We start from the raw sequence: 136938 nt of genomic DNA, 5'->3' as shown, positions 1-136938 counted from the left end.
ATACTAAAGGTGGTGGCTTTAGCCATTTTGGAGATCTACTCAGTTTTCCTGAGTCTACAGGTTATTAAACTTTTTAAAAATCCTCACCCAAGGATATGTTTTTATTGATTTTTAGAGAGAGAGGGAGGGAAAGAGAGAAACTTCAGTGTGAGAAAGAAACATTGATTGGTTGTCTCCCATACGTGCCCTGACTGGGGATCCAACCCAAAACGTGGGTATGTGCCTTGCCAGGAAATGGAACCCAACACCTTTGGGTGCATGAGATGATGCTCCAACCAGGGCCGTTTTTGTTGTTGTTGTTGTTGCTGTTGTTTTAAATCCCACAGGAACTGTTGTTAAGCCCTGTCACTATAGGTCCTAAATTTGGCATTAGAAAAAAGAAATCTCATCCCAGTATTTCATATTTATTCCTATTAATGTCCAATTAAAATTCCTTTTTAAAGTTATGTAGCTTAGCCGAAACCGGTTTGGCTCGGTGGATAGAGCGTCAGCCTGCGGACTGAAAGGTCCCAGGTTCGATTCCGGTCAAGGGCACGTACCTTGGTTGCGGGCACATCCCCAGTGGGAGGTGTGCAGGAGGCAGCTGATCGATGTTTCTCTCTCATCGATGTTTCTAACTCTCTATCCCTCTCCCTTCCTCTCTGTAAAAAATCAATAAAATATATTAAAAAAAATAAAGTTATGTAGCTTAGAGCAATTGAATCAGAATCTCAGCATGGGACCCAAGCATTAGTATTTTTTAAGCTCCTTAGGTCATTCCACTGTGCAGCCAAGACAGAACCACTGAACTAGATGGTCTCTAATGGGAAGGAAAATGAATATTTATGGAGTGTTTTCCTGCATTCTCTTAATGTTCAAGCCTTTAAAAGTTATTTGTTCTACCTTTTCTGGAAAAGCATCATCAATAAAAATACTAATACTGGTCCTGGCCGGGTTGCTCAGTTGATTGGAGCATTACCTCTCTCTCTCTCTCTCTCTCTCTCTCTCTCTCTCTCTCTCTCTCTCTCTCTAAAAAAAAAAAATACTAATACCCAAATATCAAGGACATAATACTATCTTAAGAACAAGTATCCCAAATAGAAACGCACCTCCGAAGCATCCTCTACAGTAAAAGTAAAGTGTAATACTACACCTATATTACAGATATTGCTATTAGTTTGCCTCACTGTCCATACTTTTCCTAAAGTTTTCATATTTTAGCACCATAACTCTCTTATCTTGAGAAACCTTATGAATCAGCTCCTTGTATACAACACGTGTTACTATAAAATGTTTTAAATTATTTTAGACATAGCTGGGTGTCAATTATAAGAGTTTATATTTGAGCATCCTATGGCTTCACAGTTTTCCAGATACAGGTGCAATTTTAGGTTTTAATCATCTCAGAAGTATAAATGAAACATACTTACAAAAAAGTATCACCTGAATGTTTACTTCAATTGCTTCTACACTTACTCATTTTGTGAAGTTTGAATAATTTTAAATTTCAAAAGTTTTAGTTCACCTAATAGAGGATGGCAGACATTAACTGAAAAAAGGAAATTGAAATACGTTTACTGTTCAAAAAATTTTAAGATCAAATAAGCATGAAGGAAATTGAAATAATTTTACTTTCAAATGATGTTTTGTGTACGTTTGCAGAATTTGTACTTCTGAAGTTATTAAAACCTAAAACTGCATTAACACTACTGGTGCACAATGGTATTTGAGCTGACCTTTGCTTGTATACACTGAGTGGCCAGAGTATTATGATCTCTGAACACATAATAATCTGGCCAATCAGTGTGTGTGTGTGTGTGTGTGTGTGTGTGTGTGTGTGTATGTGTGTGTGTGTGTATGTGTGTGTGTGTGTGTGTGTGTGTGTGTGTGTGTATATATATATATATATATATATATATATATATATATATATATATATATATATTAGAGGCCCGGTGCACAAAATTCGTGCACGGGGGGGGGGGGTGTCCCTCAGCCCAGCCTGCACCCTCTCCAATCTGGGAACCCTCGAGGGATGTCGCCCCATCCTAATCCAGGACTGCTGGCTCCCGCCGCCTTCCTGATTGCCCCTAACCGCTTCTGCCTGCCAGCCTGATCACCCCCTAACCACTCCCCTGCCAGCCTGATTGATGCCTAACTGCTCCCCTGCCAGCCTGTTTGCCCCTAACTGCCCTCCCCTGCAGGCCTGGTTACCCCTAACTGCCCTCCCCTGCAGGCTTGATCACCCCCAACTGCCCTCCCTTGCAGGCCTAGTCCCTCCCAACTGCCCTCCCCTGCTGGCCATCTTGTGTTTGCCCCTAACTGCCCTCCCCTGCAGGCCTGGTCTCCCCTAACTGCCCTCCCCTGCAGGCCTGGTCACCCCTAACTGCTCTCCCCTGCAGGCCTAGGTCCCCCCCAACTGCCCTTCCCTGCAGGCCCGGTCACCCCTAACTTCCCTCCTCTGCCGGCCTGGTCACCCCTAACTGCCCTCCCCTGCAGGCTTGATCACCCCCAACTGCCCTCCCTTGCAGGCCTGTTCCCTCCCAACTGCCCTCCCCTGCTGGCCATCTTGTGGTGGCCATCTTGTGTCCACATGGGGGCAGCCATCTTTGACCACATGGGGGCAGCAATCGTGTGTGTTGGAGTGATGGTCAATTTGCATATTACTCTTTTATTAGATAGGATAGAGGCCTGGTGCATGGGTGGGGGCCAGCTGGTTTGCCCTGAAGGGTGTCCCAGATCAGGGTGGGGGTTCCCTTGGGGCATGGGGCGGCCTGGGCGAGGGGCCTGTGGTGGTTTGCAGGCTGGCCACGCCCCCCAGCGACCCCAGCGGAGGCCCTGGGATCTGGGATTTATTTATCTTCTATAATTGAAACTTTGTAGCCTTTGGTGGAGGCCTAGGCTGGCCAGGGTGTTCAGAAAGCTTGGCTTCCTCCATTACCAGGGAAACCCAAGCCTCCTGCTCGCTCCATGGCTGCAGCCATCTTGGTTGGGTTAATTTGCATACTCGCTCCTGATTGGCTGGTGGGCATGGTTTGTGGGTATAGCAGAGGTATGGTCAATTTGCATATTACTCTTTTATTAGATTATATATATATATATATATATATATATATATATATATATATTATATATACATATATTATATATACATATACATATATATATATTAGAGGGCCGGTGCATCAATGCATGAATTCGTGCATGGGTGAGGTCCGCCAGCCTGGCCAGGGGGAGGGGACATGGACGGTTGGCCGGCCTGCCTGCTGGTCGAACTCCTGGTCAAGGGGACAATTTGCATATTAGCCTTTTATTATATAGGATATACACTGAGTGGCCAGATTATTATGTGTTCAGAGATCATAATAATCTGGCCACTCAGTGTATAACTCCCTGGGAGAAGAATATTAACTTAAGAATGGAAATGTCTTCTCTTTTGTTAGCCTGAAGCCTTGTCTGGACCACTTGCTGGGACAAGTACCAGCTGCTGTGTAGCTATCTGATTACCCAAAATATGAAGTAAATAAGTTGATTGTGTTTTTCTGTTCCAAACCTAAAAATTTGCTTATTCAACTGACTTGGTGTTCTCATCAGGGACCCAGCAGTCAAAACAAAACATTGAACTGAATCCTGCTGGTTTTTGGAATTTATCAGTAGTGGAAGCCAGCTGGTGGCAGCAGAAGAGACAAGATAGAGGATGCAAGATGGCAGTAAAAAAAATGCCTAAATTCCAGAAGATAAAGGTATTCTTCCTTAGAATAAATTTGTGACCTAATTACAAATCATTTCAGGTTTCTGTCAAGTAACTTTTAAGAAAAGGGCACATAACCAAGCTTTTATTCATATTATTTTGTTTAATATTTTTTAGAGAGGCACCAAATATACATTTTGGCTGAATACAAAATAGTTGCATGTTAAAATCAATATTTGCATGAAGCAGACTATCACCATCTATATATAGAAAACCCTAATATGTAAATAGACCAAATGGTAGAACAACTAAACAACTGGGCACTATGACGTGAGCTGACCACCAGGGGCATGTGTGGAACATGGCAGGCGTCGGCAGCAGGCGGCAGAGCGCAGAACATGGTGGGCGTCGGCTGCGACTGGATGGTGGAGCAGGTAAGGGGGGCGCCAGACCAAGGTGGGGCGCTGGGCACTGTCATTGGGGCTAGCCTCTGGTGGTTATTGAAATTCTTTGCTCCTGGCACCGGTCCCGATCGCTCAGCACTGTCAGTGGGTGCAAGTGGCAGCTGCTGGCCCCAATCACCCCAGTGGAATTCTCCACCTCCCCCTGTTCCTAAAGGGTGATCAGGGCAACAGCCACTGCTCACACCTGCTGACGGCACTGGCCCCACTCGCATCTGCTGATGGCGCCAGCCCAAATCGCTCTGTGCCATCAGCAGGTGTGAGCGGGGCCGGCACTGTCAGCACGTGGGAGCAGCGGCAGTGGGAGCGGGGTTGCTGGCAGACAGGGGACTAGAGGCCATGGTGCGAGGGGCTGGGCAGGGGCATGGAGGATGGGCCAAGACCTGCCCCTGTGCTCATGGCAGCCTCGCAGCCCACAGTTCCTTTCAAGGTGCACGAATTCATGCACTGGGCCCCTCATCTTAATAATAAAAGCCCAGGATTGTAACAACCGCTCACGACCAAACATCAACCATCCAGAAGTCAGCGCTGGGTTGCCCAGCTGCAGCCTGATGCCCCAGCACTGACTGCCCAGGTGGCTGAGACCCAGAAAGTGAGTCAAGGTCTGATCTGCAGCCTCAGTGGAAGCTGTTGATCAGTGTACTTACCTCTCTCTTTCTCTCCCTCTTTCTTTCTGATCTTCACAAGCAGCCAGGCTTTTCTTTCTCTCCTGGCCTCCTGGGTGGGGGGGGGCTGCTGTTAAGCCCTACCTCTTTGATCAGGCCCAGAGATAGGCCTGGAGACGCTGATTGGCATAGGAACCAACCAATCAGAACCAAAGGTGGGTGCTGTGGGGCTGGCCTTCGCTCAGCGGTTCCTTCTTAGCTCAGCGGTTCCTTTGACTACAAAGGTGGGTGCTGTGGGGAACCAATGACTGCCTAGGAGGCGGAGATTTTGACACTGACTGACATAGGAACCGACCAATCAGAACCAAAGGTGGTGCTGTGGGGAGCTAATGGCTATCTAGGAGGCAGAGTTTTTGATGCTGACTGGCATAGGAACTGACCAATCAGAACCAAAGGTAGGTGCTGTGGGGAGCCAATGGCTGTCTAGGAGGCGGAGCTTTTGATGCTGACTGGCATAGGAACCGACCAATCAGAACCAATTAAGGGTTCTGTGAAGAACCAATAGCTGTCTAGGAGGCGGAGGTTCTGGCGCTGACTGGCATAGACACTGACCAATCAGAACCAAATGTGGGTGCTATGGGGAGCCAATGGCTGCCTAGGAGGTGGAGCTTTTGACGCTGGCATAGGAACTGACCAATCAGAACCAAATTGGCCAGCAGCCGAGGGCAGTTGGGGTGATATCAGTCCTGCAGGGAGGGCCATTGGGGGCGAGATCATGCCAGCAAGGGAGGGCAGTTGGGGGCAACCAGGCCAGCAGGGGAGGGCAGTTAGGGGTGATCAGGCTGGCAGGCAGAGGTAGTTAGGGGAAATCAGGCAGGCAGGCAGGTGAGCAGTTAGGAGCCAGTGGTCCCATATTGTGAGAGGGATGTCTGACTGCCAGTTTGGCAGTCGGACATCCCACAAGGGGTCCCCAATTGGAGAGGGTGCAGGCTGAGTTGAGGAAACCCCCCTCCATGCACAAATTTCGTGCACCGGGCCTCTAGTATATATATAAAAGACTAATATGCAATGTATCCCCTCAGGAGTTTGACCGGGAGTTTGATCACTTGCTGACATGTGCTGACCACGAGGGGGCTGTGCAGAATGAAGGAAGGCCCCAGCCAGCAGCTGGCAGCTGGGAAGGAAGGCCCTGGCTGGAGCCAGAAGGCCCCAATAGGCCCTGATCACTGGCCAGGCCTAGGGACGCCACCCATGCACGAATTTTGTGAACTGGGACTTTAGTGGAACTATAAGGAATTCTCTTGTTAAAGCCTCCTCATAAAGTCTAGTATTTTAAAGGTTGATAAGTGGGAATAAAATTTTGATACCTTGTTTTGCTCTGACACTTTAATTTTAATCTTTGCATTCTTTAATATATCTAAATTGAAGATGAGTTATCAAGGATGCTGTTGGACAGGATTTTGGAATTTTTCCTGCTTATGATTTTTTTTGGTGACGACCTGACTTTCTGCCATTAATTAACCCTTGCAAGATGTGGAGAATTCCTCAGTGAGACTTTTTCTTATAAAGCTTATGGCTTAAGTGGAAGTAAATAATAAAAAATTAAATATAGTTCTTTATTTTAGAGTTTGTTGCAGCAGCATAACCTAAGAAAAGGCAAGCAGTGCAGATTCTTAATAATTGGCTTTTTACATAAACTTACTAGTTTTAAAAATCATAATTATTGCACCATTTTACTCTTCAGTACGGGGCACACATTTGCTATTCAAGTGATGTATTTATACTTAGAAACCAAGCAAAAAAATTCAGCCTAAGTTACTTGAGTATATGAAAATATTTTCAATACATTAAAATGACATACTTTATTCATATTATTGACATTGTTTCATTAATGATATATCTTAATACCTACTGCATCATATGTTCACTAGTTGTGCAAATTTTCAGGGACTTCAGAAATGATGTTGAAGTAGGCATTTGGCAGTGTGAAGGAGAAAACATAATTTCCCCTCTATCTTTTTAGGTTCTTGGCTGAGACGTCATTGTGATAAAAAGACAGATTATTAGGAGGAAAAGAAACAAAAAATTAATAAAATTTATACTTCCTGTGTACCTGGGAGACACTCAGGAAGACCGAGTAATTCTCCTGATGGCCCAAGCCACTACCTTAAATACCATCTCCAGCTAAAGACAAAAGATGCTGGGATTGGGGAGCAGTGAGGGAAGCCAGTTATTGAGGTTACTAGGAAAAGCACAGTAAACAACAGTAAGGCTGTTATGCAGACTTAAGTCATTGCCTTGTGCATTGTTGAGTTTCTAGAGATTTATAGTCATCCTCCTCTTCCTAGTACAGAGAGGAAAACACCCTTACAGAATGGAGGTTTCCTTTATAAATATAAATGTTTCTTACAAACGGGTAACTTTCACTCAGTTTTCAGAGCTTCGCCTGTGTCTGCTGTTTCTTAAAAACGACCAACTTAAAATAATCCTTATGCCAAAGAGGCATATTTTGGGTTGGCATATTTTGCTCCCCTTTGGCCACTTTGACTCCAAAGGCAAGGCTCAGGGATAAACTGAAATCCAAAATTCCAAATCCAAATCCCAAATTCCAAGGTCTAAACTAAACTTCAGTGCATCTCTGTTATTTAACTCAGTAGGCTCTAAAATTAATCTCTTAACACTTGTCTGAAAATATCTTGATTTGCTTCTTATTTGTAGATGATAGTTTCATAGGGTGTATAATTCTGGGGCAAAAGTTGTTTAATCTCAGCATTTTGAGAATGTTACCATACTTATTTTCCGGCTTCCATTGTTGCTGTTGAGAAAGCTGTTGTCGATCTTGTCTTCTTCCTAGCTTCTTTCTAGTATTCTGCGTTTGACTTTGGTGTGTCTAGATGTGGATTTGTTTTTTTAACTTACTTGAAATTTGATATATGAGTCAGGATCCAGGCAGGAAAACAGAAACCATGGTAGGAACTTCAAAACAAAGAGGATTTCACAAGGGAATTGGCTGCACATATATTAGGAGATTGAAAGAGGAACAAAGGTGAGGAAGCCAGGAGGTTAGAAAGCAGAAAGTAGCTAGCATATCCCTAGGGCTGAAGGCACCAAATAGAGGAGGTTATGCTACAAGAATCTGGGAGGGTAGGGGCGGGAGGTGTCACCATCTCAGGAATGCTTAGGCTCTTGGGGCTGCATGGTTGGAGGAAGTGGTGTTGGTAAGGGTTTGGAGCCAGAGGAGAAAAAAGGTGAGAGCAAAAAATGAGAAAAGAACTGTTGCTATTAACCTCCTCTTACCTTATGATTACATACCAGTGCCTCTTATTGGTGGAATTCAGGGGGGAGCCAGCTGCTAAAGGGGGCTGGGAAAGCAGTGCAGATATTCAACCTCATGTTGCCTTGCAGGGAATAGAAATGGGGGGTGGGGGCTGAAAGCTAGGTAAATAAACAGCACAGTTTAGGTTCTTGAATTTTAGAATTTGTTATCGTTATCAAATGTGGCAAGTTCTCAGCCATTCTCTCTTTGAATGCTCTCTCTCCCTGTTCTTTAATCTCATTTTGTAAGTTCAATTAGCTGTCACAGCTTCTCTATCCTGTGTGTTTATTTTCCTCCCTTTTAATATTTTCCATGTCTTTACTTTGCTGCACTCTGTATTTTTTTGAAATCTTTTAGTTTATTATTTCTTACTTTAGCTGTGTCCAGTCTACTGTTTTGAACAATGGATTGATTTTTCTAATTTCAATTATTTCATTTTCCATTTCTAGAAATTATATTTGTACTTGTTTCAAATCTGATTTACTATTTTTTAACTCTGTTGTTTCTTAGTCATATTGTAATTGTACAGATTAAACATGCTTATTATATAAATACTAGAGGCCCAGTGCACAGATTCATGCACCAATGGGATCCCTTGGCCTGGCCTGCGCCCTCTCGCAATCTGGGACCCCGTGGGGGATGTCAGAGAGCTGGTTTCAGTCCGATCCCCGAAGGCCAGGATGAGGGACCCCACCGGTGCACAAATCCGTGCACCGGGCCTCTAGTATGCATATAAGATCTTTGGTTAATCTCTTCCAACACTCCCTTCTCCCCCCTTTCTTCTGAGATTCATCAGTCTGTTCCATGTTTCTATGCCTGTGTGGTGACCGTCTGCCCCTGGGTGGTCAATGTGTGTCATAGCTACTGGTCGAACAGTGGAATGGTCGAACGGTTGCTTAGGCATTTATATATATAGATTATGTATCTGAAAATTCCAGCATCTGTAGTATCAGCAAGTCTGATCCTTTGTTTCTGCTAATTGTCTCTCAGGGTGATGTGCATTTTTTTCTTTTTTATTACACATTCATGTTTGTTGGAACTCTATCTGATAGTACTTAATGCCTGATCTTAAGGTGAGTTTCTCCAGAGAGGATTGGCATTTACTTTTTCCAAGTACCTAAGGGCCTCACTGACCTGGGATAGCTTAAATCAGAATCATTAATGTTGTGTATTTTAGGTCACAATTTTAGGTTCTGGATTAAAAGTGTGGTGCCCAGTTGTGGTAGACTGCTTTCTGAAATGGCTCCCAGTGATCCCTGCCTCTTGGTAATCATACCTTGTTTAATCCCCTCCCTTTGTGTGGGGACTGGATCTAGTGACATGCTTTTAACAAATTGAATATAGCAAAAAAGATGGGATGCCTCTTCCATGATTAGATTATAAAAGTCTCTCTCTCTCTCTCTCTCTCTCTCTCTCTCTCTCTCTCTCTCTCTCTGGCTCTCCTCACTTGCTTGCTCTGATGAAGCAAGCTATTATGTTGTGAGCTGCCCTGTCTAGAGGCCCATGTGGCAAGGAACCAACAGTAGCCTTTGGCCAAGAGCCAATGAGGAACTGAGGCCCTTAGACCAATAGCATGAAGAAACTGAATCCTACCCACAACCACATGAGTGAGCTTGGAAGCAGATCCTTTTCCAACTTGAGCCTTGAGATGAGTACTGCCCTAGAGGACAACTTGACCACTACCTTGTGAGAGACCCTGAACCAGAGGACCCAGTTAGCTGGCTAAGCTATCTGTGCCAAGGTTCCTGACCCACAGAAACAGTGAGATCATAAATGTTGGGGTAATTTGTTATTCAGTAGTAGATAACTAATATACCAACCATGAGTGGTAACAGTCCCATTCTATTCTGTACAGGTTGAGTCAAATTTGTGTTATTATTTCCCATTATGGTTGTCACTCTTTAAGAGGATATTGGGACAAGCCAGAAAATACCCAAAGGAAGATTATTGGGAATGGGGTAAGAGGTAAAAAATATGTACTATGAGGAACAGGTAAATGAATTATGTGTGTTCTACTTGAAAAATTGATCTATGGCGATTTTTCAAATTTTAAAAAAAGATGATGGAAAAGAAATCTGATCTAATAGCAATAGAAATTACCAAGACTTACAGGCTTTAAACCAACTAGAGGCAAATTCATAATCAGAACATTTCATGGAAGACATTTTTTTTCCTCCTTCATCTACTAGTATAGCCAAAGCCAAGAGAGGCAGGTTTTGTGAAGGTCACACTCTGGGGGTGTTTGGTCTGTTTTAGTTCACTCATTGAAGGTTTAGTTTCCAAGTCTCTGGGCTTTGTCTTCTGTTCCTACTGAGGCCCATTAAAATAGGTAAGGCCAGCAGATGACATCAGGGCAGTACCAGCTTGAGAGCTCACTCACCTCTCTGGCCCCATCCTGCATTTTTATTTTATTTTTAAAATATTTTTTATTGATTTCACAGGGGAAGGGAGAGGGAGAGAGAGATAGAAACATCAATGATGAGAGAGAATCATTGATCGGCTGCCTCCTGCATGCCCCACACTGGGGATGGAGCCCGAAACCCAGGCATGTGCCCTGACCGGGAATTGAACTGTAACCTCCTGGTTCATAGGTCGAAGCTCAACCACTGAGCCATGCTTGCCGGGCTCATCCTGCATTTTTAAAAAATATATATTTTATTGATTTTTTACAGAGAGGAAGGGAGAGGGATAGAGAGTTAGAAACATCGATGGGAGAGAAACATCAATCAGCTGCCTCTTGCACACCCCCCACTGGGGATGTGCCCGCAACCAAGGTACATGCCCTTGACTGGAATCGAACCTGGGACCCTTGAGTCCGCAGGCCGATGCTCTATCCACTGAGCCAAACCTGTTAGGGCTCATCCTGCATTTTAAAAAACCCCTGATATTCCCCTTACTCTATACTGCCTCAAATATGTATTTATAAATTTTTAAAAATACTTTATCCATTATTTTATGTATTTTTGTCTAGAAATCCATCCCCCCAGGATGTGTAATATGCCATATTGGAAATGGAAGTCTCTATGGACCTATTTTTTTAAACTGTGGAAATTATAGATAACATAAAAATTACCATTTTAAAGTATACAACTCAGTGGTATTAAGTACATTCCCAGTGGTATGTAACCATCACCACTATTTCCAGAACCTTTTCATCATCCCAAACAGAAACTCTGAATCTATTAAATAATAACTTCCTATTCTCCCCTGCTCCCAGACTCTGGTAACCTCCATGGGCCTCTTCTAAAAGGATGTTACTGTAGATCTTTGAGAGTATATCTGCTGAACGCCAAATATTTTCAGACCCCAGGTTGAGAAAAATGGTCAAAGACTATACATTTAACACTGGGGACTTACTTCAGGGAAGTGCTATTGATTACCTCTGTGCTCTGGGCCCATGACCAGTTCCTTTTAAAGTTGACATGAGATGCCAATATTCATATTTTAGAAAACTGCAATTTGGCTCTTCTGCCATTCTCTAGAAGCTATGCTGCTTCTCAATTTTATTTTTACCATCTTCAGCAAAAAAACACGCTGCATGGAATTCCTGTTATAGGCTAGTAGATATTGCTAAGAAGAGAAAGACAAAAGTTTATTGCATTCTAGGTGAGGAGTCAGTTCTTTGTGCTGGTACTCACTGTCATTAAAAAGAAGTAAATACTCAGTGGCATCTTTTCCCTAGGAAAGTTCAATTAACTTCATAACTGAAGGTAAGTGAGAGGACTAGATACATTACTGTCTGACCATTCTATGCGTCTCTCCCTGCAACTCTAATAACGTGAATTTTGTCTTTGCTATCCTATTAAGATCTTTTAGGATGCAGATTTGGGAGAATGAGATAGACTTAGAAAGAGGTGGACCTGAGAGGTGGTGGGCAAGAAGAAAGAATTTAGTAAAAAGCCAAGTCAAACGTGGGGTTACGGTTGAAATAAATGAGAGATAAAGGATAAACTACCTGCTGGATGTCAGAGAGAGTTTGGGGATTTGGTCAGTGAGAGATACTGTAGCAGGTATGTGTGGGAGGGAATTGGGGAGGAGAGGAAAGCTGACTTCAAGGCTATTGCTGTCAGTTATGACCTGGATCCCCTTTAATATTCTTTGTTGATTCCACTTTTTAAAAATTTTGAGAAGTTACTCATGTACAATGAAGTGCACAAATCTTAAGGATGGGGCTTGATGAATGTTTTATATATGTCTACACCTATGTAACCACCACCCAGATCAAGATACAGAACATAGTATCACCCCATCACCCCACATGTCTTCTTCATCCCCTTCCTCATCCAACCCTCCAGAAGTAATTATTCTTCTGGTTTCTGTCACCATAGATTTGTTTTCATTTGTTTACTTAACTTCATAAAAATAGAATCATGATATGTACTCTTTTTTTTAATTTAATAAATCTTTATTGTTCAGATTATTACAATTGTTCCTCTTTTTCCCCCCATAGCTCCCCTCCACCCTGTTCCCATCCCACCCTGTGCCCTCACCTCCCCACCACTGTCCTCATCCATAGGTGTACGGTTTTTGTCTAGTCTCTTCCCGCACCCCACACCCCTTTCCCTCCAAGAATTGTCAGTCCACTCCCTTTCTATGCCCCTGATTCTATTATATTCACCAGTTTATTCTGTTCATCAGATTTTTTATTCACTTGATGTTTAGATTCACTTGTTGATAGACATGTATTTGTTGTTCATAATTTTTATCTTTACCTTTTTCTTCTTCTTCCTCTTCTTAAAGAACACCTTTCAGCATTTCATATAATACTGGTTTGGTGGTGATGAACTCCTTTAGCTTTTTCTTATCTGTGAAGCTCTTTATCTGACCTTCAATTCTGAATGATAGCTTTGTTGGGTAGAGTAATCTTGGTTGTAGGTTCTTGCTATTCATCACTTGGAATATTTCTTGCCACTCCCATCTGGCCTGCATAGTTTCTGTTGAGAAATCAGCTGACAATCATATGGGTGCTCCCTTGTAGGTAATTAACTGTTTTTCTCTTGCTGCTTTTAATATTCTCTCTTTGTCTTTTGCTCTTGGCATTTTAATTATGATGTGTCTTGGTGTGGTCCTCTTTGGATTCCTTTTGTTTGGGGTTCTGTGCGCTTCTTGGACTTGTAAGTCTATTTCTTTCACCAGGTAGGGGAAGTTTTCAGTCATTATTTCTTCAAATAGGTTTTCAGAATCTTGCTCTCTCTCTTCTTCTGGCACCCCCATAATTTGGATGTTGGTAAGCTTGAGGTTGTCCCAGAGGCTCCTTACACTGTCTTCAAATTTTTGGATTATTTTTTCTTTTTGCTTTTCTGGCTGAGGGTTTTTGCTTCTTTGTATTTCAACTCCTTGACTTGATTCTTGCGTTCCTCTAGTCTGCTGTTAGGTCTCTGTATAATATTTTTATTTCAGTCAGTGTATGTTTAATTTCTAGTTGGTCCTTTTTCATATCCTCAAGGGTCTCGCTAAATTTATCGGCCTTTTCTAGGAAATTCTTGAAAAACCTTATAACCCTCCACATGGTTTTGAACTCTATATCCAGTCGTTTGTTTTCCTCCATTTCTTTCATTTGTGATCTGTTTCTTTGTCTCCGCATTTTAGTTGCTTCCCTGAGTTGGTAGAGTAGCTTTGTGTGGTAGGTGTCCTATAGGGCACAGTGGCTCAGCCTCCCCATTTACCTGAGGTGGACACTCTTGGTGCACCCCTTTGTGGACTGTGTGCTCAGCCTTGTTGTAGTTAAGTCTCGATTGTTGTTGGTATCACTGGGAGGAATTGACCTCCAGGCCAATTGGCTGGGAGGATCAGCTGTGTCTACGCTGGGAGAACTTCTGTGCTGGAGACACTCTTATGAGATAAGACTTGCAAAATTTCAAAAGCCTCTGTGCTCAGTTTGGATGGGGTGGAGTTTCAGGGTGGAGTAGACAGCCTTGGTTTCCCATCAGCCCTGTGCTAATAGGCCCCTGGGTCTCAGTGTCCCTCGGTAATTGCTACAAGCACCTGAGAGAAAGCCGCCCTTGAGTTCCGCCCGCTGCCAGACAGTCCAGTTCCTCCCCGAATGAGTCGGGGTTCCCAGAAACTTGCCCGGAACTGGAGTTCAGTGCAGTTGGGAGCTTCCGTCTCCCTCCCGCTTTAGAAAGCCAGCCGTGTACTCAGCCGCCTGTGCACACAGCTGCCCGTCCTCTCTGTGTGCGAGTCTCCGTACCTCAGCCTTTTGCAGCTCCTCTGAGTCTCAATGTGCTTTCCTCTTTTCTTCTAGTTGTATAATTTCCACTCATCCAGCTTTCCTGTGGTTCTGGATGGTGTCTGTTTTGTCTTTTAGTTGTAGTTTAGATATTGTTGTGTGAGGCAGCAGTTTAGGTGTTTACCTATGTCGCCATCTTGGTTTCCCGGCCATCCATGATATGTACTCTTGTGTCTGCCTTCTTTCACTCAAGATTACATCTGTAAGATTGATCAATATTGTTGTAGCGTAGCAAAAGCAGATTTTTTTTTTTACCACTGTATAGTATTTCACAAATTATTTATCTGTTCTATACTTGACATTCAGGTGTTTCCAGTGTTTGGCTTTTATGAATAATAATGCTATGTACATTCTTGTATATATACCCTGGTGTACATAATCATTCATTTATGTCGAGTATATGTCCAGGTGTGGAATTACTGGGACATAAATATGTCTACCTCTAACTTCAATGATTGCTGCCAAGTAGTTATCCAAAGGGGCTGTACCAATGCATATTCCCACCAGCAATGCAAGAGAGTTTGTGTTGCGCTACATCCTTGCCTGGACTTGATATTTTAAAAAAGTTTTCTAGCTTTATTGAGATACTACTAGCCCCGCGCATGAATCCGTGCACCAGTAGCTCTCTGTGGGGCCTGGCTGCTCTGTACCTGCTGCCCAGAGGCCCATCCACGGCTGGGTGCGGAACACTTACCTCATTGCCGCAGTGACAAAGCAAGCATTCCGCCATGCTGCTCACACTGCCTGCTCTCAGCGGCCACCCCCACAGGACTGGAGAGCTCCGGCGGGGCTGAGAGGACTGGGCACTGCCATCTTGTGGCTATGGGCGCCGCCATCTTTGTGACAGAGTGACAGTTAATTTGCATATTACCCTTTTATTAGATAGGATTATTGACATACAAGGATTTTTATCCCTTTAATTTTAGTCACCTTTAATCCTCTTTGAGGTGCATAAGCAGAGATTAGGACTTCTTTTAAATTGTTTTTGTTGTTAAACTCTGCTTTAGTATAAGGGATTCTGTGCATAGACTGAGTACATGAAACCTTGGAAATTATCAGGGTCACAGGAGATCTGAGGTTTTGGATTTATGCAGATCCAGTTTAGCTGTTGAAGGAAGCACATATTTGAGAAGCATTGAAGATCACTGTGCTTTTCAAGGTAAAACTTGATTTTGCAAAGCAAGTGGCTCTTAAAAGATGGATGGTTCAATAGCGACTGTATAAAGTTGGCAAAACTTTCAGAAGCCTGGGCGAATGCATCTTCTGTTAGACTCAAGAGTGTATATTTAGGCATTAAACTGGTATTAGGATCCCTCAGAGGCCTTGTTAAAACATAGCTCGCTAGTCCCAACCCAAGCCTTTCTGAGTCAGCAGGTCTGGGACTTGGGGGACAGAGAATCTGCATTTCTTTTTTAAAAAAATATATTTTATTGATTTTTTATAGAGAGGAAGGGAGAAGGAGAGGGATAGTTAGAAACATCGATGAGAGAGAAACATCGATCAGCTGCCTCCTGCACACCCCCTACTGGGGATGTGCCCACAACCAAGGTACATGCCCTTGACCGGAATTGAGCCTGGGACCCTTCAGTCCGCAGGCCGACGCTCTATCCACTGAGCCAAAACTGGTCAGGGCGAGAATCTGCATTTCTAACCAGTTTCCAGGTGATGCCCATACTGTTCATCCTGAGACTACCCTGTGCCGTGAGAGCCACGGAGGTCCCTTACTGCAATGTCCCAGGGAGAGGCAGCGGTGAATGAGGGAAAGGTATTTGGATTTGGAATGTATTTGGAGGGGTTCTAGCCAATAAAATTTGATATTAATCATTATAATTCTAGAATGTTCCTTAAGTAAGGTTCTTGCTTGTGTGCTTTTGCTTTTTGGTTTTTTAAATGTGTCATGCAGTTTTGTGGTTAAAAATAGACTCTAGAGTTAGATGGCCTGGGTTCAAATTGCAACTCTACCACCTATTTTTCAAATTCATTTCTCATTTGTAAAATGTGGGATCAGGGGCTTCTTGAAAGGAATAAATGAGTTACCTCATATAAAACACTATGCTCTAGCCGGTTTGGCTCAGTGGATAGAACGTCAGCCTGCGGACCGAAGAGTCCTGGGTTCGATTCCAGTCAAGGACACATACCTTGGTTGCAGGCTCCTCTCTGGCCTGGGCCCTGGTGAGGGGTGTGCAGGAGGCAACCAATCGATGTGTCTCTCTCACATCAATATTTCTCTCTGTCTTTCCCTCACTCTTCCACTCTCTGAAAATCAATGGAAAAATATCCTTGGGTGAGGAATAAAATAAATAAATAAAACACTTATAATGGTTCATGAAATATGGATTTCTGATTGGTTCAATTTGTGACAAGTGCACACTGTTTAAATATGACAATGAGGATTGTCAAAATAAAATAACTAAGAAGAAAATTCTGCATTTATTTTCTAATATTTTGATAACCCTCAATTTTAATTTTTAAATTTCAATTTTTATTACTTTTACACAAAACATAAATTGTGTCAACAATAATTCTGACTGTGACTTGAAAAATATAGTTTTTACCCTCTATACAAATTCTGTACAATAGGCAGTATAATATTCACACTGAACATTTTATCCATTTGGATTTCATGGGTTTTGGAGAGAATTGCAAACTAGATAGCAGCTGTACTTGGTACTTGAAAGTTTTCACCCACTTATTTTAGTTATCTTATCAGTGACATAATTATAAATTGCTGAATTATTATCCAGTCAGCTAAAAAACTGCCAAAGGTCAAAATCTCTGATACTGGTTTTCAGCATATTGCCAGGCCAAAGCAAATGATGCAAAAGTTTTAAAACGTTTTCAGAGCCCAGCAAAATTGTGGCCAAGGAAAGTTTTCATGCAGGAAACATGACGCAAACATAGATTTTCTTCTTACACTTTCAGAAAATGGAATTGTCCACTATATAATAACACACAATTCCAACAAACTTTTCTGCATTCAATTAGCTATAAAAAGAACTAACCATCAAAATGCAATCATCTGTAGCAAAGGCATTTTATCTTTATAGAATGCCAATAAAGATTTCGCTTCTTTTTAAAAATAGGCAAAGCTTAATTTCCTGCAAAATATAAAGTCTCCTTGCATGATATAATGATCCAGGCTTTTTTATTTTCTGTTCCAGTAGGTAAGTGGATACATACATCAGCATCACTTGTGGCGGGGGAAGAGGTGAGGGGCATCTTCAAAATAACCATGGTCCCTGCCTTCGGCTGCATGCAAGGCTGAGATGATCTGAGGCTGGAATGTAGACATGCCCATGTTTATATGCTCCCTAGGTTTTGCTAGGACTTCTGTTCAGGCCATATAGCAGCGTGGATAACCTGAACGCCCTTCCGCTATAGAACACCTAAAAGTGCTGGATAAAATAAGGTGAGCATTGTTTAAACCCCATAATTAGGATAGAAAGGGAAATACATCAGGCCCAACATCAGAGCAGCACCTACTGTTCCACATGGTAAGCAGTTGATAAAACGTTGTTTCTCCTGGAGGAGGAAGAGAGTACTCCAATCTTTGTAACCAAGTACTCCTATCTCTGGGCTTGGGTTTTAACTGCTTTGGGGGGGGGGGGGTTCCGGAGAAAAGGCTCTGGGTACAGCGAAGATGGGGAATTGGAACTAAGAATCTTGTATAAACTTGGGACCCTGATTGGGCTACAGTGGAGTAGAAAGCAAAGCCATCCAACCAGCTGAGGTAAAACAAAACAAAAGAAAACAATATATATCTATATATCCATTGGAATGAATAACCACCACCTTTCCTCAGGTGGTTTTCAGTCTGAATTTACATTACCTACGTAGTCTGGCAGTCCTGAGCTGATAAATTAGTGTAAGAAATGGTCCCAGGCTGGGACACTTGCCAGGCTCCTGGCAACAGGAACTGCAGGATTCTCTTGAGGAACACACTCTCAAACCAGACCAAACTGTGGTTGCAGCGGGCAGTGGGGATAACTTAAATAGAACCCAGGTGCTCCTGAAGGGCAGAGTGGCTGAAGACAGGGGGGAATGCCAGACTGCGAGCAATCACCCTGCTCCCTGCAGACCCTCATAGCGGATGGAGATTGCCTTCTCCAAGTGCTGCTTCTCTCTGTGGTTCAAAGTACCCGACCCAAGAATTTGCTCAGTGGGATGTAGTCAACAGGTGACTCTTTCACCATCCTGTCCTTAGCACATGATACAGTTGGTGCCTTGCATGAGGACTTGCATATTGGGAGTACTTTTCACTGCTTCCCTTGAACTTTGGAATTGACCTAGATTATGGGCTGGCCTTTAGCCATTACCTATAGATATCATGAGGCCCCGTAGTCTGTACCTCCATGGGAATATGAGTTCACAGACCAAAAGAACGAGACAGTTGAGAAGACAGATACCTCAAAAGAAAAATGGAAACCATGTACCAATTGCAGTAAAAATACTAACAAACCATTCAACCAAGTATCCTATATAATAAAAGCCTAATATGCAAATAGACTGAAAGGCAGAACAACTGGGGCCAGACGCTCAACACAGGAGCTGCTCCCAGCCCACAGGCCCAAGACCAGCCAAGGCGGTTGCCAGCTGGGGGCCCCCCAATCGCCCTGCCGGTCACTCCACAGATCAGCCCTGATCCCTGGCCAGGCCTATGGACCCTACCCGTGCACGGATTTTGTGCACCGGGCCTCTAATTTTAAATAAATAGGGAAGGACTTCCCCTTTTAGTTAGGAAATAGAAAGTTGGAAGACTGTCCTCCGCACCCTCCCAGTTGATTCTGAAGTAACTGCCCATTGAAAACTGTTTCAATAACTGGGATACCAGTAAATGTGTGGGTAAATGTCCACAGGCTAAGTGTGACAAGAATGGTGATTTATGGTGATATTTTTTACATGCTTGTGCTTACATTTTATTCAGTGCTGTGTAATATTTTGAAAAGCTGCTTAGCTGATTCGGGGTTAGATGGAGGAGTTGTAAAGGTGAATACACCACTGGCAAAATGATTTATTACTTTGTAGTTCATTGGAAGACCAAAGATTGTTCAAACAGACAGTTGTGAAATTTTCCCCAATTAGAATCAGTGTGCCAGCATTGTAGTACTACAACCAATTTTATGAGAAGAGCCGACCAAATTTTAATTTCTTTAGCACTACTTCACTTGTTGATTTTTTTTTTTTTTTTTTTTTTTTTTTTTTTACAAATTGCATGTCTATTCAACCTTTTGCATTGAAACATTCCACATGGGACAGCCTCATGACGCTGATGCAGGGAATCGCCTTCAGAGGCTTTGTGGAGACCCAAGTGTCAATCAGAAACAAGGATTGGCCAGCATTGGAGCCCTGGATAAAAGCAAGGAGAGCTAGGTAAACATGGACAGTGCCTATCTAGTCACTGTCCTAGAGAAAGGGTCCCTCATTTGTCTCAAGGGTCTAATACTCAAAATGCCTGACACTTCAAACCCTGATATTATGTCAGGCTAAGAAAACTTGATTCCCTTTCAACATCTACACTCTCTTTGCTCTAATTCAATATACTCAAGCCACTATCAAGTCACTCTCTGATAACTAGACATTCCATATAGCTTGTTTAAAGTGAAACATGTATTGGTTAGGCAGATAAGATATAATAGTTCTATTTCTCAATTAAAATCAATCATGAAGCATATTGGTGTTTAATATTTACTCTTTTGTGGGTTAGTGGGAATCAGGATTTCTGAGATAAAACTCACTGATGGTAAAAACTGAGGGGCAGACTTAGACCAGGACAAATCTATTAAGGTAAAGGCCATTAAGGTAGTGGCCATCCCGCTGGCCTTTCTTAGCTGTGTACCTTCTTTCCCATATCTCCAGTGGTGAATATTCTAATCCCCATTGATGGAACACATAAAACCAAAAGAAGAAGGATGAGGAAGCTTGTGTTGGCAGTGTGATTTGTTACCCCAGTACTCTATTTAATATCTGTTCTCATAAGTTAACAGCAACCTGCTGGTTGCCCAATGTAATAGCTTCCCCGTCTTTATCCTATGCTCTCTTTGTGACTTGAAACTACTGGCCATCATCTCAGTTCATGGGAATTTGAGGCAGTCCAAACTAGAAAGAGATAGAAGTGTGAATCTGAGCCAAAGTTAAAAAAAAAATTCAGCACAAAAACCAAATGTTTATTAGGCATCTACTAATTAGGGGTGCTAGGCATTTTCTTTTAGGTACCTGAGATATGTCAGTGAATAACACAGAAACGCCTGTCCACAGGAGTGAACATACATGTCTCCAGGGATCCTAGAACCCTATTCTCCTTTATGTTCCTGTAGGTTTTACTTTCACTTTTATTACAGTACTTCTAATGAAGCATCCATCTTATATAAATACTGCTGTTTGAAATTTTAGCCCTGCTATTTGGCTTCTGTAAACTCTTGCTTGCTAAGACTACTCCCACTTCAGAGAGGCCATTAAACCTTCCCCAGACAAAGTTATCAGTGCTGGCGCCAGGCCAGGCCTCTGGTTGAGGTCTCAAGGCCCCAGCACATACGGGCTCTTTAAGAACTTGCAAAAGGGGCTGGAAACACTCCATATTTGGGAGACAAAGAAGGTCAAAACATATAAATAGGGAAAATTCCTGCATGTTGGGGCCCAGAATTTGAGAGACATTTTCTTCTGGACCCACGCGTAATAAATGTAACTCCATCTCTCTAAGTATTGCTTTGTTCTTCTTCGGTTTTCTGTAACACTAACATATTATTGCAATTATTTGTTTACATGTCTGTCTTTCCTTCCTGGACTGTGGGCTTTGGGATGGCAGGGATGTCCTATCTTATTATTCTGACACATGGCAAGCATTCAATAAAAGGCAATAGAATGAACAAATGAAGCTGGACTGCTAAACAGGCCACTGAGTTCTATGTCTTAGAGACATTGTGTTATCTTGGTCTTAGAGAAAAATAGGTTTTATATTAAAACAAAAACTCTACAAAATAAGAACACTGTACTAAAGAACTAAACAGGAATCAGTGCTTCTTTCTGTCCTCTATCACTGACATCCTAGACAAGGCCACCATTATTTCTCTCTGGATTAACAAACTATTTCTCAATTGTTCTCTGCATCATCTCCAACTGGTCTTCTTTTCCTCAATCTGTTTTCCATAATGGAGCCAGGGAGCATTCTAACCTACAACTATGACCATGTCACTTCTGTGGAAGAAAAGGGGCCACATGCTAACCCAACCAGCTCAGAGGGGGCCTGTGTGGTGGCTTTGCAAACTCAGAAACCTAAAGTAACCACAAAGGATGGTCTAAACTTTAGACTCTGAAGGTAAAACTTTTTAACTAAAAGCAGTTTATGGCAGGAAGTCATGTCCTAGGCTAGAATCTTAACAGGTAAAGTTCTATCTTTACCTTAACTGAGCCTGTCTATGGTCTTTTGCATCTAAGATAACATACCTTTGGAATGTCAGGGTTACTTCCCTTTTTCCAGACTCCTTAGGGCACAACTATTGCAATAGAGCAGAGACTATAAATCCCCTCATTGTTATTTTTATGATGTTAATTGTTGACTATAACTAACCTGTACCCACCTTTGTAAAAGAAGTATATACCTATCATTTTACTTGTTATCCAATCCCAGAGGTCCCCCTCCTTTTTGCTTTCTCCTGCCGCCCTAATTCATCACCAATGAATTTCATGTAACCCACTTATGTCTTCTAATTGTAATGTCTAAAATAAGGTGCAGCCCTAACCGGTTTGGCTCGGTGGATAGAGCGTTGGCCTGCGGACTGAAAGGTCCCAGGTTTGATTCCGGTCAAGGGCATGTACCTCGGTTGCGGGCACATCCCCAGTGGGGACTGTGCAGGAGGCAGCTGATTGATGTTTCTCTCTCATCAATGTTTCTAACTCTCTATCCCTCTCCCTTCCTCTCTGTAAAAAACCAATAAAATATATTTAAAAAATAAAATAACATAAGGTGCAAAACTGCCATTCTCTGGAGCATTATCTCAATCCATTGAGATTTTGCTTCTGAGCAATTGTTGACAGTTTGGCTCAAATAAACTCACAAAAATTCTTCACAGGTTTGAATGTTTCTTATGTTGACACTCCCCTGTGGAAAATTTTGCCATCAGTTTGTGTTTTAGGCTGTTGTTGCTGTAAAGCAGCCCCCAAATCTCAGTAGTTTACCAAAATAAATATTTATTTTCATCCTCTTAGGTCTGTGGGTTGGTTGCAGCTTGGCTCACTGAGCCTGGTGTAGGTCCCCAGGCTTCTGGTTGGGTTTAGATGTAGTTCATGGACTAGACCTAGGGCCTAGACTGAAGGAGCAACTGCTACCTGAAGCATATCCTTTTCATAGATGATTCCTGGGGTACAGGAGGACAAGGCATAGTGTCTGCTGGCCTTTTCTGCTAACACTAGAGCCCCAGTGCACACATTTGTGCACTGGTGGGGTCCCTCAGCCTGGCCTGTGCCCTCTTGCAATCTAGGACCCCTCGAGGGATGTTGGAGAGCCGGTTTCAGCCCGATCCCCATAGGCCAGGCCGAGGGACCCCACCGGTGCATGAATCTGTGCACCAGGCCTCTAGTATGCATACAAGATCTTTGGTTAATCTCTGCCCGCTCTCCCCTCTCCCCCCTTCCCTCTGAGATTCATCAGTCTGTTCCATGTTTCCATGCCTGTGGTTTCTGCTCCTGCAATGAGCATCTGACCCCTGGTGGTCAGTACATGTCATAGCTACCAGTCGGATGGTTGCTTAGGCTTTTATATATATAGATTCCATTGGCCAAAGCAAGTCACATTGCTAAACCCAGGGTCAAGGAATAGGGATGTACACTCTGCACACCATGAAGACAGGATCAGTTCTATAACATGAGGGGAGTGAAGAATTGGGAACAATTCAGTCAACCTCACTTTTCCTAGACCCTAGGGTCAAGTCCAAACTCTTCACAATATGTTTTTTTTTCTTACTTTCCTCATCTTCTTGCAATTTCTTTGCCTCACTCACCGCATTCTCCTTACTCTATTCTACTGCTCACTTTTCAGGTCCAATGATAGGGCATGCCATCTCTTATGTTTAAGTCTTCATCCATGCTGTTGTCTTCTGACAGTCTCCCCTCTCCCTTCTCCACCTTTACTTCCTACTTCAACTCTCTGCAGGGTATTTACTTCTCCCAGCCATTAGTGTAAATGTCACCCTCTGTACAACTGAATTAGTTGCTCCTTCTCTGCATTACCAAAGCTTCAGTACCTGATTTTATCAGAGCCTTTAGCACAAGGTGTTTTTTTTCTTATTTAATTGACTGTCTCCCTTCCTGAGGTTGGAAACTGTGACTCTATTTTGCCATCCTGTCCCTAGCATCTAATATAGTTAGTGCCTTGCCTATAGGAACTACTGATTTTGTTTTTATTTAGTATATATGAGCGAGAACAAACAAGTAAGAATACAATTTGATTTGAGGGTCTACTCAAAGTATTTTATTTTGAAATTCTTAGTATATAGACATATCTAAAAGACACATGGCAATGAAATACATATGTGTGTAGCCTTTGCATTTCTTAAACTCCTCTCTGCTGTTGATTATACAAATCTCCCTTTGTTAGACTTTTGTCATGCACATACAACGTTACATGACAGCTTACAGGTGATCCTAGTAGTTTGCAGAGAAGAAATTACCCTGTGTCTACAATAAAAAGACAGAACTGGGATGATAATGTTTGCAGCAATCCAAAGGATGCAGCCAGAATAATGATCAGCTCTTGGGGCTGATTGGATGCCAAAGGACAAAGGCATGCCCCTCCTTCCCCCAGGAGTCTTAGGATCTGCCTTTGTAAGATACACTGCTCCAAGTTATTTCTTTATAGCTAGAAGACTAATTCTTAATGGATGCATTTCTGAGTGAAGAGACCCAGATGTTGCATGCTAATTTTCTTTTTTAGAGTATGTCAATTTATGCAATTCTGTCTTGAGGCCTAGGAGAGTCAATCAGTGGCACCTGACTATCAGTTCTGCATGCAAACAAGAACAATAATGTTTTGTCTCTGGAATTTGAGGAAGAAAATGTCATTCCAGACAGGAACCATTCCTGGTCTCCAGTAAAGGGCAGACAAGAAGGCTGATTAAGGATTTGAAAGTGATAGGCTAGTGGGTGGTGTGGGGCAGGAGGGTGGCAGGTGTGCATAGGTGGGATGGGAAAAGTCATGGAAGAGACCCAAATCTTTCAGGGTCCCAGCATATGGATTTGTTGACTTTGAGAGATAATTGCCAGCCGAGGCCTATGTTCTTGTAACTCATTACGATTTTTGGTGATAGAGAAATTATTTCTTTTTCTGATGATGAGAAATGTGATCCAAGTTGCATAGGCTTAGAAATGTCTATGCTCATAATCTGCTAGGTTTAAGCGTATAGGATTTCAAAATTAGATTCTCATTAAAGAAAAGCCATCTTGCTTATTTAGATAATTAGTCTTTTATTAGTTAAAATGGATTTGCTTCTGAGGCCTAAACTACTTGGACTCATTTCAGGCAATGTTTTCCAAGAGCTGAGTTCTTAAATTGAAAGAGAAACATAAGCCAACATAATAACATATTTAATGAACTGCACGAATGCCTTGGAGAATCCCATCCTGGCCAAAAAGGATAACAGAAATCACTACCAAAGGTGCCAAATAGCTTCCATTTCCCCCAAAGGCCCAAATCATCCTGGTCACAGTACAGACTCATGCATTTATTGATTTTTTATTTCCTGAATTTCTTACATAAAGCCTAATTCTTTTAAAATGTGGCTTGATTTTTTCTAGCTAACTTAAGGTCATGCTTGGCAACATCAAATGGATTATTTCTCTGATGAGATCCTGATCCTTTGGGAAGAGTATGTGTGTGTTGGGGAGAAGTGGGAGACAATTAGGAAGAGACTTGGGAAACAACAATTTACATGTCCAATAGGGGATGTGGAGAATTGGAGATTGTATGATTAGCCTCTTCCTAAATGTGTAATAGCACCCATCCTCTGTCTTACGACCCTTTTCTCCCAATTATTTCAAAAGGTGCCATGAAATTCTCAGCATAGCTGCTTGAACTTAACGATGGCCTTGAGGACTTCCCTTCTGCTCAGTGCGTCACCCACAGGACAGTGAATCTCTCAAAGTGCATGTGGGAATTGTTCCATTGGCCACAGGGAGGAGCCCCGCAGGCAGGGCCTAGGTGAGGGTGGTGATGAGGAAGACAGCTAAGGGCTGGAGGGAGGTGCTGTTCTGGGAGCTGGGCTATTGGAGAATCATGAACTGTAAGGTGAGGACATAACTTCTCAACACGTTTCCAAAGTTCCAGAAGGAGAATTTTCATGGATGGATGATCTGACTATGCTCTTCTAACTAAATATGACTTTTGGCCTTGGGATTCTCTCATGGATACTGCTGCCACCACCAGCACCACTCTTAGAACTCTTGTAGATGAATCTAGGTCAGTGTGGCTGGCTGCTTGGTCACCACCAGATCCTTTGGTTAATATAGGGAAACACTTAACGATTGGTGACAGATGAGAGTTATGGACTCCCTTATCATAACCAGGTGGGATAGCACTGTAAAAGCAGTTGCAGACCAAATTCTGCCAAAGGCACAAATACTTAGAGTGAACAGTCACCACATGGGCAATCTGTTCCTGTAAGTTCAGTGACCTTACTGTCAGTTTCTTAAGCATTAGGACAAGCACCTGGCCCTAAAGGTTTAATCCAGGCGTCCTCAAACTACGGCCCGCGGGCCACATGCGGCCCGCTGAGGACATTTATCCAGCCTGCCGGGTGCCGCTGCCTGTCCTGCTTAGCAGCCGACTCGTCCCCGGCCCGCAGTGCGCATAGGAATTTGTTCATAGTTTTTTTTTTAAACTATAGTCCGGCCCTCCAACGGTCTGAGGGACAGTGAACTGGCCCCCTGTTTAAAAAGTTTGAGGACCCCTGGTAATCTAAGGTGGAACCTGCACTATTCTGAAGACAGGTGAGCAGGCCTTCAGTCAGATTAGGCTTCATTGTCCCTTGTGAAGGGAGCAGAACACTGGATCAAATGGAGTGCTGTGCCTACATGTTAGGCTGCTGGCTGTGCTGGATTCTTATTTTCTCACTAGAGGCCCTATGCACGAAGATTCGTGCAAGAATAGGCCTTCCTTCCCCTGGCTGCTGGCACCGGCTTCCCTCCAGCACCCAGGACCCGGGCCTTTGCTCTGGCCGCCGCCTTCTGCCTTCACTCTGGCCCTGCTGCCCTCCTGTAGCTCCCTCCACACCCTGCCCCCCCATAGCAGGTGTCCCACCCCACCCCAGCCGCTCCTTGCGCTGCCCAGAGGCCTGGAGCAGCTGCGGTGGGCCAGAACGCCTGCATCCTGGCCCGGCCGCCTCCATCTTTGTCGTGTCAATTTGCATATTCCCTCCTTATTGGCTGTGGGTGCCTCCATCTTTGTTGTGGAGTGATGGTCAATTTGCATATTACATCTTTATTAGATAGGATTTATTTAAGAGCTGTGAGGCTTGTGCAGTCTTTCTGGTACATCACATATCTCAAACACCATTTTACCAATGAGAACTTATGTCTAATACCTCTTAAGTTAATATAAAAGTCCCAGGGCAGGAGAACCAAGATGGTGGCATAGGTACTAGGTAAACACCTGTACTAGCAGCCTCCCATGACCACATCAAAATGACAACTAAAATACAGGACAACCATCATTCAGAACTGCCTGAAAGCTGGCTGAATGGAAGTCCTACAATGAGAGAAGTAAAGAAGAAAGAACATTAAGACTGGTAGGAGGGGCGGAGGCATGGAACAGGCTGGTCTGACACCCACGGGTGGCATGTGGTGTGTGGCATGTTTTTAATTGGGAGGGAGATCATCCCTGTGGAGGCTGCCCGGGAGGAGCACCAGACCCCTAGCTCATGGTTCCAGAGCTGGGAAGAGAAGTCCCCATAACTTCAGGCTGCAAAAAACCACAGACTCAAAGTTTTTTGAAACAGAAGCATTTGACATTTACTAAAAAATATTCATGTGAGAAGAAAGGAGTAGAGCAGTACAAGACCAATCCAAATGTCAATTCGTTTCAGTTCTTAACTCATCAGTTTTATCATTTTTCTTATGCATGAGTGCAATCCAAGATGCCCCACCCTGCTCCTCCTATCCCTTTCCAGAAACTGTGTTGGGTTCCACTGGGAATGGAAACGCTTGTATTCATAAACAAATTTATAAAACTTTGAAAAACAATTCAAGTATAAATTTTGAAAACAAAGGGAGTCAAATAAATAGAATGAGTATCCACCTGGAAAAAGATTCAGGAGACTATTTTTTTTATTTTTATTTTTTAAATAAATCTTTATTCAGATTATTACAATTGTTTCTCCTTTTTCCCCCCATAGCTCCCCTCCACCCGGTTCCCACCCCACCTACTGCCCTTACCTCCCCCCCACTGTCCTCATCCATAGGTGTATGATTTTTGTCCAGTCTCTTCATGAACCCCCCATACCCCTTTCCCCCTGAGAATTATCAGTCCACTCCCTTTCTATGCCCCTGATTCTATTATATTCACCAGATTATTCTGTTCCTCAGGTTTTTAATTCACTTGATTTTTAGGTTCACTTGTTGATAGATATGTATTTGTTGTTCATAATTTTTCTCTTTACTTTTTTCTTCTTCCTCTTCTTTAAGAATACCTTTCAGCATTTCATATAATACTGGTTTGGTGGTGATGAACTCCTTTAGCTTTTTCTTATCTGTGAAGCTCTTTATCTGCCCTTCAATTCTGAATGATAGCTTTGCTGGGTAGAGTAATCTTGGTTGTAGGTTCTTGCTTTTCATCACTTTGAAAATTTCTTGCCACTCCCGTCTGGCCTGCATAGTTTCTGTTGAGAAATCAGCTGACAGTCGTATGGGTGCTCCCTTGTAGGTAACTAACTGTTTTTCTCTTGCTGCTTTTAATATTCTCTCTTTGTCTTTTGCTCTTGGCATTTTAATTATGATGTGTCTTGGTGTGGTCCTCTTTGGATTCCTTTTGTTTGGGGTTCTATGCGCTTCCTGGACTTGTAAGTCTATTTCTTTCACCAGGTAGGGGAAGTTTTCAGTCATTATTTCTTCAAATAGGTTTTCAGTATCTTGCTCTCTGTCTTCTTCTGGCACCCCATAATTCTGATGTTGGTACGCTTGAAGTTGTCCCAGAGTCTTCTTACACTATCTTCAACTTTTTGGAATTTTTTTTTTCTTTTTGCTTTTTCGGTTGAGTGTTTTTTGCTTCTTTGTATTTCAATTTTTTGACTTGATTCTTGTGTTCCTCTACTCTGTTTTTGGGTCTCTGTATAATATTTTTTATTTCAGTCAGTGTATGTTTAATTTCTAGTTGGTCCTTTTTCATATCTTCGAAGGTCTGGTTATATTTATCGGCCTTTTCTAGGATATTCTTGAAAAGCCTTTTAACTGTGGTTTTGAATTCTATATCCAGTCGTTTGTTTTCCTCCATTTCTTTCGTTTGTGGTCTGTTTCTTTGATGCCGCATTTTCACTGCTTCCCTGAGTTGGTAGGGTAGATTTGTGCGCTAGGTTTATAATATGGCCCAGTGGGTCGGCCTCCCCAGTTAACCTGAGGTGGACACTCTTGGTGCACCCCTTTGTGGACTGTGTGTACAGCCTTGTTGTAATTAAGTCTTGATTGTTGTTGGTATCACTGGGAGGAATTGACCTCCAGGCCAGTTGGCTGTAAGGATCAGCTGTGTCTATGCTGGGAGAAGTTCGGTGCTGGAGACAGCCTTATAGGATTAGACTTGCCAAATTGCAATAGCCTCTGTGCTCGGCTTGGATGGGGTGGAGTCTCAGGGCGGAGCAGACAGTCTTGGCTTCCCGTCAGCCTTGCCCTTGCGCGCACGTGCGCGCCTTCAGACCTCTGCCTTCCCGGCTCCCGAGTCTCCGCCCGAGAGTCCAGACTCCCCCCACAAGAGCGTGGGTCCCAGGGGCTCGCCCGGAACTGGGGTTCAGTGCAGTCAGAACTGGGGTTCAGTGCGGTCGGGGGCTTCCTTCCCCCTTCCGCCAGAGAAAGTCAGCCGGCTCTTAGCCACCCTTCCTCTCTGCGCGCATAAAGACCCTTTGCCGTACCTCCAATTCTCTGTGAGCTTTTCTCTTTCCTTCTAGTTGTAGAATTTTCACTCAGCCAGCTTTCCTGTGGTTCTAGATGGTGTCCATTCTGTCTTTTAGTTGTAGTTTTGAAATTGTTGTGCGAGGCAGCAGTTTAGGTGCTTACCTATGCCGCCATCTTTGTTTCTCAGGAGACTATTTAAAGGGTATCTGTAATACTATCAACAGAAAAAATAAATTTATAAAAAATAAAGAGAATTACAGTGCTCACTCAGAAGAACAGAGGGATTAAACTAGGGAATAAAGCACTCAACAGCTACTTTGTTTTTTGGATTTTTAACTTTTGGGAAACATAACATAGAGGTCTTTTGCTTTGGGGACAGCTAATCTCCCTCAACTAGATGGAGGATGAGGGGCTGCATTTCCTACCTGGACCGAGACAAGATAACAGAATAGGAAGAAATATGTGAGTGAGATTCAGCAAGAGCTGAAAATTTTCTCAAGAAGTGGTCAGGAAATGATGAGCTGCTAGGAATTTGAAGACATTTGGGGACAGCATTGAATTTCTCACAAGGTTTGAGGCTTGACTTGAACTCCTCCAAATCCAAGAACAGACAGACACAGGTGATAATTATAAGAGAGTTCCAAGAGAGAATTAGATCCCCATGTGCTATGGACATCCACTGTATGTAGTGAATTACCTTCTTTCCCATGCATCTAGAATGGTACTTGTTATCAACTCTCCTTTGGAGAATTGAGAACAGTGTCACTCAAATCACCTCTGTGTTCTGGGGTTTAGACCTAGAAATCCAGTTGAGATAACAGACTTTTTATAGCCTAAATAAGGTTCTTTCTGATAAAGTTAGAAGAGTTTTATAGTTTTTTAGAGAAAAACTTTGGTGGTGTACTCCAGACCCTGGCTTGTAAGAGGGTCCCTATTCTAGTCATCAGGAACCTCTTCTAGTCTCTGAGGTGGAAGGCACCTTGAGAGTCATGGAATTCAGTCTCTTTATTTTCCTGATTGTGAAAGTGAAGCTCAGGGAGGTCAAGTGACTTGTTCAAGGTCAAGAGTTGGTTAGGCAACATAATGGGAAGGGGGACCCTGTTATTTGACTCTAGAGCTCTTCTTTCTGAGAAATAATTCTATCAGTGAATATGACATGGAGCAGAGCTGTGCTAGACATGTTGTGAGTGAGGAGTACCCTTTGCTAGTTGTAAACCACTGAAGTTTTGGAGTTGTTTTGTTACCACAGGCTAACTTAGCCTATCCTGACAATCACAGTTTTCTTCTACCTGGTAAGCAGGCCATCTTATTATCCATTGGTCTACCTGGAAACTACATTTCTATTGTAAGCTATTAATTTGGAATGCTGCTACACAATTCATATCCTATGAGTCTGGGTTGCTGAGCAGTGTCTGAACGGATGTAATCGACCCAGATAAGTGGAACATCAGAGCCAGGAGTTTAGAAAAGAGACAGGTCTTCCCTGACCACCCCTTCCTCCACTAGAGAGTAACTAAGGGAAAGAGGTGCGAGAGTGAGGGGAAGAAGGCCAGGCCAAGAAAGGGACATGGGGTTTGCAGGTAGGCAAAATTTCCTGACTGTGTATTTTTGTTTAGGCCCAATCTTGAGAATTAGCTCTGTTCCTGAGCCTTAGAAGGTTCTTCCTTACATGGTACCATTCTACACTGAGTGGCCAGATTATTATGATCTCTGAACACATAATAATCTGGCCACTCAGTGTGTGTGTGTGTGTGTGTGTGTGTGTGTGTATGAGGTAACTCAGCCTCTATCAATTGGAATGCCTAAAAGCTCAGAAATAATATTTCACCTATGTTGGGTACCTGGGATTTGCTTCTAGATGACATGTGAAGCACAGGGCAGGTATAGAATAGTTTCATCTGTGACTCTTTAATGACATAATCCAATTATGGGTTGCTATTACCTCACTTGAAGAATACTCAGTCAGGAAATATATATATATATATAAATATATATATATATATATATATATATATATATATATATATATATGAGGCCCGGTGCATGAATTCATGCATGGGTGGGGTCCGACCAGCCTGGCCAGGGGGAGGGGACATGGGCAGTTGGCCGGCCTGCCTGCTGGTTGAACTCTTGGTCGAGGGGACAATTTGCATATTAGCCTTTTATTATATAGGATATACACTGAGTGACCAGATTATTATGCGTTCAGAGATCATAATAATCTGGCCACTCTGTATGTGGCCCCCTTTCTCACAGGAAGCCATTCCATATCCTTAATCAAGAGCAGAAGCAACTTCAAAGATGGTGGCTTTTGGACTGTATCTTAAATATGAAATTTCAGCTTCCATTGCAGCGATACAAAACAAAGTCTTCATTCTATATTGCTCATTTTTATTTCATAATCAAGTTTTCAATGCTCAAAGAGGCTGCATTAGGGTAATCACTGTTGATTATCACATTTTGTGTTATTGTGTGTCCTTGAAGTGAATCACCTTCAAGTGAGGTAATAGCAGCCCATAATTGGATTATGTCATCAGAGAGTCACGGATGAAACTATTCTATACCTGCCCTGTGCTTCACATGTCATCTAGAAGCAAATCCCAGGTACCCAACATAGGTGAAATATTATTTCTGAGCTTTTAGACTTTTGGCATCCCAATTGACAGAGGCTGAGTTACCTCAAGGTGCTGCCAAAGTCAGAGGGTAATTCATTACAACTTCAAAATACCAGGTCATGAAACATTCCTTATATTTTAACCCCGATTTTCACACATTTTATAAAGTCATGAATAACCTTTCAAAGGAGCCCTGAAGGAAATCTATGTGCATAAAAGTCTTCTGGAAATGCATTTGATATTTATTACTTCACAGACAAAAAAGGCACAAAGCAATTAAAACAGATAGGAGCAAGCTTTGTGTTTCAAATATTGGTACTTCATGACTCCCCCAACAGTTAAGACAAAAGCTATTTTCTGTCAGCATTAGGCAGGCAGCCATAAAATCTCTCAGAAGTAACTGCATGAGAAACAAGATGTTTTGTTTATGTATTGTAAAAAGTCCACAAAGGCTCCATTATGTAGGAATGTTAAGTATAACCCCAGTGACAACTCTATCCTAACATAAGTCTGTCTGATATTGCCTGGCCTAGAGCAGTCTAGCTATAGGGACTGCTCTTTGTACAAATGTTTGGATTACACCCTCTTCGTTTAGGCTTATATTAACACAGCATACCACTGTTCAGTTGGAGTGGTCCTCACTGCCTGATGGGTACCATCACAACCTACCACCACAGCACTGGCTGAAGGCACGTGACCCTATGGGCGCATGACTATGAATGACAGTGCCAGCATTCTTTTTTCATCCGGTGCGCTTCCTACTGCCTCTATGAGCTGCATTTTTGCGATGTTTGGTTCAAAGCACTGCAAAGTTTACTTGGATAAGAGGCAGTATAGTGGTTAAGAGCATGGATTCTGTGGCAGGTTGCCCACCTTCAAATCCTGGCTCTGCCATTTACTATTTGGGTGACCTTGAGCAAGTTCCTTAACCTCTCCGTGCCTCAGTTTCTTCATCTATAAAATGGGTGTGATAATAGTACATAGTCACAGGGTTGTTGTGAGGGTTAAATGAGTTTGGACATATAAAGGGCGTAGAACGTGTTCCTGGTGCATAGTAAATGCTACATAAATGTTAGCTGTCACTACTGCCTCTGGTTATAGTTGCTGTGATTTGGAATTGCATCTGTCAGAAGAGGGTCCATCTCCTGACACTCAGTTTATTGGAACACTCAGTTGCTAAGACACCTAGAAAGCCGATCACGGGAACTAATTTGAGGCCATGAACTCCCAAGGGGCACTGGAGGAGGCCAGAACCTTAGGGGCAGTTTCACTAAATTTTGTCGCTGGGTGGGGCTTGGGCAGCCCCAGCATGATAATGCCTCCACTCACCTAAGTGAAAGTGAGTGGCAGGCCTGGCAGTTCCTTTTTTTTTTTTTTTTTTTACATCTCTACATGTTCTGTTTTTTTTTTAATGCTCACCCGAGGACATTTTTTCCATTGGTTTTTAGAGCTAGTGGAAGAGAGGGAGAGAAGGAAAGAGCGAAACATTGATGTATTGATGTGAGAAAGACACATCAATTGGTTGCCTCCCACACGCATCCCAACCAGAGGCCTGAGAGTTCTGGACATCCATGCAAGATAGACAGTGAACTGGTGGCTGCAGCCAAGCTCCTGGAAGGACATAATGATGGACTTCACCATTATTGCTCAGGTGAAGAAAGATTTCATGCATGCAGGTTTAGGTTAAGAAGATTGTTTCAAAGACATGTCCGTGCTAAAGACCTTCACTGGAAGGTTTAGTCTCATATAGGTCCAGAGCCATCTGTATAAGACTATTAGAAGCCCATCCTCACTAGGAAATGAGGGTCTGGAATTGGTCTGGGTGCCCAAGCCTGGTGTCTGGGATGCTTGGTTGGCGGACCCTTTGCCCCAGAATATTCCATCAAGCTGCTGTGCCAGATGCTATTGGCTGGTTATCCTATAATCACTCCTCTTTTTTCCTTTGTCCACTTCTACCCGTAGAAGTGCTAAGCCAAATACTACATGTTTTTGTGGGTAGTCATGTGACAGAGCTCTGTCCAATGAGACATAAGCAGAATTTATATGAGAAATATTTTCCCCTCCTTTCTGCCTTCAGGGGCAGTTATCTGAGGAAATGATGCATGTAGCTGTAGCAGTCATTTTGTCACCATTATATAGCAAGTCCAAGGGCAAAGAAGCCAGTATGCTGAGGAATGGTAGAAGGAAAGGATGGCAACAACCTTCAATCTCAATGTCCTTATTGAGCTGCTGAACAAACCCTGGGACTGCTTATCTCTGGTCTGTTTATTAAGTAAACAACAAATGCTCAGAAAGTTTAAGCCACTCTTAGCTCTTTTTCTGTTACTTGGAGCCAGAAGTATCCCCAAATGATACCTTAACTCTCACCAGTGTGTCTAGTTTGTGTGCCTGAACTGCTGTTTTTTCTCCCCATTTGCATACCCTTTGACCAGGAATCAAGCTTTTGTTTGATCAGGCTTCCAGAGCCTTCCCAGCTCTTATATTTCTCTCTCTCCAAGGTGCTGGAGTTGACTATGTTCAGCCACTGGCTGAGACCCAAGGATACCCCACCCACTTGCACCCAGATGCAAAATCTGGCCCACGATTCTTGCTCTGGTGTCCCATTCACTGAATGGCACCCCTTCTGTGTTAAAAGTCTTTTCAGACCCAAGGCTTCCCTATTATTTGGAATACTGTGATTTGAACTATAGGCTACAGTTCTGCCTTAACTCCTGCCTCCATGATAGATCTTCTGCTGAGGCACTGTCCCAGCATGGCTGCCAGCTGGGCCCAGTGCTGGCTGGGACCCACACAGTCCAGAGGGTTAAGGCCCAGAAACAGCTCCTGTCAGTCCTAGAGTTTGAGTTCTAGGTGCTTTATCCCCGACTCCTTGGATGTTCTCGTGCTGCTGACTTGTCGGTTTTGACCTTGGCCATGAAACCTGATCTTAGTTCCTGCATTGCATCTGTTCAGAATGGTATTTCGGAAAAGAGGCCTGGAGTTTAAGAGTTGGGAGATTTTGGCTCCAGTCCCGTGTCTCCCACAAACAAACCAAAGTGGGCTGTTACTGTTCCTTCCTGGGCTTCTATTTTCCATGTACAAAATGGAGTGTCGAGCCTTTGCCTGACCTTGCCATTTACATATATTACAAAGTAGAATTTAAACTTAGACTCTCAATAAAAATTATAGAGTGCACCTTAAAATTATTTAGAACATTGAGAGGTATTTCTCATGATGTCTTTTTAATTTTGAGGTTTGGGAAGTATAATGGAAACTTCACTGGAGCCAGTCTTAATTAAAAAAAAAAAAGAATCTCATTAATTTTCCCCCAGTGCTGTCTTAACACACCAGAAATAAATTCCAAAAAGGGGAAAATAAAGCACTAAACAGTAATTCTGCCCAGCTGTAAACCTTGCTTTTCATGTGAATTAAGTATTCGATCCCTAAAAATCCATTTGCCCTTGGATGAATTCCAGAGACACTGTTCTTTTGGGGAAGCAATGGTGCCAGAGACAGAAGGGCTGTTCAGAGATGAGGTTTCTCCTGCTATTGTGCTGATCCAAGAAAGAAGCTTGAGGAAAGGGCGTAGGCAGGGGGGATGAGCTCAGTGTTTCCACTTGCTAGCATACACAAGGTGCCTTCCCCCTTTTCAATGTCCTCTGCTGTTTCTCTCTGCCATCTTAACAAACGCAGTCCCTGACTCTTTCCCGCAGGGGTGCATTTGTCTTTGTTACCTTTCAAGGCCATGGCAGTCCTGCTGATTAAACTGCTGGAAATGGTGAGGCTTTCAGCGCATAGCCGGTTTTATCCTTATGTAAGCTCATTTTTTTTTGTGTTTTTTTTGTTAACATCTGAGCACTTCTAAGTGCCACTTACTGTCCACATGTGCTGAGAGGCAAAGTGGCTGCAGGGCACCAGAAGAAGAAAGCCCATTTGGGGTAACTCATACTGTGCTGGTTATAGACACTTTTTAAAGCTTTAAAAATTGTGGCAAAATATACATAACATACTATTGGTCATGTTAAGCATTTGTAAGTGCACGATTCAGTGGCATTAATTACATTCACAAGGCTGTGTCCCTTTTACCAATATCTATACCCCACCTTTTTCATCATCCCCAATACAAACTCTTTATCCATTAAACAGCTCCTCATTCTTCCCCCTCCCTCCCCAGCCCCTGGTAACCTCTATTCTGCTTTCTATCTCTATAAATTAGTCTGTTCTAGATATTTCATTTAGGTGGAATCATATAATATTTGCCTTTTGTGTCTGTCTTCTTTCACTTAGCATAATGTTTTTAGTTCATCCATGCTATAGCATGTGTCAGTTCTTCATTCTTTTTATGGCTGAATAATATTCCATCATATGGATAGACCACATTTGGTTGTCCATTCATCTGCTGATAGGCACCTGCGTTATTCCCACCACTTGGCTGTTGCAAACAGTGCTTCTGTGAATATTCATGTACAGAGATCAGTTTGTGTCCCTGTTTTCAGTTCCTCTAGGTACCTACCTAGGGATGGGACTGCTGACTCATATGGTTTTTACACGTGGACATGGTGTCAGTAGGACCAACACAGGCAGTAGAGGTTTTCAAAGACAGGACATGTCCAGAGAGCTGAGGCAAGGACTGGAACCAAGTACAAGGAGAAGAATGGGTTGGAAGAGGTGGACCATGTGGTTCTCCTCTAAGCTGCTGCAATTGGGCAGAAACACATGCCAGAAACCGGGGAACTGTCTCTTTCTAGAAGGGCTGCAGGAACTCTAGGAAGGGTGGGGATGAGCAGACAGAGAGACTGAGCAGCCAGGAAGGTGAGAGGCAGAGGGTCAAAATGGCAGCTGTGCAGTGAAGAAGCTGAGTCCACAGGAACCGAGTAGTCAGGTACAGTAGAGGACAGGGGCCACACTAGCTGTCTAGGAAGCAATAGGACCCAGGCAACTAACAAGCCTCGATCCTTTGGGCATTCCTCGCATGCTAGCAAGCCTCTTAGGTCCTTCCTTCTGATACTGGGAGAACAACCTGATTGCTCTTGGTTTGTGGGGTGAGTATACAGATAAGGGCCGATCCTGACCCAAGCCTATCTGTGGGACTTTGGAGACCAAAATAGCAGCTGAAGAACCAAGGTGATCCATCATCCTGGACTATGTTATGAGCAACTATTACAAAACAGCACAGTTTTATTGTACGTGGCACACAAGGATAAGCCTATTGCAGCATATTGCATGTGTACCGAGCAAAGTTTTCTGTTAGGAGGCCCAGAAACACACATATTAAATCCGAGGTGATGACTAATTCCCAACTACTTGGCTTAAAAATAACAGCAGAGGACATTCCAGGCCACTGCGGTCAGTAATTTCATGAGGGCACAAACCAGGTGGTGCCCTAATCCCCCTCTCCTACAGCCTGCTAGAAAGGGAGTTTGTAAATCACTTCCAGGTTTATCCCTTGAGTAGGGCAACAATAAAAAAGAGTCACTTAGCCCTAACCGGTTTGGCTCAGTGGATAGAGCATCGGCCTGCGGGCCAAAGAGCCACAGATTCGATTCTGGTAGAAGGGCACATACCTCGGTTGCAGGCTCCTCCCTGGCCTGGTCCCTGGTTGGGGCACATGCAGGAGGCAACCAATCGATGTGTTTCTCTCACATCGATGTTTCTTTCTGTTTTTCCCTCTCTCTTCCACTCTCTCTAAAAATCAATGGAAAAATATCCTGGGGTGAGGATAAACGACAAAAAATAAACACACAAAAAAGGTCACGTAGTGAAGCTGGCCAGCAGAACAGCCACCCGGTATAAAGCTAGACAGGTGTGCTCTCAGGCCGGAACTGCACAGTTATCCAGTTTGGTTGGGGCTCACCAAACAGAGCTGCACAAATCTTGGATGGTGCAAAACCTGCCTGGCTGGAAGGTTCTCTCCTCTGCCACATCCCAGCCACAAAGAACTGGACCAGCGCTACCAGAAAGCACACAAACACTGCTTTGAATTGGCACAGTGCATAACCCAAACGGGGAGAATCCACAACGTGAGATAATCAAGTTCATGTTCCTCTCCTCGAGCATTCTAAAATACGCCTGGATAGTAAGAGGCCCAACTGTAGTCATTCTGACACTTTGAGAAAGCCCCATGCTTTCCAGACCTTGATGTGTTTATGTATCCCAGGCCCTTTCTCTGGTGGGGTCCCGGACCCTCTCTGTTGGTGCCAATCTGAGCTCCTCCAGGCTCAGAGGTGCCTTTCATGAAATCTTTCCTGGGATCGCTTACTGCTCCCATGGGCCTCTTTCTCCTCTGAAAGAAAATCTAAGGTCATTTTCCATATTCTGTTTTGTGTATCATTTTAAAAAAATTTTTTAAAAATATATTTTATTGATTTTTTACAGAGAGGAAGGGAGAGGGATAGAGAGTTAGAAACATCAATGAGAGAGAAACATCGATCAGCTGCCTCCTGCACACCTCCTATTGGGGATGTGCCCGCAACCAAGGTACATGCCCTTGACCGGAATCGAACCTGGGACCTTTCAGTCCACAGGCCAACGCTCTCTCCACAGAGCCAAACTGGTTAGGGATGTTTTGTGTATCTTAAAATCCTTTCTACCATATAGTAAACTTCCTGAGATCACATGCTTTTTCTCTATTTTTCCATTTCTCCAGTGTGTCTTGTACTGAATAGGCATGCAATAGATATTTACAGAGATAATTAATGAATAACCTCATGAATATAAAAGCAAATTATATTTAGCACAACTTTTTGCAATCTCTAATTCATCAAGTGGTGGCAGTATATTTGGGGGACGAGTTCCTAAGTATCTAACTTAAGTTCCCAGCATTTCAATATATCTATTTTTCCGGTCTATTTCTTTTTTTTTAACTAGTATAAATGATAATCTTTTTTTCTTTATTGATTAAGGTATTACATATGTGTCCTTATCCCTCCATTGCCCCCCTCACTCATGCTAAGCGAAATAAGCCAGTCAGAGAAAGATAAATATCACATGATCTCACTCATTTGTGGAATATAATGAACAACATAAACTGATGAACAAAAACAGATCCAGAGACAGAGAAGCATCGATCAGACTGTCAAACCTCAGAGGGAAGGTAGGGAAGGCGGGGGGTGAGGGGGAGAGATCAACCAAAGGACTTGTATGCATGCATATAATCCTGTCTATTTCTTAATAGAAAAAGCACTATCTGGTATATAGCATTACTTAACTAATTAAGCAATTAATTAGGTCCCAAGTGCCCCTGCAGCTCCCCCCTTTTCAGGCTGACTAACTTCCATTCCTTTGTCCTCCATTGCTACAGCCTGTGCCTCAGTTTTCTCAGTGGCAAAACAGGTCAGTATGCTAGTCACGGGGCTGTTGTTGTGAGGACAAAATCTGACAGTGCTGTGGAAATGTTTGGGAAAGTGACTGGTGCCAGGTGAAGGGATACTGGAGTAGGGAGTTTTCAAGACACCCTGTCGAATGACACATGTGGCTGTGTGGGAGAAGACATCTTTTCTGCCCCACAGGCTGAGTCTGAAGTAAAAGAAGTTTACCTCCCTCAAATAGTCCATTATACATTTCAGCTATGATGGGTCCCCTGGGGGCAAATATTTCCTTCTAAACCCCGCGCAGACTTCAGGTTCAGATTTCTCAACCAGGTACAGTTGTCCATTTTCTAGGTTCAACTATAACCCCTTGACAGTTCAATTCAGTGAAGCAGATATTTATTATTAGTCATAATGAGCTCTGAGGAGATCATGTGCCACAAGAGTCGAGCGAGGAACAGGCAGAGAACAGGACTAAGGACATTCCCTCCATTAATCTCGGTACCAGAACAGAGCTCTTCTTTGTATCCACTTAATCAAAACAGCGCACCTTCCCTCCAACGCAGCCAACACCTAAAACACACAGCGTGTTATTTCAAAGTCACAGCAGTTACCTTCCAGAACAAGACAGTCTATTAAAAAATGAAAAATGTGCATTTCTTCCTGGAAAGAACAAATCAATACCCCTCAGTGGGCCCGGTGCCACACACCAGCCCCTGCACAGTGGCTTGCCTTTATCCAGAAGGAGGCCATGGACAGGACAGCGTTTCCTTCCCCTCCCTCCAGCTTACCCATGTTGTCCCGATGGAAGCAATCCACACCTTTTCTGCCCCACAGGCTGAGTCTAAAGTAAAAGAAGTTTACCTCCCTCAAATAGGCCATTATACATTTCAGCCATGATGGGCCCTCTGGGGGAAAATATTTTCTTCTAAACCCCGTGCAGACTTCAGGTTCAGACTCTCAAAGAAGAACAGTTGGGGAGAAACCAAGATGGTGGCATAGGTAAGCACCTAAACTGCTGCCTCGCACAACAATTTCAAAACTACAACTAAAAGACAAAACGGACATCATCCAGAACCACAGGAAGGATGGCTGAGTGGAAATTCTACAACTAGAAGGAAAGAGGAAAGTTCACGGAGAATCAGAGGAATGGCAAAGGGCTGAGGTACGGAGACACGCGTGTGCAGAGAGGAAGGGCGGCTGAGTACCTGGCTGACTTTCTCTGGCGGGAGGGGGAAGGAAGCCTCCGACTGCACTGAAACCCAGTTCCGGGCGAAACCCCCTGGATCCAGGCTATACAGGGGAGTCTGGACTGTCAGGTAGAGAGAAAGGCACACGGAGACTCAGAGACTCGGAGACCTGGGGGAGGCATGGCGGGTCTGGAGGTGTGCACACGTGCATGCGAGTGCTCGCAGAGAAAGCTGAATGCGGAGGTTGCTGCAGGCATTCCCTAGTGGAAGGGAGTCGGAAGCTCCTGACTGCACTGAACCCTAGTTCCGACTGCACTGAACCCCAGTTCCGGGTGAGCCCCTGGGGACCCACGCTCTTACAGGGGGAATCTGGACTGTCAGGCGGAAAATCAGGGGAGTCGCGGAAGGCAGAGGTCTGGAGGCGCGTGCGCAAGGGCAGGGCTGACGGGAAGCCAAGACTGTCTGCTCCGCCCTGAGACTCTGCCCCATCCAAGCTGCACACAGAGGCTTTTGCAATTTTGCAAGTCTAATCCTATAAGGCTGTCTCCAGCACCGAACTTCTCTCAGCGTAGACACAGCTAATCCTCACAGCCAACTGGCCTGGAGGTCAATTTCTCCCAGTGATACCAACAACAATCAAGACTTAACTACAACAAGACTGTGCACATAGTCCCAAAGGGATGCACCAAGAGTGTCCACCTCAGGTTAACTGGGGAGGCCGACCCACTGGGCCATATAGGAAACCTAGCACACAAAGCTACCCTACCAACTCAGGGAAGCAACAAAAATGCGGAGGCAAAGAAACAGATCACAAATGAAAGAAATGGAGGAAAACAAACGACTGGATATAGAATTCAAAACCACAGTTAAAAGGCTTTTCAAGAATATCCTAGAAAAGGCCGATAAATTTAGTGAGACCCTCGAGGATATGAAAAAGGACCAACTAGAAATTAAACATACACTGACTGAAATAAAAAATATTATACAGAGACCCAACAGCAGACTAGAGGAATGCAAGAATCAAGTCAAAGATTTGAAAAACAAAGAAGCAATAAAAGCTCAACCGGAAAAGCAAAAAGAAAAAAGAATCCAAAAAGTTGAAGATAGTGTAAGAAGCCTCTGGGACAACTTCAAGCATACCAACATCAGAATTATGGGGGTGCCAGAAGAAGACAGAGAGCAAGATACTGAAAACCTATTTGAAGAAATAATGACTGAAAACTTCCCCTACCTGGTGAAAGAAATAGACTTACAAGTCCAGGAAGCACACAGAACCCCAAACAAAAGGAATCCAAAGACACATCATAATTAAAATGCCAAGGGCAAAAGACAAAGAGAGAATATTAAAAGCAGCAAGAGAAAAACAGTTAATTACCTACAAGGAAGCACCCATACGATTGTCAGCTGATTTCTCAACAGAAACTGTGCAGGCCACACGGGAGTGGCAAGAAATATTCAAAGTGATGAATAGCAGGAACCTACAACCAAGATTACTCTACCCAGCAAAGTTATCATTCAGAATGGAAGGGCAGATAAAGAGCTTCACAGATAAGAAAAAGCTAAAGGAGTTCATCACCACCAAACCAGTATTATATGAAATGCTGAAGGGTATTCTTTAAGAAGAGGAAGAAGAAAAAGGTAAAGATAAAAATTATGAACAGCAAATACATATCTATCTACAAGTGAACCTAAAAATCAAGTGAATTAAAAATCTGAGGAACAAAATAAACTGGTGAATATAATAGAATTAGGGGCATAGAAAGGGAGTGGACTGGTAATTCTCAGGGGGAAAGGGTACGGGGGGTTCATGAAGAGACTGGACAAAAATTGTACACCTATGGATGAGGACAGTAGCGGGGAGGTAAGGGCAGAGGGTGGGGTGGGAACTGGGTGGAGGGGAGCTATGGGGGGAAAAAAAGGAGAAACAATTGTAATAATCTGAACAATAAAGATTTATTAAATTAAAAAAAAGAAGTACAGTTGTCCATTATCTATATTCAACTATAACTCCTTGACAGTTCAATTCAGTTAACCAGATATTTATTTTTAGGTTATTTTTTAGCTCCTATAGTAGGTAGCAGATACTGTGTTAAGCACTTTCTATGAATTATATCATCCAATTCTCTCATTTTATAAACAATGAGATTGAAATCAGAAAAGTTTAAACATATGCCCAAAGCCACATAGTTGGTAAGTGGTAGAGCTGGATTTTGAATCCAGATGTGTGTGGCTCCAAAGTCCTTTCTTTTTTAAAATATATTTTTATTGATTTCAGAGAGGAAGGGAGAGGAAGAGAGATAGAAACATCAATGATGAGAGAGAATCATGGATCGGCTGCCTCCTGCAGGTCCCACACTGGGATTGAGCTCGCAACCCGAGCATGTGCCTCGGCCAGGAATCGAACCGCAACCTCCTGGTTCCTAGGTCAACACTCACCCGCTGAGCCACGCTGAATAGGCCAAAGTCCTTCCTTTTAATTATCATGTTATACTGGTAATTTTTTGTGTGGTAAGCATGGTGTTAAGTCCTAGGGACACAGGAATGAACCAGGTTTGTTTCTTATCCCCAAGTGGGAGAACTGTGTATTATTGTACCTATCTTACCTATTCTCCTTCACATTATTATTTACTGGATATTATAACCCACTGTAAAGGAGAAATTGAAAAGCCACAGAGCTTACAGTCTTGCCCAAAGTAGGTGACAGAATATGCTTCAAACCCAGGCAATCCACACATCCAAGCACTCTGCCATATTTCTCCCTGCAAATATTTATAAAGAGATATTCCCCCAAGCTGTGATAACTTATTTAACAGAGGTGAGTAAACGTATAGCACAACATAACCACTGCTTGGGGCAAGGAGCCAAGGACACTGGGTTTGGGGTTTAAATGATGCCACCGCCCTAACCGGTATGGCTCAGTGGATAGAGTGTCGGCCTGCGGACTGAAGGGTCCCAGGTTCGATTCCAGTCAGGGGCATGTACCTTGGTTGTGGGCACATCTCCAGTAGGGGGTGTGCAGGAGGCAGCTGATTGATGTTTCTAACTCTCTATCCCTCTCCCTTCCTCTCTGTAAAAAATCAATAAAATATATTTAAAAAAAATGATGCCACCAAGGGAGGTGGCAAAAGTGGGACAGGCATTCCATGAAGGTGGCCCCCAAGAGCAGACAGGTGTATCTGTGTCCATCACAGACAGATCCTCACTTCTGTGCCCCATTCAAAGTGGTCCAAATAGCTCAGACATTGCAGAGCAGTCCCTCAAGACCAGTGCTTTGGTTTGTAGTTTCATTTGTTTCTTACTTTTTATTGAGGTTTACTTACATATAGTAAAGTGCTCTAATCTTAAGTGTACAGCTTGATGAATTTTTACATAGGTATACACCCATGTAGACATAGCACAGAGTAAGATATCATTTCTCTAGCCCCAGGAGGTTCTTTCATGCCCGTTTCTGGTGAATACCTCTAGCCCTTGCCTGAGGTAATCAGTGTTCTGACCTCTTACACTACTATCGGTTAGTTTTGCCAATTCTTGTATTTCACATAAATAGAGTCAAACGATATGTGTTCTTTTGTGTTCAGGTTCTTTCCCTCAACAAAATGTCTCTAAGGTTCCAATGTGTGATTGTGTGTAGAAGTAGTCAGATATTTCCAGGGCAGTCTCATTTCTACTGTATGAATAGACTTCAATTTATTTGTCCATCTTAATGTTCTTGGATATTTGAGTTGTTACTGGTTTTTAGATATCATGAATAAAAGTACTATGAGATTCTTTTACATATCTTTTGGTAGACATATGCTCTCATTCCACTTGAGTATATACTGAGGAATGGAGTTCCACGTACATAGATGTGCACACACATATATACTGAGTGGCCAGATTATTATGATCTCTGAAAGCATAATAATCTGGCCACTCAGTGATTATCCTATATAATAAAAGGCTAATATGCAAATTGTCCCCTGGACCAGGAGTTCGACCAGCAGGCAGGCAGGCCAACCGCCCATGTCCCCTCCCCCTGACCAGGACGGCAGGACCCCACCCATGCACAAATTCATGCACTGGGCCTCATATATATATACCGTGTTTCCCCGAAAATAAGACAGTGTCTCATATTAATTTTTGCCCCCAAAGACACGCTAGGTCTTATTTTCAGGGGATGTCTTATTTTTCCATGAAGAAGAATACGGTACACATTTATTGTTAAATGAAAATAAAGGAAATTTATTACCTGTATACAGTACGGTAGTACGGTAGTTGTCAACACAAACCAGACAAACTGTGAATCCTACAGTATCAAGAATTTACTCATTTATTCAATGACAATCATGTCATCATCTTCTGGAACATCATCATAACAATCCAATTCCTGAATTTCCTGGTGAATTTCTTGTGACTCCATTTCTTTCAGAATCAGTAGACCAAATCTCTCATGTTTAGCAATAGCACTGTCTTTAAATGAGTACTTCTTGTCAAGGTAGCCTGCTCGCAGTGCATTTGCAATGCAACTGTCAGTGATTTTCTCCCATGAATTCTTCACCCAAGTCACAACTTCTTGCAGTTTAGGTTTCACAAAGTTTCCACGCTGATTTCTCTCCATTCTATTTTCAATGTAGTCATTAATTTCCATGCGCAAATTGTCTTTGAATGGCTTGTTTATTGCAATATCAAGAGTCTGGAGATAGGCCGTCATTCCTGCGGGAATCATTATCTGATCTATTTTGCTTTCGTGAAGAAAGGTCTTCATGTCTTTAGCGCGGTGAGTGCTGGCTGCATCCCAGACTAGCAGACCTCTTTGGCTCCCTCGCATAACAAGCGGCAGCATTAAATCAACCCACTTCCTTATAACTGCTTGTGTGGCCCAGGCTTTTTCAGTTTCAAGAATAAAAACGCCCAAAACATGTTCAATCTTTTCCTTCTTGCCCTTAGAAATGATTAAAGGTGGGATTTTAGTGCCATCCAGACGAATTGCCAAAATACAGGAAACACGTGCACTTTCGTAAGCAGTGGAGGGAATGTACGCTGAGGCACCCCGCTGTTCAATTGTTGTTTGAGATGATTGGCCCATAAACACTGCAGTTTCATCCATAGCAATCATGTTGGAAAGATTGTATTTAGAGAAGTCAGCATCATCAATAAAGGACTTGAATGCAAGTGCTCGCTTAATAACTTGAGTATCTTCCAACCTAAACAATGTTGTAGATCTTCTTAAAGACAGTTCACTTCGCTGAAGGAAATTATCCAGCCAGTGTTGTGATGCTTTGAAGTCTTCGGGGGCTATGTCAAACTGTGGTGCCATTGCAAGGGCAAATTCTGGAATCTGAGCCCTATTCACAACCAAAGCCTTTGCTCTCCTGTCAACAACCCATTCACAGATCAGTCTTCCAGCTCGGAAAATAATGGCTGCCGACCTGATCCACACTTGCGCTTTTTAGCATTTCCCTTGTCCACTTGTTCAATGAGGTTACCATACTCTGCTCGCCATTTTCGGACCAATCGGATACTCAACATCTTCTCTTTGCAGAAAGCAGTAAGATTTTGGCCCCAAGAGTCTTCCACGATTCCTTTCTTGTACTCCACGGAGTAGCTTTTTCTTTTTGCGCTCATTTCTAGGGGTAAAATAAAAGGAATTGGGGTATCAAGGTGGGGGGAGGGGGATCACTCAAAATGACACAGGGGGGATCAGAGGGGGGAATCAAAATGGCACAGGAGAATCAGAGGGGGGATTATCATTTTAGTAACCCCTTTTGATCCTCCTGTGTCATTTTGATTGCCCCCTCTGATCCTCCTGTGTCATTTTAAGTGATCCCCCTCCCCCCACCCCTGTGCCACTGAACACCTTCACCAGACATCCCCCCTACCCCTTTATCAGACATTTACCCCCTGGGGCCTGCCTGGGGACTGTCACTGGGCTTGCTGGGGCCTGGATCTGGGCTGGAGCAGGGTCTGCCACTGACTGAGAACCTTCAGTCATCATGAAGGCGGCCGCGAGCATCAGGTAGTGTCACCAGAGACAGACCAGCACTCACCACCTTCGCCGCGTCCCGTCCGCTCTAATCCTCCTGTTCTTCTACACGCATCTGCGAAAGTCTCCTCCTCTCTCCCGCCCCGCGCTCACCGCTCACTCCGACCTCCGCTCCACCTCCATACAGCAGTGACGTCAGGACTCCGCGTAACGTCATTGGTTGCTAGACGCCAGTCGGGGCGGCCCTAGCGACCAGTTTACGGTAAATTAATTTTCATTCTGAGACAGAGCCTGGGGGGCTTATTTTCGGGGGATGCCTTATATTTCACTCAGAAGGAAACTTGTAAGTAGGTCTTATTTTCGGAGGATGTTTTATTTTCGGGGAAACACGGTATATATATATATATATATATATATATATATATATATATATATATATATATATATATATATATATATACCGAGTGGCCAGATTATTATGCATTCAGAGATCATAATAATCTGGCCACTCAGTGTATATTTAGCTTTACTAGGTATGACCAAACTATTTTCCAATATGATTGTATCAATGTATGCTCCTACCAGCAGTGAATGAAAGTTTCAGTTACTCCATACTCTAACTGATATTTGAATGGTTCAATCTGATCATTGTTTTTTAAAATTTTTAAATAAAGATGGATTAAAGAAAGCACAATCAAGAAATAGAACTGTTCCATTACCACAAAGATTTTCCTTATGCTGCCCCTTTATAGTTTTACCCACCGCCCTCCCCACACCATCCACACCTTTGGCAATCACTAATTGGTTCTCTGTTTCTATACTTTTATCACTTTGAGAACGTTTCCCCATGGTCTCCACTGACACTGGGAGGTGGGGGAGCCTCATTCCTGCTGGGTTGAGATGAAAGTCCTGGCTCCACACTTGGCCTTCTCTGATAAACCCTGTTGGGGGCCTTGTGGTGCCTCGTTACAGCCTGGCGTGTTGGAAGTACGGGTTTCCCACTTGACCTTTGTATTGTCTGTGATGTTTAGCAGGAGCAGAACAGTTATTGTCTAAAAGTTTTCCGTTTTGCTATGCTGTCCCTTTTGTGGTTCTTTGACTAGAGAGAGATGGCTTTTCTTTGTTTTGTTTTGTTTTTTAAAATCTTTATTGTTGAGAGTATTATAGATGTCCCCTCCTTTCTCCCCCTGCCTGCCTCCACTTGGATCCCACCCTGCCCCAGGCCTTCAACACAGTATTATCTGTGTCCATGAGTTATGCATATATGCATATAAGTTCTTTGGTTAATCTTTTCCCACCCCACTCTTCCCTCTGAGATTCTTCGGTCTATTCCATGTTTTTATGCCTCTGGTTCTATTTTATTTATAAGTTTATTTTGTTCATTTATTTTGATTTTTAGATTCAATTATTGATAGGTATGTATTTATTGCCATTTTATTGTTCATATTTTTCAACCTTTTTTCTTCTTTTTCTTAAGGAAAACCCTTTAACATTTCATGTAATACTGGTTTGGTGGTGATGAACTCCTTTAGCTTTTTCTTGTCTGTGAAGATCTTTATCTGACCCTCAATTCTAAATGAGAGCTTTGCTGGGTAGAGTACATTTTGTTCCTTCTAAGATCTCAGAAGCAAAATGTTTCTGCTGCTTAAAAGAAGTTGGAAACCACTGCATACACTATTGAAAGTTCCTCAAATTCTAACATTTTGGTTTCCAAATGATGTCTCTCTCACTGTCTTTTACACCTGAAAGAAGTGCAAAAATCTTTTGTCAAAACCATGTGTCTGTTTTAATTTGGGCAACATGATAGCCATAACCATATGCCATGAAAGCAGTGTCTAGGAAAGTCCCAGATATTTGCACACCTAACACAGTTGTTTGTTTTGCTGATTTTTTTAGCTAGTGGGACAGGGTTCAGCGTCTGGGGTCTAAATGTCTAGTCTGAGCCTGACCTAATTCCTAGCTGTGTGATCTGTTATAAGTGAGAACTTCTCAGACCCGCCATGTCCTCATCTGAAACCAGAGAGAATAAGGTCTAATTCATGCAGTAAGTTGTTATATGTGAATGGGTCATAAAAAAGACACTAATTTAAAGGGCTGGCTTCTGCAATGTTGTCTAATACAGCAGCCACTAGCTATATGTGGCTATTGAGCATTTGAAGTATGACTAGTGCCACTGAGGAACTGAATTTTATTTGAATTTTAAAAAAAGTGATACTTGACTCAGTTATTGAAAAACTTTGTGTATATTTGGAACAACTTGAGTATGAGTATTTGGAACACTTTGAGTATGGAACAACCATAAATGTTACAAAATCTAAACACAGGTCAAGAATTTCTGATGAAAATTTAATGTCTGAGTTGCAATGTGCACTAAGTGTAAAATGCACAGTATGAGAAAGAGAATGTAACATATTAAAAAGTTTTTATATTAACTACATGTTGAAGTGATAACATTTTAGATGTATTGGATCAAATACATTTTAGATGTATTGGATCAAGATATTATTAAAATTAGTTTCACTCAGTACTTTTTATTTTTTAAATATGGCTACTAGGCAATTTGAAATTACATAAGCTGCTTACATCATATTTTTATTGGACAGTGCTCTAGAGTGACACATATGAAATAGGTAAATTAACATCACATGCCTTTAATTTTGGTAGACTGACTCCTTTAGTTTTCTCTGCTTAAGCTGTTAAAACATTTTCTGAAACAATTGTGAATTGAAGGAATATGTAGAATTTTTGCCTAAAAGTTAGCTGAATGATATTATAAGATATAAGCTCCTCTCATTATTGATGGAATGTAAATTGATGTAATCCATATCAGGTGATCATTCATTCATTCATTCATTCATTCATTCAAGAAGTAGTTTTTCAGCTTCCACTATGTGCCAGATGTTACACTATGTTGGCAGACACAGAGGTAAGCTGATACGAGATGCCTGCCCTTGTAGAAGTTACTGGCTAAGGAACATCTGTATTAGATGTGCAAATGTCTGGGACTTTACAGAACAGTTTGCTTTCATGGCATATGGTATGGCTACCATGTTTCCCAAACTAAAAACACAGACACATGTTCTTGACTAAAGATTTTTACACTTCTTTCAGATGTGAAAGACAGTGAGAGAGATAGAGATTGGAAGCCAAAATGTTGGCACTTACTGACTACTTGGGAAGTCAGTGATTTGAAAAATAATTGCAAGACTAGTCATTTAGTTGTACTTGTGGTAGGTTCTACAAAATAAAAACATACTTTAAAAAGCCCTTTTAAAATAAACATGCCATTTGCACAGAAACTTCCCTCCCTGGAATTTATCCTGGCTAAATAATTATGGATGTGCCCAAATGTATGTACCGAATGTTCCCTGAAGTGTTAAAATAGCAATAACACCTAGAAACATCCCCAATTGTCAACGATTTGAAGTTGGCTATCTAAATTAATAATTTGATGGAATACTACGCAGCAGAAGAATCATGTTGAGAAGACACTAAATTACTTTGAAATGTGATCACAAAAGCAATGTCTACTATGATCCTGATGAAATAAAACATACAAATACACAGGAAAATACAGGAATGATCTTCACCAATGTATTAATAGTATTTGTTTCTCTGGTGGGACTATGAGTGATTTTTCTTTCTTCCTTGGCTTTTGTGAAATTTTTACATTTATTTTACAATGAACATCCATGAGTTTACTATCCAGAAGATAAGATAAATATGATTTTTTAAAAAAGTGAGCTGACAGAATCAAGCTATGTATCATTAATTGTGTTTAGTTGGGACAACAGACAGGAAATGGAAAATGGGAGTCCAGTAGGATTTAACAGTCCTATAGGATTTAATAGTTAATTTAAAAAGTTAGGCCACGTTTATTTTTATTTTTTTAAATATATTTTATTGATTTTTTACAGAGAGGAAGGAAGAGGGATAGATAGTCAGAAACATCGATGAGAGAGAAACATCCATCAGCTGCCTCCTGCACACCTCCCACTGGGGATGTGCCCGCAACCAAGTTACATGCCCTTGACCGGAATCGAACCTGGGACCCCTCAGTCCGCAGGCCGACGCTCTATCCACTGAGCCAAACCGGTTTTGGCTGGCCACGTTTATTTTATACTCATTGCTAGTTGGGATTATTTAACATTAAAGCAAAAAGAAATTGAAGGTAAATAAAAAAGATTAGCAAAGTCAGCAATCTGAGTGGAATAGGAAATGATTATTTCTTCTGTGCGTGGGGTTGTCATCATGAGCCAGATCTTTCTGTACAATTTGCTTTCTCAGGAGCCACATCTTGTAAATTCAGGTGCTTCATAAATTCACAAATTTAACCAAAGCTGAGATTTGTTTTATTTCAAAGAGTAAAGGCCCCCTCCAGCAAAATGGAGATTACTTCAGGTTTACTACAACACAAAAAGCAGTTCCGCTTTTCAGCACTCCCCTGATACTATCTGGCTGATCCTGCAGGACCAGGATTTTGGTTCTCCCCCATTTACCTGTCCCTCGGGCTGCTCCTTCCATTGCCCAAGCAAAAGACTGCAGAGTCCTTTCCAGAACAGAGGTTTTACCATACCACAATCTCTAAATACAACTGCCTGAGGACTTTGTCTTAAGCAATAATCCTCCTTCCTTCCCTCAGATAAAAATACTTGTATTTAAGCAATGACTTAAAGGAGGTTGGTAACAGTTAAAGAGTGCCAATAAAGTCACTTTAAAAAAAGAGCGCCAGTGGGGGAAAGGAGTGCCAAAGGAATCAGGGAAAGAGAACTTAGCATGAGGACCAAACCAAACCAGCTTTCTAACTGCTGTTTCATGAGCATGATATACATTTCTAGTTGTAGGTTTTGTGCCCGGGGTAAAGCAATAAATAAATATGGTCCAGAAAACCTGGCCAAATAGCCCACCCCCAGAGATTTTTGAGGACATGTCCAGTGAGTAGGGACTGGGATCAGTGAGGGAAGATCATGAGGTCCTTGGCAAACAAAAGTACACCAATAACAATAACTACTACATTAATTGAATGCCTACTCTGAGCCACACACCCGCCTAGGTATTTTAAATAAGTTATTTCATTTGAAAATGTATTCTCAAAACCCTTAAAAAGTGGGTCTTATACTTCTCATTTACAGATAAAGAAAGTGAGGCTCAGAAAGGGTAGTAATTAATATTAATACTACGGCTACCATAGTGACTGCTGGCTCATTTTATTGAGCAAATGCTATGCACCAGGCACACACTCTGTATTTCTTTACCTCATTTAATCCTGGCAACAACACAATCAAATAGGCACCAGAACACACACCTAATAACCTGAGATTCATATCCAGGTGTGTTTGACTTCAAAGTCCAACTCTTCCCATTGCACCATACAGTGTCATTCACCACCAATCGTCTCTAAAATGGTAACTTAATGATACAAATGATGAATAGCTGAAGAATGAAGTTAACTTGATTTTTCTTCTAGTTCTAATTTGATGTGGATTTCTTTTGGGGGATACTAATGTTATATGTACCACTAATTTTTGAGGAGATAAATTTTGGGGGGACTTGCATTTATTACAATGTTTATTTCCCTCCCATTCATTAAAGTAAGAACCTTTGGCTCCTCACTCAATGATGATCCTTGGGGCCAATCCTCAATCTATTCCCGAGTCTCCCTGCCAACCCAGTTCCTCAACAAACATTGACCATGTTATTATTTTCCTTAAAAGCTTGTCCAAAATCATATGGAAATTATTTTCCACACTAAACCAGGACAATAGAGATCATCAATATATATAAAAGGCTAATATGCAAAGTGTCCTCTCGGGAGTTCCACTGGGAGACCAGGAGTTTGATCACTTGCTATGATGTGCACTTACCACCAGGGGGTGGTGTGGAACGAAGGAAGGCCCCAGCCAGCAGCTGGCAGCCAGGGAAGGAAGGCCCCGGCTGGCAGCCAGAAGGCCCCGATTGGCCCTGATCACCGGCCAGGCCTAGGGATCCTACCCATGCACAAATTTTGTGCACTGGGCCTCTAGTAATAAATAACAGTCATCTAGTTTATTGGATTTGTCCTCAGTGAAGCAAAAGGAACTCCAAGACCCAGCCATATGTTTTCTTAGGTACATTTGCTCTGTTCATTTCTTACAGATCTTGTAGATCAAATGCTTATAGAAATTATTTTTTTTAACCTGAAAAATACTAGATCATGCTGAGGTCATATTTATTTATTTTTATTTTATTAAAATAAATCTTTATTGTTCAGATTATTACAGGTGTTCCTCTTTTTTTCCCCCCTGTAGCTCCCCTCCACCTGATTCCCCACCCCACCCCATGCCCTTACCCCCCGCCACTGTCTTCATCCATAGGTGTAAGATTTTTGTCCAATCTCTTCCCACACCCCTCACACCCCCTTCCCCCTGAGAATTGTCAGTCCACTCCCTTTCTATGTCCCTGATTCTATTATATTCATCAGTCCATTCTGTTCATCAAATTTTTTATTCACTTCATTTTTAGATTCACTTGTTGGTAGGTATGTATTTGTTGTCATTTTGTTGTTCATAATTTTTATCTTTACCTTTTTCTTCTTCTTCCTCTTCTTAAAGAATACCCTTCAGCATTTCATATAATCCTGGTTTGGTGGTGATGAACTCCTTTAGCTTTTTCTTATCTGTTAAGCTCTTTATCTGACCTTCAATTCTGAATGATAGCTTTGCTGGGTAGAGTAATCTTGGTTGTAGGTTCTTGCTGTTCATCACTTTGAATATTTCTTGCCACTCCTTCTGGCCTGCATAGTTTCTGTTGAGAAATCAGCTGACAGTTGTATGGGTACTCCCTTGTAGGTAACTATTTTTCTCTTGCTGCTTTCAAGATTCTCTCTTTGTCTTTTGCCCTTGGCATTTTAATTATGATGTGTCTTGGTGTAGTCCTCTTTGGATTCCTCTTGTTTGGGGTTCTCTGCGCTTCCTGGACGTGTAAGTCTACTTCTTTCACCAGGTAGGGAAAGTTTTCGGTCATTATTTCTTCTAATAGGTTTTCAATATTTTGCTCTCTTCAGGCACCCCCATAATTCGGATGTTGGTACACTTAAAGTTGTCCCAGAGGCTCCTTACACTATCTCCATATTTTTGGATTCTTTTTTCTTTTTGTTTTCTGGTTGGGTGTTTTTTGTTTCCTCATATTTCAGATCTTTGGTTTGATTCTTGGGGTACGTTGATCTACAGTTGAATTTCTGTATATTCTTTATTTCAGACAGTGTATGCTTAATTTCTGACTGGTCCTTTTCCATTTTTTTGGCATTCTCATTAAGGCCCTTGAAGGTCTCACTAAGCTCCTCGGAGGTCTCATCAAGTTTCTCGGTGGTTTTTAGAAGATTCTTGAGTAACCTTATAACTGTGGTTTTGAACTCTATGTCCAGTAGTTTGCTTTCCTCCATTTCTTTCATTCGTGACATGTTTCTTTGTTTCTGCATTTTGCTGCTTCCCTGTGTTGATGGAGTGGTTTTCTGTGGTAGGTGACCAGTGGTTCAGCCTATGACCTGAGGTGGACACTCTTGGTGCACCCCTTTGTGGGCTGAGTGCTAAGTCTTGGTGTAGTTAAGCCTTGATTGCCGTTGGTACACTGGGAGGAATTGACCTCCAGGCAAATTGGTTGTGAGGACCCACTGTGTCTATAATGGAAGAACTGCTGTGCTGGAGACACACTTATGGGGCAGGACTTGCTTTAGTGGGGCTTTGGTGCTCACTGAGTCTGCGTCTTGAATGTGTCACTTATGGATGTGAGTAGTTGAAATCTGGTGTCGTCTCACACTGACCACTAGATACACTAGCTTCTGGCTCTCCAATGGGGTGCAGGTCAGCTACTGTCTGAGGCCACCCAGCAGGAGCTACAGCGAGAACTACAGTTTTCTCCTCTTTGCTTGGGGTTTGGATGTTTTGGAGCTGTCTGACCTGGGCTGCAAGTTTGCTAGGTTAAGCTGCAATAGGACAGGCCATTTATATGCAAAAGTCGCTGTGTGGAGCTTGGGTGGGTTTGTAGATTGTGTGGGGTGGGGTCTCAGGGAGTCACTAGGCTAGGGCGTGGCAAAGAGCGATGGCTGCCAGTCAGCCGGCTCTGCGTCTCCACGTTTCCAAGTCCCCGCACCCCGCGCCCCAGCACAGTAAACAATGATTGCTGTGTGCACCTCTGCAAGAAAGCCACCCTCACTTTCTGACCCGATGGCAGACAGTCCAGCTTCTCCCTGTAGGAGTTTGGGTCCCCAGCGTCTCCCCAGAGACTGGAGTTCAGAGTAATCGGGAGCTTATCTCCCTTCAGGTTGAAAAAAGTAGCGCACCCAGTTGCCCGCTGCCAGCCCAATTCGCGCGCCTCTGTACCTCAGCTTTTCAGCGCTTGTGCACGTCTCAATGCTCTTTTCTCTTTCCTTCTAGCTGTAGAACTTCCACTCAGCCAGCTTTCCCGTGGTTCTGGGTGATAGACGTTTTGTCTTTTAGTTGTAGTTTTGAAATTGTTGTACGAGGCAGGAGTTTAGGTGTTTACCTATGCCGCCATCTTGGTTCGGATAGCTGAGGTCATATTTAAAAGAAAAACCAAGTCTAACTGTAAAGATTTCAAGAGTAATGGAGAACTTTATTTAATACTCAGCTAGCTTTCTTTTTGTTTCTCCCTCCTTTCCCATTGTTTTCAGCTACTTGCTCTTACAAGTATGCATTTCTACCTAATCCCCTGATCACAATATTGAATATCACAGCAGCATAAAACCAGGCTTGGAGGGGCAGAAGAGGCAAAAGACAGACTCTGTATGTTTATAATTGTGTCCCTGCCACCTTTTGAACAGTGTCTTTGTCCCTTCAAGGCGGTGGTTCTCAACCTGGCTGCACATTTGAACCACATGGGAAAATTTTATAAAATACCATATGTTCCCAAACCCCATCCAGATCAGGTAAATCAGAATTTCTGTGTGGGACCTAGATACTGGTTTGTTTGTAATTTTAATGTGCAGCCAAAGTTAAAACCTCTGCTTTAAGAGATCTGTGATTAGATTCTGCTGTTTCATCTCTTCTAGGACTTGGCAAGTTTTCTTTTCATCTTTCCTGCCTCTTGTTTTAACTTTCATATTTATTTTTCAACCTTTCACATCTCCATTCTCATTTGTTCCCTCACACCTACTTTCTTCAAATCAACATATGGGAGCGGGTTCAAGTACAAGTCATTTCTTTGAGAGTTGATCCTATGAAATTCCAGTTCAGGGGTGGGAAAGTAAGACAGGGAAGGGAAGGCAGCCAATAACGGATGCATTATCAAGAGTGCCCTCTCTAGGCAACTGGAGCTTTATTTGATTGGGGATGTAAAATACATATCTCAAAGATATCCCGTTCATGGGGAAAGAGAGTTGGAGTATTGATCTACCAATTCCTACCAGTTTTTGGTTGCGGACTGCTGCTAGGGGCTTTGAATTCTCTGCCACTTCTAGCCTACACACAGAGAAGGGTGTAGCAGCCAAAGAAAGCCCTGAAGCAAAAAGGCTACAGATGCTGATGGAAGTCTGGCCCGTACACAGCAGAGATAAGCTACACCATACTCTTGCTCTTAACCACTGGATGTTTGCATATACTCTGTTCTCCCTTAGCTTTCTTCTGTTTTTCCTCATCATCTTATTTAACACCATGATGCTTCATATTCCATCTATTCTCTCTGGCACTTTCCTTTGGTGTTTAAGGCTAGATCCTCTCCCTCCTGAGAATATCTGTGTGACACCCTGGTGGTTACGGTTACGGTACAGAAGGAGGTAATGGGCATGATTCACACTGCTACCAGCTATAAACACTGATGAGTTTCCAAGACATATATTTAGTTATGTCACTTTCCAAATTCTTTGTCCTCAAGATCTAGCCTTTCTTCCTTTCATGCCTTTACTACATTTTGCATGTGGCTAACTCATCCTTCAATACCTAGCTCAAGTATCACTTCCTCTACAAAGCCGCCTTGCAAAGTCAGATTAATCCCCCTTTCCTCAGTGCTGTGTGCAAGCCTTGGATACAGTATAGTGCTCATCACAATGTTGGTTTCCTCAAACAGAAGATAAAATTTAGGAAGACATAAGTTATTTCTCTTTGCATTCCTTCCCCAAGTGGAGTGCTCTATGAAAGTATGTGTTCCAAAAATATTTATAGGATTAAACAAAATTCAAATTGGGTTGAAGCTGGTTTTGGAATACGAAAACTGTTTCACAGATGTGCTAACAAGCACATTATGGAAGACTTATCTAATGGATCTAGTCAGAGAAGTTTTCATCAGAAATGAGTTTTGGGGATTGTCCTGATACCTGATGAGTGACAATAAAAGTTAAGAAGTGACTGAAATGTGAGGAAATACAACTATATATAGCCAAAGTACTCCTTGGAGAACAAATAATGAGAAAATTATGTTAGAATAATGGTCACAGTCAACAATTTGTTTATTATTTGTATGATGAAAATAGAATATCAATCAAAAGAACACCAGGTACATAAGCCACAATAGCTTTCCACACAACAACAAGGTGAAGGTGGCAGAGAGTGGTATTGGGAGCATCTTTGCCTAAAGAATGATGTAAAAGAACTCTAGAAAAGAATTTCAGTCAAATTCTCCATTGAAATGAAGCTATTTTCATTTCAGTCTTGTGCTATATAGTTTTGCCTACAGAATTTGACCTACCTGATTTAATCATCAACTTATTAATTGAATATGAAACGTTTCCTCCCTGAGAGAGAGAGAGAGAGACAGAGAGAGCGAGGGGGAGAGAGAGAGATTTGTTACCTCCTGCATACACCCAGACTGGGATAATGGAGCCCGGGGATGGAACCTGCAACCCAGGTACATGCCCTTCATTGTGAATCTGACCCACAATCCTTTGGTGTACAGGAGGATGCTCTCACCATGAGCCACACCAGCCAGGGCTAATTTAAACATTCTTGATTGAGGAGGTGGAAGTTGGAGGGGTGGGGGTTAGGGTTCAGAGAGGGAAGGTATTGGTTTGGCAAATGGTTTGGAAGTAGATCAAGTAAAATTTCAGGATGTCCTAGGAGATCTACAATTTATGAGTTGGGGAACTTTTTCATAGAAGGGATAGATAAAATATAATCTTGCTCTTTCTTCTAATTGAATTTATTAGCTTCCTTAACCTTCTCCACTTCAGAATAAATAAAATACATTCCTTTATTATTTTTGGTGTTACTTCTTTCTTTTTAATTTTGAAAAAAACAGATATATAGAAAATACAGAGACAAATTATAATAAATACCTTTGCACCCCTAATTGCTAATGATCAACATCTTATCAAATTTGTTTTTTAATATATAAAAGTAATCATTATAGATAAACTTGAAATCTCTCTCCTCATTTTTTTCTCCCTTTGTAGAAGCAGTTATTTCCATGTATTTTATTTGTATTATTCTCATTCAATTTTTTGACTGATGTATTTAAGTTTACATTTCAAATTTTTAATCAATTTTGCTTTCTGAACATTTTATAATCTCAAAGCTGGAGTTTTTTCTTCCAGGCTTCTCAACCTGGAAATCTCCTACTTATCCTTCAGGACCCAATTAAAAAAATTATTATTTCTCTGAAGTCTTTCCTAAATCCCTTAAACAGATTAATGGTGAGTTCCTCAGTACTTCCACAGCATTCAGTTCCTGCCTCTATTATACCACCAATCTGGTTAGATTTAGCTGTCCTTCTCACCCTGACACCCTCAGGGGTCAGAACACTTCTTTTTTAAAAATATATTTTATTGATTTTTTACACAGAGGAAGGGAGACGGATAGAGAGTCAGAAACATCGATGAGAGAGAGACATCGATCAGCTGCCGCCTGCACACTCCCTACTGGGTATGTGCCCACAACCAAGGTACATGCCCTTGACCAGAATAGAACCTGGGACCCTTGAGTCCACAGGCCAATGCTCTATCCACTGAGCCAAACCAGTTAGGGCAGAACACTTCTTTTTTATTTTATTTTATTTTATTTTTTTAAATTTCTTTATTGATTAAGGTGTTACATATGTGTCCTTTTCCCCCCATTACCCCCCCATCACCCCCACTCATGCCCTCACCCCCCTGTTGTCTGTGTCTATTGGTTAGGCCTATATGCATGCATACAAGTCCTTTGGTTGATCTCTTCCCCTTACCCCCACCCTCCCCTACCTTCCCTCCGAGGTTTGATGGTCTGATCAATGTTTCTCTGTCTCTGGATCTGTTTTTGTTCATCAGTTCAAAACACTTCTTATTTATCATTGTATCCCCAGTTCTAGTTCATTATTCATCATATAGAAAGGTACCAATAAATATTTGTTGAAAAATACACTGAAACTAGAACATTTGAGCAGCTAACAATTGAATACACAATGATTTTACTAGAGGAAGAGAAACCTTATGGAGTGGGAAGAAAGAATTGATGTATTACATAGTCTTCAAAGACTGGGACTCATTTGACTCAAGTTTCATTTGAGGATTAACTATGTTTACACAAAAATCAATGAAGATAACTAACCCAAGTTTGGTACAACTTTACATCAACTGTTTGAAATTTACTATGCCTATTTCTTCCATGATAAAATGGAAAATTTAAGATGCTTCCATCGAAGGGAGATATATAAAAACAGCAAGAATAAAGTTATTGTGAATATTCATGAGGGATTATTACTATATTAATAGAAAAATGAGTCAGGCCCGAATTTTGTTCAATCTAGGTCAGAATAGCTCACTGATATAAAGTATGAAAGAAATAAAACTGCCATTATAATTTTAAAGAAAACACATTATCCTTCAAAACGTTTTAATTAAAAGTACTCTGGTAAATACTTAGAGCAAATTCAAAGTTTTCTCCTCTTTTCTGGTGGGTGGTCAGGAAGAAAGCAGGTCAGCAGCAACTCTGAGATGAGGGACAGCACATCTCACACCAGCCTCAGAAGTGCCAATTGCAATTAACATCTTGCAAATCACACAGTGCACACTGTGTTGGCAAATTATTTTCTACGGCTGAACTTTCATACTCCAAATTGTTCCCTGAAATGCTTTATGTTTATTTTTCAAAGAGATGCTTCCTTTCTTTTTTAATTTTTATGGGTGGTTTTATTAAAGATATGAGCACAAAACGAGGCATCAGGACACAGAACCTAAGTTTCACTGGCTTCACAATTTGGCCTTGGATTTGGCATAGGAATTAATCTGTTTTTGTATAATCAGTGCCTTTGCCTAAAGTTTGTTAGTTGCCTTGAAAAGCAATGAGTCTCTCCTACTTATGTCATAGATTTCCTTTGTACCTGATATTATTAATGCTAAGTACATACAGAATCTTTCCTTATGGATTCCTTGTCTTTAAAAACCAAATAAACCCTAGCCGGTTTGACTCAGTGGATAGAGCATCAACCTGCGGACCAAAGGGTCCCAGGTTTAATTCCTGTCAAGAGCATGTGCCTTGGTTGCAGGCTCCTCCCTGGCCCGGGCCCTGGTCAGGGCTCCTGCAGGAGGCAACCATTTGATGTGTTTCTCTCACATTGATGTTTCTCTCTGTCTTTCCCTCTCTTTTTCCCTCTCTCTAAAAGATCAATGGAAAAATATCCTCGGGTGAGAATTAACAACAACAACAACAACAACAACAACAAAAACCCAAACCCCACAAACAAATGAATAAACTCCCCAAACCAAATTAAGTCCTACTTCTCAGAATTCTAAGCAGAATTTAAAAAGATTGGACCTACAATTAGAAAATATGAAAATTGAGTGCTTCTAAGCATTAAAATCAGTTTACTGAACTCTTGACCCTCAGTGTCTTTAAATGACACCAGGTTTTTTATCTTTAAAAAAAAATTGCCTTCTATACCCAGCCAGCGTGGCTCAGTGGTTGAGCATTGACGCATGAACCAGGAGGTTACGTTTCATTCCTGGTCAGGGCACAGGCCCTGGTTTCGGGTTCAATCCTCAGTGGGGGAGGGAAGTGCAGGAGGCAGCCAATCAATGATTCTCTCTCATCATTGATATTTCTATCTCTCTCTTCCTCTCCCTTCCTCTCTCCAAAATTAATAAAAAATATTTTTAAAAAATTGCCTTCTACTTCCCACATGTAGAAGGAGAGAAATGAAATACAAATGTGTATTGCCAGAATGTTGAGAGGCTGTCACAAAGGGGCCAGTGTGTGGACTTTGGAATCAAGTTGCCTGAGCATTATTTCTGCTCCACCAAGACTAGCTCTTGATCTCGGTCAATGAACTTAATTTCTTTGTGTGTACATTTCTACATTTATAAAATAGGGAAAATAATAGTACTCCTACCTTATAAGATAGTGCAATTGAATACTTGATACCACTAAATCACTTAGCATACTCAATATAGAAAACAGATATGTTTTACCTTATTATGTGTACATTCTTTCCATTTCATTCATGTCTTGTGAATTTGGTCATAGCCAGTCTCCAAACCCCCTTCTCTCACAAAGTTGACTATTAATCTTTTGTTAGTATTCTTTTATTACCTTAATTTTACTTTTGACAGAGAATTTGAGTAATTCATATTTGAGATTTCTTTGGTCTGATGAAACAAAACTCTTTAAATATAGAGATTTGGTGGGTCCTTGTATATTTACTGTTCTCATCAGGAGAACAATAATGAAACAGAAATTGAGATTATAAACTAGAGGTAATTACGCATATCCTGACTTAGAAAAGTATTATGTGAGTATGTTGGTTATCTGAAGTTTGAAACTAGTGTCCCCACCCCCGGTCCCAGACATTTGATTCATCCCAATTAAATGAGGGAATGAATGTATGCCTTTTTAAATTTACTAAAGAACTTTAGTTTGGAAGCCAGAAGTGAAAAATTAATAAGCTGAGAAATAGCTGCTTTAGTAGAGGAATAGAAAAGTGAACTAACCATTACTTTATATAGGAACACTAACTTAATACAGTTTACCCGAGTTTTCTCCAGAGTGGTCTGCAGAAGAATGAACCTAGGGGGATGCCCTCTGATCTAGAGTGGTGCTGACTGAGAATCGGATGGGAACTCTATTGTATAAATTTGCTAGGGCTGCTGTAATAAAGCATCATACACTATGGGGCTTAAGAGACACAAATTTCTTATATTGCAGTTCAGGAGGCTAGAACTTCATGATCAAGGTGTTGGCAGGGTTGGTTCTTTTGAGGGCTGTGAGGGAGAATCTGTTCTACTCCTCTCCTCAACCTTCTGGTTGATTTGCTGGCAATTTTTGGCTTTCTTTGGCTTAGATACATTACCCGGGTCTCTGCCTTCACCCTCACATGACATTCTCCCTCTGCACATGTCTGTGTTCAAATTTTCCCTTTAAACAAGGACACCAGTCATATTGGATTAGAGGCCCACCATACTCCAGTATGACCTCATCTTAACCGATTCCATTTGCAGTGATCCTGTTTCCAAATAAGGTCACATTCTGAAGTACTGGGGTTTAAGGCTTCAATATATGAATTTGGGGGGGATACAATTCAATTCATAATACCTACTACTAGGGAAAGTACCAATTCTGATTTTAAATCTTGGCTGTGCCTCAGAAGTAGACTGCTAATGGGTAAGCCCTTCAGATGAAGTGTGGACAGAAAATATATTCAGAATTAGCAAGAATCTTTCTAGCACCTTTCTCTAACTAAACAGGATTCTTCCTTCCTTTGAACTGAAAACATCCCTTTCATCTACTTTCCAGAATCATCTTCTGTTCGTGCACATGTTTCTCCCTATGGCCTTTCTTACCCTAGGCTGCTTCTTCACTTCTATTTTGGGACAATGTAAGGTGACCTAACACTCCCCAAACCACTCAATGGGTGGTGAGTAGAAGAAACTATTAGAAGAAAAGTCAGGGATTTGGGGAGGGATGTGTCCAAATGGCAATAATGAAGAAGACTGCGAATATTTAAGTATGACAATCTTTGGGATTTTCAAAACTGACATTTGCTTAGTTCTTATATCTTTAGGGCCTTATAAATCGTTTCCTAAGTTCTAGTTAAAAAAGAAACCAAAAAATTACACCCCCCCCCAAAAAAAAACAAAAACAAAAAACACAACACCCTAAATATCAAAGGGTAGCAAACCTCTTGGTTCTAGGTGAAGTGATGACTTTTAGAATACAAATGAAGTACTATTTGGCAGGGAAGAAGAAAGTTCACGCTGCCCTAACTGGTTTGGCTCAGTGGATAGAGTGTCGGCCTGTGGACTCAAGGGTCCCCGGTTCGATTCCAGTCAAGGGCATGTACCTTGGTTGCGGGCACATCCCTGGTCGGGGGTGTGCAAGAGGCAGCTGATTGATGTTTCTCTCTCATCTATGTTTCTAACTCTCTCCCCCTCTCCCTTCCTCTCTGTAAAAAATCAATAAAATATTTTAAAAAAGGAAAAAAAAAAGAAAGTTCACGCTGTCATCTTGGTTAGGCCACATGGCTGTGGCTGCAGTCTGATGATCACAAAGGCATACATGGGATTAATCCAATGCCAACTAATACGTTAGTTTCTCAAACGGGTTTTCACTGCTGGATATTTGCTATATTCAAAGATTAAATGGTAACTGAAACCAACCTTGGGTCTAATGCAGCTGTCCCAGAGTTATATTTCAGTGTTTGTGTGGGCTACATTCATAATACACTTTGTAAGAGCTTAATATAAATTCCTGGAACTCAGATACCTCTATGTCTATTAAAAGAAGTTAGGACTTTGAGATTTAAGATGAGGTTGCTTGGTAATAATAAAACAGAATAAAGCAAGTCACTTTGACACAAAGCAATTATTTCTTCTACAAGACAGATTGTCAGAATGTAAGGAAAAAAGCTTGCATCTAGAAAAGAGCAAGTTACTATATGTAGAATACATTTTTTAATTTGTAAAAGAAAAAAGTCATCTCTAATAATCCAGTAAAATATAAATAGCTGTTTCTGTGTTAATTATATTAGCATATAACTAACCTATATAATAAAAGGCTAATATGCAAATTGACCAAATGGCAGAATGACCAGTCGCTATGACGCGCACTGACCACCAAGGGGCAGACGCTCAATGCAGGAGCTGCCCCCTGATGGTCAGTGCGCTTCCATAGGGGGAGCGCCACTCAGCTAGAAGCCAGGCTCAGGGCTGGCGAGTGCAGCGGCGGTGGTGGGAGCCTCTCCTGCCTCTGCAGCAGTGCTAAGGATGTCCAACTGATGGCTGTCTGCAGGCCAGGCTGAGGGACCCCCACCCCGCCGAGTGCATGAATTTTGTGCGCCAGGCCTCTAGTAATTAAATATATTGTTAGAACAGTTAAGAGCATACCCTCCTATATTTTTCACATGATTACAAAGAAGTTGTTTGAATGAAAGTACCAATTTTCACACAAGAAAACAGTCCCCCCCTACAGGGAAAAGAAAGAAGAGTCAGAATTGAGTGACCCAGGAAACATTTGAATGACACTACAGATGAGAAGTTGACACACTTCGCCGTGAAGGCCAGGTAGTAAATATTTTAGGCTTTGCAGGCTGTGCCTTTGTAGGGGGAAAGCAGCCAGAGACAGTATGTGAATGAATAGGCCTGGCTGTGTCCCAATGAAGCTTTATTTACAAACACAGGCAGCAGGCCATAATTTGCTGACCCCTGCTGCATATCATTAGGGAGACCATTATGATCAAATACTAGTGAAAATAATATTATAGAATTTGGTGTTTTGTAACCTTTCAAATAGTTCCACATAAAGTTTTCTATGGGCTAACTCCATTTTCAACTCTTCCTACCACTAAGGGGAGAGCTCTAATGAGTGTTGTATGAGAGCCCCTATCAGCTGTGAGTTCCCTGAAGCCGTGTTTCATATCTTATTTTCCAGTGCCCGGCAATGGGTATTGAATCAACTCATTTCCTGTGATTTCAATATGCACATTGTATTTCCCTGCCTACTTCACATTCCTTGCCTCAGTGATGCATTTTAAACTTCCAAGCAGCTATTCCTGTAACTCTTGTGCACATTTGGAGCATCCATACTTATGCTGAGTATTTACACATACTCCTAAAGATATTTCAGTTGTCCTAAAAAATTAGGGTGGAGTCAAGGGCTTTCCCTGCTCATATCTAATCTGCCTATGTGGATGAACCTAGTTGAGCATCCACCACCAGACACTTAAAAAGAAAGCAAGGACTATTCATGTGGGCACAGTGAACAAAGAAGGAAAAGACAGAAGTCAGTCTCCTATCCCACTATTCCCCTGACTTGGAAGCAAGGTAGGATGGTTTCTTTTTTGGTCTGGTCATATCCTTGAGATGTAAGAGGCTGGACAGGATGAGATGTTAGTGATTGTTTTTGGTTGAAGTTGTTACTGCTGCTGATCCCCACTTCGAGTCACTTATTCTTAGGCAGGAAGTATTTGAACTCACTAAATGGGATCTCAAAAGCTTCGTCTAAATGAGAAGGTACCGTATTTTTCGGTGTGTAAGATGCTATTTTTTTCTAAAATCGTTAGATTGAAAATCAAGGGGCGTCTTATACATGGAAGTCATCTGAGGAGGGAGCAGCATGGGTGTTAGTTACAGTAAGGCTTCCTCCAATCACAAGCCTTATTGTTACTGATGTCAGCTGATGCCCTAGGTGGAGAGTGTGCAGATGCAACAGGGACCTGAGCATTCTGAGCCCATAAAGATGTCAAAAAATAAAAAGATAAATACTGGTAAGCGATTGTCTTATTCTGCAAAATTCAAACTGAATGTAATCAGCTTTGCAAAAGAGCATGGAAACAGAGCTGCAGAGAGACAATTTGGACCTCCTCCCACTGAGTGTACGATCAGACAGTGGAGAAAACAGGAAGAACAACTCCTCAAGATGCCAAAAAAAGAAGAAGGCCTTGAGAGGAAAACCAGCAAAATGTTTAAAATATCGATTTCTTAATTTTGGGTTGGAAAAGTGTGTGTGTGGGGGTCTTATACATGAGGGCATCTTATAGACAAAAAAATACGATATACACTGCAGCAATTTCCTAAGTTACATAACTAAGCCTTCCTATTTTTTGCGTTTGTGGTAGATTGAAAAACATGGCCTTCCTATCTTGCAGCTTCTTCCATCAAGAGGTAGAGTTTTAGGGCTATGAATTTCCCTCTGACTGTGCCATGCACTGTTTTCACTATGGTTAATTTATAAAGGGTTGTGATTGAATTTTGATTTTTTTTCTTTTATCCCCAAGTTATTTAGAAGAATATTTAAGAGTCTTTTAAATAGTTATCTTTCTTTCTTTTTGTTGTTAATTTCTAGCTTTTTAGCATTTGGGTCAGGCATTGTGGAATATAAAATTTCTAAATTTGGGGATTCAAGGTTTTCTTGATCTCATAGTACCTTAAACACTTTTGTAAATATTTCGTGACAGTAAGAAATGAATGTTGAATTAAAAATTTATGTGTGTGTATGTATGTGTATCTATATACATAAAGCCAAAGCGACTATCCGACCGTTCGATCGTCTGACTGGTAGCTATGACGCACACTGACCACCAGGGGGCAGATGCTCAACACAGGAGCTGCCAAGCTGTGGTGACTTGGCAGCTGCGGCAGGGAGGGAGCCAGATTCCGGGGTGCGTCACCCGAGAACCACCCTCTAGCAATCCAGGACCTCTCGGGGATGTCAGAGAGCCGGTTTCGGCATGATCCCCACAGGACAGGCCAAGGGACCCCTAGTATATGTATAACACAGATATATAATGTAATGTAATATATCTGTATTATACATATAATCATGTATGTATGTACATATATATTCAATTATATTTAATAACTGTAATATTACAATCTTTTATATCCTTTTTGTTGTTGTTGTTAATCCTCACCTGAGGATTTTTTTTCATTAATTTTTAGAGAGAGTGGAAGGAAGGGAAGGAGGGGAGAGAGAGAGAAAGAAAGAGAAGGAGAGAGAGAAGCATTGATGTGAGAGAGACACATTGATTGCTTGCCTCCTGCACATGCCCCAACCAGGGCCCAGGATCGAACCTGCAATCCAGGTACATGCCCTTGACCAGGAATCAAACCCGTGACCCTTCTGTGCATGGGCTGATGCTTCAACCACTGAGGCACACCAGCCAGGGCTATATCCATTTTTATTTTATTAAAAATTTTTTTAATATACATTTTTAAGTAAATGGTTTTCCAAATTCTGAAGAGGTGTTTTGCCAAAAAAAATGTTTTTGTATTTATAATAGTCTCTATATTTTGACAAAATGTTGTCAGTACTTAGAGATTCATGACTGATATATTATGTATTTGTATAAAAATACTCTGACAAATATTTTAAAAATTATTTTTTAAAATATATTTTTATTGATTTCAGAGAGGAAGGGAAAGGGAGAGAGAGATAGAAACATCAATGATGAGAGGGAATCACTGATCGGCTATCTCCTGCATGCCCCCTATTGGGGATTGAGCCCGCAACCCAGGCATCTGCTCTTGATCAGAATCGAGAACAGGACCCTTCAGTCCACAGGCCGATGCTCTATCCACGGAGCCAAACATGTTAGGGCTAAAAATTCTTATATATAATAAATGAATGAAAGAAGTAAAAACTGCAGTTACTATTAACAATAAAAATGATACCTATTCAGATGAAAATTGATCCTGATCTCACTTGAAATTTATGACCACAAACTTTAATTAGGCCTCAAGAGATACCTCATAGTCTTACTATATTTTTGGAGTAATTCCCTCTCCCTCTTGGAGAGAGCTATTTTAAACCTTCTCAAAACTCCAAAACGTCTTCCTCACATCTCACTCTCAGCTGTCAACCTTGCTTCTTATTTCACTGCAAAATGATTCTCAATCAGAAGAGCACGTCCTTCCCCTTCCCCTGGCAAGTGGACCAATCTGCTGACCTCTGCATCCACATTCCTTTTCTCCCTCCTGTCACACCCATCACACCCGTCAGCTGCCCTTGCTTCTACAGAGGCCAGCCCTGCTGTCTGCGTAAATCAGGTCCCTGCAGCTTGCGGCTGCTCTAAATGATAATCATGGTGAGGTAGTTTTAAATATGGCCAGGAATTTTGTGGCATTCTTCCCATAGAGAGAGAGGTCTATGTCCCTTCCCTGAATCTGTATAGGTTTGTGTAACTGCTTTGGCAAATGGAGTACAGCAGGAGTGATGCTATGTGCCTTCCAGGGCTAGGCATAAAAGGCCATAAAGTTTCTGTTCTTTTTACTGGCTAACTTCCTCTTGGAACCTGAATCTCCATGTAAGAAGTCAACAACCTGAGATTACCATTCTGGAGAGGCCTCATGTAGGCATTCTGGTGGACAGTCCCAGCTGAGCCAGTCTTCCAGCCATCCCTGACAAAAGGTGCTAGATATGGGAGTGGAGCAGCCATCTTGGAAGTGGGTCCTCCAGTCCCAGCTGGCCCAATTTCAAGAATCCTCCTATATAATAAAAGGGTAATATGCAAATTGACAGAATGGCAGAACGACAGTCACTATGACACGCACTGACCACCAGGGGGCAGACGGTCAATGCAGGAGCTGCCCCCTGGTGGTCAGTGCACTCCCACGAGGGCGGGGGGGGGGGGGGAGTGCCGCTCAGCCACAAGCTGAGCTGATGGCTGGTGAATGCAGTAGCAGTGGCAGGAGCCTCTCCTGCCTCTGCGGCAGCGCTAAGGATGTCCGACTGCCAGCTTAGGCCTGTGGGCCTAAGCCATCAGTCAGACATCCCCCGAGGGCTCCTGGACTGCTAAAGGGCACAGGCTGGGCTGAAGGGACCCTCCACCCTTGCCCTGAGTGCACGAATGTCATGCATCGGGCCTCTGGTGAGGGTAATAATCCCTTGTATAAGTCAAACAATCCTAGGCAAGCTCACACTTCTGTAGCTTTACATAGTAAATGTTTATTTTTCAAAACCTGATGTGGGTCCAGCGATCCTGTTCCATTTTGTAGCTATGAAGTCTAGGACAGATGGCTTCTAAGGTTACTATAGGAAGGAAGGAAGATCTGGATTGCATAGGATATTTTCAAGGGCCAAGCCTGGAATGGGGTGCAGTAGTGGTTCTCAAACTTTCTGAGGATGAGGTTTTAAAAAACATGTTAATCTATCATAGTCCAGTACTTTTATAAAAATGCAACAAAAATAAATTACTAGAAAAAGGAAATGCTGCTTGGATGTGGGGGCAATGTCAAATTGATGTAAAAGTCCCTAATTACTTTTAAATTTCTGTATTAGCTCATTGCAAAGTGGTAACAGTTTGCAAATGGGCACTGGTGTAAGGACCATCCTTTGAGTAGCACTGGTTTACGATTTGGGCCTACATCCTGTCATTCATAACTCAGTCACATGACTCCTATCGAATTGTGAGTGAGCCTGAAAAATATAGTTGGGAAGTAGAGACAGTATGCTGAACTTGGCATTGCCCTTGTGACATGCTTTAGGTTAGTGTTTTATTTCTTCTTTCTCTCTAGGAGGACCCACTTGTTCACAAGTTTATTCTCTCATTTATGTTTATAGATCTAGATCTAGTTTAGTTTTAAAAAAAGTTTACAGGGCAAGAGGGAAAGGAAACTGGAGAAATTGCCCTGTACAGAACAATTGTGATTCTCCCCAGTTTTACAAATCTAGACCTTGCGGGAAAATTCTAGTTGGGCAAAAATTTTGTTCAAGGGCACACAGGCCACAGTGACATCTCTGTTACATTCTAGATCTCTGGTGCATGTGCCAGGTGGCTACTGCTTCAGATCCTGGAGGAGGATCCTCCCCCATGTACCATGTATCACCAAAGTAGTAGAGTTGCCTCATTTTTAAAAAAAGAGCCAGGTTATAGAGTTCTCATGTGACTTGTTTGAGAGATTTTAGGAAAGCCCACAGCTTGGGTAGGCCTGCAAGCTGGGTGAGGTAGAGTCTCAAGGAATCACCAGGGTGGGGCAAACAGTATGAGCTAGGTTGGAGTCTCAGCTATGCTGCCTGCCTGCTGTCTTTCTGGGGGGGGGGGTGGGGGGGGACAGAGGAGACAGGCTCATCAAAGCAACAATGGCCTCTGCCAGCACTTCTGTCTGGGAGAAAGCTGCCCCTCCAGCTTTCTCCCAGACAGAAGTGCTGGCAGAGGAAAATATAAGTCTAAATACACTTACAGGCTGTCAAAATCCTGCAAAAATAGTCTATTTTAACACTCATTAGAAAATGACTAATAAGATGAGTGGTCAAGATGTTGGGGTAGGTAGACCCGGTACTCAGAACCTCCCACAACCACATCAAAATTACAACTAAATTACAAAACAACCATCATGCAGAACCACCTGAAATCTAGCTAAACAGAAGTCCTACAACTAATGATATAAACAAGAAGCCAAATGGAGACAGGTAGGAGGGGCAGAGCAGAGGAACAGTCAGGTCCCACACCCACATGTGGCAGATAAAAACTGGGAGGAATATCTTGGCTGCAGAGATCACCCCCAAGGAGCAAGGGGTCCCAGCCCCATATCAGAACCCCCAGCCCAGGGTTCCAGTGGTGGGAAGAGAAGTCCCCATAACTTCTGGCTGTAAAAACCAAAGGATATTATGGCTGAGTGCCCAGCATTCCTCTTAAAGTGCCCACACAAATACTTACTTGGACTTACTTGCTCTGAGTTCTAGCACTGCAGTAGGATTCGAAAGGCACCAGGGATATATGGGGAGGAACTGGATTGTCCCACACATCAGGGCAAGAGCTGGAGGGGCAGCTTTCTCCCAGAGAGAAGTGCTGGCAGAGGCCATTGTTGCTTTGATGAGCCTGTTCCCTCCCCCCCCCCCCCCCCGAAAGCCAGCAGGCAGGCAGCATAGCTGAGACTCCAACCTAGCTCATACTGTTTGCCCCACCCTGGTGATTCCTTGAGACTCTACCTCACCCAGCTTGCAGGCCTACCCAAGCTGTGGACTTTCCTAAAATCTTTCAAACAAGTAGCATCTGGCATCTGTGTGCCCCAAACCTCTCGCTAAATGGCCCCAGGCCTGACACTAGCACAGCCAGCCTTTGTTTGCAGGTTGGTCTCTCCAGGGCACCTCCAAGCCCACCACAAATAGCAGTCATCTGTAGATAGCTTTGTAGCCGCCCATGCTGGGTGGCCCAGGGCAGAACACAGGTGGCAGCTGACTTTGACCTGCACCTTCTGGGAGGCCCCAGAGCCAGTGCAACGGGTGGACAGCTTCAGACCATGTCAAAAACCACCCAACTTCTCCCACAAGGGGCACACTCAAGGGGCAGACTCAGTGGGCACCAAAACCCCAATGAAGCAAATCCTACTCCACGGGTTCAGCCCATACACAGCAGTTCCTCCACTGTACTTGTAGCCAGTTATCAGCTGGGGTGGGGGTCAATCCCCCCCAGTGACATGCCAAAAGCAATAAAAGATCAACTACAACAGGACACTGCACACAGCCCACACAGGGGGCACACATGACACATCCAGCTCAGTTGACTGGGGAGGCTGAGCCACTGGGCCCTATAGGACACCTACACAAGGCCATCTTACATGTCTGGGAGACATAGCGGCTATACCTAATACATAGAAATAAACACAGGGAAGCAGCCAAAATGAGGAGACAAAGAAACAGGTCCCAAATGAAAGACTAGGAGAAATCTCAAGAAAAAATACTAAATGAAATGGAGGCAAGCAAACTACCAGATATAGAGTTCAAAACAATGGTTATAAGGATGCTCAAGGAACCTATAACTTCAATAGCCTAAAAAAGGACATGGAAAGCATAAAAAAGAACCAGTCAGAAATGAAGGATATACTAACTGAAATGAAGAATAAATTACAGGGAATCAACAATAGAGTAGATGAAATATAGAGAATCAAATAAGAAATTTGGAGACAGCGTAGCAGAAAACACCCAATCAGAACAGCAAAAATAAAAAGAATAAACAAATGAGGATAGTGTAAGTAACTTATGGGACAATTTCAAGGATACCAACATTTGCCTCATGGGGGTGCCAGAAGGAGAAGAGATAGAGCAATAAATGGAAAACTTATTTGGAAAAATGACAGAAAACTCCCCTAACCCGGTGAAGGAAATAGATTCAAGATCAGGAAGCACAGAGTCCCAAACAAGATGAACCCAAGGAGTTTCACACCAAGACACATGATAATGAAAATGCCAAGGGCAAAAGACAAAGAGAATCTTAAAAGCAGCAAGAAAAAAGCAGTTAATTACCTACAAAGGTGTTCGCATAGACTGTCAGCTAATTTCTCAACTTTGTAAGTCAGAAGGAATTGGTAATAAATATTCAAAGTGATGAAAAGCAAGGATCTATAACCAAGATTATTCTACCCAGCAAAGCTATCATTTAGAATCAAAGGGAAGATAAAGAGTTTCCCAGACAAGAAAAGCTATTAGAGTTTATCACCATCAAACCAGTATTAAAATAAATGTTAAATGGTCTTCTTTAAGAAAAAAAAGAAAAAAAGATTAAACATATGAATAATAAAATGGCAATAAATACATATCTATCAACAATTACTTTTGATGCAAATGGATTAAATAGTCCAACCAAAAGATATACAGTGACTGAATGGAAAACAAAACAAGACCCTTAAATATGCTATCCACAAGAGACTCACTTCTGATTAAAAGACACACAGATTGAATGTAAAGGGAAGGAAAAAAGATATTTCATGAAAATGGAAACAAAGCTTATAAAACAAAGAAGGACCAAGCAATTCCACTTCTGGGTATTTACTCAAAGGAACCCAAAACACTAAATCGAAAAGACATGTGCATCCATATGTTTTTTGCAGCATTATTTACAACAGCTAAGATATGGAATCAATCTAAGTGTCTATCAATAGATGAATGGATAAAGAAGAAGTGGTGAATATATATATTGAAATATGACTCAAGCTTAAAAAAAGGATGAAATCTTGCCATCTGCAACAACATGGATGGACCTAGAGGGTATTGTGCTGAGTGAAATAAGTCAGATAAAGACAAATGCCATATGCTTTCACTTATATGCGAAGAAGCAGAACAGAAACAGACTCATAGATACAGAGAACAGGCTGACGGTTGTCAGATGGGAAGGGGGTTGGGGGACTGGGTGAAAAGGTATAGGGATTTAGAAGTACAGATTGGTAGTTACTGAATAGTCATGGGGATGTAAAGTACAGCATAGGGAATATAATCTATATATATATAAAAAGCCAGTGACCGGACCGCCATAATGACTGACCTGAACTACTGGTCGCTATGATGCCCACTGCAGCCAGCGAACTGGCCCGATCAGGGCGGGGGGGGGGGGGGCGGCCAGCCAACCTCCCGTGGCCCCTCCCCCCAGCTGGCCCCGCCCCCGATTGGCCTCTCCCACCCTAATGGAGGGCAGGGCGGCAGGCCAACCGCCCCCCCCCCACAGCCCTTCCCCCTGGCTAGCCCCGCCCCCATAGGCCCACCCCACCCCCTGGGCAATCAGAACTCCAGTATTTTTATTTTTTAAAATATTTTTTATTGTTTACAATATTACATATATTAGTAGATATATCTCCTTTTTTTTCCACCATTGACCTTCCCCCAGCCTGCCCTACCCCCTGTTGCATGCCCTCATCCCACCCCCCCAGTGTCTTGTGTCCATTGGTTGTGCTTATATGCATGCATACAAGTCCTTTGGTTGATCTATTTCCCTCCCTCCCCAACACTCCCCAGCCTTCCCGCTATAATTTGACAGTCTGTTGGGTGCTTTACTGCCTCTGTATCTATCTTTTTATTCATCAGGTTATAATGTTCTTTATTTTCCATAAATGAGTGAGATCATGTGGTATTTTTCTTTCATTGCCTGGCTTATTTCACTTAACATAATGCTCTCCAGGTCCATCTATGCTGCTGCAAATGGTAAGAATTCCTTCTTTTTTTATAGCAGCGTAGTATTCCATTGTGTAAATGTACCATAGTTTTCTAATCCACTCATCTGCTGATGGGCATTTAGGCTGTTTCCAAATCTTAGTTATGGTGAATTGTGCTATGAACATAGGGGTGCATATATCCTTTCTGATTCGTGTTTTTGTTTTCTTGGGATATATTCCTGGAAGTGGGTTCACTGGGTCAAATGGGAGTTCCATTTTTAGTTTTTTGAGGAAACTCCATACTGTTCTCCACAGTGGCTGCACCAGTCTGCATTCCCACCAGCAGTGCACGAGGGTTCCTTTTTCTCCGCATCCTCGCCAACACTTGTCGTTTGTTGATTTGTTGATGATAGCCATTCTGACAGGTGTGAGATGGTACCACATTGTCATTTTGATTTGCATCTCTCGGATAATTAGTGACTTTGCGCATGTTTTCATGTGTCTCTTGGCCTTCCTTCTGTCTTCTTTCGAAAAGATTCTATTTAGGTCCGATGCCCATTTTTTTATTGGATCATTTATCTTCCTTTTATTAAGTTGTATAAGTTGCCTGTAGATGTTGGAGATTAAACCTTTATCAGTGATAACATTTGCAAATATGTTCTCCCATACAGTGGGCTTTCTTGTTGTTTTGTTGATGGTTTCTTTTGCTGTGCAAAAGCTTTTTATTTTGATGTAGTCCCATTTGTTTATTTTCTCTTTAGCTTCCATTGCCCTAGGAGCAGTATGGGTAAAGAAATTGCTTCGGCATATGTCTGAGATTTCAGAACTCCAGTATTTTTAAACCTGGAGTTGGAGAAATCAATTTGGCAATCCATTTGGCACTCTCTAGTGAGGTCTGAGTTCTTGGTTCTAGTTATTTCTGAGGCCCGTTTGCACCCCTGCCTTTCCTTCCACAATATGAAACTTTCCCTATAAACCCCTTTGTCTTGGTTTGGTTGCCTCAAATCCAGACACTGAGACAAGGACTTGGTTGCAGGTGCTCTATTTGGGTGCTGATCCCAGAGAATACAAGTGAGACAGGGAGAGGAGAAAGCTGATAAAGTGTAATAATGAGTAGGTTCCTGCTGTGGGCAACTGGGGCTCAGTACTGATGGGGCCTCGGGGACACTGTAGAGTGTATCTCAGAATCATTCCACCAGGGAACAGGGAGGTTTTATCACGGACTTTCATCCCCATCAACAGAGGTTTGTCCCTAGTGGTATCTGTTCCCCGGCACTCATGGGTCATGCCTACAGCACACCCAGGTAACCTGCCTTGGAGATGGAGGGAGCACCAGTGGGGAGAAGCAGCGAGATTCAGGCTTTTGAGCTGTGAAGCTGGCAGTGTTCTGAGAACTGCCTACAGCTGCTGAAGTGTTCTGAGAACTGCCTACAGCTGCAGAGGCAATTTTGAGAAAGGTATGAGCAGTGTTTGCCACACCTCCTCTTGGCTTAACCTAGTTCAGTGGTCGGCAAACTCATTAGTCAACAGAGCCAAATAGCAACAGTACAACGATTGAAATTTCTTTTGAGAGCCACATTTTTTAAACTTAAACTTCTTCTAATGCCACTTCTTCAAAATAGACTCGCCCAGGCCATGGTATTTTGTGGAAGAGCCACACTCAAGGGGCCAAAGAGCCGCATGTGGCTCGCGAGCCGCAGTTTGCTGACCACGGACCTAGTTCATGTTGTAGCTCATCTTAGTTCTTCCCATAGAGGCAGCCATGCCCATGTTGGGCCAGCCCTGTGTACAAGGCATTGCCACCAGGGGCACTTTCCTTGACAATGTGCAACATGAGTAGCTATTAAGGGATGGTTGGGGACAAAAGGACTGTGTCGAAATTTATGGGCTGAGTGCAGGGCAAGGGATCAGACATGGCTCATTATGGTTGTTCGTCCATGGAGTGATGTCACCTATTGTCTGGTGAAGAGCTGTGAACATATAGGTTTAGCCAACCATCTGGGGAAATATTAGGGTACTCATTAGATATTCTTCCCCAATATAAAAACAACGTACTTTTGATGCCATATGATCTCAGAGCATACTATCTAAACAAAATTTTTAAGACACAATTCTTTTAAATAGCACATGAATAGAACTTAATGGTGAATCCCAAACTGAGATGAACCACAATTATCTACTGACCTCCCTAAGCTATTGGAAAGCTGATATTCTTTTTACCCACCTGAAAACAAGCCAGTTGCTTCCATTTGAAATGCATTCAGCTGCAGGGAACAGGCACCTGACTTTCTCATACTAATTGAAGCTTCTTTTCTTCACATGAGAGGACTGATAGGAGATGGCTGCTGGGGAGAGTTCCGTGTTGACCATGGGGTCAGGGACTCAGACATGGAGTCATTTTCATCCAATGGATGAATTATAAATGTGTCCACTCTGTCTAACCTTTCTGCTGAAGGGAAGTCCTATGTAAAGGAAATTTCAGAGATTGCAGAAGTAAAAAAAAAAATTCAGTAATGTTAAAAATAATGAGCCCAAGGGCCCCCCCATAAAAATACCCCCCAAGCAAAAACTAAAACAAAATTAAGGAGCATGTCCCTTAGGATCTGGCAGTGTTCTGTTTAAAAAGTGTTTTGCCTGCCGGCTGGCATGGCCAACCATTTGAGCATCAATCTATGAGCCAGCGGGTCGAAGTTCGATTTCCGGTCAGGGCACATCCCCGGGTTGCGGGCTCCATCCCCAGTGTGGGGCATGCAGGAAGCAGCTGATTGCTGATGTTTCTCTATCATAGATGTTTCTATCTCTTTCTTCCTCTCTGAAATCAATAAAATATATTTAACAAAAGAAGTGTTTTGCTTCATACCTGGCCCTGGCCTGTGTCATACTCAAAATGGACATTTCCTCTTTGTTTTATTTTGTCTGTTATCGCCTGTACTCTAAGGTCAAAGTCATTGCTACCAGTAGGGGTGGTAAAGCAGAGAGAGCAAGGCCCTGGGGCCCTGGAACTACATGAGTCAGTTGATCTGTGACCATTTTTGACCTACAAAAAGGGTGATGTCTTATAGTTCACCATGATATTATAATTATCATCATTTGGTGACCATTTATTGAGTGCTGATTATGAAATAACTTTAATAGGTCCTAAATGACCAAGCTAGGGTGTCTGTGCCCCTGCTGAAAAGCTGGGTGCCATGTTGCCTCTCCCCTATTTTTATTGAACCCTCCTCATCATCTGGCCTCCAGGTAATAAAGCTAAAGATAGAAACTTTCCCTACTTTTCAGACTTCACTGTGCCCCCTCAGAATACGTGAGAAAATGCAGCCAGCATCTCCTGGAAGATTAGGAGGGCAGTAAGATTCCGTAGCCACCTTCCGGCTGACATTTGAGCCCTGCTTTCAGCACGGTCAAGCCTTTCGGAGGCAGCCAGCGTATGGCTTGTATCAAACTCTATATTTAGGAAGAACAACTGTGAGCTATGACAGGAATTCTCTTTAACACTTAGCCTTAAACCGAGTTCCCCTCCAGCCCAGAGCCGGGAGCAGCTCTCAATCCCGGGTGAGGCACCGAGCACTTGAGCTATTTCAGCCACATGCAAAGCATCGGAATTGAGATCGCAGCTCACAGGACACCAGGCATCCCTTTCACCTTCTAAGGAGCCTTGAATTCTTGCATCTGGCTGCCTGGGACTCTCCTTAGGCAGTCCACAAATACACAAAGCAGGTAAGCAGAAGGACGAAGCTTGGGCAACCGAGCTTTCTGAAGGAAATTTCCTTGATACCTGACTTGAAGTGACTACTTATAACTTTGTAGGCTTGTAACCAGTGGGTGTGTAGCTTCCTTGTAAATTCACTGGTCATGGGTGATATTGCTGCTTCTGTTTTATAAATTGTGTGTGTGTGTGTGTGTGTGTGTGTGTGTGAGAGAGAGAGAGAGAGAGAGAGAGAGAGAGAGCGAGGTTGATATAATATTGAACTAAAAGTAGTTTGTATTGATAGTGACATTAAGAAAATTTCCACGGTCCAGGTTTGATGACTGTGACCCTGAATATTATATCATTTTGATTCTTATGGACGGAGTTACAGTCGGTCAGCTGCAGACTGATTTGGGCTGTAAGCCTAGAAATTATCAGAATTTGGGGCAGGGAAAAAGCTAGCTCTTTGGTTTACCTAAATGCAAATTATTGCCAGAGTCGTTACACAGTTCAAGTTGAAAATGCTTTTCTCATCTCCCTAAGCGCCAGGCTTGGCCTCAATGACAGAATTCTATCAACGTATAGATTGATAAATTCTCCAGACCCATCTTTTGAAAGCCTCACGTTAGTCACAGTGTTCCCTATATCCAGCAGGGGAGAGGTCAACACTCCTGTCTCTTTGTGGGCACCGGGTTCTGAAATGTGGGAACACGAAGTGCCTCTTCCCTCTCAGCATATTTCAGGCCAAGTGAATAAGGAGTTAGTTCAGACAGCTGACCATCTTTCTACCCCCTTCTCCGAATTATTTTTAGCTGCGAGACAAGACAATTCCCTTTGGGACTTCACTTTAGCCAGTTAATTGACCAGTTGAAAGAACAAACAAAATCCCTTCTTTGCAAATATTGATTTACTTTCCTCTGAATCCACTCTTATTAAATTAGTGATATGTTGACAAAATTTTAGTGAGAGCCTTGTTTAGAAGTCAGATATTAGGCGCTGCCCAATGTAAAACCAGCAGAGGTATTGTACATGACTCGGTATACAGACCATTAAAGCTTCCTCAATGCTTTGCAGAACTGCCAGGAAAACGCAACTGTGCTACACTGGCAAGCATTTCCATTATAGTACATAGGCTTTGCAAAAGACAATACGCGCCTTGTCAAACTTTCCGTGTTTCCAAATTGTAGCCAGAACCAGGAGATACAATAACAAGCGTGCTATAAAGAGTACCTCTGTATGAAAAGCAGTGGCCCCAGTGTGAGTGGAGTTGTGCATCTAAGGGAGAGCTTTCGTTTTTTTTGGTCCCGGACAAGGCACGCAGCTAAAGAAGGAAGGTGCATTCTCCACTCTGCATCCCTAACGGAGGTGAGTGCAGGGCCAGGGAAGCAGCCGGGGAACGCTGTCTATTTTTATTCATCAGTGTGCTTTGCCCTGATTTCTCCACGAATAATGAGGACAGCAGGAGCGGCTGCAGAAAGCGATTTACACAATTGTTATCTAGCCTGTTTGCGAGGAATGAGAGCTGGGATCTGACCAACTTTTCAGAGCTGTCTCTATCGCAGACATGTATGTTAAGAAGAAATTGCATGCAGATGAGATTATACCAAAGTTATGTAGGCGAATAAGGTGCAAGGGATAGCCATCCGTTAAACTTAGAGGTCCACAAAATACAAATCAATACAGTTCAGTGAAAATAAAAACAAAATCAGCTTAATTTTTAAAAAACTCAATGCAGTATGAAATAGCACATTCATTACCTGATTTTCTTTTTACATTTCAACCTGTTATTGTAATCACATAAAGAAATTCCCAATTGCCACACTTCAAGACATTTTTTTTAAAATATATTTTATTGATATTTTACAGAGAGGAAAGGAGAGGGATAGAAAGCTAGAAACATCGATGAGAGAGAAACATCGATCAGCTGCCTCCTGCACACCTCCCACTGGGGATGTGCCCACAACCAAGGTACATGCCCTTGACCGGAATTGAACCCGGGACCCTTCAGTCCGCAGGCCGACGCTCTATCCACTGAGCCAAACCGGTTTCGGCACTTCAAGACATTTTTAAAAGTTCCCAAGTGATATCGGTTAAGATTTAGTTGTATATGCATAAAGTATACTATCTGCTGAAAGTCCTGTGCAAATTATTGCTTTGCATGACTTCTAATGGCTTTTGAAGAACAGAAACATTGAAAATTAAACTACCACGCTTTTCCTTTTGAAATTGAGCTGTGTGTCCTAGATCCAAAAATTAAAAATCCTTCATTGAGTCTTTGACATTGCAGGAAAGACAGCAACCAATTTGAAGCATATAATAGAGCCAAATGCATTCCTGGTTGTTTAATTAGTTGCTGCTTTACAATTTTTTAAGCAAATTGAAAATAATTCTACCTAGAGACCCTCATGCCTGGAGGCTATCTCTCTAAATGACCAAAACATTCAGGTGAAACTTTTAAAAAAATCTCATTGTTTTCATGTGTGTGGCCCCAAAGACTATATAGTTGCATATACTAATTACAGAGATTGAAAAATTATGTGATTATGTCACTTCATATAATAGAGACTAAGACTTTGAAGATCTTAAAAAATGTAAGTTTTCCTAGAATTCTCAGATCTTTTATCTCTAAAGCAGGGGTGGGGAATGTCTGGCCCACAGGCCATATAAGGCTGGCAAAATCATTTGGTCTGGCCCTGACAAGGCAACCGCAGGTGGGACTCGAAATTCAATAAATCTAGGAGCTTTTTTCATAGCAACATGCATTCATATTAAATGAATTACGTTCGGCGAATGATGTTACAAATATCCAAATGGCCCTTGGCAGAAAGGTTCCCCACCCCTGCTCTCAAGTACTGAGGGGCATTACTACATCAATTCTTACACTGTGCCTAAAGCTGTAGATCAGTATACAGTGGTCCTAAAATGTCACTAGCTATAGGCAACGACAATAAAATAATAAATATTGGAGGTCAGATATTAGATGCTGACTTTATAGTTCACAAGGCATTTTCAGGAACATCATGTCATTTTGATTGTTACCACAACCTGTGAAGCAGGTAAAATGTAAGGAAGTGGAAATGGACCCAGAGACTTTTGAGTGACGTAGCCCAGGTTACCACAGGATTTGTGGCCAATGGCAACACTGCTCTCTGGGTGCGTTTCCTCACCAGTGAGCACATACACTTACACCAGTCCAGAGAGGGAAGTCAGTCAACCCGTTATATAGTTTCAGTTTAAAAAGCAGCATGCTTTTTTAAAAAAATTAACTTAATTTTTTTAATTGTTTGAAGTATTACAAATAGTAGTACATATGTCTCCTTTTTTTCCCCCATTGACCTCCCCCCTGGCCTCCCCTACCCCCCAGTACATGCCTTTACCTGCCCCCACCCCCCTCCAAAAGCAGCATGCTTTTAATGCACTGAGTTTTTAACTTTTTCACTCGGTTCTGTTGACATTGAATAGACCAAGTGACAACACTGGTACAGAGCTGGGCTGTTCCCTGTCCCCCCTGGCCCACCAAACCATAGTCAGGTCTCAGGAGCTGAAAGAAAGCAAAAATCCTTTGGAAAGGAAGCACTACTACGTCTTGGGGATCTGACATGGTCATGTAAGTTCTATTTGCCTTCTGGGCTGCTTTGTTAAAAGAGGTGAGGCTGGGCTCTGTACACACAGGGGGAGATGCGGCCTACTTCCTCGGGTCCCTGGGCCAAACAGACACGTGCAGAGAGAGCATCGCAGTAGTAAGAACGAACTACAGGCAATTTCTTTTTTGGATGTTCAACAGAGAGGAGGCGCTCTCATTTGACTGACGCATAGCCCTGGCAACAACTAATTCAGATCAAAAGTTCAGTTTCAAGCAGAAAGCTCCCGGGGGCCCCAAACAAAGGTGTTTTATTCCCACAGCCTCTTTGCTTTGCTGCTCTTGGCAGGCGGGGGTAGGAGGGCAGGGAAGGAGATGATAGCGCCTTTCAAGTTTCTGATAGCCTATCATTAGCATCAGGGGCGAGGCGTCTCAGCATTTCTGCTCCTGAATGATTTATCCGGAGCTCTCGTGTTCCCACTCCCTGAGGCTTTAGGAAGGAGAGTCACTAAGTAACTTCGGAACCCGAGACTGAAAGAATATATGGCCAGTGAAAGGGGTGACTGCCCAGTTGAATAATGAGTTAAGTTCTAATTTATCAAGACCGAGAATCTGAATGCCGCCACCTCTAACAGTTTCTTACTTGTTTTTTTAGGGATAAGACTGCGTGAATATGTCGAAACAGCCAGTTTCCAATGTCAGAGCCATCCAGGTAAGTAGGCATATTTGTGTTTTAACAGCAGCTCTGTGACTTCTAGCCTGTTTGCTTAATAAACCAGACTTTTTGCAGTTGCTTGACCCTGATGATTACCTTCAAGAAGCAAAGAAAGACTCATTTAAGGTACACTTGAGAAAGGCTATAAGGTACAATGAAAGAGGAAGAAGCTATTTTGTTTAATTGTGCTGAATTAGAAGACAATCAAAGTTTATGAATGAGAATTAACTGTTCTACAAAAAAAATGTAGTGTGTATATTTTTTGATGTGTATGTTTTTGATAGGCTCGTTGATAGAAATTAAGAAATTCAATTTCCATTTTAATATCCAATTGAGTTTGTTGAGCCATCTGTTTCAAATACATCTTCCTGTAAATAATAACCTTTTCTTGTCAAGTGTTCTTCCCAAGGCTTGGGTATTTATCTGTTAAAGTACATATGCTATTATGTCTCAACAAGCCCTCCCAGCAAATTAATTCTTTGGTTGTTTCAACTGGCGTGTCACGCTCACAAAAAGGGGAGAGGGAAGCAGGCATTTGGGAACACAGATACAATTATGGAGATAACGTTCAATATTTGTTTTTACCAACTTGTTACTTCTCTTAAGGGCTCTGTGTTCAACTCTCAAATGGCTCCCACATTGGGATGTTGGCCACACGCTTTATTGTAAAATTCTATCTTTCCATCGGCATGGAACCATCTGTGCTTTCTCTAAAGGAACTTTCAGACATTTTTTTTCTGGACTTTTTAAAAATTACATCTTTTTTAATAAGTATATTTTTATTGATTTCAGAGAGGAAGGGAGAGGGAGAGAGAGATAGAAACATCAATGATGAGAGAGAATCATCGATTGGCTGCCTCCTGCACGCCCCCTACTGGGGATCGAGCCCGCAACCTGGGCATGTGCCCTTGACTGGAATCAAACCTGGGACCCTTCAGTCCACAGGCTGACGCTCTATCCACTGAGCCAACCCAGCTAGAGCTTTTCTGGGCTTTTTGAATACTGCAGAACATGTGGCAGTTCCTGAATATTTTGGGTCTGATGCACCATCCCGGCATAAACATACTCATAAGCGAGTGGTGGTATTTTGGAGGGGTGTGCGTGTGGCCAGGTTGTGGGGTAAGAAATCCTGGTGCACACTGGTGGTAGAGATGCGTGAAGGGACAAATCTTTACCTGTGGTGATCAATGCATAGCCTTAAATGGATGGACTTCTTAAGTGGCAACATCTTAGGGATGAGACTGCGTGAATACGTCGCAAAATAACAACCTCTGGAAACGTGTCATAGAACAAACCACCAAGGAAGAGCCTATTGGCAAGGAAGGAGTCAACTTCACATAGCCACACTTGGCCCTCTGGTGTCGACCTAATGAGTCTGTGGCACAGCCTGGCATTGGTAATGCAATTTATTTTACCTCCCAGCTCTGTGGCCTCCTTAGGCCTTTGAATCTTCTCTTTACCAGTGTGCATGGCTGTTAATGGCATGGGCTCTGAAGCCAGATTACTGGGGTTTGAATCCCTAATCCATTCTGTATGGGTGTGGGATCATGGGAAAACAACTTTACCTCGGTGCCTCTATTTCCACATCTGTAAAATGGGGATAATAATGGTACCTCCTAGGGCTATTCATACAAGATGCTTAAAACAGCAAAATAAGCCCTCATTGTCAACCGTTATTACAATGATTATTATTTAGGAATGCTCTATGTTAAAGTGATGAGAGTCATGCAATTTGATTGCTGCACTTGAAGCTCCCAAGGCACTTAACATAAATTTCCTTTTTATTTTGCAGGACACAAAAACATAGTCCTTTCAGGCTGCCTTTGCTTCTCTTCCTTTTAAAGCTGAAAGCGTGTTGATTTTTCTTCTTTAGTGCTTCCCTCAAATCGACACTGAAAATTCACCAGTGTTTTATCTAATAATTTTGACCTTGATATATTTTTAGCTTTGTAACATTTACAAAGTTGCTATTGACTGCTCTCAATAGCTGTTATTATACTGCATTTAAAAAAAATCCATCCACTACCAAGAGTGGTTCCTTACGGATGTGGTATTGCCTCTCTCGATATATTTTATGCCACACAAAAACCCTAATTTAATGCACCTTCAAATGAAGTATTATTTCTTGTGGTTAAAGAGGATCTGCACTATCTGATATTTTCCTATTATTTCTGCATTAACCTAAAGTAGGGTCCATTAAATAAAATGGGAAAATGGTTATGCTATACAAATGGCTTACAGTAGGGACATTATCTAGGGTACAGTGTTGTCTGGAACAAAGAGAAACGCCAGTGGATGAGGGAGTGCCCTGGTTGTGTAAATACCATTTGAAGATCTTAAATGTTCTATTCAACACTCTCCTTTTTATTAAGATCTTATCTCAAATTCAGTACAACTGTCATTTGCTGGGTACATACTTTGTGCCAGGCACCATGCGAAGTGGAGGCTATGCAAAGATGAATTGATAGCTGATCGCTGTGTTCGAGGAGCTCATAGTTTCCACACGTTACTAGCTGTGTGCTTTTGGGAAAGTTGTTTATTCTCTTTGTGCCTTGGCTTCATCATTTGTCAAGTGGGAGGAAAATAACAGTACTGATCTCATAGGTTTGCTGTGAGTGTTAAATGAATTAATACACATAGATGCTTAGGCCAGTGCCTGGTTCATTGTAACTGATTAATAACTATTACCCATTATTATTAATCATCATCTAGTTCGACAGTTCCAAACGTGTGTTTCTTGGAATTCTAGATTTATGGGATGTTGTTACTTAGAGGGTTCCATGATAAAGTGTTTGGGAAACATTATGTTGAGCAGAGTTGAATAGGATCTTTACTGTGGAATTTCTCAGAGTGCACTACTTGCTAATGACTCCGTAGATTCCCAAGAAGGTGGTAATATGTACAATGTTTTTTAAATATATGGGACCATTTTCACGAGTACTTGCAGATTAGTATTTTGCAGGGCAAACTTCTGGAAATAATGACTTAGATTTTTATTTTGTCTGGATTGAACGAATCTTAGCCACTGTCAACCATACTTTTAACAGGCATTTAGGTAGCTGAATTACTTACTGCACCTATGTGCATCGGACAACATGGCGCCAAACGGTTACAAATCTCTGCCTGGCCACTCACTCACTGTGTGATCTTAGTTTACCCTTTTGTAAAATGGGACAATCACACTATTTAATAAGATTATTGTAATAAATAAACAAAATAATGTACGGTTTATGGCACACAAATTCCTTAAGAGATGGCTTTTGTAACTATCCATGTAATGCAAGAATGGCCTTGCTTTCTCTTCGACTGGTTCTATCTGCCCCCTGCTCTAGAATAAGAGGGAGGCCAGAACTAGACCCACGCTTAGAGGAGATGTTCAGTTGTCTTTCACATACATACTGAAGAAGAGGTGGCCTTTGAATTGTAAGAGGATTCTATGTAAACCTACATTTCTCTTCAGTTGTGTTAATGAAATGTCATTTATGCCAAGGATATAAATATATCCCTAAGAAGTCAGTTGATCTTTTCATAGCCTAGAGAGGGCCTTTGCCTCCAAAGCAGCTGATAAAAATCTATACCAGATGTGGGTAAATCTTTTCTCCAAAACAAACAAACAAAAAAACAAAAACAGAAAGTAAATATTTTGGGATTTGTAGATCATTGGGTCTCTGTTCCAACTACTCAACTCTGCCATTATAGCACAAAAGCAGCCGTAGGGAACACATAAATGAATGAGTGTGGCTGTGCGCCAATGAAACTTTATTTACCAAAACAGGTGGCAGGTTGGATTTGGCCCATGGGCTGTAGCTTGCTGACCCTGGTTCTGTACTCTCCAGGCTGACTGTTAAACTCCATTGTTGATGGGAATGGATTTGCAACCAAGGTAACGCCAGCACACTAGGCATAGTGGATCTGATCCCTTCAGATGAAAGAATTTGATGTGACAGGTGGTGGGGAAAGCTAGAGCTGTCGGGAAATCTAATGCCATCAGCGATCTGCTTGGTGAATTTTTCTAATGAGACCAAGTGACATTGGCCACTGGCAGCACCTGCCTGTCTTTCCCCTTCCTCTTGAACATACTTCATTTGAAAACCACCATGGGCCTTCCCAGGGCCTCAGGCCACCCAGAGCCAATGTTCTCTTGGTCGTCACTTGTCCTTTCTCGCCACCATTGATCAAAGTAAGCTGAGTATTATTTGTCCTCTCCCATGAGTTCTGAGACCTTCATGGTTAAATGGAAAAGAGTCCTGTGCCCTAGTCTTAGCTCTGCTCTGTAACCTCACTCCCCTGGTCCTCATAGTCTGCAAAAGGGAGGGTGTTTCATTAAATGACCTCTAAGCCTCTGTCCAGCTTCTAATACTTTATGAACTTCTTGAGAATAACTTCCAAGGTTTATTATTAGAATGATAATAATAGTAACAGGTCCTTCAGGGTTTACTATGTACTTGGCACAGTGCAAATGGGATTTCTAAGGATTATAATGAAAGGTTTAGAGAAGTGAAAGAACTCACAGGATCAACAGATTGTAAGTAGGACAGTCAGGACCCAAACTCAAATTTTTTCATCTTAAAGCCCACGTTTGGATCAACCCTGCAACACTGTTTAGCCTCATTACTTACCATCTCTACCTTGGCATGGAGAGTGAGGATAGAGGAGTCGGTGCAGACCATCTAAAGGATAATCATTAAGTACTAAGGCTATTTGAAAGACAATGACCATTTTATGGATGCTGGGTCCTCCCTTTAAAAGAGTTCAACCAACATTCAGAAAGTGTCAGCATTTCAGTGAAGAAGCTAATAGCCTACACTCATTAAAGTAATCTGAAACGTAAACCGGCTAGGAGTGACAGGTACAAAGTAAAGTGACAAAATGACAAACACAGTCTTAAAATAGAAACGACCCTGGCCACAGAATTCCCACCTCTCTGCTTAATTGACTTAATCAAGCTGCTTGTAAAACTAAATCTAACACCTTTATCATACCTTTTAAAGGAATGATTATTGAGTCCTGTGTCATTAGTGAGTGCGTAGCTTCTTACTATGGGAAGTTTTCCATTGTTACTCAATCCACGTGGAGAACAGAGTATCTTGATGTCCCGAATGTTAGTATGTCTTTCTCTTCTCCACCTGTTATCATTGTTCTTCTACTTTTCATTGCCCAGGGCATAAAGACTTTGTGGAAGAACAGCCTAATCAAAAAAAAAAAAAAATTACATTAGGGACTCTATATGTTTCCAGTCTAGGATTTCCAGTGTAAAAAAGGTTTCAGGGGTATGACAGTCCTTAGTACAAAGGAATAGACTACCACCACCCATGGTTGGTCAGTTAAACCAACACATTGATTAAACTAAAAAGGATAATAATAATACATACCTTCCTTTAATATTTTATTGAAATTTAAACATAAAAAATAAACTTTCCTTTGCCACTTGTTTTTTTTTTAAAAGATATTTTATTGATTTTTTTACAGAGAGGAAGGGAGAGGGATAGAGAGTTAGAAACATTGATGGGAGAGAAACATCAATCAGCTGCCTCTTGCACACCTCCTACTGGGGATATGCCTGCAACCAAGGTACATGCCCTTGACCGGAATCAAACCTGGGACCTTTCAGTCCCCAGGCCGATGCTCTATCCACTGAGCTAAACCAGTTAGGGCTCTTTGCCACTTGTTTTAATGTAGAGTTAAGGCCCTTTCTTTGACTGTATCTACTGTTTTTCTTCCTTAGGCAAATTACTATAATGCATTGTTTATGATTTCTAATGCTGAACTCTAAGTGTAGCCAGAACTTGAATGTAGCAGTCTGATTCTAGGGGTTCAGTGCTACTTCCAGTTGGTAATCTTTGCTGCTCTAACCAGAGCGCCATATTGGTGGCATGAGGCAAGCAGTCATATACTGGCTAAGAGATGTCATTTTTGAGGTTGACATTCACACGTACTTCAGTATTATAACCTGCGTCCAACCAATAGTGCACATTATCTTAATAGCTATAGAGTACATTCTTGAAGTTTGCTTTTCCCTGGATGACGAGACTACAGTTGAGTCATTCAGGAAATTATTGACGAGAACAAAAAGTGTTGAGAACAGAGAAAAAAAAGAAAGAAAACCTTTTAGTAAGAAACATCATGGGTGAAGAACAGTGGCTGAGTGGGAGTTTCTCACGTTGAGTCAGAAAGTTTTGTATATTCTGAATCCATTCCACACTTCACGAATCCCTGAAGATGAAGGAGTTGTGCATTCTACTAATATAGGTTTCGTTTAAAATAGGCTGCATTATATTTTAGTTGGTACGTATGTCTGTCTCTCTTAATGTAGGCTAATATACCAAATAGGAATCTCACTTTCTAATCAATTATTGAGGAAACACACCTTTCTTCTGAGTCTTCAGTGAAAGATGCTAGAAATCTCAAAAGGCCACTTCCTGCTCGATTCAAAGAAAGACTGTGACTGTAAGACTAGGAAAGCACAGAAAGAAATACGAAATGCAGCCCTATCATTTCCTCTGCCCACCCACTGGAGAATGACAAGGGGGAGGCTATAGATTCTGGCAGGAGCTGCTGGGGACCTGTGAAAACTAAAGATATAATCAGTTGCGGGGAGGGTCATCTGAAACAAGTGTGCAAAGGGAGGAAACTCCAAAAACCTCAGCACTAAAAGGATAGACAGAGTTAGGACCAAAAGGGAGGGGGAGATAAGAGAGCAATGGCCATGGCAAGAAAAGTGGGTTGGGATTGTCAGTACCCAGTGGCAGGCAGCTATCAGAATCCAATCCACTGGGGAAAGATGTCGTTCCATTGTAAGTCACACAGGAGTGGCTGTGGAGGGAATATTGTTTCCAGAATCCTTGGGCTCAAAGCCTGGAGCCAAGCAGAACAATACAAATAATTAAGGGAGTAGTGGAATTAACTTACAGGGAATTCTTTCTGCTTTTCTTCACCTGGTGAGATCAAGTGTAGTATTCATTTCACATCAGATAGGTCTATTATCAGGGAACTGTATCCTGTTCTGGCAAAAGATGATCTAGTAGATTTTTTCCATTCCCAACTTCGAGGATGTAACAAATTATGTATAGCTTGGGAAAGTGATGCACTGGGTCTGCTGCGTCAGAGGCATATTTAAAAATAAGATGCACAAACCTCAAGGAGGGAAAAGAAATCCAAGGAGATGTGTTACAAAAACAAACACAAAAACAAAAGAAAAAAAAAACACCTGCCTCCTTTACATTTATACAGACTCTATATAGAGAAGGAAGTCCAACCTTACAGCAACTCCAGGTCATCAATGTTAGACTTTTTCTGTGTTTGTTTATTCTTTCATAAAAAGTAGCTCATATCCAAAACTCATTTGGAGTAGTAAATACCATACCCAATTTATAGTCAGAAAAATGGAATCATTGAGAAGGTATTTTACTTGGAAACAGAAGTCAGTGAAAGAGACAAGAATATGACACAATTGTCTAGCTAGTGGAATAAAAACAGAGAGCTACAGGTCTATGTATTTCTATCAAATTCAAGTTAGAAGGGATTTTTCTTATGGCTATAATTTAGTCTATAATTTGTCCCTCAAATATTATCGCCCTACAATTATATTAATAAGTCATCTCTAACCATTTACAAGCTCTCTGACACTCCCTTTAGTTGTAAGTTAATGATTGGATACCCGACACATTCTTAGTCTGCTTTGGATCCTATCAATATTTGCCGTCAAAAAACCCATTTAGGTTCTTGGTTTCTTAAGTGATGCCTTAAAGATGAAAAAGCATCAAGTCAGTGAGTTAATGGTTCATTTTTCAATGTGCCTTTTCATTGATAACTATGCTGGACTTATCCATTTGTGTGCCCCTTTCCAAGGCCATTTTCAAAGTGTAAGCGTGCAATGTTAGAACCAGTTTAGAGAATTTTAGAGTGGTTAGAGCTTTGGTCAAGTGAAAGGAGCTCTTTAGCAAAGGGTGTGATAGAGTAAAAAGTCCCTCCCTTTTGTTTAGAATCCTGGATTTTCCTCGAACTGTTTGCATGACCTTGAGCAAATCATCTAATCTCTTAGAGGCTCAGTTTCTTCTTCATCAGTAAAATGAAGATAATCCAAACATCAGAAGTTTATTGTGAAGATGTAGGTGTTGTGATGAGGAGGCTAAATATTGCAGCTTGGGGGTGAATAAGGTAGTTTGTGGTAGATGGGTGTGGGGGGAGTAGTTACTGTCCCCATAACCTTACCACCTGATTAAGATGAAAGCTAGTCTCAAACCCAACTCTGCCACAACACAGACCTTTGTTAAACACACAACATTCATTAGCAAGCAAGCATAAAACCATGTATACAGTCTGGCTGTGAGTTGGATGAAGCCTCAGCCCTTGTCCCTTTAAGTGCTCCAAATGACTGCCACCTTGCATAAAAGGATCACGTGAGGCAGGTGGGGATTCTGTTGCCCTTACTTGGCAGTAGCCAGCTGGAAATCCTCATTATCAATGGCTGGAGACAGGCCTATTTGGGGATCAGTCCTCCAGCTCTGCCCCTGCAGGTGTAAGCTACAGGCTTCAGATTCTTACACTCTGTTCAGCAGGGTGGGGATTGCCTCCAAAATAGTTTAACCAATCTTCATATCTTAACCTCTAATTTCATAAATAAAATCAATTTCTAATGATCACTCTATTATTTCACCTGTTTTTTTACATTTTTTTTTCAAGCAGTGAGGCCTCGTGTGTTGGTGAAGATATGGCTAACAGAAATACTAGAAGTAGCAATCCTGGGAATGTGGTCTTAGTGATATCTTACCACCTAACCACCCCAGAAGGATGAACTCCCAATTAGAGAAATAGGTATTCCTAGTATTGCAGTTTAAACCAAAGTGCACAAATATAGGGTGTCCCCCAAAATGTATACACATACTTTGATTAATTATAAAGGTAGTATTTTTAAAAATATATTTCACTTTCAAAATTGAGCTATCAGCTGTTAAAGTGTGTATACGTTTTTGGAACACCCTGTATAAAATATCATACTCTCTATGCTAAAGTAGTTTAAAGTAAGTTCCAGACAACTTAACAATAGGCAGAGCAAATATTTTAAGTATATGTTAATACTCACCCACTTAGGGATGGTCTATGGCAGTGGTCGGCAAACTCATTCGTCAACAGAGCCAAATATCAACAGTACAACGATTGAAATTTCTTTTGAGAGCCACATTTTTAAAACTTCAACTTCTTCTAACGCCACTTCTTCAAAATGGACTCACCCAGGCCGTGGTATTTTGTGGAAGAGCCACACTCAAGGGGCCAAAGAGCCGCATGTGGCTCGTGAGCCGCGGTCTGCCGACCACTGGTCTATTTCAATGGCTGTTAGATTGGCTCCACAAGTTCTGAGGAACTGCTCATGGCCCCGAGCTTGGGGGAAGCAGATGGGGTTCTGGGCTCCCTACCACCTCAGTCACAGCAGTTCCACCTCCACCTAGTTTGCATTTTAGATGTTTTCACAATACTTTACTTGAAGGAAGTTTTGAAAACCACTGATGAAGCCTAACATTCATATTACAAATGGGGAAGATGAGCACCAGAGCAGTTGTCACTTTTTCAAGTACAGATTACCTGGAGCAACTCCTAGCATTGGGCTTTCACCCATGTACTGCCAGGTCTGACCAGCAGATCCTGAGCGACGGATTAATCGATTATTCTGACACAGGCTTCTGTGAAAGAGAGGCTAAGGGGCTTGTTTGGCTTTAGAAACCAAAAACAGCCCCGACTGCCTGCCTCCTTAGGTTTTTATTGTAACAACAGCTTGAACTAAAATTAACTTCTAGATACAATCAGCAGGGTAAGTATCCTTGAGAAAGCATGTGCTTCTACAAGGTCAGGTCTTAAAGACTCAACATAGAGATTCTAGCAAAACACCCTGGGGATCGGACTTGTTTGGAAAAGTCAAAGTAGGGGCTGCCACCTTTGGCAAGGTTCCCTAAAAGGCCCCCGATCTTTAGGAGAATCCTCCTTACAGACTTTCCAACCAAGTTCTGTGCTTCCCCACAATGTACCATGGAGAGTTTACATGCATGGCTAAAATTAATCTGTGAGCAAGAAAAGGTGGTATTCCCACAGCATGTCCTTTACTGATACACCGTCTTGGATGACTTTTACATGTTCCTTTACTGAAAACTGCAACCTACTATAGAACATACACACATGATTAAATGGGTTAGTTCAGCAATCAAATCCTTCAGAAAGGGTTAACTTGAATTCATCATTGGGAAGATGTCCTTTGTAGAAACTTAATAAATGGGTCGTGGTAGTAATGATCTAATCCGTTAACCTTCTTCCAAATAGTACCTATCTGGACTTTACCTCTTTCACCCAAACTGACTATAGTAATGGAAATAGTTTTTGGTTCAATAGAGATCATCTTTGTGGGTCTTATACATTGTTTTGATCTTATTTCAGGACCCTAATGATATATTATCCAATCTGTGACATGCAATTATAAAATACTATTATTTTATGTCTTGCTAAGAAATAAAACATGTTAATTAAAATTTTAAGATACCATTGCTGCAAAGACACATTCTGATTTCAGAGCTATTAAAAGAGGTGCATCTCGCCCTCATAAGGCAACAAGTGCTTTATCTTAAGTGGAAAAAATGTGTTCTACCTTCAGAAAATCTTTAATGCTTCTTTTATGTGAGTGATAGTCCTGGTTGAAGTGGTTTGCATTAAACATCCTTGCCTTTTGATATCAGATGAAAGAGGGACAAAATTCAAATTTACATATTCTCTTCACCAAGTTCAAATTACTTTGTCAGTATATTCCTAGCATAATGTTTAGCATAACTCATGTTTATTAAAATGTATTTTTTGTTAACTGCAGATGGAGATTAGTATGTTATTTTAACGAAGGACAAGAATCTATGAACGGTGATCCAATAAATTAGACTTTCCAGCACACTTTTTGCACAATGGTGTGTTGGGAAGAAGGTAAAAAAAGTGTCAATTATAGAAACTTAAAAAAGTGCTGGACCCAGCCAGTGTGGCTCAGTGGTTGAGCATCGACCTATGAAGCAGGAAGTCATGATTTGATTCCCAGTCAGGGCACAGGCCTGGGTTGTGGGCTCACTCCCCAGTGTGGTGCGTGCAGAAGGCAGCCAATCACTGATTCTCTTGCATCATTGATGTTTCTATCTCTCTCCCTCTCCCTTCCTCTCTGAAATCAATAAAAAAATATATTTTTAAAAAGTGCTGGAACAGCCCTAGGACATTATGGAAAGGAGGAGGCAGTTTAAGAGGTGTGATTGCCCCCCTCCCATGTTAAATCTGAAGGAAACTGAAGGAGGGCTAAAGTGTGGGATGGCTTCTGCGGATGTTATTTCCTCCTTTCCTATCATTATGTGTTCCTTCCTTATCCCAGAGAGAGAAAAATATTAAGCACCACAGGAGGGCAACAGCCAGAACAAACTGTCTTCAAATTCTCCCATTGAATTTGACCTAAGGATGAATACCAGAAATTTGTGATAAATAGAAGTCAAATCTGCTTTTGCATATTTCTGTGCTGTCATTACCACAATTTTCTTGAGGTAAAAAGCTTTAAAGATGTACTTTTCAGATGCATTTTTTCTCTCACAAACAATTACTGTCTCCGAGTATCATTACAATTTCTTACTTTTCTGGAGCTACATCTTCCCTATTTTCTCTTTTAGGCAAATATCAATATCCCAATGGGAGCCTTTCGGCCAGGAGCTGGGCAACCCCCTAGAAGAAAAGAAAGTTCTCCAGAAACAGAGGAGGTGAGGAAAACTTGTCTTTCTCCTCCAAAATCCTGACTAGCACGGGGCAGAGGCACGTTGGGGGCTGGTGCTCTAGGGCAATGGAAGGAACGAAGGGAAGTAGGTCAATGAGTCATCACAAAGTATATACATTCCTTTGATGTCTTGCTCAATTACCCATGAAACACACTGGCCCTTGCTTCCCTTCAGCTGAATTTAAGTGCTTGGCACAGTTACTTGAAGATGATGAGTTTAACATGAAGCCTGTTGATTGATTGTATATGTTCGTTTGTGCATGTGTGGGGGGAGAGGGAGCACAGCCTCTCAGATGCTCTTGGTCCACAACGGTCACAAGCTTGGGAAGTTTTCATCCTGAGCTCTTACTGAACTAAGCAGGATGCATTTAGCACAGATTCTGATGAGTGATGAACCCCAGTGGGAGCACAGGTAATAAGCACATTAAATTTCTTGTGTATTCAAACAAAAAGCTCCAATTTCTGGGTATTTACTTTGACAAGAAGACTTTGCATGGGAGTCTATAAATTTCTGTATTTTCCCTCCAATTCTTTACCTCTCCTCCAAATGCAAATACCTCATCTTCTAAATGGAGGCTAAAATTAATGAGTACAATAAATACAGAAAAGTCCCTTCCCCAAGTGTTGATATTTCATCCCCAATTGTGCTGAAGGTCTGGTTCTGAAAAAAAAAAAATTAAGGTTTTGGAGCATGTCATTAGCACAAGACAAGGGAAATGTCATTAAATAAAGTTGTATGGCATATAAAACTGTGTTTTCTCTTTTTAAAAAGGTGAAAAGGCTGCTTTAACTTTTGTAGGAGACATTTTTGGTAACTGCCCCAAAAGAACACTTATCATCATTTCAAAGTTTCCTATTAAAACTGGTTGTCCCTCTTCTAATCTTCCGCCCCATAAATAATTCCTGACATAGTCCCGAATTAGCGGTCCAGCCTCTAATCAATAGGTAATTTTTGAAAGGAGGAGATGGAGTATTTGAGTGATATCACCAAGTTCTGGAATTTCAGCCATTAAGTCACCTTTCATGAGTAAAAATTTTAAACATACAAGTTGAAAGGACCCAGCCCGACCTTTTCTTATAGTACATAATCTCTAGTTCTGATGCTGCTAACTTGGCCATCCAGTTAACTAATGATTATGAGCGTGCTCTCTCTGGGATTTTGCATGTTGTAAGAAAAAGGCATGGGGAGGTAAAAGGGTGGGCAGTGGAATTCTTCCTACACCTCCATTTACCTGTAATTAGATTTCCTTCCTGTGCTTCCTTTTAAGCTGTGTCTGTCAACTACCATGGCAATCAGTTGGAAGATAGCTTGACCCTCTTTTCTCACTAAATCGTGACTGATGTAAACAGTTCTTTTGGAGGCTTATATTTCAGGTTCTCTCTGTGGTACAGATGGCCCTCTCCTCCATGTGTCCCAGTTAGAGGCTTGGGGAAGCACTGTGCTCTCACTCCTGCCTTGTCCCAATCTGATGGTTCCAGCACATTCTAAAATAGCCAAGAACTGATACAACCTGGTTGGTGAATACTTTATGATCAGCTACATATGCAAATGGCCAACCAATCTTTTTTGCAGGATGGAGAGGACTAAGGTATCCACAGAGGTCCCAGAAGTTTCTTGAACTGAGCAACACCTTTCCCCTGGGGCTCATGGATCAGGAGGGTTTAATAAGAGCAAAAATGATTTCTCAAGATTTGTGGGGTCTTAGGGAAGCGTGGGATCTAATGGCTCAAGTTCTGGGCTGGATCTTAGAGTACTCTGCCTCCTATATCTCTTTTGACTGAAATCCCATCATTTTTAAGCCACAAATTAGCATGCTGGGATTTTCTGTTATTTCCCTCTCCATCTGGTTCCTTTACAAGATGAAAACACACTATTTGACTCTGGTTCCACCACATCCTAGCTGTGTGACCACTGTACCTCAGTTTCCTCCACTGTAAAATATGGATAATAGCACCATATTTATAGGTTGATGTGAAGATTAAATGAGTTAGTATGTGTAGCTTATATCAGCTATTCCTGAAACTGGAAATGGTCTGGGGCTGATAAGCCTTCTCTCTAGCTATTTTTATCTAACTCAAACAATGTCTTCCATGTCCCTTTTCAATTCAAATATCTACTTGCAAAAAAAAAAAAGTACTTATTAGTCCAATGGAGCCAACTGGAGCCCTGTTTGTTCGTGCCTTAATTTATTATAATTCTTAACAAATTCAGATTGCCATTATTTTTGAAAGATGAAAGAAGATTCAGTTAAGAATATGCACCACCACTAACCCCCTTCCTGAGTTAATATCATAATATCTACTTATTAAATATATCCACTTACAATTCTCCATTACACATGCCCTTACCAAATCAAGTACTAAAAGTCTTACCTTGATAAATAAAAAGCACAGTGCACTGAGGTTTTAATAACTTGAGAGGAAAGTGACTACTATTAAATATTATCATCCTATCTCTGTGTATATCACATAATAAACTTGTACGGAGACACATAACTAACTACACACATTGGCTTTGGGTGTCAAATGTGTCAATACAGCACATTTTGATATTACAAAGACAGTGAATGTGACTTACCTGAGAACTTAACAGAAGGAATTAGAAACATTTTTCTTCTTCGTGCTTCTTTATTAAAATCTACCCACCTAACAATCATGGGAACATTTATAAGTAAGGAAACATTTTTTTATTTCACTGCTACAGATATTTAAAAAACTCCAAACACTTTATAGCCTTGTTTAAAATTTCTTTCCAAAAGCCTAGCAAAGAACATTTTGGAATACCTGGTCCTCCAAATGCAGGCTGAGCAATATTCATTATTGCTTCTAAACCTGCATTTATACATGATGAATGTATGTGCACACAAGGAAGCCAATCCTATGGCTCTGTACACTGATCTGGGGAAACATTTTCCAGATATTTACAACAGCCAGGCCACACGGAATTACTTTGTCAACTTATGTGGCTGACATGTTAGCTAGTTCATTAGCACTGTGTCCGAGTCAAAGGAAATGACTAGGAAAAGCAATTAGCGCTTACCAGAAAAACAGCACCTCGATATTTTAGATTTCTACTTATCCACTCAAATAAGCAATTTAAAAACGTTTTATAAAGGACATGTCAACCAAGTAATCGGTTAGAGTTTAGGAAGGTTGAACACTTTCTTCCCTTTAGAGTCTAGACAATTTGAGAACTAGATGTAGGAGCCAGAAGGGAGGAACAGCATCAGCTTCAATACTCAAGTTTCAGGGATGCCTAGTTAGGCTGGCAACAAACTTGTGGATTCTTATTACTTTTCCCCAGAACTGGATTGGTTTACTCAGTTGTTGGGCGAGCAGATGGAGCTCTGCCAGTCTCAGACTGGGATTGTTAGTTTGGGCCCTCTGAGAAGCAGACCCAAAGATGGCAAAATATTTACTGGGGAAAATGCTTGTAAGGAAAATGGGAGGGCTGTCAGACAGTGATGCACGTGAAGGATAGTGGGACAGAGGGTTTGGCAGAAGCATCTTAGACCTCAGTGCTGTTCTAAGGAGATTTCTTGAGCCAGAGTCCCTTCCAGAGGAGTGTGAAGTCTCCCAGAAACTGCCACTTTAGGATCCTGTGGCGCACAGTCATTGGCCAAGAGCTGCCGTGGGAAGCATGACCTCAGTGTACTGATGGGCGTGTTTCAGGACAAAGCAGCTGGGGCAATCATTCAGTTACCCTTCCAGCAGGAAACTGATCCGAGAGGCCTGTTCTCCTGGCTGCCACGGAGATCAAATGTTCCTCCAACACCTTCCTTCAAGGGCTGCAGAGAATATGCCCCTGACCTGTAGCAAATTGGAGGAATGAGCTAACAAGCAACTTTCTTCTGTAGTAATGAGTTGGAGTTCTAGGAGCCACACATAGCAACTGATTTATTGTTTTACGTCACTGTTAATATGTGTGTTTGGTGTACATACATACAGGCATAGATTTGCCACTGTGGTATATTTTCAGGGTTAATCAGCTAAATAACAATCAACAGGTATGCTTGTGCACTTCTGTACCAAGTGTTGGAGGACCCACACGGAAGTATAGAATGTGGTCCTGCCCTGCAGCTGCACCAAAATAAAAACATAATACGGTAGGAAATTTAAAATACTCCCTGAAGCAGGAAGGGAGAGCTGGGCCTCCTCTTTTGCTCTATCTTAGCCCACTTATATTCAAAGAAGTTTTACTTATATCAGTTTCCGTTTGTTTATGCTTCGCAGAGATTCACTGGAACAAAGGCTGGCAGCCACTGTACTCCAAACAAAACATTCTGAAAACTCCTAGACTAAGTCATTGATAGAGCCAGCTGTGCACTAACATTTTGCAAATCTCTGCTGTTCAGGCATATTATGATCACACTAGAGGCCCGGTGCACGGACTCGTGCACCAGTGGGGTCCCTTGGCCTGGCCTGCAGGGATTGGGCCAAAACTGGCTCTCCGACATCCCCCGAGGGGTCCCAGATTGCAAGAGGGTGGTTCTCGGGTGACGCACCCCAGAATCGGGCTCCCTCCTCTCTGGTTCAGGGTACGTCACCCGAGAACTGCAGCTGCCAAGTCACCGCAGCTTGGCAGCTCCAGTGTTGAGCGTCTGCCTCCTGGTGGTCAGTATGCATCATAGCTACCAGTTGGAGCGTCTGCCCCCTGGTGGTCATTACGTGTCATAGCTACCGGCCAGTCGGCCGGTCACTTAGGCTTTTATATACACTGAATGGCCAGATTATTATGATCTCTGAACATATAATAATCTGGCCACTCAGTATATATATATTAGAGGCCCAGTGCATGAATTTGTGCATGGGTGGGGTCCGGCCAGCCTGGCCAGGGGGAGGGGACATGGGCAGTTGGCTGGCCTGCCTGCTGGTCGAGGGGACAATTTGCATATTAGCCTTTCATTCTATAGGATATACACTGAGTGGCCAGATTATTATGCATTCAGATATCATAATAATCTGGCCACTCAGTGTATATAGATGATACCAAATTTAATTTGATCTTGTAAGATGCTTGCCTTGGAAAGATGAATACTTCCAACTAGTGATCATTCTTATTAGTAATCAGACACTAAACAGTACTCTAGTTTTTCTAAGTCACGTGGAAATTACTTATTTCTTCTTCCAACTTTATTCCACATTCCTCTACAAACTTCAGGAGATCTTCTTGAAACTTTGAGGATGTCTCTGCAGCACAAGACAAAGTCACTCTGCTAGAATTACACTCTGACATTATTCTTGCTTTAATTTTTTTTCATTCCAGAGAGACCAAATGTATTTTTCAGTAAGCTGAATCTCTCTTCTTGCTTTTCTTCCTCTTCAGAGTGCTCCTCCCACCTCGGATGAGGAAAAGAAGCCAATTCCAGGAGCAAAGAAACTTCCAGGACCTGCAGTCAACCTATCGGAGATCCAGAATATTAAAAGTGAACTGAAATATGTCCCCAAAGCTGAACAGTAGTTGGAGGAAAAAGGTAAGTGGAAAGCTATTTCCTTTGTCTAAAAAAGATCACTATACAATGGTTTAAGGAAACCTTCCACAGAAGGAGTCTGGAATTCCAGAAGAATTTAAGTATCAGGGTCTTCAATTGAGACCAGTATTTCTGGTGCAAAGGTTTTCTGGCATTAAAGCTGAGCTTTTGGGCCTGTCTTACTCTGTAACCAGTCAGAGAACCATTGAGGATGTTTGCCTATCATCTCCTCTCTGGTCACCTTCTTAGTTGGGGAAAGATAGGGTTGGGAGAGGAAAGATGCTTGGGAGGAAGTCTTGAAGAGCTTTTGATCTTGGGGTCCAGGGAGCCCTCCCTTATTTCATGTCTCAGTTTCCTCACCTAAATGCCACTAAGAAAAATGAGCTATTTATGAGTAGAGGATCAGAGGAGCAAGGAGCTGAGGAGGTTTAGAAGTGTAAAGAGTGTAGACACCAGGCATTCAGGCCTTGAAACCAGTAACCCTTATGTGTATAAGGCAGACCAGGAGGACCTGGTAATGATTCTGGACGTGGATGAGGGAAGGGTAAACTCAAAACTATATCTGCTGCCCAATGAGGCACTGCAAGCAGGGCCTGCCACTTTATTTTCATTTTATCTGGATCCGGTCAGTAATGATCCCCTGGTGAGGATTCAGCCTCGTCCTCCATCTGCAAACCTGATACCTGCAGACTGGTTTGGGAATTTTGCCAGCAGGGGGCATGTGGAATTGGCCCAGGTCATTGCTTTTTCTCCTATGAGACAATGACAGCAAATCTACTTTATCCAACATTATTGGATCCCACCATACACAACCTATTGCATTTTTTAAAAAATATATCTTATTGATATTTCACAGAGAGGAAGGGAGAGGGATAGAGAGCTAGAAACATCAATCAGCTGCCTCCTGCACACCTCCCACTGGGGATGTGCCCGCAACCAAGGTACATGCCCTTGACCGGAACCGAACCCGGGACCCCCCAGTCCGCAGGCCGACGCTCTATCCACTGAGCCAAACCGGTTTTGGCAACCTATTGCATTTTTAAGCAGAAGTTTAAGTTTAGAGGAGAGGAATATATACTGAGAAAATAAAACAGGTATTTATCTGGCTGATTATCCATTCATTCATTGGTTTGTTCATCCACTCACTAATTCAACCAATATTTACTGATCATCTGCTATGTGCTGAACAATAGAAACATTTATTAATCATTTACCATATGCCAGATACTATACGAAGAGCATTATATCCATTGTTTGTTAAGCTTCATGATACCCAGTTTATTGCTCCCATTCTTGAGATGAGTCTTATAGACTGATTTTTACCATTTATCATGCATCCTAAAAAGGGGGTCTGATTTCAAAGTTAGTGTTGTCACCTACTTGTTATACTGCTATGCTTACCCCCTTCCTCCCACTGTACCTTACAGGACACTACATTCCCTGTGGGTGTTAGGGTGATATATTCTGACCATGTGGATGGTGAAAGCAAGCATAGCAATGGGGCCCTATAATGTCTTCTCCTGTAGACATAATGAAGAACAGAATGTTCTGTGGATCAACCCCATAAATAATGGCAATGTTACCTGTGCCATGCTTACACAGACTTATTAGGCTATTGAAAGTTAGTTCTACTGAAAGTTCTTTACAGTGTAGAGAAAGAGAGGAGCCATTTTGAGTTACATTAAGAAAACAGTATGTAGTATTTTCAACAGAGTTGCATAAAAGAATAAAGGGTAAGAATAAAACACAGTGGATTTTATGACCATGAAATTAACCCTAGGACAAGGACAAAGTGACATCAGTAGGAAATGACCTGAAGCATGACTACATACACTTGTATTTATTTATGACAAAATGCAATCAACTGATGACTATCATTATACTCAGTCCTGCTTGTTGCCAAGCTGAGCTGAAATACTACAATATGCTTGAGGTGAAGGTGCAGAACTTTCTTCTGAGAAAGCCTGGAGAAGGGAAATTAAATTTTTGTAATATTTATTATCATCACCCAACCAAGGCTGTTCAGTTAGACACATGAATTTTTAATGCAAACTTTAAAGGATTTTGCTTTTATGAAATCCATGTTGACCTAAATTTAACTCCAGTCCTAGTTTCAGAAGAACTTGGTTTTAAAGATTCTAAGGAATGCTGTTTTAAAATTAGCTCCAAGATGATCTTGTAGTGTTACCGAGTGGTGAGGTTGATTTCATAGCCTTGGATCTATGGTTACAGTAACAGGGAATAATATCAACCCAATGAAATATCAAAAATGTACCAGAGTTACCAGAACAATTTTTTAAAAAATATGTATTTTATTGATTTTTTATAGAGAGGAAGGGAGAGGGATAGAGTTTGAAACATCGATCAGCTGCCTCCTGCACGCCCCCTACTGGGGATGTGCCCGCAACCAAGGTACATGCCCTTGACCGGAATCGAACCTGGGACCCTTCAGTCCGCAGGCCGACGCTCTATTCACTGAGCCAAACCGGTTAGGGCCAGAACAATTTTTTATTACTAGACTTTCTCAGAGGAATTTAATGATTTTTTTCTCCTGAACAGATTCTAATAATGTAAAAACTCTTAGAGAGGCCAATTTGTTCTTATTCTACAGGAATATGAAAACCTAAATTGTCAAGGTAATTGATCTGAATGCAAAATTAGTACAGCATTGTTTTAAGCCAAGGAATTATTTTTATTTCTTGTAGGAGAAGTTTTAAGCTGGTTTGACTTTGACTCATCAATTCTTTTCCAGCAAATAAGTCAGATTTTAATACTTCCAAGGTCATGGTTTGTATGACCATGGTTGAAAGGGAGAGGATTTCTTAACATTGATTGATTCAGTGGGCTCATAAGCAATACATACCCTGGACCAGACATCATTTAGCCCTTCACTAGTTGGATTTATTTCCCCCTCCTTGGGCCACCACTTTGTCACCTATCTTCACCATGTATTGTTCAATGATTTGATTCAACAGACTGTTCATTGTTTGAAGACTGAGTGAATAACTCCACAGTGCCAAACACTGTAAAAAACCACAAGACTCAAAGTCCAGATTATAACTATTACAGTACTGTAGACATGTAAGATTGAGCAGCATCTCCTTCCAGGGAGAAATAGTTCAAAAATAATACCAGGAGACTTCAATATCCCACTTTCAACAATGGATTGAACAACTACACAGAAGATCAACAAGGACATTTTCTTAGTCTGTTTGGGATGCTCTAAGAGAATACCATTTCCTGGATGCCTTATAAAGAACAGAAATTTATTTCTCACAGTTTAAGAGGCTGGGAAATCCAAGATCAAGGCTCTGGCAGATTCGGTATCTGGTGAGAACCTGCTTCCTAGTTCATAGATGGCCACCTTCTCATTGTGTCCTCACATGCTGGAAGGGGCAAAGAAGCTTTCTGGGGTCTCATTTATAAAGGCACCTCATATCCTAAACAACTCCTGAAGGCCCCAACTCCAAGTACCATCCTATTGGGGGTTAGGTTTCAAGATATGAATTTTGGGGTGGGGGAATAAACATTCAGTCTATAGTCAAAATAGAAGACTTGGTCAATTATCCAACAACAGTGAAGTACACATTCTTCTCAAGTGCACATGACACATTGTCCAGGACAGGCCATATGTTAGGCAATAAAGCAAGTCTCAATAAATTTAAAAGGATTGAAACAATGTAAAGTATGTTCTTGGACTATAATGGAATGAACTTAAAAGTCAGTAGCAGTAGGAAGTTTGAGAAATTCACAAGTTTTGGAATTTAACATAGTCCTGGATAACCAATTAATCAAAGAAAAAAATTGCAAGGGTATTAGAAAATACTTTGAGACAAAAGTAAATGAAAATACAACAAAACAAAATTTGTGGGATGCAGCAAAAGCAGTGCTTAGAGGCAAATTTATAGTTTTAAATGCCTCTACTAAAAAATCTCCAATCAATAACCAATCAATCAAATTATTATGAGCAACTCCATATTGGGGAAACATGCCCTTGATCATCCTAGAGTAAATGATCCATATCTACATAAATGGCAGATGACTAAACTGATATATGAATAAAAATATCATCCCTTTCAAATGGTAGAATATAATAAGTTTAAAAATATACTCATATAAACACTATAACAGTATATAAGAAGCTAGGAAATTAAGTAATCACCCATAAGATCGCCGTTTTAGCATAATACTCACTTTGATAGCTTTTCTCCAGTCTTTTCCTTTGGGTTTACATATGGGATGCAATAAAACAAAATTGCTAACAATATGATATTTGGGATCATAAGACTTGGTTTCATTATCTTATACCTTTGGAATATTCAGCTCTACGTCTCTATTTCCTCGTTTCACTGAAAGCAAAAAACAGCATTTCCCTCATAGGGTACTGGTGAAAGATTAGGAAGATGTATTTTAAAAATTATATCCAGGCACAGCTCCTGGGATGGGGTAAATTTAAGTACTCAGTAAATGGGAATTGGTTCTCCCTTTACTTTTTTCTGACATAGCTTCATTCATAGCACTTATATGGTTTCCTATCTTTTCCACTTTACATTTGCTATAAAAGCATTTTTATGTTGCTTTGCAGCCTTCAGAATTAAGAAGATTTATTTCTCTTAGGCTTTGACTTCTCATGATTTCATAACCATTTCCTTCTGCCAGAAGACAGAGGACATATTTCTTGTTTTCCATAGAACTACACTGAAAAAACCCCACAAAACTCTGACTTCTCCAAATGTCTTCACTGTGGTTTGCTGGAAATTATTTTGTCCTCAATTTTGAAATATTCCCAGTTTTGACCCAATTACAGAAGCTCTATTCACTTTCTCCAAAGGAAATGTTTTTGTGTTGAGATTTTTCACTCTCTAGTGAAGTCAAAATTCTTTTGATTTATGGTGCTTTTTTTTTTCTTCTGCTCCCCACTTAGAATAAAGATGGGTTCTGTAGTGGTTCTGCACTGCATCAAGGTTTTTATTCATTTTCCTGCCTGGCAAGTTGTTGTTCTATGCCCTGGTTATAGCATGTGTGGGCATACGGTACTCTTGAGGGTGATGGCAAGGAGCCTTTAAGCTGATATTGGTAGTTGTTTTAAGAGTCTATCCACAGAAAAACACATAGAAGCTACCTGGATGGTTTGCGGGGGGTGGGGGGGGGAGGCGGGGGGAGGGTTGGAATTGGTGGGAGAGTTTCCAGGGCGTACACAGGAGACCAGAGAAGTACATCTGCTCCAGCCAGCTTGGTAGAAGGCTCAGGTGACTCAGGGTCCAATTCTGTAGAAACCTGTATACTGGCACATAGATTCCCATGGGCTAAAGGACAACGATGGCTGGCACTTGCCCTGCTCCCAATGCAATTGAATTCATTACCCTATTTCAGTGGTTGGCGGGACGCAGGGGAAGGCAATTTGATGTTTGAATAGTCACAACTAGGAGGAGGTATGGGATGCTACTGTCATCTAGTGGGGAGACACCAGGAGTGCTAGGAAATGACCTACAATGCCCAGGACAGCCTCCCCACAACAAAGAATTATCTAGTCTCAAACGTTAGTGGTGCTGAGAGTAAGTAACCCTGATTTGCCTACTTGAAAAGCTGATGTCAGGACCAACTTGTAAACTTTCCTCTCCAAGCAATCAGTGCAGTGCATTTTACAGAAATGAAAACATTAATAAAAGAGAAAGTAATTAATTGTCCAATATCTATAATCTCTTCACAGTAATCAGAAACTTAGGAATAAAGCACTCTTAAATATGATGCTTTTGTCAATTAGTAAACTAAATACACTGGAACCTTGGTTCTCAAACTTAACTGGTTCCGGAAGGCTGTTTGAGAAGCGGTTTGTTTGAAAACCAAATCATTTTTTTCCCATTAGAAATAATGTAAGTTGAATTCATTCATTTTAGACCCCCAAATAATTCCGTTTTAACCTTTCTTATATACATGTCTAATGTACTGTTTAATCTATAAACAAACATTTCTTTTTTGTGTATTTATCGAACCACCTAGCCTTAAATGGATCACTTTCAGCACTGGTGCAGGGATGTCTTTCAGGAAGTCAGTGTGCAACATCTTTGCTTTTTCACATATTAATGCCTCTGAAACGCTGTCACTGGCTAACTGCGTTTCATTTCTCCAAATCAACAACAGTTCTTCTACCTCTCCAATTGCTCGTGATCATTGTTTCTTTCACACCCTTAACAACATTAGCACTCTTGATGGCCTGTTTTTGTTTTAAAATTGTGCTAATTGTCCATTTCACCAGCAACAAAAGCAAAAATAAAAGCACATAAATATTCATAGCACCATTTCCTTAGATGTTAACAAGGTGAGGTTTAGTGGTAAACTGCCTCATATTGGCGCATTTTCTCCTTTGTTTGTGGCCGAGTGACAGCATGAAAGGGTTGCGAGGTCGACTATAGAGATATTATTTTCTTGAACAACTTGGTTGAGAACCAATTGTTTGATATGGGAGATGTTTGAGAACCGAGGCTTAACTGTATATTTATGGTATAGTACATATGGAATACTCCTGGGTTATAGTATGAGGCCTTAAACACAGTTATTTTTTTGTAGGTTACTTTTTCCACCTCAAATGTTTCAGAAAGCAGGCTATCTCAGCAACTCATCAAGTCTTTTAAAATACTAATATTAAGCATTAGTAATCATCAGCATCAACGGCGTCATATTTATTGTCATCATTATTAGCATTACCATTAATATATGCTCATTACATGCCTGACATCTTGTGTTGTGCTTACACATACATTATTTCATTTGCTCCTCATGCTGAATGCATGGGCTATATACTATGATGTCTATTTCATTTATGGGGGAAAGAAGTACTGAGAGTTTATGTCACTTGACCAAGGTCACCCAGCTTGTAAGTTACAGAGATGAGATGCAAACCATCATCTGTCATACCCCACAGCCAGTTCTTTCAATCACTATCACCCATTGCATTCTTAAAAAATGTTCTTTTAGTTGTAGTCTTCCAGGTTTTGCAAATACTTCACTGTGTTGGGTTGAAGTAAAATAAGCAAAGGCTAAAGAGACTGCAAAATTGTCACTTTCACAACTCTGACATGTTGGTTTATTTGTTCGTTCGTTCATTCATTCATTCATTCATTCATGTATGCATGTATACATGCATCAATTCATTCAATGAACATTTATTAAGCGTAAAGCATGCACCAGGTGCCTGAAGATACCAGTTTGGGGGATACACATATGAATTAGACATAGTGTCTACAAGGGTACATTTAAATGGTCAGCACATAGCATGGAAGCTCTTTATAAGGGTCTTGAGAAAAAGGAAGGGTTAATGTCTGTAAAGGTCAGAGAAATCATGAAAGAGAGAGAGACTGAGAGAAAGGCAAAGGAAGAAAAGGGAAGAAAGGAAAGGGGGGGCGGTTGAAGAGTGGAGCAGACAGAACAGCAGTGATTGTGGCAGTGCTGGGTGACAGGGACTTGGCCCAGTCCTGACAAAACTGAAACAGAGGAATACCAGGCCTCTGTAGAGTCTACCTTTGCTCTCAGGATGAGCAGGTTGAGTGAGGGCCTAGCAGGTGGCTCTTTGTCATCATGAGACAGCCATCTCCTACCCATGAAGCCCTTTCTCTCCTTCCTGCTCATGCTGTGTGCAGCCCACGCAGCAAAACAGAGAAGTGAATTCCAGGCTGTCTAATCAGGCTTCACAGCTTTGTGACAGCGCTATTTTTTGAACTCCGTCCACACGTTGTGGCATTTGAGAAGGAGAAGGAATCAGGAGGAGCAAATCGAGACTTACACATTTCAATTGTACTCCCTTGCCGCAGCTCCCTGCCTGTGAACTGATCATCCTACACTCTTTGGTTTAGGGGCAGATGGCGTGGTGGTGGCTGCTTTAATCCCAGGCAGGGCTGGTCAATTGGCTTCTCACCGAGGGAAATTTCTATTAAGCAGTCGACAGATTGGAGTCGCTTTTATCCACGCAGGTGGCATAAAGGCTGCTCAGAACCGTGCATCTTGACTGCAGAAAAAAAACAGCAGAAAGCAAGCTGTCCTACTGGCCAAATGTCATTGGATGACTTCTGTAGAAAGGACAGTGGCACTTCCTTCCAGCCCAGAGGACCTCCCCTGACATGTAGCAGGCACAGCCAAATCCTTAACAAGTAAAACACATTTTACTGACTAGCTCTTGCCTGATTTCCAATTTTGGATACAAATGATAGCAATCATGGCTGCCCTTTACTTCTAGAGGCAACAATTAATTCCTGAAAACTTACCAAATGGGTTTATTAAATTCTGAGTGTTCAAACATACATTTATTCAGCCTCAATTAATTTTCATTTCCTAATCATTTTGTCTGTGAGCTGCTTAGAATTTACCTTGGCTGAATTAACCTTTTTCTTCATAAGGCAAGTTCACAGCATGAACTAGATTTGAATGGGAAGGATTAAAGTACTGGCATGAATTCACTCATTTAGTAAGTGAACATCTGTGCACCCACTGCATGCTAGGCCCTACAACAGTAGAGGTGGGTGATACAAGGCAACTCCCTTCAAGATCCTCACAGTCTAGCTGAGTGAGGATGTGAGAGGGGACATTAGCAGCAGGAATGAAGAAGAAACAAGACACAACCTTTGAATACAGGCGATGAAGATTCTATATAGGATGCTGGAAAATAGATCTACTACTGAAGAGCATACACTTTAGAGGTGATTTAGGCACAGGTTCATGTTCTGGATTTGCCATTCCCTTGGTCTGTAATATGGCATAATTGCTCTGTTTATTTTTTCTGAAAAAATGATAAAAGTACCCACCTTATGTCCCTACCCTAAGGGACATTTAGTAAAGTTTTGAGACATTTGGTTGTCACACCTTAGAGTGGGTACTATTGGTATCTAGTGGGTAGAGGCCAGGGATGCCACTAAACATGCCACAATGCACAGGACAGCACCCACAAGAAGTGCAGACCGTGCTGAAGTTGAGAAACACCAAATTACATAGTGTGTATAAAGTGCTTTGCACGGTGGTAGCTATTATTGTTACTAATGATAGTATGCAACCATCGGAAGGAACTTAATTTATGACAAGGGCAGTGGATGTGCTGGATAGAGTGGGACACACCTATGCTCTGCTTCCAGCTATGTCTCTGACATTGGATGAGTTCCTGATCACGCTGAGCCACATCTATATATATAAAAGCCCAGCGACCGAATGGCGGAACGACCAGAACGACCAGTCGCTATGATGCGCACTGACCACCAGGGGGCAGATGCTCAATGCAGGAGCTGCCCCCTGGTGGTCAGTGTGCTCCCACAATGGGAGCGTTGCTTGGCTGACCGGGATGAGCGGTGCTTCCACAGTGGGAGCAGCCACTCAGTGGGCGGGTCCACAGCTGCTCGGCTGACAGCTGACTGGGATGAGCGGCTGCTCCTGCAGCTGGCCTATCCCTTCAGACCACGCCCCCAAACAGTGCATCAATCCGTACACCGGGCCTCTCGTTTATAAATAAGAATGATAATACTAATCTTGATAGGGGACCATAAAGAGAGTGAATTGACTCAGATGGGTCACCTGGCATGAACTGGTATCCAGAAAGTGTTCATTCCCTTTGTTGTCCCCACAACTTGCTGATGCCCTTTGCCCCTTTCTTCCAAGGGTAGGAGTTGGTTGGTTGTTTTTTGAAGGAAATACTCTCTAAAGAGTAGCTCTGCATATTTCCCAAGGGAATATGAAAAAGCTTACTGAAAATGAAAACCCATTAACTGTGACTAATATGAGCTCACTGAAGTATTTGTAAGCATCCAGGAGGATCTTTTTCTCTGTCACCACCTACCATGAATCCTTTGAGCTTAAGCCAGTTTGTGAGATGATTTCTAACCTACAAGTATCCTCTTTGTCCCGGAGGAGGCACTGCAGTCCCATTTTTCAAAAACTGCAGCAGACACTATTTCCAAAGAAAATCAGTTTAAGGAATATTTGGAGAATCAATCTGCTATTCTCTTCCTGTCAAGGAAAAGTGAAACAAGGCATTTCAGACACCATTTTACTGAGCCTTTTGAATGGGCTCAATGGCTGAAAAGAGGCATCTCCTTTTTTAGCAATTGTTTGTACACAGACTATATACTATTTTAGAGTCTGGTTCAGAAACTAAAACAAGATCCATGTTGATCAAAACATCCAGAAGTGCCCTAGAGGTCTTCTCTATGACATCCTGTCTTGGCTTATGCCCCATTCACACCCAATTTTCACCTATTATTATTCTCAAGAAGTGTTTTCTCCCTAACTCCTGATGTTACTTAATTTGATAAGTAATGTCTATTTATAATAAGAGTGAAATAGGTAGGTAAAAATAAATAATAGGTAGGTCAGTAATAAATAGGGGTGCCAAAGAAGATGGAGGCATGGAGACTTTGTGAAATGGCCACTTAAGAGGGCATCATGAGCCAGGCAATGAGGAAACAGAAGCTTGTTTGGAGTTTTGTGGCAAAAACTAAATCACATCTAATTAGAGGCTAATGTAGCAATAATATTAACAAGCCCTCACAGTTGATTTTTAAGAATTCCAAAGTACTTTTGTGCTCACTCTCTTTTTCGAGGCTCACAACAGTTGTCCGAGACAGGTAGGGCAAGAATTGAATTTGAAGTTCATTCTTTTTTTTGTTCTTGTTCTTGTTTTTTTTTTTTTTTAATAAATCTTCATTTTTCAGATTATTACAGTTGTTCCTCTTTTTTTCCCACATAGCTCCCCTCCACCCCGTACCCACCCCACCCTCTGCCCTTACCCCCCCACTGTCCTCGTCCATAGGTGTATGATTTTTGTCCAGTCTCTTCCCACACTCCACACACCTCCTTACCCCCCCAAGAATTGTCAGTCCACTCCCTTTCTATGCCCCTGATTCTATTATATTCACGTTTATTCTGTTCATCAGATTTTTTATTCACTTGATTTTTAGATTCACTTGTTGATAGATATGTATTTGTTGTCACTTTGTTGTTCATAATTTTTATCTTTACCTTTTTCTTCTTCTTCCTCTTCTTAAAGAATACCTTTCAGCATTTCATATAGTACTGCTTTGGCGGTGATGAACTCCTTTAGCTTCTTCTTATCTGTGAAGCTCTTTATCTGACCTTCAATTCTGAATGATAGCTTTGCTGAGTTGAGTAATCTTGGTTGTAGGTTCTTGCTATTCATCACTTTGAGTATTTCTTGCCACTCCCTTCTGGCCTGCATAGTTTCTGTTGAGAAATCAGCTGACAGTCATATGGGTGCTCCCTTGTAGGTAACTGTTTTTCTCTTGCTGCTTTTATTTTTTTTAAATGTACACATTTTTAAAATATATTTTATTGATTTTTTTACAGAGAGGAAGGGAGAGGGAGAGAGAGTTAGAAACATTGATGAGAGAGAAACATCGATCAGCTGCCTCTTGCACACCCCCTACTGGGGATGTGCCTACAATCAAGGTACATGCTCTTGACTGGAATTGAACCTGGGACCCTTGAGTCTGCAGGCCAACGCTCTATCCACTGAGCCAAACTGGTTATGGCTCTCCTGCTTTTAATATTCTCTCTTTGTCTTTTGCCCTTGGCATTTTAATTATGATGTGTCTTGGTGTGGTCCTCTTTGGATTCCTTTTGTTTGGGGTTCTCTGTGCTTCCTGGACTTGTAAGTCTATTTCTTTCACCAGGTAGGGGAAGTTTTCTGTCATTATTTCTTCAAATAGGTTTTCAGTATCTTGCTCTCTCTCTTCTTCTGGCACCCCTATAATTCAGATGTTGGTACGCTTGAAGTTGTCCCAGAGGCTTCTTGCACTATCTTCATATTTTTGGATTCTTTTTTCTTTTCAGGTTGGGTGTTTTTTGCTTCTTCGTATTTCAAATCTTTGACTTGATTCTTGGGATCCTCTAATCTCCTGTTGGATCTTTGTAAATTATTCTTTATTTCAGTCAGTGTATGCTTAATTTCTAATTGGTCCTTTTTTATATCCTTGAGGGTCTCACTATATTTCTCAGAGGTTTCTAGAAGATTATTGAATAACCTTATAACTGTGGTTTTGAACTCTATATCCAGTAGTTTGCTTTCCTTCATTTCTTTCATTTGTGACCTGTTTCTTTGTCTCCGCATTTTGGCTGCTTCCCTGTGTTGATAGAGTGGCTTTGTGTACTAGGTGTCCTATAGGGCCCAGTGGCTTAGCCTCTCTAATTACCTGAGGTGGACACTCTTGGTGCACCCCTTTGTGGGCTGTGTGCACAGTCTTGTTGTAGTTAAGCCTTGATTGCTGTTGGTATCACTGGGTGGAATTAACCTCCAGGCCAATTGGCTGTGAGGACCAGTTGTGTCTACAATGGGAGAACTTCTGTGCTGGTGACACCCTTATGGGGCAGGACTTGCTTCAGTGGGGCTTTGGCGCTCACTGAGTCTGCCCCCTCAGTGTGTTTCTTATGGATGTGAAGAGTTGTAATCTGGGTGGTCTCACTCTGACCACTGGGTACACTGGCTCTTGGATCTCCAAGGAGGTGCAAATTCAGCCACTGCCTGAGGCCACCCAGCAGGAGCTACAGAGAGATCTTCAGATTCCTCCTCTTTGTTTGGGGTTTGGAGGTGTCCAGATGAGGCCCAGCTGTGAAGCAATGCAAGCTGCTGTGGAGCCTTGGGCCTTCTTTTGGAAGGTCTGGGGCTCTCTGACCCAGCTGCAGTTTGTTAGGTTTTAGATTGCAAAAGGCCAGGCCATTCATATGCAAAAGCCTCTGCACACAGCTTGGGTTGGCTTGTAAATTAGGTGGGGCGGGGTCTCAGGAAATCACCAGGGTGGAGCAAACAGCAACGGCTGTCCTTCAGCCCTGCCCCAAAGAGGCCCCCGGGTCTCTGTGTCCCACGGCACTGTGCAGGAACAATGATTGCTGCAAGCACCTCTGAGAGAAAGCCACCCTCATGTTCCAGCCCAATGCCACAGTCCATTTTCTCTTCGTATGAGTCTGGGTCCCCAGAGTCTTGCCCAGAACTGGAGTTCAGAGCAGTCGGGACCTTGTATCTCCCTCCCGATTGAAAAAGACAACAGTGTACCCAGTTGCCAGCCCCTTTCATGCACGCCTCCGTACCTCCACACATCCTCACCTCAGCACCTCCTACCAGACTCAAGGCACTTTTCTCTTTCCTTCTGGTTGTAGAATTTCTACCCAGCCAGCCTTCCCGTGGTTCTGGATGATATCTGTTTTGTCTTTTAGTTGTAGTTTTGATATGGTTGTGCGTGGCAGCAAGTGCTGGTGTTTACCTATGCTGCCATCTTGGTTGTCTCTGCAGTTCTTTCTTACATGACCTCCAAGTTTACACAGGGTGGAAGATTGTGGGATGTATCTTCATCTCCCTCCAGAGGAAGTTCGTTTTAAGAGAAATTATTAATTAAGCCTTATGATGTCCATCTGTAGAAAATGGGTGTGATCCCTTTTAATCATAAAAGTGAAATCTTCACTTAGTCTATAGTGGTACCAAGGTGGGGTTAGTTACAGCCTGTGCCATGGGCCAGAACTGAACAGATAATGGCTCTACTTCTACCCAGAAGGACTTTTCTCATTGACATAGAAAGATAACTAGGGTTAATCTACCCACTTCTATCTATAGATATATTTCAAAGGAAATGTACTATCTCAATTTTCATCTCTATTTACTGTTTTCTTGCTGCCTACTTTAAAAAAATCACACGGTGTCCTTTATACACATATAAACGTACAACCAACATACCCCCCCCACACACACACACAGAATGATTTGATCCGTATTTGAAAATCAGGTTGAAATGTCTTAATTTCAGAAAGACGAAGGGGCAAAAAATGGGTCTGGGTAAAACTTCACTTTAAGATGCCCCCAAATCATCACACTAAAGGTCAACTCTTTTGGAAAGCTCTCCATTGTCACCAATAGTCAAGAAATGGCATCCCGGACTCCCTGTAGAATCATATATGAAGCTGACTGCTTGTTATCTGTTACCGGGAGAGAGGGAACCTGGGAATCATTCAGAGCCAAATCCCATCCAATTATGGGTCAGTTACAGACCTTGCTTCAACAGCCAGGAGCAGGTCACACCACCAACTGAGCTGGTCTCAGAGTCTCTGGCTGGCAGAGACTCTCAGTGCATGGGAAGAAGAGCCTGTGGCCCAGATAAAACAGAGCAGCTATTAATGCTTGGAGACCAGCACAGGTGGCAAATGCAACTGCATTAGAATGACCCCTGAATCTCCTCACTATCTCACTGCCATCCCTCTATAATTGACTCCAGATTCAGTTTTCTCTCTGGGGTGGTATCCTTTCTCACTAGGTGACATTATGAAATGACATTATGAAATTGCTCCTGGACTTGGGGTCAATATGCTGTGATCCTGTAGTCTTGGCCACAATAATACCAAGGAAAACAGTGCCTGATATCCACACCACCACTGACAACTGCACTAAACGTGTAGGAGTTAAAATGCCAATAAACTTGAGTTAGAAAGTTGTGTTAAGTAAAAATAAAGTTATCTCTATTAAAAATCAAAACAATTTTGTGAATACTGGCCAGTACCTCCAACCAACTGAGATAATTCCAGGTTCACATTCTAGCATCCAAGGGTATAGTTATTTTTCCAGGCTGGCTTTGCATGTCTGATCTGCCAATCTGAGAAGGAAGCTTGTCCTTATCTTTATCTGAGATCTTGATGAAAGCAGGGAAAAGGCAGCACCAAGGACAGCATCCTGTTGGGTGCAGTAGTGAAAACTCTTTAGATTGGCCTAGAGCAGTTTGGGTGAGTATTGAATTGAATACTCAATAATATATCGAGTATTCAATTCAATACTCACCCAAAGACACACTTTTTAAAATTGATTTGAGAGAGAGAGGAAGGGAGAGAGAGAGAGAAATATCAATGTGAGAAACATTGATTGTTTGCCTCTCATATGCACCCTGACCGGAGATTGAACGCACACCCTGGGTATGTGCCCTGACAGGCAATCGAACTTGTAACCTTTTTGGTGCACAGGAGGACGCTCCAACCAACTGAACCACCCGGCCGGGGCTAGAGTGGTCATTCTTGAACTTTCTTGTGCATCAGCATCATCTAGAGCAGTGGTTCTCAACCTTCCTAATGCCGCGACCCTTTAATACAGTGGTTCTCAACCTGTGGGTCACGACCCCTTTCACAGGGGTCACCTAAGACCATCGGAAAACACAGATATTTACATTACGATTCATAACAGTAGCAAAATTACAGTTATGAAGTAGCAACGAAAATAGTTTTATGGTTGGGGGTCACCACAACATGAGGAACTGTATTAAAGGGTCTTGGCATTAGGAAGGTTGAGAACCACTGATCTAGAGGGTTTCCTGAAATTTAGAATGCTGGGTCCCACCTCCAGAATCAGAGTTTCTGATTCAGTAGGTCTGGGGGGAATTTGCATTTCCAACAAGTTCCCAAGGGGTTGCTGCTGCTATTTTGGGGGCCACACTTTGAGACCCACTAACTTAGAGCCATCAATCTAGGGTTGGCAAACCAGGGCCCACAGACCAAATGCAGCCCACCAACTGTTTTTCTTTTTAGTTAAACTTTTTGTTTTGAGGTAACTCTAGATTCACATGCAGTTGTGATAAATATACAAAGAGATCCATGGATGCAATGATTGGGAAGAAAGAATAGGAATCTCTATGAAAATATTTCTAAGGAAAAACTTGCCAAGTTTCAAATATATGCAGAGACCAAAAAGCCAGGATTGATAATCTTCATTCAAGTATACTGTTATGGATATCCAGGTAGTGGAAGCAAAACACAAAAGGGGTTCTAAATTTCAACAGTGTCCCATATAAGACAGGACCAGGATTCCAAGTACTTGGCTGATTGATAGGCTGTTGCATAGCTCTTCTCAAAAAGTAATTATGACATAAGAAGTGAAGCCAGTTTCCGAATAACTGAGTTGTTCAGCCCTTGGCTTTGGGTGAGAAGGACCTATTCTAGTTAACTTTGTCCTGGAGTCAGGCAGAAGCAAATTGCTGGATATAGTTAGACCCATGGTCCTCACCACTAACTGCACACTAGGGTCACCTGGACTTGCTTGAATCCACCTTTGACCAATTAATTCTTTGAGGGAGGAGTATATTTCATGAGACCCCCAGGTGAGTCTAAGGACTTGGGTCAGAAGGACTGAGTTAGAGGATGTTTCGTAGATCCTCCCTGGACAAACCAGAATGAAATATTTCTTGCTTGGAAAAGTATTTCTTGGGTTGAATGTCAAAGTTGTTGGGATGAAAGTTTCTAAATGAGGAAAACAGCCTAGCATTCTTAGGGAAGTCATGCAGCATCGATGTACACTTATTCAGAGGATGATCTACTGGTGAGCCACAGCTTCTGTTTGGGGTAGAACATGGGGAAGAGATGCTAAGTTATCCAGACTGCCACATGAGTCAAGAACAATAGCCATATTGGGCTGAGAAGAAGCTGAGTACACTCTGTGCCTTGTCATTGTTGTGATATGTGTCTAGCCACCAATATGTAGAATCATATTCTCATAGGTCAGAGAGGACCATCAACGTCATTTAGTCCATCCAAGACACCACAGCCTGGTAGGTCCTTTCTATACCCCCTGCTTTGTAGCTATGACCCCTACTTTGGAGAGTCACTTGCGTTTAAGCATGAACTGAGCAACTTTTAACCCTTATCCCAATCATCTCTCTAAAAGCTGCCAGGGATGTTGTTCCCTCCAAATAATCCCAGTTGCACTCTTTGGAGTGACTCATTAAGTAGAGAGTCCAAGGAAGTTCCCATTCTGTCGGAGTTTCTTTTAACAAGTTCCGTCTCTGGTTGTAAACATAAGTGGATTATGTTTTCAGTGTGATGTGCTAGGGAGTAACTGATGGGTCATCCAGCTATGTTGGCTTGTTCCCACAAAGCTGAATCCATGAGTTCTCAGGATGCCAGTTCTCTAGAGTCTGGACACTCACTATTTCAGAAATACCCAAATCAACACGGTCTTACCCTGGAGCTAAGATCTGGTTTTGGAGGAAGTGCCAACTTTTTATGATTCTTACCAATAGTAACTATTCATTAACATAATATAAGACTGGACTTGACCTAACCCAAGTGTATTAGTTATATATTGCTTGCAGTGTAACAAATTACCCCAAACATAGCAGCTTAAAACAATAATAAAAATTATCTCAGCGTTTTTGTGGATCAGGAATTCACAAGTGTCTAAGCTGGGTGGTTCTGGCCTACAGTCCCTCATGAAGCTGCAGTCAAGATGTTGGCTAGGACTGCAGTCATCTAAATCCTTGACTAAAACTGGAAGGTCTACTTTCAAGATGGTGCACTCATGCTGCTGGCTAGTTGGTAATGACTATAGTAAGGAGGACTTGGTGCCTTCCCAGGTGAACTTTGCCATTAGGATGTTTGGGAGCCCTCACAACATGGCAGCTGGCTTCCCCCAGAGCCAGTGATTTAAGAGACAGCAAGGCAGAAGCCTCAATGGCTTTTATGACCTAGCTTTGGAAGTCACTGTCCAGCATTTCCGTGATATGCTATTGTTTACACAAGTTGGCTCTACTCAGTGTTGAAGGGAACTACACAGGGTATAAATACAAGGAGGCAAGACTCACTGGGGGCCGTGAGAGGATGCCTACAACTGCAGCCTACCCCTCTTTTTTAAAATTGTTGAGTACACTGAGGTTCAGAGAAGTGAGGTTTGCCCAGTCAGAATGTTAACATTTCAGTTTTTGCTTTTCTTTCAAGCCCACTAATCTTTTTTTTTAAAAATGTATTTTATTGATATTTTACAGAGAGGAAGGGAGAGGGATAGAGAGTTAGAAACATCGATGAGAGAGAAACATCGATCAGCTGCCTCCTGCACACCTCCTACTGGGGATGTGCCCGCAACCAAGGTACGTGCCCTTGACCGGAATCGAACCTGGGACCTTTCAGTCCGCAGGCTGACGCTCTATCCATTGAGCCAAACCGGTTTCGGCCCCACTAATCTTTTTTAATGGTCATTAAAAAAATTTTTTTATTGACTTCAGGGAGGAAGGGAGAGGGAGAGAAACATCAATGATGAGAGAGAATCATTTATCAGCTGCCTCCTGCACGCCCCCTACTGGGGATCGAGCCCGCAACCCCGCATGTACCCTTGACCAGAATCAAACCTAGGACCCTTCCTTCAGTCTGCAGGCCGATGCGCTATCCACTGAGCAAAACTGGCTAGGGCTCAACCCCACTAATCTTCACCACCCACAATTTCTTGTATTTATTTAAAACACCAAATGTTATTTATCTTTGGGGAGATTAGATAGATTATTTCCAAATGTAAAGCCAGTTTCCCTAGTGTTTTTAACACAGGAAGCCTTCATAAACCAGACAACCTATAAGCAAAGTGCATACTCCAAACACTTGGGAAATGGTTTTCTTCACTTCCTTGCATCATTAGGGATGAGATGCTCCAGATGGAGAAAAAAGAAAGCAGAACCTCTTAGGGAAGGCAAATCCAGTGTTTGAAGGATAAATGTTAGCCTTTGCGCACTGTTCCCTCTCCTTGGCTTATTCTGAGGGTGAAAGCAAGAACCATAAGAAAAAAGAAAACAGGAAACATGAAAAAGCAGAGAATATCATAAAAAATCAAACCAATGCAAGGGCCATGCTCCTCAGGACTTGCTGTTTCATTAATCCCAAATGAAAGACAGTGATCCAGCCACATGCACTCCCATGAGAAGCCCAGAGTTGCTTTTTTTTCCCTTCTTTTTTCTGAAAACACATAAAAATACATGCGCAGACACCCACGCACAGATTTTGAAGCACAAAACTCAAAACTGTGATAAATATTATCAGTTCTTTTCTTTTCAGGATCCTCTCTGAAACAGCCATCTTCTAAGAAAGGCAACAACCAGAAAGAAACTTCTTGTGTATTCTCCTTCTCCATTCAATCGGCTAAAAAACGACAAGGCCTGTCATCTCTGATCAATGTAACCAGTCAGGAGATATGATGATTTTCTCCCTGCATGACCTATTTTGTCTAATGGGGCCCACTCCTTTGCCCTCTGACAAGCTACCTTCTCTCCCGACTTCCATTTATAGCAGGGCTTTGTTAATGGTTAAATCCTTAGGAACGGATCCATCTCTCTCCCAGGGTTTACTTCCCCTGTTCAATAAATTACGCAATGCGATCAGACTGCCCACTTCTGCTTTATTTAAACTCATATTCTTCCTAGCCCACAAAATACTGCAAATTGACAGGTGAGAACAGTATGAGTCCCCATTGCCCACCCAGCAGTCTGTGGTCACTTGCGATTTGTCTTGTATTTAGTTTTCCAAGTAATGCCTATATGACCTGTGGGAATTTTCCCAAGTCCTTGATAGCAGTTTGAGATCTGGAGCTAAAAAGCTTAAGTGAGGAGCCCTGGGCCTTTGCTAATGGTGAAGGGCCTCCTTTCTGAATCCTCAGGCAAGAGCCCTTGGTCAAGAGCTATGAGTTTCTGATGTTTGACCCTCTCTTCATCTTGAAAGAAGGTTTACAAACTCCATTTATCCACTATTCTTGTTTCTGTCACACAGGTGACCTCACTGAACAACTGGAGCATTAATGGCCCAAAGCTGTCAAAATGACCTGTGCACTTCACTACTCAAAACCTCTTCTCTCTTGTTTTTTTTTTTTTTTTTTTTTTTTTTTTTTTTTTTTTTAGTTGCCAGAGCCCTGCAGTCAACATATCTTTCAAAAAAAAAAGAAAAAGAAAAACACACAAAAGTGATAATGTCACTGCCCTGCTGAGCATCCTTCAGTGGCTCCCCATTACCCTTAGGGACTGCACTAACTGACTCAGACTCACCAGTTCCCCCCCATCTTACATTTCTGCCCATGCAGGGCATTCCTTGCTCCAACCCTAGTGAACTTCTCCCAGTTCATGGAGGTGCCATGCTGACTCTAGGCTTTTACACATGCTCAGAATATTCTTTTCCAATCTCTCCTCCTCTACCCGTTAGCTGGCTAACTCCTACCCATCATTCAGGGCTCAGTTTTAATACTATTTCTGAAAAGCCTTTACATAAAGCTCCTTGAAGTGGATAAAGTAGTCACAGATTCCTATGTTTGACCCATCGCAGCAGAGCCCATCACCAGGAAGTAGTGGGTTGCCATCACTTATTTTATTGTCTGCCTTTCCTTCTAGATGTTCAGTCTCATGAAGGGCGATAACTTGTCCACTGGTATATCTACAGCACCTAAAACATTTTCTGGCATATAATGCAACTAAAATAATACCAGGCATCTGGTTCCACCTACAAGACAATTTAAGCACAGAGCCTCACCTAAAAGAAGCAGACTCCTGGATATAGACAGAGAACATATTGACAGCTCTCAGGGGGGAGGAGAATGAGGGCTGAGTGAGATGGGTGAAGGGATTAAGCAAAGGAAAGAAGAAAAACTCATAAAAACAGAAAACAGTATGGTGATTGCCAGAGGGAAGCGGGGTGGGGGGAGGTAGAAGTCAGTATAGGAGGGATAAATGGTGATGGAAGGAAACTTGACTTTGGGTGATAAATATATAATACTATATACAGATGATGTATTATAGAATTATACACCTGAAACCTATATAATTTTATTAATCAATGTTACCCCAATAAATTCAATTAAAAAAGAACTTTCTAATCTTAGAAAAAAAGAAACAAATTGATAGCCAAAAATGGCCTCAAAAAAGAATGTAAATCTTCATCTAAGAGACATTTACATTGTAAAGCACACGGTTAAACTACCTAAAAATTATCTTGATTCATTGTCAGCCCAAAGATTCCTTCATCATAAAGACTTCTTAGCCCAAATTTCTCTTCATTATTTTCCCCAAATCCAGTTATCCAGTGATTGTACCAGTCCTTTTTTTCTGTTATTTTTATTCCATTCACACCATATATATATATATTTTCATCCAAGGTTATTTTTTATTGATTTTTTAGAGAGAGAGGAAGGGAGAAAGATCGATGTGAGAGAGAAACATCGATCGTTTGCCTCCTGTACATATACCAACCGGGGATTGAATCTGTGACCTGGGTATGTGCCCTGACTGGGAATGGAACCCACAACCCTTCAGTGCATGGGACGACACTCCAACCAATTGAGCCACACCAACCAGGACTTATTCACTCCTTGTAATTCTCCTCTGCACCCATTTAGAGCTCCGCCAACCACCAGCTTGAGGCCAAGATGACAATGACTGAATCTTGCTTGGAAGGCAGAGCGGGATGAAGGGATATGCTGACTTATAAGCTTTTTGTGGGTCTTTATCTCTGAATAAATAGTGATAATAAATGCACATTTATTGAGTATTTACTATGTGGGAGGCATCTTGCTAAATGCTTTAATATGCTATCCTCACAATAATCCTGTGAGCTTCATACTATAATTTTCCTATCCTTCGGAAGAACACTTGCCCCAGGTGACACAGCTAAGAAGCAGGAGAGCTGGGATCTGAAGGCAGGATCTGCACTAAAATGTCTCCACAGCAGGCACTCAGTAAACTTTTGTTGAATGTATACACAGGATCCGCCCAGGAAGCAGCCTGGAGACCGGCAAGGCAAGGGGCATTTCTCTGATGAATTGATTGTTGCAAGCATATGCCAAAGCTTTTTTTAAAAAAATATATTTTATTGATTTTTACAGAGAGGAGGGGAGAGGGATAGAGAGTTAGAAACATCGATGAGAGAGAAACATCAATCAGCTGCCTCCTGCACACCCCCTACTGGGGATGTGCCCGCAACCAAGGTACATGCCCTTGACCAGAATCGAACCCGGGACCCTTCAGTCCGTAGGCCAACGCTCTATCCACCGATCCAAACCGGCTAGGGCCAAAGTTTTATTTCAAAGTTGCTTCAAGAGTCTTCAGAAAGCCAGCTCAAAAACTTAGAATAGGAAAAAAATGTGGTTAGATAATATTGTTAGGCCAGGTACAAGTGGTCATTAAACAATGTGACAAGGCTTATTTAATGAGGCAAGCAAATCTAATTTCCCAGAAGGGGCTCTTCATCTCATAGTTCATCAGAAAATCCCTCATATGTTTTATCAGAAATGCTTTCCAGAAGGGGCCACTCATCACCCCAGAGCACAAAGCTGTGCCAGCTTGGGTTTGGGATAATTTTCTATCACAGAAGCATTTCTCAACCTCAGGACCGTAGCCATTTGGGCTGGATAACTCGGATAATTCTTTGGGGTGGGGCGATCCTGGGTACCACGGTAGGATGCTTAGAGCAACACTGCCCCCTATGCACAAGATGCTAGTGGCACCACCTCCTCCTGGTTGTAATAACCCAAACCATCTCGAAGTATTGCCAAATATCCAGGAGGGGGACGATATGGCCTACTGCCTTCCATTGAAAACCACTGCTTTAGACCCTTGATCCTCAGTGTGGTCCATAAACAAACAACAGCATCCTTTTGGGGGTTTGCTAGAAATGCACACCCCAGGTCCACCCCAGAATCAGAATCAGAATCTGCAATTTAACAAGACACTGGACAAGCGCTTGCTTCTAGATTCTCCACTGTGGTTGTACATCAAAGGCTTAGGGAGTTTTAAAAAAATACTGATTCCAGCCCCAGAGATTCTCATGTCATTGGTATGGGGCATCCTTTTGCTTTGGGAGTTTAAAAAACTCCCTAGGTGATTCTAATGTGCAGCCAATTTGAGCTTCTGTTCTGTGTGGTTAAAAAAAAAAAATACCTCACAACTGTGGGAGTGATTTACAATAGTCTATAAAAAAGACCCCACACTTCCAAAGTGGCTATAACTAACTTTTAAAATAATTGTGGGGATGATTTAGGGGAAGAATGAAGTCATTGATTAAGCTTCCCCAGACAGCATTTCAAAAAAGTCAGAGCTATCAAAATCATCCCACAAAACCTTGCTGATTAAAAAAAAAAATTCTGTACTTGAAAAAAATTAAATAGAAAATTCAATCAAGAAAACTGTTTTGCATGAAATGTACAATTATGTAAAGAGCCCATGCAAGTTGGGAAGCAAAATGCTAACACCTTAATATATAAACAGATAACGGAAATGAGCTCACAATTCTCAAAAGTGGATGTGTAATTAGTAGAGATGCATGAGAAAATGTACAGCCTCACTAGTAATCAAAGGGATGCTCAAAAAAACATAGTTATCAATTTTCCTCTAATAAAATTCACAGAGATGAGTGGAAAAACGATAATGAAACAGACACTTGTTCATTCTTTCAATGGATGTTGAGTGTCCACTGTATAGCAGGCACTATACTGGCATGGATGATGAGGATATGGGTCTTTGTAAATGGAGAGAGGCCCAAACCACTTTGGCCTAGATGGAAGCCATCCTAAAGAAAATGTTCATGTGGAAAAAGTTTTTTTCATTTATTATAGCAAAAGTGATTAGGAAAATAAGTGTCCAATAAAATGATTTTGATTAAGTAAACTCTGGTGTATCCACCTAATAAAACATGGATACATTTGTAATATGTTGAATGATAAGTGGCCCTGGCCAGGTAGCTCAGTTGGTTGAGTGTCATCCCTTACACCAAAATGTTGTGGGTTCAATTCCCAGTCAGGGCACATACCTAGGTTGCAGGTTTGATTCCAGGTCGTACTGGAGGCAACCAATCCATGTTACTTTCTCACATCAGTCTCCTCCTCCTCCTCCTCCTCCTCCTCCCCTCCTCCTCCCCCTCCCCCTCCCCCTTCTTCTTCTTCTTCTTCTTCTTCTTCTTCTTCTTCTTCTTCTTCTTCTTCTTCTTCTTCTTCTTCTCTCTCTCTCTCTCTCTCTCTCTCTCTCTCTCTCTCTCTCTCTCTCTCTCTCTCTCTCTGATCAATAAAAAACATATCCTTGGTTGAGGTTTAAAAAAGAATACAAACAGTAGAAAACTGGAAAAATGGTTCAGTGATTGACTACATTTTAAAGATGCTACCTTGTTTCGTTCCCACATCCAAAATACAATATGCATTTGGATATTTAAAACTCTGAGGGGCCCTAAACTAAGAAAATGGTTTATCTTTGCTTAACCCAATATTTCTCAATTTATCTAACCATGGAAAGTTTGTTTTCCCCCCCTCTCCTGCCCTCCCTTTCTTTCAAAACTTAAACTTGTTTTATCACCTCTTGGAACTAGTTTTTCTCAAAGAAACCAACAAAACCTTGAGGATATGTTGGTATGTAAGGTAGTTTTTAAGAGCTATGTAAAAATAAAACCTATATACTTGGGTATATACATATGAAAAATTCATCAAGCTGTTCATTTAAGATTTGTGCATTTTACTCTATAAAAATATTTAAAAGAAAACCTGCTAAATTTGGAGAAGGCAAGACATTTATAAAATTAAATTTTGGTGCTCATTAGCACAAGAACAGGAATGTTAAGTAAAATTATTGATATACTAAGATATATTTCCATGTATCACTTGTTCATGCAAGGTGACTCTATATGTACAGATTACTTATGCCCATTTTAAATGAATTTTAAAAGGGTTTAGTGTAGGGGAAAGACAGGCTTTTAATTCTAGACCAGCCATTAACTAGCTGTGTGACCTTGGACAAGTGACTCAATCCTCTGGATTTTAATTTCCAAATTTCTAAAATGAGGAGAAATACTGAAACTCTAGTTCCATTCACTTTTGAAGGTAGTTTTACTATTTTAGATTATAAAATGTTATAGTTATATCTTTGCCTGAAGGTACATCAAAGGCCAGGTTTTTATTGGATTCTGAATCTTTGGGTCACTCATTACCACCATCTATATATATAAAAGGCTAATATGCTAAGTGTCCCTCCTACCCTCTGACTGGCCGCTATGACGCACCATGACCACCAGGGGGCAGATGCTCAATGCAGGAGCTGCTGAGCTGCAATGATTTGGCAGTGGCGGTTCTCGGGTGATGCACCCTGAAATGAGAGAGGAGGGAGCCCAATCCCTTGTGGGGCCCCACGATTCCACCTTTGGCCGTGGGTTATATTGTTGCTGGGGCACTGTCGGCCCTGAATCTGGTTACTGCACACTTGCATTTGCATTCCACACCCTGTAGGACAGCAACTTTGCAGAGTGCCCTCTCGCACTCTGGGACCCCTCGGGGGATGTTGGAGAGCCGGTTTCAGCTGATCCCCGCAGGCCAGGCCGAGGGACCCCACCTGCTGAAGGGACCCCGCAGATGCCCTTTGAGCCATGGCACCACCCCAGGTGCAGCCAGCTGGGGAGGGACCAAGGGAAGTTGGCTCCAGGCATGTCCAGCCCTCTCGCCCAGTCCCGCCCTGCTGGCCACCTTCTAATTAATTTCCTTTCAATGTGCACGAATCTGTGCACTGGGTCACTAGTTATTACTATAAAAACAAACAACTGAGCAAAGTCTATCTGTTGTAAGGTGATCACCATGACAATGTGCTTTCCTGGATGCCTTCCTGGAAAGAGGCAGGGAGGCCTACATTAGCTTCATAGGTTCTGTTGGCTTCATTTTAAGGAACTGGTTTTCTATTTGGATGTTCCAGAACCCCTGGCTGCTACAGATTGTTGGTAGACAGTTTTAAGAGGATGCTGGGTATTTCTCATGTAAGCACCATTGTCTTTAGACCTCAATACCTCAGGCCTGAAAAACAAAGAAGGGTTTCACTATCTTCAGAAACTCTGAGGACCTTGGTTAAGATAGCAATCACCTTGACTTATTACTTTGGGGTCCCCTGGGCATTATTGAGCTGTGTTTCACTAGGGAAATCTTGGGTCAGTGTTTTCCAAGTGAAGTCAATGACCCTTTTATAAATAGGAAGGTCTGTGCTCTGAAGGATGGTGAGAAATTGACTACAAAACCAGGATCCACCAGTGGTCTTGATTATGCCCCCTTCTCCACCAAGATCTACCCAAATTCAATGTTATCACAGCTTTTAGCCCCCAGCTCTGACTTGATATTTGGTATAACAAATTCTCAATCCAACAGGATTTTAAAAAAACACACCCTTTTGAACTTACTTTAATGAAATTTGACCTGGACCTGCAACTTGCCTTTGCCTTAAGGTGACTTATATTCTCCACCTCCAGCACATAACACTACTTGAATCTTGATTTCAGGAGCAGAATACGCCCCCTCAAAAAAGTTCCACTCTGTGTGACTCACGCCTTTCCTACTTTTCTTAGGTATTGATTGAAACATTTTAATTTTTATGTTAGCCACACAAGACTTCATGCACAAAAGCCAAAAAGCCAATTTTGGTGGATGTTTCATAGTTTAAGACAAGTTTTCCAAGTTTTTACTTAGAGTTTTCTTTCTTTTATTTTCTGAGTGGCTGTTTGGGATGCCAGAAAGAACTCTGAGTTTGGAGTTGCCTGGGTGCAATTCCAGGCTGTGCACTCCCTGTCTTCTGATTTTGGTGGGTGAGGTTCCAAGGAGCCTTAGTTGTAGCTTGCACTGCTTTCCTCTTCACACAGTCATGATGTGCATGGGGCAATGTGTGTGAATGTGCTTGATAAACTAGAAGGCTCCACAAATGCCTTCTAACAAGCTCCAAAGCATCAACCAGTTTGCTCTGGGTGCATGGCTGGCTGTTGCATAGGAAACTGGACAGAACATAGGCATGGCCTTTCTCTTGACTACTTGAGTGTCACTGTGTTTATGGTTCTATGATTTAGCACCACGTAGGAGGAAATAATCATCATACTGCCCCTGAGTGTGTGTTGAAAGGACAAAATGCAGACAAGTGTTGAATGGAGTCTATTTCGTAAGTGATGTATGTGGGGCCATGGCGACCATGAGTAACACAGCTATAAATGGGTCATAGCAAAGCGTAAACATCACATGCTCCTCAGCCTGGACATAGGGTGATACAGGGAGATATTGGGCATATCACCTCTTCACTAGCCAAGGCGAGCCTTTCCTAAACTAGAAGTGAGGCTTCTGTGTCTTTTTGTTTTGGGTACAAAAGGTGGCTGGGGTATCTGGAGAGTGACTTTTTAGCAGGGTGCCTCGCATTCCTCTTTGCTCTCACAAATGTCTCCTATGGGAGAACAGGACACAGGAGAAGAGCTGACAGCTGGTGCCTAGGCAGCATAGCAGTGTGGCCCGGGATACCACCCAACACACTGGCATTCCAACAACCTAACAAACAAGTGAGCTTTCCAGCCTGAGCAATTTTAGCTCTGGATCCCTTCCCATTGTTCCAAGTTCTAAATTCGAGCACTGACCCAGGTCCCTGGATTCTTGTATTTCAGTAACACATAGCCAATCGGAGTACACACTGAGTCCCCCAAGGCCAAGGACAGAAATGCTAGTCCTCTGGAGGCTTTGAACTTCTGGAAGGTCCTTGTGTGACCTTATCCATCATCAGCGTCCTGGGTTGCTGGGCCCTCTGGGATTCTACTGGGATCTGGGAGGGAGAGGGGAGCTGGCGAATGTGTGCAGGGTGGTCTGCAGAAAGCCAACTGCAATGACTGCTCCATTCCCTCTGCTGCCTCCTGCTTCACTCTTTCTACAAGGAAGAATTGGGTTCACTTTGTAGATTAAATGAGGTAACGGTGTAAAGTCAGTGGTGGCATGCCTGGCACAGAGAAGATATTCAAAACTGGCAACATCACCAACAGCTAGCTGTTCCTCCACCCCCACGTAGAGTACAGGCTGACGGTACTGGACCAGTTTCCCCCTCTTCAGCCAGGTTCCCAGGCTTCCCTTAGGTCACAGACACACTGAGCAAAGGGGAAGAACACTGTTCCCTTGGGCTGGTGTGACATAAAGAATCCCATGCTTTTGCTTTTCTAAATAATATAGCCACCTTGGTGATCCAGGCAAAGTGAATAAAGGTTTGTCTATGTTTTCAAAACTGTCTCAAAGTCAGAGAGGTCCCTAAGCTAAACCAGTCGTGAGGGGTACCTTAGGGCTTTTAAACAGTCACTGAAGAGTTATTGCAAATGGCTCATCCTAAATTTCACAGGATAGCCATAAATTCACTACCTGGGATAGATAGGTGGTGGTCAAAATCCATTATCAAGCCTGTTATGGAAATGGTTCCCGCTTCTGGGCTGCAGATGGTGCTTCACAGTCTGGCCACTTCTTGGAGAGAAATCACACCTCATAGAACATGCTTCAGTGACAATTTGCAATGAATTATCATCACCCCTTTGGTGCTGCTCAGAGAAGCCGAAGGAATGTCTCGGCTTCAGGGCAGCTCGTCATGGCCTCTCGCTTAGCCAGACACTGGCCATATGTCACCCAGGACAGCGACTACAGCAGTAAAATGGCTTGAGCACACACAAGCCATCATGGGGCTATGGCACACCTATAACACCATGAGGGACTAGCACATCAAGTCAACACTCCTGATTTACTGCATCTGTTGCCCCTTGCCCATTCCTGCTGCGTCACATTGGAGAATGTGGGTTTGGCTGTAACTCCAACTTCAGTTCTTATCCTATTCTCACTGCTCCAGTGGTCCAACTCATCAGCCCGCAGGCCCCTGCTATGTGTCAGGTGCTATGATAGGCAATTCGATGTCAAAAAGAGTAGGACATGTTCACACCCTTCAGAAGGTCACAGCCTAGTGGCAGGACAGCTATGACAGGAGAGCTATGAGAAGAGAGAGAGTATGCATATTGGCAAATAATTACAATGCAGCATGTTACAGGAAGACTCAGGGAGGAGATTTTAGTAAAAAGTCATAAGCAAAGAGGGAGAGGCCTGAAGGCTCTTGTTGCGTTACAGAAACAGTAAGTGACCAGTAAACTCAGTGTAGGGTGTATGAGGGAAATTGGTCAGAGACAGGCCCACATGTTGGGCCAGATGAGGCTGTAGAGTTGCTGGTCAACAAAATGCATTTCACCTGGAAATCCTGGACTAGGAAGGAGGTGGTATCTTGCTTCCTCTTGGTGACTGGCATGGACTGAAAATTGAGTTTCTCAAAAATGCTAGAGCCCGGCAGGTGTGGCTCAGTGGTTGAGCATCAACCTATGAACCAGGAGGTCACAGTTTGATTCCCGGTCAGGGCACGTGCCCAAGTTTTGGGCTCCATCCCCAGTGTGGGGCGCGCAGGAGGCAGCCGATCAATGATTCTCTCTCATCCTTGATGTTTCTATCTCTCTCTCCCTCTCCTTTCCTCCCTGAGATAAATAAAACCATATTTTTAAAAAAATGCTAGAGAAATAGAAGAGCCTGTGCTGACTGCTAGTGATAATGCTTTTCAGTTCTGAAATAAAAAATACCTTCTACCTTTCCCACTGGTTCGAGAGCAATCCAAACCTTCCCTGTTAGTGGAGTGGACGGAGCTCAAGTTAAGGTACCTCAGTTCAAATCCTAGCTTTTCTATTTACCGGTAATGAGACGTTGAGATACTCTGCTAAATGACACAACAGGCTTTGTAATCTCTAGAGAAATACACAGGACAGAAAAGCTTTTGAAAAGACCTCTACTATAGAATTCTCCTCAGGGCTCAGTGGCCAAAACTGGGTCCCATGCCACCCTAGCTGTAAGAGAGCCTGACAAGTGTAGTATTTGACAAGCGCAGTAAAGAGCAAGGGTGAATGTGGCTGTGGATGGATATGGAGAGAGCCACACCACAGTGTCTGCCACAGCAGCGGGGGGTGGGGGGGGGGACTTTGTGGAGTTTTCTTTCTTCAGCCATTTGTAATAGGAAAAAATGTGAACATTCCATTTCTTTTTCTTTGTTTTTATTGTTAATCCTCACCTGAGGATATTTTCCCATTGATTTTTAGGGAGAGTGGAAAAGACAGAGAGAAATATTGATGTGAGAGAAGAATATAGATTGGTTGCCTCCTGCAGGAGCCCTGGCCAGAGCCCGGGCTGGGGAGGAGCCTGCAACCAAGGTACATGCCCTTGACCAGAATCGAACCGGGGACCCTTTGGTCTGCAGCACAACACTCTATCAAACCGTCTAGGGCTGAGCATTCCATTTATTAGAAAAGGTTCAACCCATTCACATAAGGGAAGACACGAAATGAATGATGCCAAAGAAAAATGAAAAACAAATGTGTAAATAATGTCCCATGATGCCTGATTACGAGAGCTTTTAAAAGAGAAATAGCGCCATATAAATGAGCTTTTGCTGCAGAACCAACCACCCCCAAATCCAATGGCTTAGGACAAAATCATTCTTATTCTGGCTCATATGTTTGGGGCTCAGCTGGTCTAAACTGGGATCACTTATGCGTCTGTGGCAGCTGGGGGCTCTGGGCTAGATAGGGCTTGGTTGGGACACATTAGCTGGGGTGGCTCAGCTCCACATGTTTCTCGTCCTTCTCCTGGGATCATCAGGTTAGCTTGGGCATACCCTGCTCATGGTAATGGCAGAAGCACAACAGAATAAACAAAAACATGTGATACCTCTTGAGGCTTAGGCTCAGAACTGGCACACAATCACTCCGGCCTCATTCTGTTGGCTGAAACAAGCCACGTGGCCAAATTCAGATATGAGAAATAATTCCTCATCCACAATAGCAGAATACTAAAAGGTGCCATGGCCATGGAGCTGGTTATAGGGAGGGGAGGAGAACTGGAGCCATGACTGCAAATTGACCACAGGCACGGAAGGTCTTACAAGTCATAAACATACTCTAATTCTTCAGAAGGAAGCTGTCCTAATATAGTTTGAAATCACTTAAATCAATAGAGCCAAAGTTTATGATTATACTTTCTACTCATAGTTCACTTTATATTCGTGGAATCGAGAGATGAAGTGTTCAAGTTCGACTTTGACTTGTACCTATCATACCGATTAGGCTCAATCTGCCCCTAAAAATATCTCATGAAAACTAAACTAATGCTTCCTTTGGTTTCTCTTTTGCAGGCATGACGTGAAGAATTGAAGAGTAAGAGAACAGATTAAAATGAAAATAGCTCACTAAAAATTTTATATATTTGTATGAAGATTATGAACCTCCTGAATGCCTGAGACTAGCAGAAATGTCCTATTTGTACATTTATATCTCTTCCTTCTAGTTGGCTGCACTTCATACTTTAATTTGTCTTCATGTTTGGCACCTTGTAGAACACATAGTTCAAGAATCCACTTCCTGGAGGGTGTAGTTTTGAGGAAGAATATGATTTTACAGAGAGGGATATGGTCATATGCATAACAGTGATTGTGATTGGAAGCTCTATAAGCTACTTCCCACACTATTTTGGTCATTATTTGGAATGTATTTTAGTTCTTCACCTTCTAAATTATGTCAATAAAGTTTTTATGAGTTCAAATAAATATGCAAGTAAATGTAAAATATGAATCAAGACTAATTAATTTTCAAAACTTTAGAGAGCTACATATTCCCTCACATGGACAGAAATCCTATATAATAAAAGCCTAATATGCTAAGTGTCCTACCATTCGTTCAACTTTTGGACCAGTCGCTATGATGCACACTGACCACCAGGGGGCAGATGCTCCAACTGGTAGGGTAGTTTGAGGCTGGGGTCTGGCCGATGCGGACTGGGTGAGATGTGCCAGACACACCCTGGAGCCCTCCCGGGGTCCCTCCCTGCCCCGATTGTGCACCTGTGGGGTCCCTCAGCCTGGCCTACGGACATCCCCTGAGGGGTCCCAGATTGCGAGAGGGCACAGGCTAGGCTGAAGGACTCTGTGCACCAGGCCTCTAGTGAGATGTAAGAGCCAGTCAAACCCCATGTTGCCTAAGTGGGGGCTGGTCATTCTGAATTATTGGGTACTGTGGGTAAAACTATAGCTGACTGATCAGTGCAAATGAAGTTAAATATTGCCTAAGGAATTGGTCATCACTGATTTTCCTCCTGCAAAGAAAACCTTATAGTGAGTGCGTTTTACTTCCATAGAGGCTCAGAAATTCTCTTTGCCCAGATGGGATAGAGTTCATTACAAGGTACAATGAAATAAAGCTGAGGGATTAGAACAAAAGAGAGGGACAGATCATAACTTAGATGTCCTAAGAAAGATGAACCATATCTCCTGCTGCTAAGATGGAGATTCTCTATGAAACTTAATCAATGGCCAACATGATCATAAACAAGAAGGAATCATCCCTGCCCCTCTACAGTTTTCTGATCTTCCTAAGATCACCAGGCAACTTTTTATTATGAAGATTTGAAGGACCAGGTTCTCAGGACCACAGTTTTAAAGGCAAGTGTGTCAGCTACCTGGTATATAGAGATGCCAACACCATGACTTTTATCCTTTTCTCAGTGCCTGCCATTAAAAAATCAGATGCATTCTAAACATCTCAAGCAAAACTGAGTCTTTAGCTTTTCTGTTTCCTAGAGATCAGCTTCCCAAAACATGCCTATCACTGTGCACACATGTGACTGGCTGCAATTTCAGTGGGGTCTGAGGGGTTCAGGTTTTTCTGAGCAGGTGCCCACCTGATCATGATTTCCAGATATCTCGCTGGAATGTGGCTTATCCTGGTGAGCTCAATCTAATATAGATGTACGGGGAATATCAATCAGAATCAAATATGCCAGCTTGATCACGTCAGCAGAGCAGGTTCTAAATACTAGAGCATTGTGTTGCCGTAGGCCATGCCATGCCTTCCTAATGAGGCGAGTTGGGGAGGGTTACAAGATTTACTTCAGAGTTCCCTTTGTTTATATATAAATAAATCCATATTCAGTTTCAATTCTGGTTTAATGTTACAAAAACGGTCCTCATATTTTAATGCAGTTCTCCAAGTCAAATTTGCAGCATAATACCAGAGTCATTAGACAAAGTCAAGGGATTTTTTTGAGGGTTTTCTGTTTAATATATATTTTTTCTTGTTGTTAAGGCTCAAAAATCACTGTATGTGGGATTTAGCAAGTTCTATATCCCATCATTTGTTGAACAACACATATAACATATGAAAAGAGAAAGATTATTTTCAATTAAGTCATAATTATAAAAAAATCACATTTCACACTAACTGGTTCTTTAAAAACCCATCCATCATGTTGAAACAGCCTTATTTTTCATATGGGTTTGTCAACTAATTATTACACATCTTTCCCATGAAGGAAAACAAGGTACAACTAGTTGAAAGTACATTAGGAGAGAGAAAACTATAAACAATGCTGGCTTGAGTATTTAAAGTAAAGTATACAACAGCCAGTATACACTGAGTGGTCAGATTATGATGATCTCTGAACGCATGATAATCTGGCCACTCAGTGTAGACTGACCACAGAGTTGGAATTTTAAAATAAGGTTTTTCCATGTATAAGAACTGCATTGTGGGTAGTTAGAAAGAAGCAGAGGACTTACTAGCCAGAGGCTGGGGGCCACTATCTCCTGGTCCCTTGACATATCAAGATTTGCAAGCTTTCCCTTATACATAAGTACACGGAGTGGCCAGATTAATATATATATATATTAGAGGCCTGGTGCATGAATTCATGCATGGGTGGGGTCCGGCCAGCCTGGCCGGGGGGAGGGGACATGGGCGGTTGGCCGGCCTGCCTGTTGGTCTAACTCCTGGTTGAGGGGACAATTTGCATATTAGCCTTTTATTATATAGGATATACACTAAGTGGCCAGGTTATTATGCATTCAGAGATCATAATAATCTGGCCACTCAGTGTATAGTGCACATGCTGTAACCCAAGCATGTCAAAATCTCCACCAGTGGGCCACATGCCTCGCTGATACCAACTATAAGATACTAGGCTGACAGGCAAGGATCCTGAGTACAATACAACAGTCACTCTGTCCACACTGACTGGCTGCTGTCTCTGTGGCAGGCTCTGTACTAAGTGCTGGGAGGAACACAGCACATCCAGCCAGACAATCACCTTCCTTCAAACCCCCGCCACCCCATGTTGTGCTTGAGGCACCAATGAGAGAAGGCAACACAGGATTTAGAATTGCGTGCGACACTTGAAAAGCTTCTCCCTTTGGAGAAGAGGGCCATCTGGAACAAGCAAGGCTTTCAAGAATCTTCGCAACCACCCATATTTTATAATCCTTACATTTCAAGAGCACAGATGGGAAGGTTTAGCTTCTCTTCCTGAGTAGGTGAATGACACAGCAGAGTTTTAGAAGTTAGGCCCAGGGCATGGGGAATGATATTTCGCCAAATGCATCCCTCATTTTTCACTACAGTCGTCAGAGGATTTACAAAAGGCCTCCCATTGTGATTAGGTCCATATCAGGATCACTACTAATTGGAATGTACCATCCTGTGACACCTCCTCTCCTACATTCTTGGGATGATTAGAATTAGAGTCCTCCCTCTGAAATAAAACATGGAAAGGATCATGGGGCAAAGAATAGGACTTATTGGATTCAAGGACTACAGGTTGATCAATTAAAACTAGTTCCCTTTGAAGATGTGTGGCTTTATCTCATTGCTTTACAACATAGCTTGAAATAGAAACTGCCTTTATCTTGGTAATTAATGCTCCCTTGGGATTTTTAACCTGATGCTGAATATTTGCATCAGTGTGACCCACAGATAGTTCTTTGCCTCACAGGCCATTAATGAAAAGTCTGTGCTTCTTCAAAGAGGATTTATCGTCATAACATTCAGACACGATTGTGCATTAAGTCAACAAGCCATGCTCAGAGCAACCACTACAGGATAATGCAACTCGCCAGCATGTCGCTAGGCAAAGAAAGCCCTTAGAGTTCATGCACTGAGTTCCTTTTATCTCCCAACAAATAGCCAAACCTGATTAGATCCCACATTGAAGGGAAATCACACTGTCAAAAAAGATGCTGGTTATAAAAGAGGGGATTCAGCTATAACATAAGTCTTAAGAACACAGTCTTTAAGGTATTGTTCAGAGAAAGAAAAACAAACTCAATTAAACAATCATTTTCAGATTCTTGCCCTCATATCCTTCAGCCCTATGCTTGTTTATTATAGGAGAAAAACTCCCATAACATTGGACTTCTCTGTGAAATAATTCAGGGCCACCCCCCACTAGGAGAGACTGTGCTATCAGATAACAAGGCAATAACAGGGAGCAGCCCTTCTCTGGTTCAGTGAGGGTATATTCAAGATGCAGATTCCAGAGGAAAAGGGGGTTTTCTCATTGAGCCTCAGAGGCCTGCAGAGGAGCTGCAAAGCAAAAGCAGTTCTGCACTCAACCGCAATTTTCCAATCTGATCCCAAGTTGGGCAGATTGATGGGGAGGAGGTGCGGGCATGGTTTTACCCTGGTGTGCGGGTTGCTTTCGGTCCCTAGACACAAAGAAGGAGGGCTCTAGGCTTCTCTGGAAACTATTCCTGCTCCTTAATATTGCTCACGCATCTATGGCACACTAGATAAGAGAGGGTCCTGGAGGAATTTCTGTTCAGAAGCATTTTGGAACAGATCAACGTTCAATCCAATCACCCACACAAGCCACACTGCCTTACAGCTAATGGCAGGCTTCAGGTAAAAAAAGAAAAAGAAAACAAGAAAACCTGGGGAAGGTTTTGTGCTATATTTTTCTAATCTTTTTTCGCTTTGTTTTATACCTTGTCTTCTGGCTCCAGCCACATAGTAAGATTCTTGGGCTCAGACCATCTTCACCCTCCTCACCCAGCCAGAGCTGAGTTTTTCTGCATTCAGTGGGAGGAGATGAATATTTGAAGGAGCCAGGGGACACATCTCAACATCTAGGGGGCTGGACACCCAGCATGATGTGGACATTTCTATTGGAAATTAGGCCTTGGCTACTGTCCTAAAAGAATCTGGGTGAATCCAAATTTATTGTAACTTCTTTAAAATGGCATGTTGCATTTATTTAATTTTGCAGGTAAGGAAATGGGCATAGACCTTTCTAGTGATTAAATAATAACTCCATATACCAAGATGCCTTAAACCAGTGGTCGGCAAACTGCGGCTCGCGAGCCGCGGTTTGCTGCTCTGTTGACTAATGAGTTTGCCGACCACTGCCTTAAACCTTAAACAAACAAAGAAAAACACCAATAAAAAACACCCCAAACTTATTTTTTCCAAATCTTGACGTCATTTCCAGGCATCCTGGTTGTGATTATGATGGCCAAGGAAGGGGAGGATGGGAGCTTCATTTGGAGCCCAGGCAAACCATACACACGTAGGGTGGGGAATTTGGAAGGAGGAAATAGCCAGGAGAGATGTCCCTAATGAGAGACCCACTGGTTTCCAAACTCTGTACTTAGATCCTGGTTGAGTGCTGGGACCCTGACCCATAGGCTCAACATTTGGCCCTCCTTACTAATTGCTTATTTCCCTAGACTTTTCCCAGCATGTTTTCTTTACCAGCTTGGGAAAGGACACCCCCTCCTACCCATGTTGCCCTGGAACTGTCCTGTCTGGATAACTGGACTCAGGCTGTAGATATACCAAATTGAATGTGCCCTTAATTTCCTTGGAGAGCATTCTTCCACCAGGGGCTTTACCAATATCTGCTACCATGGAGTCATTCATTCCATTTGGCCCTGGATATAAATTATAATGCCTATTGCTGGCTGGAAAATAAACCGTGGGAATTGGCATATTTTTCAATGAGAGGTCATAGAGAACAGCGCTGGCAACCGCCCATTGTATCCCCCAGAACTTTCGTTTAAAGGCCAAACAGAGACAATGATCTCTAGCAGATGCACCATTAGGCAAGACCTACATCTGAAAGCTTTGTTGATTCAGACACTCAGTAATTAAGTTGTGGGCCAGTGAGCACATTATCTGTAATCAAACATGTCCCTGATCAGTGATTAGACAGGCAAACATGCGACCTCACCGAAGGATAGTTATGTAACAACCTTTCAGCCTTGGACATCATGGTTATTTGCCAACTTTTAATCCCAGTAAATATTTAAGCTGAAATCACTTGCTGTGCTTCTGGGAATCAGATTTTTAGGACAAGTGACTCTTCCTTGGGAGACCTGATGCATGTGACCTGATTATTGATGCACTGGGAACTCTACAGAGACCCAGAAACAAGGTGGGTGGGTCCAAGAGAGGTAGGCGCTGCAAAAAATGTCTGAGGAGCAGCTCTGTGTCACATTAATTTACCCAAACAGAGACATGTCAAAGAATGTCTGTTTTTAAACGTCAGAGCTTTCTTGCTGCATAAAAGGTAGTAAAGAGAAAGGTGTGTAGGAGGGAAGAAGGGAGGGAGGGAGGGAGAGACAATGACAGAAAATAAGAGAGGGAGAGAGGGGAAGGCAGAGAATGAAAGTGCTTTTGTTCTTAGAGTCCACGGGGTCACTGAAGAAGATTCTGTGGCTTCTCTTTGGTCTGGCTGAGCAGGGCAAGCCCCATCTGTTTCAAGCATAATCAAATACTCATCATCTATTTTCTTCTAAAGGGTAAGGAGGATGCATGAGAGCTTCCAAGTGTATGTGGACAGGCCAAGCAAGGACTAAAAGATAATCTGGCTTGGGGTGACCTGAGACATCTAAATGTCACATAGTCTCGATGCACATGTGACCTGGAACTGCCCTGGGTGACTCAGACACCAGCCCTTTCTTAATGCCTTATTTGCTCTCCCCACTCCATTGAGATTAACACAGCCACAGCCCACATGCAGTTAAGAGCTTAGTATCTGAACTCAAATTGAGCTGTACTTAAATCCTGGCTGCTCTGTTAGAAAGAGTAACAATCACTTAAAATGCTGCATGTGCTTTCAAGACTAAACCTACAGCAAATCAATAATCAACGAGTCTCAATCCAGCACAGGGCCAGAAAGTACTGGAGGAGAGAATACTACATTGTGGAGTCTCTTCACCTGAGCACTTTCAAAGCTCAGTTTTGATGAGTATTCTGTTGGAGGGCTATACTGAGGATCATATATGACGAGTATATGGAAAGCTAGGCAAAAATTACCAATAATGACTTAAAGATAAATCTATATATCTAGTGATTTAAACCATGATTCAAATAATTTTGACTTAATTTAAATCCCACACAAACCAGATTCTTCTCTCTAAATCAGAAGTTATGATTTAGGTAAATGTCCAGGATAGTAAGAACATCAATAAGCATTTTTTTTGTTTGCTTCTGTCTTCTTTTCTTTTTCCAGCAGCAGCCTCTGAGACAAGGACTCAAATAAAGGTAGCTTGTTTGAGCAGAGAAGAAAATACCAGTACAGGGCTGGGGACGAGAGATAAAAGGCAGGAAGGCAGCTGAAGAGGGAGGCTGTGAAGCTGTTACCATTATGGGTAACTGGAGCTCAATCCTGCAGGGGAAGCTCTTGGAGTCTGAAGAGAACACGTGGCCCAGAACAATCCCAGCTCCAAGGAGGGAGCTGAGGTATTTATGCACCAACTCCCCTCCATCACTACTTGAAGACTGCCCGCTGCATCAGCAGGCAAAGTGCACTTTGCAGGGAAAGCCCCCCAAAAAGGAATGCAGTGAGTGAATGGCAGGTTGGAAGCTGGGTCACGTGCTGAAATGTAGGAGCAAAGGGGATTGGGTGAGGCATGGGGCCCTCACAGCTTCTATGTACAAATGGCTGAAAAATAAAATTCTTATTGTAGTAGATCACAGACACTGACGATGTAACTGGCTAAATGTACATTTTTACTTTAATCCAGGAAATGAATCATTCCTTGTATTTTCCCGCTAAAAATAAGTGAGGGGCAAAACATTTGGACAGGGAAGTCACAACCTTGTTTTTTTCCTACAAGGGTATGTATGCCCATTTTGAAACAG

At 42.1% G+C, this 136938-nt stretch overlaps 1 protein-coding gene across 10 annotated transcripts; it reads left to right on the top strand.

Moving 5' to 3' along the window:
- Positions 1-76467: 76467 nt before the first annotated feature.
- On the top strand, positions 76468-130569 carry SMPX (small muscle protein X-linked). 10 transcript variants are annotated; one of them, XM_080652824.1, is made up of 6 exons: positions 76691-76887; positions 78046-78223; positions 81094-81150; positions 92826-92912; positions 98253-98400; positions 129162-130568. In XM_080652824.1, exons 3-5 carry the CDS (start codon positions 81112-81114, stop codon positions 98385-98387), a joined length of 261 nt encoding a protein of 86 aa, XP_080508950.1. In that variant the 5' UTR covers positions 76691-76887; positions 78046-78223; positions 81094-81111; the 3' UTR covers positions 98388-98400; positions 129162-130568. The 10 variants fall into 10 exon arrangements, with proteins under 10 accessions (XP_080508947.1, XP_080508949.1, XP_080508951.1 ...); XM_080652829.1 differs by lacking the exon at positions 129162-130568 and adding an exon at positions 117226-117553 and having other exon boundaries at positions 76696-76887; XM_080652821.1 differs by lacking the exon at positions 78046-78223 and having other exon boundaries at positions 76468-76887; positions 129162-130569.
- The last annotated feature ends 6369 nt before the right edge of the window (positions 130570-136938 follow it).

This window comes from Plecotus auritus, assembly GCF_963455305.1.
Source record: "Plecotus auritus genome assembly, chromosome: X".
Classification (NCBI taxonomy): Eukaryota; Metazoa; Chordata; class Mammalia; order Chiroptera; family Vespertilionidae; genus Plecotus; species Plecotus auritus.
This window is presented reverse-complemented; position numbering and strand designations above follow the sequence as displayed.

Bases quoted from the DNA above. Each gene is read 5' to 3' on its own strand.
- SMPX (XM_080652821.1), top strand. From the start codon at position 81,112: ATGTCGAAACAGCCAGTTTCCAATGTCAGAGCCATCCAG. The intron at 81,151-92,825 runs GTAAGTAGGCAT...TTTCTCTTTTAG, and splicing joins CCAATGTCAGAGCCATCCAG to GCAAATATCAATATCCCAAT. The intron at 92,913-98,252 runs GTGAGGAAAACT...CTTCCTCTTCAG, and splicing joins GTTCTCCAGAAACAGAGGAG to AGTGCTCCTCCCACCTCGGA.